The sequence below is a fragment of the Pelodiscus sinensis genome, chromosome 21, assembly GCF_049634645.1.
Source record: "Pelodiscus sinensis isolate JC-2024 chromosome 21, ASM4963464v1, whole genome shotgun sequence".
NCBI lineage: Eukaryota > Metazoa > Chordata > Testudines > Trionychidae > Pelodiscus > Pelodiscus sinensis.
The window spans coordinates 8,873,735-9,017,257 of record NC_134731.1 but is presented as its reverse complement, the minus strand read 5'-3'; the positions used below and the strand labels follow the sequence as shown (position 1 = coordinate 9,017,257).

The 143,523-nt window shown below is 44.4% G+C and overlaps 3 protein-coding genes across 9 annotated transcripts in view; 2 read left to right on the top strand and 1 right to left on the bottom strand.

Moving 5' to 3' along the window:
* The window catches only part of DDX52 (DExD-box helicase 52), a 24,119-nt gene extending 2,287 nt beyond the window's left edge, over positions 1-21,832 (top strand). Inside the window, exons 3-15 of the mRNA XM_006138620.4 lie at positions 3,527-3,666; positions 4,757-4,942; positions 5,335-5,478; positions 6,206-6,317; positions 6,969-7,041; positions 7,227-7,430; positions 7,817-7,907; positions 12,922-13,044; positions 13,586-13,736; positions 14,133-14,208; positions 15,240-15,311; positions 18,145-18,237; positions 20,055-21,832. Coding sequence (XP_006138682.2) covers positions 3,527-3,666; positions 4,757-4,942; positions 5,335-5,478; positions 6,206-6,317; positions 6,969-7,041; positions 7,227-7,430; positions 7,817-7,907; positions 12,922-13,044; positions 13,586-13,736; positions 14,133-14,208; positions 15,240-15,311; positions 18,145-18,237; positions 20,055-20,115 — 1,526 coding nt within the window. The 3' untranslated portion in view covers positions 20,116-21,832. The remainder of the gene's footprint in view (positions 1-3,526; positions 3,667-4,756; positions 4,943-5,334; positions 5,479-6,205; positions 6,318-6,968; positions 7,042-7,226; positions 7,431-7,816; positions 7,908-12,921; positions 13,045-13,585; positions 13,737-14,132; positions 14,209-15,239; positions 15,312-18,144; positions 18,238-20,054) is intronic.
* A 6,870-nt stretch (positions 21,833-28,702) lies between these two features.
* Positions 28,703-106,206, top strand: SYNRG (synergin gamma). 7 transcript variants are annotated; one of them, XM_075904779.1, is made up of 23 exons: positions 28,704-28,854; positions 36,779-36,819; positions 37,763-37,881; positions 41,503-41,633; positions 41,998-42,103; positions 44,289-44,400; positions 48,128-48,430; positions 49,948-50,172; positions 54,662-54,739; positions 60,111-60,307; positions 61,662-61,910; positions 69,902-70,038; positions 72,744-72,862; positions 73,076-73,138; positions 76,889-77,839; positions 88,880-89,479; positions 89,881-90,044; positions 94,328-94,381; positions 95,155-95,251; positions 95,547-95,695; positions 99,664-99,774; positions 100,258-100,293; positions 101,590-106,206. In XM_075904779.1, exons 1-23 carry the CDS (start codon positions 28,754-28,756, stop codon positions 101,719-101,721), a joined length of 4,275 nt encoding a protein of 1,424 aa, XP_075760894.1. In that variant the 5' UTR covers positions 28,704-28,753; the 3' UTR covers positions 101,722-106,206. The 7 variants fall into 7 exon arrangements, with proteins under 7 accessions (XP_075760895.1, XP_075760894.1, XP_075760898.1 ...); XM_075904781.1 differs by lacking the exon at positions 28,704-28,854 and adding an exon at positions 30,681-31,151; XM_075904780.1 differs by lacking the exon at positions 100,258-100,293 and having other exon boundaries at positions 28,703-28,854.
* A 154-nt stretch (positions 106,207-106,360) lies between these two features.
* On the bottom strand, positions 106,361-143,323 carry DUSP14 (dual specificity phosphatase 14). The gene is made up of 2 exons (XM_006138622.4): positions 143,167-143,323; positions 106,361-112,142 (listed from the first exon to the last, which is right to left on the bottom strand). The coding sequence occupies exon 2, from the start codon at positions 112,019-112,021 to the stop codon at positions 111,425-111,427; it is 597 nt and encodes a 198-aa protein (XP_006138684.1). The 5' UTR covers positions 112,022-112,142; positions 143,167-143,323; the 3' UTR covers positions 106,361-111,424.
* Positions 143,324-143,523: the final 200 nt, after the last annotated feature.

Here is a 143,523-nt window from a genome sequence, read left to right as displayed (position 1 = left end):
TAAGAAATCTGACTTGTATGAACAAATGTAGGAATCAAAAGACTAAGCAAAAGACATTTCTAACACTAATAAATGGGGTTATACCAAAATGCCATGAAACGGTTCTGAAGGAGTACAAGACCCGGCTTTTAAGTTGGCTCTCTCCAGCACCAGCTCCTGCCTTCCCCTTCCCTACCTCTGCTGCTTCTGTAGGAGGCAGCAAGGGGAGGGCGGACAGGTTCATGGAGCTGGCATATGCTGAGCGCCAACTTCCCATGTGTATGGGCTCCCGCCTGCCCCCCTCATCCTCTGTACAGCTGCCTCTCTATCTGAGGCAGCAGTGTGGGGGTGGGGAATGGCTGGATTCAGTGCTTGTGGGGAGCCTGCTTAAGTTGGGCACCAGCTCCCGCCTTCTCCTATCCCAGAGGCAGCCAGTGGGGGGCAGGGGAGCAGAAATGTGTGTAGTTGACAGGATTAACCAATAAGCCTAGACTTATTGGTTAGTCATGTAGCTGTCTACACATTAACATCCCTAGTTTTCACTACCTAGTGAATCAACTGGCAGCAATCAGTCTCACAGGAGTTGAATTATCACATCTAGTATAAATGAGATAAATTGACTGCTGAGTACTCTTCTGTTGACTCCCATACTCAACGGCTACGTCTACACTGGCCCCTCTTCCGTAAGGGGCATGTAAATTTCAAGAGTCGTCGTAGGGAAATCCGCGGGGGATTTAAATATCCCCCGCGGCATTTAAATAAACATGGCCGCCGCTTTTTTCCGGCTTTTAAAAAAGCCGGAAAAGAGCGTCTAGACTGGCCCCGATCCTCCGGAAAAAGCGCCCTTTTCCGGAGGGTCTTATTCTTACTTTGAAGTAAGAATAAGACCCTCCGGAAAAGGGCGCTTTTTCCGGAGGATCGGGGCCAGTCTAGACGCTATTTTCCGGCTTTTTTAAAAGCCGGAAAAAAGCGGCGGCCATGTTTATTTAAATGCCGCGGGGGATATTTAAATCCCCCGCGGATTTCCCTACGACGACTCTTGAAATTTACATGCCCCTTACGGAAGAGGGGCCAGTGTAGACGTAGCCAACCAGAATAAGAAGCATTGGTGGAGTTGACAGGAGAGTGTCAGCTGTCAACACTGTTGTAAATAGATTAAGTACATCTGCTTCAGCTACATCATTCACATACTTGAAGTTGCATTACTTAGATCAGTGGCCTGTGGTAGTGTAGACTAGGTCTACATCCCCTAGTGTGAATGCAGTTATGCTGGAATAAAAGTGCCTTATAAGGGTTTAGCTTATTCCTTTTCTTGTACGGGCCTAGGGCTAAGTCTGCACTGACATTTTATGGTACTGTAGCTTTCTGGCTCGGGTGTGACTGCCTGCCTCCCTCCCCCGAGCACAGCAAGTTACAGTGCTGTAAAGCACCAATGTGAACTGCTCCCTTTGAGGAGGTGGTTTACACAGAGTGCTGGGAGAAATCTCTCCCAACGCTCGTTCCATGCCCCACGCTTTCAGTTCAAAGCACTGCCAAGGCTGTGCTTTCAAATTTTGAGTGTAGACGAAGCCTAAGTTATGCCACCATGAGCACCTATGTACAAGGATAACTGCATTCACTGTAGGGATGTTGTCTTGCTTGCAATACTGCACATAAGGTCATGATGTCTTACCTAAATTCTGCCAGTGGGACTATGCTCATGGTTGCAACTGAGCAGTATTCATCTCTATTAGTTTAGTCATTACAGGGAAGGTTTAGGGTGTTTTTCAGTTAGTTCTTCTAGACTGCAATAGTGGATATAACTGGATGCAAACCGTATTAGAGTCTATAAGTAGGAGAAGTGATAACTCCATGGAAAAAGGTATATATCTTTCATCACTACCTCAGTGATAAAACAGAAGGCCAGGTCTACGTGACAGACTTTTGCTGGGGTAGCTATGTCCATCGGGCACGAAGAGGTGTGAGCCCTGATTGATATAGCTGTGCCTGGAGAAGCCCTTAGTATAGACACAGTTATACTGGCAGGTCCTTACTTTTACTTGCATAGCTTGTTTGCAATGTGGGGGTGTAAATAAATACATATACATTTACTATATATTTGAGAGAGTTTGTCCAAGAACTCCTAAAAGTAAGAGCTAGGACCACCAAATTTAGTGTACAGCTTCTTCCTATAACTTTAAAAGCAACGTAAGGGTTTGGTTGTGCCAGGAGAATGGGATGAGCCTGGAATGGGATTGCTTCTCATAAAACCATACCGAAGAGAGACAGAATCATCAGGCAGGTAAAAGTGGCTGGCTGGAGGCACCTCTGCACAACCTATATGGGACTGCCTCAGTCCTAAGCCTTCCACTCCCAAGTGCCCTTTAGGGAGGGGGGAGGGGGCTGAAGTTCCTTGCCTCCCCCCTTCATATGAGGATGTTGCAGACTGTTCCACTTGGTCAGGAAGCGAGGGGAAAGTGCACAGTTTATTGCATTCCTCACTCTGGCTGGGGAGTACAGGGGGCAGACGACCTGGGCACTTTGCTTTTGCCCCCCTGACAGGGACAGGAAGGGGAAGAGCAAGCAGCCCTGGTACAAATCTCTGGCAGGGAGGAAAGCACTTTGTGCCCCCTCCACACTTATCCCCACATACACACGTGTACTCGCTCATGGCTCCTCCTCTCCCCCCAACCCTGACGCCTACATCCCCCACAGTAGGGAGCAATTAACTATTTAATTGGTTAAATAGTCTCTCACTTGTGAGGGCTAGGACTGTAACAGGGTTTAAAAGAGAACTAGATAAATTCATGGAGGTTAAGCCCATAAATGGCTATTAGCCAGTGTGGGTGAGGAATGGTGTCCCTAGCCTCTGTTTGTCAGAGGGTGGAGATGGATGGCAGGAGAGAGATCGCTTGATCATTACCTGTTCAGTTCACTCCCTCTGGGACACCTGGTATTGGCCACTGTCGGCAGACAGGACACTGGGCTGGATGGACCTTTGATCTGACCCAGTACGGCCGTTCTAATGTTCACCCGCACCCACTGCCAGTAGAGGATGCTCCAGCCTGACTGATGGGTCCTGCAGGGCTGTTCATGGTAGGCAGGGAGCTGCTTCAGCCCCCACCGGTTAATGGGTGATGCCAGTTCCGGTTAACCTTTCATATTCCTATTCCACTGCCCCAGATCCTTGCCCTGAGCCCCTCCTAAGGACCCAAGCAATGCTGAGTAAATGCGCTAGTTTATCAATAAATATAGATGCTGATGCACATACAGGCTTTAATTTATGTGTAATTTATTTTTTGCTAAAAATCTGTGGAAGTTACTAGCTATGTTCTTGACCAGGAAAAGTTGGAAAATTTGCTGGCTGGCTGAATTTAGGGCTGATGAAATAACCTTGTTAGAATGCAGAACTAGTGCTTCGATGTCTGAGTCTGCACCCATTGGAGTCAAAAGGAACATTATCATTGACATCAGTGATCTCAAAATCAAGCTCCTAATCTCCATTCCTTTTACTAGATTATTCTATGACTTCTTTTTTGGTTTAAAGCACATTCACTGACATTTTTAGAACCTGTTCCAGTCAGCTCTGATGTAGAAAATGGTGGGATATTGTGGATGTCCTCTTTGAAAGCAAAGATTAAAGATACAAGAAAAAAGGGGGAGAAGAAACCCACAGCAGAGAAACTAGAACAACTTAAACGGCGAAAGGTAAGCCTTGCTTATTTGAATAGCTAAATATAGTTGTGTTACTTTGTGAGCACGTCATCTGGAAGCTGCAATCATTTGTTGCATCTTCTCTTGCAATGAAGTCAGTATAGAATGAAAAAAGAATTGGAAAATGGATCCAAATGTGCATGCTTACTAGTGTCATAAAAAGAAACTTATTTTAGATTAAGTAAATAACTTAATCTGTGATTGTATACGAAGACTTACTAAGTGTCTAATGGATGTAGGTAGTGGACTATTCCTGTGTGTAAATTTAAGCACATGAATAAGTTTGCAGGATTAGTGTCTTTATCTGGAGAGTAGCAAATGTTAATAGAGAAACTTACATGCTGACAATAAATCTGTAAAAGCTGTGACTATTCTGTAATTTTCTTCTAGGAAATGTTTTTTTTTTTTTTTTTTTTTAAACACATTAAGTTTGAAGACTATTTAGAGCAATGGGGGTAACTCATGTATCCCACTCACTAGTCTAGGTTGCCCATTGCTGAGTTAGGGTGTATCTATAGTGCAGGGCTTAACTTGAAATAAGCTACGCAAACTGAGCTATGTCAATTGCGTAGCGTATTTTGAAATAGGGAGCGTCTACACGGCACTTATTTTGAAATAGAGCACTGTTCCTCTAACTTCCCGTATTCCTCATACAGTGAAGGTTACAGGAGTTGGAGGAGTTGGAGAAGTCCTCCAGCTTGACAGTATTTTCATACAACTGACTGCGGTGTAGATGTGGACTAAGTTATTTCAGAATAGCGCTAGTTATTTTGAAATAGTGTTGCAATGTAGATGTACTCTTAGACGGTTTATGTGGGGTTTTGAGGAGGCAGCCTGGGCTGGTTGTTAGAATACAGGAATGAGAATCAGAAAATTTGAGTCCTATTTCAGTTCTGATGCAAACACTCACTGTGAACTTGAACTAGTCACATTTTCAGATATGTAAAATACAGCCTCCGTGAAGGTGTTAGCAGGTTTAATCAATTTCTTTGAAAATATGTTATTGAACAAAGTGGCTGCTGTTGTTTTCTGTAAAAAGTTCCTTTCTGACAGGTTGAATAATTTGTACATTTTTGCCTTCTAGATAAACCATTTCAGAAACAAACACAAGATTAGTATCCAAGGAACAGATCTCCCTGAACCAATTGCCACGTTTGAGCAACTTCAAGCAGAATATAAAATCCATCCTAAAATAATGCAGAATATTCAGGCTGCTGGCTTCCAGGTCCCTACGCCAATTCAGATGCAAGCCATTCCAGTTATGCTTCATGTAAGTCTCCTTGTATTTCAAAGCGTAAGACATTGAGATGGTATAACTCAGTCTGAGAGTTCCCACTGGGGACATAAAAATGTTGTTTATTTTAAAACACAGTAATATAGTTCCATACTCAAATGTTGTGATGGTATGATAAATGAAAAATGTTTCCACTAAACTTCCTCAAGTTCTGTATTTTCTATCGTCAGGAAGTCAGTTTAAATGTAACTCAACTTGCAATAGTTGTAATGTTATTGAGGTAATAATATTAAGTAAGAAACTTAACTCTTGTATTTCTTGCTATTTTTTAGTCCAATGTATAAGTCTAGTATTTGTGTTTAATGCAGCTTTTTGGTTTAATTAAAAACACTAAATGTAACTTCAGATTTTTTGTTTTATGTTCCTAGAGTCGGGAACTTTTAGCTTCAGCTCCCACTGGATCAGGAAAGACTTTGGCTTTTAGCATTCCTATTTTAACACACCTGAAACAACCCATGAATAAAGGATTTAGAGCTCTAATCATATCACCTACCCGAGAACTTGCTAGTCAGGTAGGATGTTTTTTTCAATATCATGTCATATAGGACATGTAGGATGTCATACAATAATTATGTATTGTATTGTATTTGTAAGTACTTCCATTATTCTGATTGAGAAAAACAGGATGCTTGGTGGGCATATTTTTCTTTCCTATCCTTAAACTTCACCTTTAAAATTCAGGTTTATATGAAAGAATGTTCAAAAAAAGTCGTCTGTCTTCTGAGATGTGCCTACTATGCTTCTGGGTATTATGAAATGTAAAGACATCGTTAGAACAGGAGATTGGGACTCAACATTCCTGTATCTTCTTTTAAAATTCAGTTGGACTATGTTACGTTTAACACTTATGAACACTGCACCTACATATGAACAAACGTGCTCATAAATCTACCTTATCTTCTGTATTTGAGGCAGAAGCAGCCTTTTAAGTCTTAATCATAACTCAGATAATCCATATTTTTCTGTGTGGGGAATTCAATTTTACATCAGTGGGGTTTTTGAGTTTTCTAGTTAGAGCAGATGCAGAGTCTCACACTCGCATGCAGAGCTGTAGGGAGAATTTTGTGCAAGTGAATAATTCATGTTTTTGTGATGTAAAAAATACTTCAGTGTATGTGTTTGGGTTTTTTCCCGTTTGAGTGGGTTTTGAAACAGTGCATGACTTACAAAAAACCTACAGAGAGTGAATGTCTTTGTTGTTCTAAAAGGAAACCCAGTAGATATTGTTGTATATTTCAGACCCACCGAGAGCTAGTAAAGCTGTCTGAGGGGACTGGATTCAGAATACATATGATCCATAAAGCCACTGAAGCCACCAAGAAGTTTGGTCCCAAATCATCTCAGAAATTTGGTAATCAATCTAACAACTGTATAGGGATTTTCTGAAATATAGAACACAATTTTTAATTGATGTATGACTTAAACAGGTCAATAAGGGATCAAAATCCTGTAGTCACTTGCTTCTGTGAATACGGTATCCTTGGAATCAAGGTATTAAAAGAAGTGGAGGAGAAATAGCTCTAGAAAGTAAAAAGGGGAGAGCTATCTTCACTATACAAAACAAATGCCTCTTGACTACAGAAAAAACAACTTGTGGATGGGAAGGTGAAAATAAGAACTCAGACAACTGATTGTGCCATGGCGGTCAGTTGTTGGAGTACAGGCATGTAGCTGAGTAGATTATAGAAAGCAGAGTGGCACTTGAGTGCATTGTGGAGGCTTGAGCTCTGCCATCAGAATCTTACTCCGCTTGTGTTGTGAACTGTATTTATTGAACATCCAGAATTAAATAAAAGCTAACATATCTTCACAGAACCCTTATGTTTATTTAAATACATAAAGGTGAACTGCTCCATTTTTTTCATAGATGAGGTGATCAGAGACCTAAGAACTTGAAGGCCTCTTAGCAAATCACTGTGGGTCCAAGGCCTGTGCTCAGGTCGCTACAGGATGATGTGTTTATATTTCAACATGCTTTTTTTTCATTCCTGTTTTTCTATAGATATACTAGTAACTACTCCAAACAGACTCATTTATTTGCTGAAACAGGATCCTCCAGCCATAAGCTTAACAAGGTAGGAACCAGGTTTTTTTTTTAAAGTTTGTCTCTTTGCTAATGGCTTTCTCTCCATCAGGGTCTCTGAACAAGTGCTAAATCTCTCATAGGTATGAATTTTAAACCTACTATGTCCTTTCAGGATTTGAATATTTCTCCCCTATCAGCTGCTACCATTGAACAAAAAAATCTTGTTTTTCCTAGAGTTGAATGGTTGGTGGTTGATGAGTCAGACAAACTATTTGAAGATGGGAAGTCAGGGTTCAGAGACCAGTTAGCCTCCATCTTCCTGGCATGCACGTCCCATGTTGTGAAAAGAGCGTTATTCAGTGCAACGTTTGCGTATGATGTAGAGCAATGGTGCAAACTCAACCTGGACAATGTCATTTTGGTGTCTGTTGGAGCACGGTAAGTGTGCAGGCCTTGACCGTATTGTCTTCATTGTGGGATCTCTTGGCTCAATGTTCTCAGCCCACATGGGGGCTAGCTGCTTGCATCTCCTCTCCCTTTTCAGTTGTGTATTCCTCAGCTATTCGCCTAGTACCGCAGTTCCATCACATTAAGGGTCAGATCTGCATGGCAGTATGGTGCATGCATGAGTCTTTTTTTATATGACAGAGAAGGCGATGTTCTGCTTTAAGTGTTTATTTGCTGAGAGCAGGGTGCATTACCTTGAGGAGGAGGGTGCACTGGAAAAATTACTTTGCGTCTTACAGTATTTCTTGAATAGTAAGCGTCTTATACTTGTAAGACATGAACAGTGACTTATTTGTGTGATTTGATTTTGGTTTCAGAAACTCTGCAGCAGAGACAGTAGATCAAGAGCTCTTGTTTGTTGGCTCAGAGACAGGAAAACTACTAGCAATGAGAGATCTTGTTAAAAAGGTAATTATGAGTGGCTGAGCACCTTCCTTCTTGCTTGTTACTTACAAACTCAACTACAGTGCAGAATGGGCTACATTTGAAAAAAGAGTGAGGGGGCTTGCCTATGAAAATCAAAGCCTTGTTCTCTGTTTTGGTCTCAGTGTTTTAACCCTCAAGTAAAATAGACACACAATTTGCACTGTTCATTGTAAATTAAATTTTCCTTAAATTTATTTTTATTGTTGTATGTAGTCAGGTAGCCGCTCAATTCTTTCTTCTAGATTGAAAAATAGAGTTGCTTTCTATGAAGCAAATTTAGTCTTGACCTTGTCGTCTCTATTGTGGGGATCCCTTGTCCCAAACGCAGTGCTACACTAGATCTGGCAGCTTGGTGTAGGCTATGCAACTCCAGCTATGTTGAATACGTAGCTGAAGTCGGCTTACCTTATGCCAAGTTTGGCAGTGTCCCCCAGCAGGAGGCCTGTCAGCTTCCCTTACTCCTCGCAAAAGCAGGAGTACCAGACGCCAGCGGGGGCACCCTCAGAGTTCGTAACAACATAAGAACGTTCAGACTGGGTCAGACCAAAAGTCCATATAGCCCAGAGGCCTGTCTTCCAACCATGGCCAATGCCAGATGCCCCAGAGGGAGCGAACAGAACAGGGAATCTTCAAGCAATCACTCTACTGTCACCGATTCCCAACCTTTGACAGAGGCTAGGGACAACAACATTCCTACCCATCCTGACTAATCGCCTTTGATATACCTAACCTCCATGAATTTAACTAATTCTTCTTGGAACCCTGTTAAAGTCCTGGTCTTCACAACATCCTCTGGCAAGGAGTTCCAAAGGCCAACCATGCACCGTGCGAAGAACAACTTCCTTTTGTTTGTTTTTTAACCTGCTACCTAATAATTTCATTTGGTGACCCCTACTTCTTATGTTATGGGAAGAAGTTAAAGGACTTTTATTCACTTTCTTCACACCAGCCATGATTGTATAGACCTCTATCATATCTCCCCTCCCCACGCCACCCCTCCCATCTCATCTTTTCTAAGCTGAAAAGTTCAAGTCTTTTTAATCTCTCTTCATATGGGACTCGTTCCAAACTCCTAATAATTTTTGTTTCCCTTTTCTGAACCTTTTCCAATGCCAAGATATATTTTTTGAGACAAGGCAACCACATCTGTACGCAGTATTCAAGATGTGGGCGTATCCTGGTTTTATATAGAGGCGATAAGATATTCTCTGTCTATAGTCTCTCTGCCTTTTTTACATTATGGTCACTATTTCTAAGCGGTCCAGTTATATTTAGTAAATAGTGACCATAATATAATAACATTCAACATTCCTGTGGTGGGAAGAACACCTCAGCAGTCCAGTACCCTGGCATTTAATTTAAAAAAGGGGAATTACACAAAAATGAGGAGGTTAGTTAAACAGAAATTAAAAGGCACAGTGACTAGAGCCAAATCCCTGCAAGCTGCATGGAAACTTTTTAAAGACACCATAATAGAGGCCCAACTTAAATGTATACCCCAAATTAAAAAACATAGCAAGAGACCTAAAAAAGAGTCACCGTGGCTTAATCACCATGTGAAAGAAGCAGCGAGGGACAGAAAGGTATCTTTTAAGAAGTGGAAGTCCAATCCTAGTGAGATAAATAGAAAGGAACATAAACACTGTCAAATCAAGAGTGTAAAAATGTAATAAGAAAAGCAAAAAAAGATTTTGAGGAACAGCTAGCCAAAAACTCAAAAAGAAATAACAAAATGTTTTTTAAAGTACATTAGAAGCAGGAAGCCTGCTAAAAAAACCTGTGGGTCCCCTAGATGATCGAGCTATAAAAGGAGCAATCAAGGACGATAAAGCCATTGCGGGGAAACTAAATGATTTCTTTGCTTCAGTCTTCACGGCTGAGGACATTGGCGAGATTCCCAAATCTGCACCGTCCTTTGTGGGTGATCAATCTGAGGAACTGTCCCGGATTGAAGTGTCATTAGACGAGGTTTGGGAACAAATAGAAAAACTTAATGTTAACAAATCTCCGGGACCGGATGGCATTCATCTAAGGGTTCTAAAAGAACTCAAATGGGAAATTGCTGAACTATTATCTGTGGATTGTAATGTATCCTTTAAATTGGCTTCCGTACCTAATGACTGGAAGGTAGCCAACGTGACACCAATATTTAAAAAGGGCTCTAGAGGCGATCCTGGCAATTACAGTAAGTCTAACTTCAGTACCAGGCAAATTAGTCGAAACAATAGTAAAGAATAAAATTGTGAAGCATGTAGAAGAACATAATTTGTTGAACAAAAGTCAACATGGTTTCTGTAAAGGGAAATCCTGCCTTACTAATCTATTAGAGTTCTTTGAAGGGGTTAACAAACATGCGGACAAGGGGGATCCAGTAGATATGGTATACTTAGATTTTCAGAAAGCCTTTGACAAGGTCCCTCACCAAAGGCTCTTGTGTAAAATACATGGCCATGGGATAAGAGGGGAAGGTCCTTTCCTGGATTGAGAACTGGTTAAAAGACAGGAAACAAAGGGTAGGAATAAATGGTAAATTTTCAAATGGAGAGGGGTAACTAGTGGTATCCCCCAAGGGTCAGTCCTAGAACCAATCCTGTTCAACTTATTCATAAATGATCTGGGGAAAGGGGTAAGCAGTGAGGTGGTAAAGTTTGCAGATGATACCAAACTGTTTAGGATAGTCAAGACAGAAGCAGACTGTGAGGGACTCCAAGAAGATCTCACCAAACTGAGTGATTGGGCAACAAAATGGCAAATGAAATTTAATGTGGATAAGTGTAAAGTAATGCCTATCGGGGAAAAATAACCCCAACTATACGTACAGTATGATGGGGGCTAATTTGGCTACGACAAATCAGGAGAAAGATCTTGGAGTTATCGTGGACAGTTCTCTGAAAACTTCCACGCAGTGTGCAGCAGCGGTCAAAAAGGCAAATAGGATGCTAGGAATAATTAAGAAAGGGATAGAAAATAAGACCCAGAATATCTTACTGCCCCTGTATAAAACTATGGTACGCCCACATCTTGAATACTGTGTACAGATGTGATCTCCTCACCTCAAAAAAGATATTTTGGCCTTGGAAAGGGTTCAGAAAAGGGCAACTAAAATGATTAGGGGTTTGGAACGGGTCCCATATGAGGAGAGGTTAAAGAGACTGGGACTTTTCAGTTTAGAAAAGAGGAGACTGAGGGGGGATATGATAGAGGTCTATAAAATCATGAGTGGTGTAAAGAGGGCCGATAAAGAGAAGTTATTTATTAGTTCCCATAATAGAAGAACTAGAGGAAACCAAATGAAATTAATGGGTAGCAGGTTTAAAACTAATAAAAGAAAGTTCTTCTTCACACAGCATGTAGTCAACCTGTGGAACTCCTTGCCAGAGGAGGCTGTGAAGGCTGGGACTATAAGAGAGTTTAAAGAGAAGCTAGATAATTTCATGGAGGTTAGGTCCATAAAAGGCTATTAGCTAGGGGATAAAATGGTGTCCTTGGCCTCTGTTTGTCAGAGGCTGGAGAGAGATGTCAGGAGACAAATCGCTTGATCATTGTCTTCGGTCCACCCTCTCTGGGGCACCTGGTGCTGGCCACTGTCTGCAGACAGAATACTGGGCTAGATGGACCTTTGGTCTGACCCAGTACGGCTGTTCTTATGTACACAGTGGTCCCCAACGTGGTGCCCGTGGGTGCCATGGTATTTATGTGCGCCCACTTAGGCTGCCCCCGGGAGCGCGGTTCTGGGCGTGCAGCTGCAAGCCCCGGGCTGCCCGACAGCCCCGCATGGTGCCCGCCACCTGAAAAGGTTGGGGACCACTGCACTACAGGAATGTTACATTTTATTACATTATGGTCACTATTTCTAAGCGGTTCAGTTATATTTACCCCTTGGACCAGATCCTGCACTCCACTTAAGACTAAATCAAGAATTGCCTCTCCCTTTGTGAGTTCCAGAACCAGCTGCTCCAAGAAGCAGTCATTAAGGTGTTAAGAAATTTTATATCGTCATCCTCTCCTGAGGTGACGTGTACCCAGTCAATATGGGGATAGTTGAAATCCTTCACTATTATTGAGTTTATTTTGATAGCCTCTCTAATTTCCTTTAGTTATAGTGACTAGGAAATGCTATCATGGTCAGGTGGTTAATAATATATCCCTACTGCTATGTTCTTATTAGAACACGGAATTACTATCCATAGAGATTCTATGGAACATTTTGGTTCATTTAATATTTGTATTTCATCTGATTCTACATTTTTTTTCATGCATAATGCCACTCCCCCGCCAGCACAACCTGTTCTGTCCTTACAAAATATTTTGTACCCTGGTGTCCCATTGATTTTCCTCATTCTACCAAGTTTTCGTTATGCCTATTATATCAATATCCTCCTTTAATATGAGCCACTCTGGTTCACCTATCTTATTTAGATTTCTAGCATTTGTGTATAAGCACTTCAAAAATGTCACTATTTATCTGTCTGCCATTTCCTGATGTGTTAGACTCTATTTGATTATCTGATCTTACCCTACTTTATCATCTTACAAATTCTCTCTTTTAGTAAAGACGAGAGGATGGATTACTAGACCTTCCTCTAAGAGATGTCTGATCCACGCGCTTTCCCCCAGCCCTTAGTTTAAAAACTGCTCTACATCCTTCTTAGTGTTAAGTGCCAGCAACCTGGTTCCATTTTGGTTTAGGTGGAGCCCATCCTTCCCATGTAGGAACTATATAGTTTTTTTTTTTTTTACCAAGTCTTAGGCTTGCTAAATTGAGCTCTGGAAGCTTGATCGCGGCAGCATTGATTTTTTTTTTTCCACAAAGTGAAGACAAGGCCTCAATCAGCTTAATCCAAGCGTCAGAAGAGTTTTGTCAGTCAAAAATCACCATCTGAAATGTAAACTATGCAGGCTAATGAAATCCATGGCAGCACAAGTCGAACGGAGATGGGAAAAGGATTTGTAAGCAGAAATCTTGCAAGCTTTACACTAGTTTGTTCTCTTGCAGGGGTTCGCTCCTCCAGTCCTTGTTTTTGTGCAGTCCATTGAAAGGGCTAAAGAGCTCTTCCATGAGCTCATTTATGAAGGGATCAATGTGGATGTCATCCATGCAGACAAAACTCAGCAGCAGGTAGGAGTTTGTAAATATACACTGAAATCTTTATCCGGCACTCTGTTAACCAGAAAACTTTAACTGGCATTGTCCCCAGCCACAATACTGTCACATCTTCAGGCGCACAGGACTGGCTTGGTTTACCATGATTTGCTTAATTTTGTATTTAAGAAGTATTAATCATCTTTAACTCAAAATAGAAATGTGAGACCAACTGCTTCACACTACAAAAACTACCTATGCTAAAAACCTGAGTGTTACTATTATTGTCCATTGGTTTTTCCTAGGTTGATGGGACCCTTAGATAACCGGAATGCCCTGATCCCTGAGCATGCCGGATAATCCAGGTTTTACTGTAATTGCCTTTATAGGAACTGTTTAGGAAGCAAATTGTACATGCTGTAGCGTACAAATGAGAACATCCATCTGCAGTAGTTAAGTGTGACAAATGGTCTTGTCATTACTGTTTAGTATAATGTTGGCAGATAGCTATACAGAAACCTCTTCCATTCTCGAGCTGCTAATTAGTAGGTCACTTACACAATTTTTGTTTGATCAGAGAGATAACGTCGTACACAGTTTCAGAGCTGGGAAGATTTGGGTGCTCATCTGCACAGCCTTGCTAGCACGAGGGATTGACTTCAAAGGAGTGAATATGGTCATTAACTATGACTTCCCCTCCAGTGCGGTGGAATACATCCACAGAATAGGTGAGTAATTGTTCTTTGACAAAGTAGGATGTGTGGGCTCTTTAGGTTAGATTTTGAATGGAGAGTGTTGTCAGGTGTATAGCGTAAAAATCTTAGTGTTGCTCCTAATGCTGAATTTGCCACATCTTTTAATCTACCTCATATCTCAGTTCACCCATCTGTACAACTGGGTTTCTGGCTTACCTCTCAGAAGTTTTATGATCCTTAAATCTCATTTGTAAAGTGTTTTTAGATGCTTCATACTTGTAACTTATTACTCTTACTCATTACGAGCTACATGGCTGAGGGAAAACTGAGTCATCTATTGGCAAACTGCACTTGGTGCTAGGGAAGAAGAATTACTTTAAGCTGCTTGAAAGTAAAAACTTTTAACTTTGCATGATTGGTCTTTGGCAGGTCGTACTGGAAGAGCAGGACACACAGGAAAAGCAGTTACTTTTTTTACGGAAGATGATAAACCTTTATTGCGAAGGTAAATTGGGAAAAGCTACATTGCTGATCCTTGTTTCATTCCCATGTTGCTGGATTCTTTCCCAAAACAATTAATTACCAAATGGTTGTGTGTTTGGTATTAAATTCCTCACCACAGCATAACATTTTCATAGATTTGAACCCAAAGTATATAAAATGACTTAAGTGTGAGGCTTTAAGTTCTCAACTCTCCATACTTTGGAATTGCAAGATAATCTGTCACCAAATTTCCCTTTAGTGAGAAAAGCTTAACTTTGCTACATTTTGTGAATGCACTAATGGAGAATTCTGTGTCCTGTCCTCAAACCCAATAATGGCACTACAAAGGACTAACCTATTACCAACGCTGTCTATAAGTGTACAGTGTGATGCATCAGATCTCACTAGCGGAATTGGTAAATGTGCACCTTTTTAATAGGAGTCAGGCCATTGTGGTTGAGTAGGTCTGCTGCACCCAGCAGCGGCTGCTAGTCTTTTGGTCCTCCCAAGCAGTGTTCCCTCCCCGTCAGTCAGCTCCATGTATGCCTGACTGGGCAGGGCTGATAAATCACCTGTGAAGCTGTGTTGCTGTGCAGTCTAGAAGGAACACTGCTCTCAAGTCTCTTACCTTGTTCACTATCAAACAAAACTCCTCATAGCTTTTTGAAAAAGCTTATGTATCCTATAGTGGCTTTGAAACTACAGGCCTGCTCTCATGCCTCAGCCTACTGTTGTCTGAATTAAAAGCCTTTGGCAAAACTTTCCTTTTTAACTTCTTATTGCTTCTGTCACTTACTTACCATGGTTACTGCACTAATGGAATTTTAGTTTCAGTTCATTAGAAGCCAGTGAGCTTAAATGTTTATTTTCATCCCTACCAAGTGATAGTTACTATTTTCTCTTTCTGCTTCAAATTTCCCTGGCTCATTTCTTTTCATTGTAGAGCAGAAATAACCCAACTGTTTCTTAGAAATTGTTCTCCATTAAAGAACTATCTATTCAGGAATTCAGTACTTTATTTGATATCCCCTTCCTCCCCTCTCTCTCCTCCAGTGTAGCCAATGTTATCCAGAGGGCTGGCTGTCCTGTACCAGACTATATAAAAACCTTCCACAAACTGCAAAGGTAAGGATGCTTTAGGTCTCTTTCTGGTTGGTGTGACATTTGAAATTAGGAGAGTTGCAAACAATCTGTTAAATTGCTCTTCCTGTGTAGGTGCTTTCCACTTTTCTTCACACATATTGTCAGAATCAATAGTGTCCATTTTTATGAACAGTAGTTAAAATGGGGAGGGGAGTTGAATTTGATGTGGGCCTTTTGTATGTAACACCAGGTATACTGAACAGACGTGAGCAAAACACATTAGTAACCATAATTAAATTGTGTAGTGTGGATAAAAGCAGGATAAGAGAGACTTCCAAAACGTAAGTTTTAACAGCAAGGGTATGTCTAGACTATATCACTCTGTCGAAATAGGGATGTAAATTAGGCAAATCGAAAGCGCAAATGAAGCGGGGACTTAAATATCCCGTGCTTCATTTGCATAATGACATCCAAGTGCTTTTTCGAAAAGGTTTTTCGAAAGTGAAAGCGCTGTCTTTTGAAAAAACACTGAGATGCTATTATGCAAATGAAGTGTGGGATATTTAAATCACCACTTCATTTGCATTTTTGATTTGCCTAATTTACATCCCTCTTTCGACAGTGGGATGTAGTTTAGACATACCCCTAAAGAGGTTAATACATCAAATTAAGGATGTTAAGTAGCAGGTATTTAATCGAGTAGTCAATAGAATATTTATCAACTACTTCAGGGGTGGCCAACCTGTGGCTCCACAGAAGTTAATATGAAGCTCCTTGCATAGGTACCAAATCCAGGGCTGGAGCTACAGGTGCCAAATTTACACTGGGCCTGAGGGAGCTCCCTGTTCAACCCCCAGCTCTACCCTAGGTGCTTTCCCCACCCCCTCCCCCCACACACTCTTTACCCCTAGGATCCTGCCACTTCCCACCCTCTCCCTTGGGTCTGTCACACCCATGTCTTCCCCCCCCTACAGTGTCCCCCACTGAGAGAGGGCTGATCCCAGTGGGCAGGAAGAAGAGGAGGAGGCACTGTCCATGGACAGGGTGGGCTGAGTGGAGATGATCAGGGCTGGTGACATAGAACTGTGGCTCTTGGGCAATGTGCATTGATAATCTGAGAAGGAGCCAGAATTTTTGGTTGGCCACCCCTGAACTACTTGATCAATGGATAGGCAGCTGGCTCAGTCCCAGCTCCTACCAGGTCTGGAACTAAATCCTGCTGCGGCTCTGCAATTTAAAAGGTAGTAGGAGCTGAGCAGCCTGCACCCAGCTCCTACTGCATTTTAAATTGCAGAGCCATAGAGTTTGTTCCTGGACCAGCACGAGCAGGGGCTGAGGTGGGCTGCCTGCCTGCCCGACTTCTACTATTTTTATATGCAGAGTCTGCCCCTGGTGGTATAGATTACTAGAACTGGAAGGGACCTCAAGAGGTCATAGAGTCCAGTCTGCTGCCCTCATAGCAAGACCAAGCACCATCTAGATCAGCGTTTCTTAAAGTGTGTTCCGTGGAGAGAACATAATTCCCCTTAAAGGGACAAGCCTCTTTTTTGGCTCAACTTTTCCTTGAGGGCTCCCCCCCCCCCTAAAAAAAAAAAGCCTTGGTGTATCCTATTAAAAATAAATTGTTAGGTGTTCCTTGGTCTTAAAGTTTAAGAAACTCTGGTCTAGATCATCTGATAGATGTGTATCTAACCAGCTCTTAAATATCTCCAGTGAAAGAGATTCCACAACCTCCCTAGGCAATTTATTAACCACCCTGACAGTTATGAAGATTTTCCCCCTAAACCTCCCTTGCTACAGTTTAAGCCCGTTGCTTCTTGTCCGATCCTCAGAGGCCAAGGAGAACAATTTTTCTCCCTCCTCCTTGAAACACCCTTTTAGATACTTCCAAAAGTATAGCTAGAGGCAGCGCAGGGGGGAGGTGGCACTGCGGAGACGGTGCCAGGGAGAACTGGCTCTTAAGCCAGCTCCCCCTAGCACTGAGTTCTGCTGCTCCTCCTCCCCCCCAGCTGCCACCTCTGATAAAGAAGCACTGGGGGTTGGGGAAATATGAGTAGTCGACTCGACTACCCAATAAGCCTACTTAGGCTCATCGGGTAGTTGACTGCTCCCTTACATCCCTATATCAAATACAAACTTTTTCATTTATTATTACATTGGACAGTTTGTAGTCTAGGCACAGAGAGAAATAGAAAAAGGAAGGTTTTGCTGTAAGGGAATATGGCTTTAGGTTTTCTTCTGATTATTTTACATGCTTATAATTGGGCAGATTTATAGCTGCATTTTAGGACTAAAAATAGCTCTCACTGGAGTTTCTCTTTAAAGAGAGCACTCCCCTTAAAGAAGTTCCTAGCATCCCTAGTCCTTCAGAGAGTACTGCACTGGTGAAACTCATTGCAGGATCAGAATCCTACTGAGTGTAAAATCTGGGAGGACTGCCAGCATCTAACACTGCCCAACTGCTAAAATTGTTTCTGGAAGCTTTGTTGACATTTTCAGAGTATTTTACAAAAACCCACCACTTGTATGTTTTTCATATTGGTCTGATTGGTTTTAACACCAAGCTAGAGATCGGTTGATGTATGCCATCTTTCACATGCGTTTTCAACACTGAGTAATATTTTTCAAACCTATTTAAAATAAAGCTGGGCTTACTGGTCCAGAGAGCCGACCACTGGGGGACAAGGACAAAAAAAGGAAACGCCAAAAGAGAGCTGGCTGAATTGTGAAATCCTAGGAATAAACTATCTATACACAATTTGTATTAGGTGTTGGTTAAACTAAAGGTATTGTAAGTACCTAGTATGTTTATTTCCAATGTGGAGATTGCCTTTTAACAGAGCCTTCATCTTATTTTCCTAAATGCCGTATCCAGCAAACAAAAGAAGAAGCTGATTAAGAAACCTTTGGAAAGGGAGCGTATTTGTACCACTCCTCAGTACTTACTAGAAAAAGCCAAGAAAAAAAAGTAAGTGGTTTCTTTCAAAAGGGACTGAAGGATAATGTTTATTTACTTACAAGAAGAGAGAACTTCAGATTTTAAAAAAGAGAAAATGCTATGCAAATTTACTGTTTACATGGGGAACTCTAGAAATGCATTATCCACAAGACTGGTCCAGCAGTAGCATCAGAGGTGCACGCTTCTCCATGTTGCCCTGCCATTGTGCTTTACACCTGATGTGCATGGATCACCTCTTGTCTAATCTGTGTAGCCAATTCAGTCCTTGACCTCTCTATTGAGACAGCTCGTAAGGGTGCCAGTTTCTGGTGGTGACTCTTAGTGTGAAGATCTGCTCATTAGAAACCAGACTAAGGTCACCAAACAACTATTGGGTGGTAGCAATTCAGCTTATTATGAAGCTGGGTTAAATTTGAACCTGTAACCTGAACGTACGGCTCTCCAGATGAACTGTCAATCACTTGAGTGAGCCAATACCCTTCCTTGAACTTTAATATTCTGATATATTAACAGAAATAACAAACCTACAGTCGCATTTCATGGTGGCTTAACCTCTGCAGTCAAGGAAGCCTGGAATCTGTCTCCTCTTGACCCAATGGAACAGATTTCCTAGGGCATGGGCTTGACTGGCAGAGATACACATGTCAAGGTGGCATAAGAGGAAGGGAAAGTATTGTTCCTCTGAAGAGGCAAAAGAAGGCTGCAGGATGGTACACTGGGTTACAACAAATGCTGAATGTTTAAATGCTCAAGGTATAAAGCAAAGGCAGGGAACCTTTTTGGAGTTGGGAGGAGGGGTCACTGAAGGGGGGAAAAAACCCTCACAGATGTGAGCCCCAACTGACAGGCAGAAAAAAGACGCTGCCCTCAAGCTCATCCCCATGAAAGTGGGGGAGGGGGAGGCTCAGAGCTTACCAGGACTAGATTAACTCTTTTGGGGGCCTGCTGCTAGTGGATTTTGTGGGCCCTCCTAGGCTCTGGGGTAGAGCAATAAATGAAAGGCTCAGTGTGCAGGAGGTGGTGCTGGGGAGCAGGCTGGAGGTAGTGGTGTGGGGTCTGGGTTGGAAGGTAGGGTGCAGGAGCGGGGTGGTGGGTATGGTGGAAGGGAGGGAGGAAACAGGATGGCAATGTGGGGAAGGAAGGGATCAGGATGAGAGTGTGGTGTCCGGGCAGGAGTAGGATGGGGTGGAGATGCGGGTGGGAGGGAGGATGTGGAGAGATGGGGTCTGGATGGTGGGGTGGAGGTCTGGGGAGGGGATGGGGCTCCTGCCACCAAAGGAGCTGTGGGGACCCACTTTCCTGCAGTGAGCAGAGTCGCTTCTCCTGCCCTCCCCTCCCCTCCCCCCCCCATTGCCAGGCAGAGCCTGAAGGTCCAGTCCAGCCTGCAGCTTGCCTTGAGCGAGCCCATGAGGCTTGGGACTCCCACCCCTGTAGTGGCATGCTGGCTCGCCCTGCTGCTGGGGATCGAGGCAAGCCACAGGCCATGGGTTCCCCACCCCTAGTATAAACCCATACCCTATTTTAAGGCCACATTAAAACTTGTTTAGTTGTCTAATTTGAATCCCTATTTGTGTTCATGGCAATCTTCACAGTTGACTATCTTTGGTCAGCAATGCCCTCTACTGCATTAGAGATAAATACTTCTGAATATGGTTGCTGTTAAATGCTGGTTTTATGTTAAGTGCAGTGAATATTAAAGTCTGCGATGTTGGCAGGCAAAGACATCTGTAATGGGGGGCTAATGAGTGGTTCAGCTATATGGTTCGTTTTTCAAACATAAATACACTTCGATGCTTTAACTTCTAATTTGTTCTTCTTTCTCTTAGAAAAATTATCCAGAAAAATATTAAAGAAAAGAAACTCCAGGAGACCAGAAAGGAGTCTTAACTACAGATGGCTCCAAAAAGTTGACTACGTTGTACGATCTTGCCACCTAACAAACTGAGTTGATACTGCCACCTGTTGGACTCTCAGACTGGGGAAATGTAGGGTGGTAGCAAAGAATTGGGGAAAGATTATGGTCACTCACTGCCAACATTTCTTCCCTTTTTTGTATATATTTAGTGGTATCACAAGAAAATCCTTAATGGGCCATGGGTGGACGAAGTCCATAGGAGTACTTCTTATAGAAGTGCAAGAATATACTCCTGGAATGAAATACCCCAGGCTTGTGAGCACTGGCTCACAAATAGCATCTACTCTGATTACAAGTGTTACGTAATTGCATTGCTTCTTGAGAACACTGTTTATTCTAGCTTGAGGTATAAAACCAACTGTAATGGGGTCGACTCACCAGCGTGATGCCTTCAGCTGGATGACTTGGGGAATTAGCTGGCTGTTCTGATGAGCGCTGTTGGTGTCTCCCCGTGTTCTCCCATCAGCACGGCATCCTTTTCAGGACACTGCCCTCCGGCAGTGCCCACTCTGGTCTCTGCACCCCTTTCCGCAGAGGAGGGGGTTGTTTACTCCTCCGCATACTCCAGGGTCCTCCCAACTCCCCAGGACCTCCAGTTCTTTCTCCCCGGGAACACCTAGGTCCCAGGCAAAGGGTGTGGACCTGCTACCTCTGCCTACCAGGCTGCCTCTCACAGTCCTGGAGGCTTCAGGCCTCTCGCAGCCCCTAGTAAACTTCAGGCCTGGTAGCCTGGGCTTACTTGGCCAAAGCCTCCCCAGCCCTACCCACACCCAGAATCTTCTCACTTCCCTGGCAGTCAGGTCCCTACTGCTCTCCCTCCAGGAGTCCCTCTTTATAGCCCCCAGCTGGGCTTCCCCTTTCTCTCAAGCTCAGCCCCTTAAAGGCAGGGCAAACGCTCTGTCACACCAACCTTCAGATATGTTCTGAAGTTATGGCTAGGGAAGTCAGGTACATAAGATCAGAGCACAAACAAGCTTCATTATTGCGCTGGGTAAGGATAGCTGTAGAAGATTTCCTTAAGTACGTTGTCTCTCCATTTCATGTACAGGATAGACTTCGAAGACCCAGTTTTAGAACTATATTTACTTTTTTTTGCCATATAAATCCATTAGAAATAGATGGTTCGCAGCAGTAGAAAGAGACAGGGAAGTACATCAAACAATTGCAAAAACATTGCTGAAGCTTTATTTCAGGGGTAACCTTAAACCTCAAAACAGAATAAACGGGATCTTCACAAGGAAAACACAATTTTTCCAGTCTGTTCATATATCCCTTGCAGAACAAGTATGCAAACACAGTTTCTTTGTTTGCTACATAAGGAACACCCTTCACAGTTTATTCTATTCTCTTTTCACTTGTTAAACCCACTTTGTTTATACTCCTGTTTCCTTAGGAAGTAGTTCTAATAGTTCCAGAGTGGCTGTTTTTTCAAGAGGATAACCCTTTCTCATGTCACCATCCTTGTTATTGGAGAGCTCCGTTGAATACTCTTAGGAGTTGCACCTCCTCTAGGATTTGTCACTGTTAATCCATTTTGTAAATGGATCCCAGCCATGCATAAATTATCTACTGTAGGCTGTTGCTGATGTTTCTGTTGAGATCTGTAGCCACTTTCTAAGATACAAGTTTTTAAAATTAAAATAAAACAAAACTGATCAAGGATCACTTCAGATTCCTGCTTACTTCCAAGTTAGGCTCAGATTGTTACTTTACACCAGTGTTTCCCAATTTTATTTAGCCACGGAACCCTTTTAAACTCGAAATAATTTTGCGGAACCCCTAATAACAGTCTAATATATGGAGCTGAAAAAGTAGACCACAAATAAGTAAGGATAATAAACAAATGCTAAACAAGGTTATGAGGTAAACTAAATGTTGAATTGCACATATTTAAAAACAAAAATCACATAATATGAATTATTATTTTTTAAATCATAAAATGGTATTGTAATGGAATTTTCTCCTGGATCCCTTATTTTCACTTCGTGGAACCCCAGGGTTCCATGGAACACCATTTGAGAAATACTGCTTTACACACATCTATTGTGTAATGACTGTAAAACAATACATTTAATAGGGACTTTGCAGAAATTGGTGTCTTTTTCTGAAATCTAATCTGTCTGCATTCATATATGCGCCTATCCTCTAAAAGATTTCCCCAGTTCAATAATTTCAAGTCCCTACTGAAAGTCAGAGAGGGCCTTAGAGCCCTCAAAAATACAAACATGCCAGTTGGAGGAAAAATGGGAAGTGTTTGGCAGTTTTACAGAGAAGAGTTCCCACCACTTCCCTATAATAGCATTACTAAATTGTAACGGTCAGTGTACCAATACTGTGCTGCATGCTGTGGGATGGAGCTAACAGGAGGAACGCTATTAGCTTGTGATGCTGGGTCAAATCCCTCATTTTACACCAGGACATGGGATCATTAATGTCCATGCACTGCAAGCCAGCATTTTATTTTTTTTCAAGGATTTATTTGCAGAACAGAGTGTACTGCATGAAACTCAGTTTAGCTGCTTAGCAGGAAAGAAGCCGGACTTAGATGTGAATGTGGTTTCTGAAAGTCTAAAAAGTACAACTGGCACTTGAGCAGTGTTTCTCAACCTTGTTTTATAAAGTACCCTTTAAAAAAAAAAGTAAAATAAGTACCCTTAGTGCCTACAGCTTTCAGACGCAGAAATTTTTTTCTACCATTCCAACACATTTGTTTAAATAACTTAATCGTAGCTGGGCAGGCAACGAAATTTTTGGGTGTAAAAAGTACAAAAATAATAAAGTGCTGTAAAACTTAAAACAAGAATTCAGTGTTCTTCAAATTTCAGTTGTGTTGATGTACCCCCCAGACTTCTCTCAAGTACCCCTAAGGGTACTCAAACCACTGGTTGAGAAACACTGCACTAAACGATGAAGCAACATAAGTAGCTGTATATCCAGTAGCAGGTGGTATTGTGTTAAGCATTGCTGGATTATGCCATAATTTGTTATGATCTTTATACCTGGCAGGTGGCAGATCTGAATTTTCATGCTTCCTAATGTCTGAGCAGGCTTCGTGCTTCTTGCTGATCTCATGGAGAGAGATGCGCCACTGCAGCTCAGTTGCATGATTAGCTAGCAGCTCACACGTCACCTAATCCCAGAGTGCTAATGTTAAAATACTTCTATACTTTTAGCAATGGAAATGGGATGAGTAGCAAATTGACTCAAACATATACCAGATCAACTAGCATAGAGAGCATTTATGCAGGGTACTGTACAACAACTGCTGCTTTTCCTGGTCCTGAGAGAGGACAGTGGCAATACTGAGAGATGCATTTATGGCAGGATTCCACCATCAGGACCATAACATGTAGCCAAAACATTCCTTAAGCAAAGGAGCAGCATGCAGCCTCAGGTAGAAGATTCTAGCACCTGTGCAAATGATCAGAAATTTGAGAGGGTTAGGATAGCTGGACTCTGCTCCTAATCCTGCAACTTCCTGCAGTGGAAAAAGACTCTTAATGCTGCTTTTCTCCAAGCTGTTCCTCAAGGCGTCAAGCATCCAGGGGATAGCCTCTAACCTGATGCAGCTCATGGACTATAAAAATGACAAATCTATAGTACTAGCCAGTAAAATGACTTTTTACAGATCAGAACGGAGACGGACACATGGTCTCTTGCATAAAAGGAATGGGCTTCTTTCATCACTGTTGGGAAGAGGAAACGAAATCTGAAGCTGTTTCAGTGCTAGCTCAGGCTCGTACTTTCAGATTGGTGACATCTACAATATTGCACTTTCAAGACAAGCAGCAGATCTTTGGGGAGAACATAGAGCAGAAAGGGGAGACTGTAAAAATTACAGTAAAAGCACCTCTGACGTTACTTGCAACTTAATTTCTCTGAGACAACCCATCTCTTTCAAGTATTTTTGGTGCTTATTAAAAATAGTATCTTGTATGAATGCAAATTCTATTTACACACCTTTTAAAGTTATTTCTCAGGAACAGTTCAGTAGACATCAAAGTACCATAACAAGTGACAGTATTAACCTTAATGCTGGGATAAAAATACGCAACATTTCCCATTTTTTCATCTTGAAGCACTCAGCCTCTTGAAGTAGATTGGAGCCCTAGCTTCACCTGAGAAAGCAGCTTGATATTATTTTGGGCAAATGCTTCATGAGTTTAGATTTAGACAGTTTGGTGGTGTCCTGAGACACCCTCATGATACTTGCCTTCTGCTGTAACAAACCAAATGATGGTAATCTATGCTCTGAATATCAGTTTTCTCCACCTGTTGTGCTTGTAGGATATATGAGCCTGAGGAAAGTGATGTTTATAACGTCTGCTTTTAAAAAAAAAAAGATGAATCCCAAATTTAAATTACACAACTTAATGTTGTAATGGTTATCGTAAGTGCAAGGATGTGTGTGAACAGTTTAATTATCCAAGATGTTATAACTAACGATGCCATGTCTAGCATATTGTTCCCGCAGTATCACAACAGATTTTGTTTACCAAATACTAATGGCTTTCAGAAACCTTAGACAAGAGATTTACAGTTCTTAATTTTGCAGTGCTACATCATCTCTAGCATAGGATTTCAAAGCATTTTACAAACATTTTTACAATATTTAAATCATGTAGGTTAGATAAGCACACCCATTTGACAGAAGGGGAAGTTGACCTAATGAGTCTTTGACATGGTTGCTACATCACGAACAATGCCAGTGTAACAGAAACCAGATTGTCTGCCTCCTAAGACTCTATCTTACCCATTTAAACTACCCACACTCCCATTCTAATGAGTACGGCTTGGTCCATTCTTTTTACTTCTTTGCTTGCAATTGGCAGTTTGGTGCTTGAACTAGCAATGCATAAAAATGCTATATGGATAATAATCTGCAAACTGCCCACATAATATCTGTTTAATCTACATGAAGAAGAGCACATATGACTATGAAAGATAAGTAGCAGGGCTGCTGACAGTGTTACCTGAAATTCTTTTACTCAAGGGCTGTGTTTTCCGGAAAAGCAGCTGCTTTTCCGGAAAAACTTGCCAGCTGTCTACACTGGCCGCTTGAATTTCTGCAAAAGCACTGACGATCTCATGTAAGATTGTCAGTGCTTTTGCGGAAATACTATGCTGCTCCCGTTCGGGCAAAAGTCTTTTTCCGAAAAACTTTTGCGCAAAAGGGCCAGTGTAGACAGCAGAGGTTTGTTTTCCGCAAAAAAGCCCCGATCGCGAAAACGGCGATCGGGGCTTTTTTGCGGAAAACCACGTCTAGATTGGCCACGGATGCTTTTCCGCAAAAAGTGCTTTTGCGGAAAAGCGTCCTGCCAATCTAGACGCTCTTTTCCGAAAATGCTTTTAATGGAAAACTTTTCCGTTAAAAGCATTTCCGGAAAATCATGCCAGTATAGACGTAGCCAAGTAGTTTGACACAAAAATAAATAAATCAGAACATCATCTTAAAAGAAATGGAGTAAAAAAGAATGGTTACAATTAAGGATTTTAAATATGATTTTAATATAAAGCTTGAGCAAACATACCAATGTTTGTGGGATTGGGGCCAATATACCTATATTATAAAATGTGTAACACATGATGGCACATACAGTTTATTCTTGATTACCTGAACTTCCATTATTCAAAACAGCTTAACTCCTTACATCTGTTACCTAGATTGAAAATTCTCTTTATTAAAACTTTTTCTCTGACCGCCACGACATTTGGAGAATTGCAGTTGTCTTGTATTAAGCCCCCAGTGCTGTAATTTGAAGTGTGTTAAACTATTCATACTCTTAAGCGTAGATCATCCTTTCCCCAACCAAACAGTATGTATTTGTAAGATGCAAATGTATTTTTTAAATACAGGTTGATGAGAATGAAGCACTAAAATCATAAAATGCACGATATCATTTCTCCCACTATACAGTGACAACAATTTACTTGCCACAGTTCAGAGTGAAGCCCTGGTGGCAACGTGGATGTTAGAAACTGGGAAGAGCACTTGGCATTGAATTCTTTGTGATACAAATATGCCAGGCAAACTAACAAGTGCAGGTGAGCATGATTAGGGCAGTTGTGTTATATAGTTCAGAATGCTGCCCAATGAGGAAGAGAGAACAACTTTACATTGGCAAACAGTCCTAGGGCCTATTTGAAATCATGGGAAGGTGGGCGGGCTTTCTAAAAGCCCCTCCCCAGCCTTATGGGAGGGACACTGAACCCATGTTCAACTGAATCCGGGGGACAAAAAATGATAACAGGGTCAAGGAGTGCGGGTCACAGGTTTAAAATATGGGAGCCGGATGGGGACACCGAGCAGAGAACCCCGGACAGCGCCCACTGCTCCTCAAAGCTGTCGATGGAGCCTAGGGTAAGATGAGATCCAATAGGCTACACAATGAAAAATATGAGCCACGATGTAACTCATCATGGACAATCTGAAGGAGTATCAACTAAAATGGCTGGGTTAGGAGAAATGACAAGATATGGGATATGTTGGTCAAATTGTACAAGAGCTAGCTGTTCTGGGGACAAAGACCATAAGGAAGACCTGGAGAGATGTGGTTTGAGATGCTGGAGGGTGTGAACAAGTATGTCAGCTTGGAAGGTGTATTTGATGATGATGCTTGGAGATGAAGAACAAGAGCTGCTGACCCTGAATGATGGGCAAGGAAGTCAGAGAAGCAAGTAATCCCTCTAAGAGCTACCTACAATTCCTCAAAGACAAACCCTGACAAGTTTTTGAATGAAGGTGCTGGCCCCTTTGGAAAACTTAGACATTGTCTCCAGACTCCCAGGAGGGTCCATAGACCACAGGTTGAAAACCACTGCTCCAGGACAGCTCTCTCTCTCTCACACACATGCACCTATTCACCTCCCTCATCAGGTGGTATCATTTTATATGGTTTCTTTAGGGGCCGCATGTATCCCTGTTGCCCTTAAGACAGTGTAGTACCTACAGGATCTCGGGGGGGGTACCCATAGGGTCTCATATATCCCACTGCAGGGGCATGGTGAGTTTTTCTATGTGACTTCTGTAGGGTGCCTATAGCGTCACATGTATCCCATCCCCAGGACAAGATGGATTTTTTTATAGGCTATCTGCAAGATCCCTGTCGGGATCTACCTCCTGCCGAGGGGGCCATGTGGGTTTTTCTGTCGGGTGTCTATATGGTCACATATCCCATCTCCATGGCAGTATGGGGTTTTTGATAAGGCCTGTGGGGGGCCTATAGGGTCACCTATCCCTCAGGCCCAGAGTCGTTTGGGTTTTTTTCTACTGGCTGCCTAACGGACCACATATATCCCATACCCAGGGCAGGATGGCTTTTTCTATAGGGTCTCAGCAGGGCAGGATGCCTACACCCGCAGGGCCGTGAGGGTGTGTGCAGGGAGCCTACAGGGTGACATATAGCCCATCCCCGGGGCAGGGCAGCTTTTCCCTATAGGGTTTCTATAGGGTCACATATCCATCCCCCGGGCAGGGCAGCTTTTCCCTATAGGGTTTCTATAGGGTCACATATCCATCCCCCGGGCAGGGCAGCTTTTCCCTATAGGGTTTCTATAGGGTCTCATATCCATCCCCCGGGCAGGGCAGCTTTTCCCTATAGGGTTTCTATAGGGTCACAGATCCATCCCCGGGGCAGGGCAGCTTTTCCCTATAGGGTTTCTATAGGGTCACATATCCATCCCCCGGGCAGGGCAGCTTTTCCCTATAGGGTTTCTATTGGGTCTCATATCCACCCCCCGGGCAGGGCAGCTTTTCCCTATAGGGTTTCTATAGGGTCTCATATCCATCCCCCGGGCAGGGCAGCTTTTCCCTATAGGGTTTCTATAGGGTCTCATATCCATCCCCCGGGCAGGGCAGCGTTTCCCTATAGGGTTTCTATAGGGTCACATATCCATCCCCCGGGGCAGGGCAGCTTTTCCCTATAGGGTTTCTATAGGGTCACATATCCATCCCCGGGGCAGGGCAGCTTTTCCCTATAGGGTTTCTATAGGGTCACATATCCATCCCCCGGGCAGGGCAGCGTTTCCCTATAGGGTTTCTATAGGGTCACATATCCATCCCCGGGGCAGGGCAGCTTTTCCCTATAGGGTTTCTATAGGGTCTCATATCCACCCCCCGGGCAGGGCAGCGTTTCCCTATAGGGTTTCTATAGGGTCTCATATCCATCCCCCGGGCAGGGCAGCGTTTCCCTATAGGGTTTCTATAGGGTCACATATCCATCCCCCGGGCAGGGCGGCTTTTCCCTATAGGGTTTCTATAGGGTCACATATCCACCCCCCGGGCAGGGCAGCGTTTCCCTATAGGGTTTCTATAGGGTCACATATCCATCCCCGGGGCAGGGCAGCTTTTCCCTATAGGGTTTCTATAGGGTCTCATATCCACCCCCCGGGCAGGGCAGCGTTTCCCTATAGGGTTTCTATAGGGTCTCATATCCATCCCCCGGGCAGGGCAGCGTTTCCCTATAGGGTTTCTATAGGGTCACATATCCATCCCCGGGGCAGGGCGGCTATTTCTATAGGGCCTCAGCAGGGCAGGGGCCGGGCCGCTCTGCCCCGGAAGCGGCCGCGCGCAGCTGACGGCGGCTGGCGCTGCGGGGGGCGAGCGGGAAGATGGCGCTGCGGCCGGGCCCGGGAGCTGGCGGCGGCGCCGGGGCCGCGGCAGGGGCCGGCGGAGCAGGCGCGGCCGGGGCCGGCGGCGCGGGGACCGCCGGGTAGGTGGGGTCGGGGCCGCCTGGGCCTGGCGGGAGACGGGGAGTCCCCGGGGGCTGGGCGGGGTCGGGGCTGCGGATCGGGCTCAGGCTGGGGGCTGTGAGGGGTCAGGGTTGGGGGGTGTGGGGCTCAGGCTGGGGGCTGTGAGGGGTCAGGGTTGGGGGGTGTGGGGCTCAGGCTGGGGGCTGTGAGGGGTCAGGGTTGGGGGGTGGTTGGGGCTCAGGCTGGGGGCTGTGAGGGGTCAGGGTTGGGGGGTGGTTGGGGCTCAGGCTGGGGGCTGTGAGGGGTCAGGGTTGGGGGGTGTGGGGCTCAGGCTGGGGGCTGTGAGGGGTCAGGGTTGGGGGTGGCTGGGGCTCAGGCTGGGGGCTGTGAGGGGTCAGGGTTGGGGGGTGGCTGGGGCTCAGGCTGGGGGCTGTGAGGGGTCAGGGTTGGGGGGTGTCGGGCTCAGGCTGGGGGCTGTGAGGGGTCAGGGTTGGGGGGTGTCGGGCTCAGGCTGGGGGCTGTGAGGGGTCAGGGTTGGGGGGTGGTTGGGGCTCAGGCTGGGGGCTGTGAGGAGTCAGGGTTGGGGGGTGGTTGGGGCTCAGGCTGGGGGCTGTGAGGGGTCAGGGTTGGGGGGTGTCGGGCTCAGGCTGGGGGCTGTGAGGGGTCAGGGTTGGGGGGTGTCGGGCTCAGGCTGGGGGCTGTGAGGGGTCAGGGTTGGAGGTGTGGGGCTCAGGCTGGGGGCTGTGAGGAGTCAGGGTTGGGGGGTGGTTGGGGCTCAGGCTGGGGGCTGTGAGGAGTCAGGGTTGGGGGGTGGTTGGGGCTCAGACTGGGGGCTGTGAGGGGTCAGGGTTGGGGGGTGTCGGGCTCAGGCTGGGGGCTGAGGGGTCAGGGTTGGGGGTGTGGGGCTCAGGCTGGGGGCTGTGAGGGGTCAGGGTTGGGGGGTGTCGGGCTCAGGCTGGGGGCTGTGAGGGGTCAGGGTTGGGGGTGTGGGGCTCAGGCTGGGGGCTGTGAGGGGTCAGGGTTGGGGGTGTGGGGCTCAGGCTGGGGGCTGTGAGGAGTCAGGGTTGGGGGGTGGCTGGGGCTCAGGCTGGGGGCTGTGAGGAGTCAGGGTTGGGGGGTGTCGGGCTCAGGCTGGGGGCTGAGGGGTCAGGGTTGGGGGTGTCGGGCTCAGGCTGGGGGCTGAGGGGTCAGGGTTGGGGGTGTGGGGCTCAGGCTGGGGGCTGTGAGGGGTCAGGGTTGGGGGGTGGCTGGGGCTCAGGCTGGGGGCTGTGAGGAGTCAGGGTTGGGGGGTGGTTGGGGCTCAGGCTGGGGGCTATGAGGGGTCAGGGTTGGGGGGTGGTTGGGGCTCAGGCTGGGGGCTGTGAGGGGTCAGGGTTGGGGGGTGGTTGGGGCTCAGGCTGGGGGCTGTGAGGAGTCAGGGTTGGGGGGTGGTTGGGGCTCAGGCTGGGGGCTGTGAGGAGTCAGGGTTGGGGGGTGGTTGGGGCTCAGGCTGGGGGCTGTGAGGAGTCAGGGTTGGGGGGTGTCGGGCTCAGGCTGGGGGCTGTGAGGGGTCAAGGTTGGGGGGTGTGGGGCTCAGGCTGGGGGCTGTCGGGCTCAGGCTGGGGGCTGTGAGGAGTCAGGGTTGGGGGGTGGTTGGGGCTCAGACTGGGGGCTGTGAGGGGTCAGGGTTGGGGGGTGTCGGGCTCAGGCTGGGGGCTGTGAGGGGTCAGGGTTGGGGGGTGTCGGGCTCAGGCTGGGGGCTGTGAGGGGTCAGGGTTGGGGGTGACTGGGGCTCAGGCTGGGGGCTGTGAGGGGTCAGGGTTGGAGTGACTGGGTCAGTGAGGGGCTGGGGTGACTGAGGCAGTGAGGGGTTATGGGGAGGTATTTGGAGTGCCTGGGAAGAGCCGATCTTGCCCTGATTCTTCCTGGGCTATCACTTTGTTTCCATGGTTTTGGTTATGGGGTTACAGCAGGAGTGGCATAGTTTGTGTTGTGTGTAGGTGGGAGCGGACTCTGCAGTAACCTGTTTGTATGGATATGTCTCTTTCCCTTATTGCTGCAGAGGAGGGTTCTTGCTGTCATGAGAATTGCAGAGTGGTGATGATGGGAGAGGAAGAAATTAGAAAATGAGCAATATTACAGCCTCTTGCGTTTTGGGTGGGATAGGAGGCTAATCTTTGTATTTTTCCTTTTGAATTGGGAATTGATTAGAGCTTTCTGTTTAAGTGAAGTATTTATAGGGCCTAAGGTTATAGCATTTTTCTAAGGAAGGACAGAGCCGTAGGACTGAGTCAGTCCACTTTTGATACATGAAGTTTAATCTGGTATTCCTGGATATGTAAGTAAAATCCTACCTGCTTTGTGTTGGCATCAGTGATCCATTGCATTTCCTGTAGAAGCAGGCAATTGTCTCTGTGATCTTCATCAAAATCACACACCTACATACTTAGATAGGATGCTTTCCTCCAGCTGTCTGCCAGGTTGCCACATTAGAAGTGTCTGGATATCAGTAGATCTCCTGGGTATGTAATTTGTAAGGTGTTTCAGAATTCTGCAGGATGAGAAGTGCAACACTATAAAAATCCAAAATATAATTATTCTGAGTTGCTGCTTAAACATGCAGTCTTTCTTTACAGCAGTGCTGTCAATTTAGAATTATACATTGTAAACATTTCTGCTTTTGTAAACACCTACTTTACTAATGAAACTCTAGTTCAGCAGTTCCCAACCTTTTCCAGACAGGGACCCATTTTGACAATTCAGGAAGACTTGGTGACCCAAGGCAATTCAAAAATGGGGGGAGAAGAAGGGGCAGAGCCACCTGGGGAGACACTTGGCCACCCTTTTGAATGTAATGGTGACCCATATTTGGGTCTCGACCCATAGGTTGGGAAACCCTTCCCTAGATTGTGAAAAAGGAATTTTGGGATCCTTTCATATTTACTTGTTTCTATGCTTTTTGTTAGCTTTATTCAGTTTTCTGAGCTTAGGCAATGGAAATCAACTAAGTCAGTTTCACTATAGTTTATCATTAGTTTTGCTTTGATCTTGGGACTTCTGAGTTAGATATATGTGTGAAAAATACCTTCACCTTGTCAATGCTGCTGCTTTACAGGTTCTGTACTCATTGGGAATTATGGATACAAAAACACTTAACTGTAGACAAACTCTAGGAGTTTGTGTTGGGGAAAGACTTGTTCTAGAATTCTTCACTGTGAATTCTTCATAATAAAATCCGAATACAAAAGAAAATGATTTTTTTTCTTTTTCCTGCTATTTGAGTGAAGCTGATTGCTGGAGTCGTGTACTAGAAACTAGAGACCTATGATGAGAAGCTTTCTGTTGACTGATACACTAATATTAAAATGATACTCGCAATGGCATTGCAACTATTGTCAAAGATTTCCCAGGAACTTCTGTAAGATATTATCGCTTTTGACATCTGCCACATCAGTCTTCACTTTTTGTTTTTTTAGATAATGCTTTTTAACCACACTTCTGTTTGTCATGTCATATACAGTGCATGGTACCTGTGTGTTTCTGTGTATGTTGTATTTTAGTGCCGTGTCTTTAAAAGTATTACTTGCTGCTTCCATAGTATACGTGTTTAGAACCTATGTTGAATGCTGTTGAAATATTTACAAATACATTATATACTACTGCATAGAGTAATGTTGATCATGAAGCTATTGTGAAAGAGCATGTCTGATGGAAAAGAGCTGTAATCTATATTTTATAAATAAAATGGAACCATAGGCTGTTACAGGGGTGGGCAATAATTTGTGATGGGGGAGTCACTCCAAGATTTTGGTCAGTAGTCAAGGGCTGCACTGTTCTATGGAAGGAGTGCAGGAGTCTGGGGTGGAGGTTGGGTGCAGAAGGGAGCTCAGGTTAGGACTCTAGATGCAGGAGAGGTTGTAGGGTCTGAGAGAGTTTGGGTGAAGGAGTCAGTTGTGACCTGGGACAGAGAATTAGGGTGCAGAGTACGGGAGGTGGTCTGGGTGCAGAAGAGGATTCTGCCCTGGATGATGGGTGTAGGAGGGGTTTAGAGTCTGGGAGGGAGCTGGGATGTGGGAAGGGGTGAGGTGACAGAGGCAGGTTCTGGCCTGGAGGTACTTACTTAAGTAGCAACCAGCTAGCAGGACTCAGGCAGGCTTCTCTGCCTTCAAGCAGCCCCAGACTGCTCAAAGTGGCTGGCTGTTCCATGTGGCGCACTGGGGATGGGGGGAATGCGAGGCTTTGCATGCTGCCCTTGCCCCCAGCACAATTTCTCAGCTCCCACTGTGTCTTTGAATAGTTCTATAACACTTCAGTGTATGTATAAATATACATCTTCCATACCAAAATTCCTAAATTTTACTAATATTGCTAAATAGTAGCCAAATATATATCTCAAACTTTGACTGAACAAAGTCAACATTGATTCCTAAAACGCATTCAGAATTTTGCACTAGAGAAACCAACTTTTTCATTTTTGTTTAGTTCTGACAGCCTGTAATTAGCTGGGGTTATTTTAGAAGCTTATAAATAAATCACTACTTAACTCTAGAAAGGGATAAATGTTTAATGATATGACCTTTATTTCCTTACAACATGTGCTGGTATCTTAGCGTGCTTGCTCAGGTTACATTGCATTTTGGTTAAACTAGAACAGAATCTTATTTCTACCACCAGAATCTTCACAAGGTAGAAGAAGGGGATAATTTTACATAGCTGAGGATACTCTCTTTGATACAAGTGCTACCTCAAAATGTATAGCTCTAAATTAGCATTAATTAAGTTAATAATTCATTTATTTCTTCTATTCATCTGTAAATTGGACCCTGGAATGAATAATTTATACATGAGGGAAAGGTGATAGGTGTAGGTCAGAAACTGGATATTTCTGAGCTTCTGTGAAAGTGTGTTGTTGGCAAAAAGTGCCATCCTGGCAACTGTGGAAACTCAAAATATCAATCCACAGCTGAAGCAAAACTCAGCTGCGATCTGCTTGCCCCATGTTCTGTCAATATGACTCGGCCTTGATCTATAGGGCAGTGTTTCTCAACCTTTTTTTATAAAGTACCTCTTTTTCAAAAAAGAAAAAAAGTATAAGTACCTCCAGTACATACAGTTTTCAGACACAAACATTTTTTTTCTACCATTGCAACACATTTTTTAAAACAATTTAATCGTAACCAGGTGGATGATGAAATTTTTGGGTGTAAAAAGTACAAAAATTATAAAGCTCTGTAAAACTTAAAAATTCAGTTTTCTCCAAATTTTAGTTGTGTTGACGTACCCCCTGGACTTCTCTGAAGTACCCCTAAGGGTATTCATCCCAGTGGTTGAGAAACACTGCTATAGGGAACTCCAGCTAGGAGCAAGAGAAGAGTTCATTTGTTGGCCCCTCTGCTGTGATTTGAGACAAGATTGCCAGCTAATGCCTGTTGTGTTTTTTATTATGTCAGCACCCCTCCATCCAAAGCTGGGCTGAGGCAACCAAGCTTGTTTCACATAGGTCACTGCACATTTATGAATTAATAACAGCGTTTGGTGACCACTGACCTGGGTTGAATTCTACTCAAGCAGTCCAATCCCAGTGCCTGGTTCTAGATTTGGCAAACTGTGCCTATGCAGATCACTCTCCACAGGGCCCGTGGGAGACATTTTTATTAATAAAGAACCCCCTAGCTGTGGTGGTGGTAGGGCCAGACTTACTAACATATCTTTAGTAGGGTACAGAAATTAATGTGTGGCCTAATGGTTAGGCAGAATGAAAAGCTGAAGAGCTAAGAGTATCATGAGTTCAAATTTGAAATTATATTAATTATTAGTTGTATTACTTAATCCCCAGTCACGGAGTAGGGACCAGAAATAAAGAGTAATACGGTTTGCTTTGGTTGAAACATACTGTGTGTTCTCAGTTGTACCTAATTAGGATTGAACTCTACAATACACGTAGTAAGAGCACACAAGTACAATAAGGCATCCAGCTCTTTTACATTTACCAAACACAAGGGCTACGTCTACACTGGCCCCTTTTCCAAAAGGGGTATGCTAATTTTCAACTTCAGAATAGGGAAATCCGCGGGGGATTTAAATATCCCCCGTGGGATTTAAATAAAGATGTCCGCCGCTTTTTTCCGGCTTGGGGAAAAGCCGGAAAAAAGCGTCTAGACTGGCCCGATCCTCCGGAATAAAGTCCTATTCCGGAGGATCTCTTATTCCTACTTCAAAGTATCCCGTGGGGGATATTTCTCTATTCTGAAGTTGAAAATTAGCATGCCCCTTTCGGAAAAGGGGCCAGTGTAGATGTAGCCAAGAGGTTTCTGAATTCAATATAGATGTTTAAGCTTTATGAGCAGATCTTTGCAATGTCATTCCTTCTCCGCTTTGTTTCCTTAGTCTGTCACATGGCCTCTTGACTAACCCACTTGGGCTTAGAGATATTGAATGTCTGTAAGATCTCTCTGCATACCCTGTAATGTAAGAGGTTGGTGGGGCACTGAAGAAGGTGCTTGGTTGGTAAATTATTGCTGACGTGGGTATTTGAGATTGACTTGCAAACAGAATGGCTAAACTAGGATTCCTTTTTTCTCTCTAGCACAACTGATGTTTCTACTTCAAAGTGGAGACAAGACATTGCACTTTTAATTTCAACTGCATTTTTAAGCTTGATTTTTATTGTGGTGCTCTTGTTCTTTCATATTTCCTGGAATGTGTTTCCCCTTCAGAATAATTATTTCCCTTTAAATGTGAGCATTGGAAAGTTAAAATGCAAAGAGCAGGAAGTGGACACTGCATTGTCTTTTAATTCCTATGTAGGAAAACCCCCCCTTTTTTTTTTCTTGGATCGTTTATTCCACTATGGAAAAACTGTTCTGATGCAGGTAGCGATCCTGCTGACTCTGGATATTTATTCATCCTGCAGCTCTGAAAGGCCTTGCCCCCATTAGGTAATTGATCCTTTACTGACACAACTTTAGCTGATGTTGAAAACAGTTCTACTGGTAATTAGCGACGATATGAACAAGTAGTGGTACCTGGGAGCAGCCCCCCACCACGAGCGGAGGGCTGCTCCAGCCCCCTGGGGGTCAGGAGCTGGCTACTGCCAGCATGTGGGGAGGGGGATTGGAAGTAGGAACAAGCAGTCCTGTGTGCAGAGGGATCAGGAGCAGGACCTGGCAGCCCTATGGTCTGAGGACTACTCCAGTCAGGCTGGAGTGGTTAAACCGAAGGTTAACTCGGGTGGGGAACCTCAGGCCTAGGGGCAGGATGCGGCTGTCAGCTTGCCTACATCCAGCCCCTGAGGCCCAGGGCAGCCTCCTTCCCCCAGCATTGAGGAGCCTGCACTGGCACTCCAGCTCCTCTGCTGTCCTACCACGGGGCTAGAGCACAGAAAATCTGCTATGCTGGTCCCCGTAGGCCTTGGTGTGGGAGAGGAATGTGAAGAGTGTCTTTCTGCTGGTCAGTTGGGGGCCACAATGGTGAGGGCTGGTTTTCGGGGGATGGGTTCTTGTGTGCGGCCCCTGACTTTTTTTTGGCCCTTGAACCAAAAAAGGTTCTCCGCCCCTGGTTTAACTGATTAACCGGGATTTTACATCACCACGGGTGATATAGATGGTTCAAAACTGTTTTCAGCACCCTTACAGAAAATAAAGTGTGGTTCTTCTTTGTTTTGCTGAAATGACTTTATTATTGAGCTGACATTTCCAGTGAACCTTTTTTCAGCAATTTTAGGTGGGTCCTTACTGATAATGTCATCAGCAATTGCTTCAATTTCTAATGGAGAAGGGAAGCCTGTGTGGTGAATTCCCTGGTTCGCAGCTTTGGTAAACTTTTTGGAACAAGCAAATGAGGCAGTTTGGGATGTAGAATTGCAGTGGGAGTCAAAGACCTGGGATTGCTTTTGCATTGCTTCAGTCTTGAGCAATTATTTAGATATCAAATCAGAGCCTCATGCTTTTATTTATTTATTTTCAGCTTCATGTTTCCTGTAGCAGGAGGTATCGGCCCACCTCAAGGTAAGCCTGAACTTCAGATTCTGAACATTTTCGTTGCCCTTACATTTCTTAACATTGACTTCTACATAAAGCAAGTCAGTAAGTTTAGTTTCTCATTCCTGAGTTAGTTACTTATTGAGCTAATGGAAAATAGGGGGGTGGAAGGAAATCCATTCACTAAATACTGACTGGCTCAGTAATATGTTGCTGAAAGTTCAGTGATAATTCCTGAGTCAGTTACATACTTTCTCAGGCAATTGCATCTGCAATGTTAAATTATCCATGGCTATAAGTATTTCACCTGTAGTAAAGGTGTTTGTAATCAGTCTGTGACCACTAAGATAACTTTCTAAAATTATTATATCTCTGGTTTTAGTTTTACTCAATGAATTAATACATTTCTGGATAATTTGTCCAATACTATTTAAATCAAGCATTTATTGAAAGGTTTTTTTCAATTGGTTAAATATTTTATGTAAGCTCAACATTCCTGCATGCACACACATTGTCCAGTCAGCTGAGAATGTAAAAGCATAGTTATGGACAAGATGTACCGGTAATGCCTAGACAATCACATGAACTAAGTTATAAGAAATAACCCATTCAGGAAAGTCCTGGAGTGGGCTACCAGCACAAGTACTTTTGGAAACTAGAGTTTTAAATTTAAAAAAGGGGAAAAAATCCCAAACTTCTTTCACAGAGCAGTGGAGATGGAAGGAGCACCCTTTGCTTAACTTGTGGTGGTGGTTTGGCTTATAAATCGTCTTTTCTTAAAATGCCAGATGCTTCTATTGCTGCCTATGTTGTTGCACATTCTATGCACCAATCACCTTTGAGTAATGAGTCCTTGTATTAACTTAAGCAGAACTGCCAGTCACTCCTTCCTTTGCTGCATCTCTTTATTTTGATAGATGAACTTTAAAACCAGTTGGGGCCTTAATCAGTGTTTAATGTTCTGGCATAGGTATGATTCCTATACAACAGCAAGGGTTTCCAATGGTATCTGTCATGCAATCTACTATGCCAGGCATGATGGGAATGAATTACGGCTCTCAGATGTCTCCTGGACCTTTGACTATGCAGGTACATAACATTTGTTTTCAGTAGATGTGAAATGAAATCTCAAGTGATCCTTCTCCTGTCATCCATTTCCAGCCTCTGATGATAGATGCTTGAATATGTATGTCAGTAAGGCTGTTGATAGCTGGTCTCTGAAATCAGAAGTGTCAAGGGTTCTGCCATTTCTGGGGTGGGAGGATAGTGAAGAAGGTGATCTTAGAATGAAGAGGTGGGCAAGTAGCCCATAAGCAGGTGTCCTCATAGCGTTGCCTAATTTTGGCTTCACGAGTATTTTATAATTGTTACGACACTTGTGAGATTCTGTAAGTCTCCTTGTGATCTTGGTAAATAGTGTGGGAAATGGGTGAGGCAGTGGGAGCTCAGCATCCATTTTTCAATGTCATAACTGGGAGCAATAATGAGCCAAGGTCGGGGATGGGGGAGGAGAACAAAATTGGTAATGCTTAAAATAAATTGGGTATTGTAGTTTGCCCTTAGATGTCAGAACCTGGACTTTAACTTCTTTGTATCTGTTGCTGCAGTAAATGCAACAACGAGAAAGGTTGTTCTGTGGGAGGAAAGAAGGCACTGAAAAGTAATGGAAACAAAATGTCAGTGTCAGAGGGAGGTTGAACACCATTCCTTTATGTTAAATATTTCTAATACTAGCATCAGTACAGTTTAGTGTTAAATAGCTTCTGTCATCTACCACTCCAACAGCATACTCTTTTTTTGTCTTGTCTTGTTTCACCCTTCCTGTTTTCCCTTTGCTTACTGTCTACTAAGACAGTGTATTATCTAATATTTGAAATGAGCTGTTAATTGGAAAAGCGGCGAGGAGTCCTGTGGCACCTTATAGACTAACTGAAGTGTAGGAGCATAAGCTTTCGTGGGCAAAGACCCACTTCGTCAGATGCTTTTGCAGATTCAGACTAACACGGCTACCCTTCTGATACTATTTATTGGAAACATCCATTGGTCTGTTCATCATATTTACTGTGATCACCCCTATTGTGATCTCAGCCTTTTGCCTTTTTTGTCATTTATATATGCGAGTTATCTATAGAATATTGTAAATGTACTTGGTTATTTGCAGAATCATCAAACAAGGCCCCAAGGACACAGGGAGCAGCTGACGTTTTGGAATTTTTCTAATACTGTAAATTTCCTTCCTTTTGATCAGCTCAGTTATCTGAATGATTCTTCCTCCTGCAGTTTTTGTCTTGAATCTCTCTCCTTTTTGCCCACTTGAAGTAACTTTCCTCCTACATAACTCCTTATAATCGTCTCAAGATTCTTCCCACATTATTAAAGGGGAAAAGTGCATTTTATATAGCTTATTGCTGAAAAGTAAAATCACAGCATAGTGCACAGCATGATGTGAGCAATTTAGCACCATGGGGCTGGAGAGCTTGATAATTTTTGAAGAAGTTTCATTTGTCTGTCCTCTGATACCTGCCATTCTTACTTATAAATCTCCACTTGTCTAACCATGAAAACATAAATAAAGTTGCCTTGTATAGCAAATTGAATATATCCATACACACACACACACACTGGGGGCTGCACCCCATGCTCACCAATCCCCCTCTCTCTGGGGGTAGGTGTCTGGCCTTAGGAGGAGGGCGCAGGAGCACGCTGGACATAAGTGTCTGGCCAGAGGAGGAGGAGACGGCTGAGGGTGCGGGGTCTTGGTGGAAGAGGTGAATGAGGGGGCTGGAGGTGCAGGGTCTTGGCCAAGGATGTGTGACAGGGCTGGGGGTGCAGGGAGGGCACATGGCTCTTGCAGCTCCCGTCCCCCTCCGAACACTGGGGAGGGGAGAGGCTCCCAGTCCCCCAGGGTTGGGGGAGGAGGAAGGGTGGCCCACACTCACCCTCCGCGAAGGGGGAGGGCGGGCAGCTCCGGACTCACGGCACTGTGGAGCAGGGGCAGGGTGGGAGGGAGGAGTCAGGGTGGCTAAGGGCAGAGGAGGGACACTGAGTGACGTGATGACATCACTGTGTCATCTCACAAGAAAAAAATACACTCTCTCTCTCTTTGGTTTAATGGATAGCGAATTTTACAAAACTACAGAAGAAAAATGTATTTTTCAGGGTTTTTCTTTTTTCCCTTCATGTGATCTTGAATATATCTGCAATGGTAACAGTAATAGCTTAATTTATGAACAAAAATTTCATCCTGGATTACAGAACAATTAACAGTAAACCTATAGTGAAATATTGTTATAGTTCATAGGATAGAAGCAAACATAAGCTACTTAATGAACTTAAGTTACCTAAATCTAGTTCTCGTATTAAAATAAAATGTAGTTATGTACAAGGGAACCTGAAAACAAATGTTGTAGCTTTGACCCAATTGTAAATGTACTGGTCACAGATCTGTCCGTAAAACTAGCAGTATCGTTTTTAATGTTTAACTTAATCAGTGCATCTATAAACTGATCCTGAAAACATAATAGTTTAGGGATTGGTACTAGACTATATGTAAAAGAAAGCCATTTTAAGAAGAGATAAACTTTAGTGATTTTATTACATTTATTTCCTAAAGCAGTGAAAATAATAATTTACCCAGGTCAGGAAATCTTGTTTGATGTGTGTGTACCTACACATGCCTTTCTCTAAAGGGGTCCAAAAGTAATTGACGCACTTTGACTGTTCAAACTACATATCGGACCTGCCTGGTCTGGCGCCCTCGGGGACTGACCAGTCCCAAATGAGGAATTTGACAGACTGGGGAGGTCCCCTGCCACCTTTTACTGCTGCTGGCTCTGCTTTTGGTCCGGGCTCCAGCCCCGCTGCTGCTGGGTATGTGCAGGGGCTCCCCAGTACTGGAGCTCCCTGACTGCCTCTGGCTGTGCTGCTGCCAGCCCAACCAGGGCTCCCTGCGGATAGGACGGCTCCCCAGCTGCTACTGGCCAGCTTGGCTGGGGTCCCCCAGGGACAGGGCTCCCCTACTGGTGGCTGGACCCACTGCTGTCCGGCGCAGGCTGGGGCTCCTGGCTGCGGGACTCCTGGTCAGCTCCCTCTCCCAGCTGCCAGGGCTCTTTAGTCCAGCAACATCCATGGTCTTCCAGACCACACATGTTGGCGGACCAGAGAATCCCAGATTTAGGAGGTTCAACATGTACATGTCTAGGAATTGCTTTGTACACCACTTCTGTGGAACTAGTGTGGAATGTGACATTAGTTTAACGCAACACACATACTATACAATCATTTAGGACAGGAAGGAAAGAAGAAAATATTGAAATTAAAGGAGAGACTTTGTGGGTCATGACATTTGAGTTAACAACCCTACTCTTGAGAAAAGTTCCATGGAGATTTTTAATTGTGGTCAGGATCATGAGGTGTTTTGGGTTTGTATTTTGGGGAGGTTTTTTTTGTTTCAGAAGATCAGCACCTTGCTAGTACCAGCTAAGAACATTGGTTCAGTACTGCCAGAGAGGAGCAGCACCTGCTGAATAACCAACGCTTTTTCTTGCTGCAGAGAGCACTTCGGTTATCCCTGGAAATCTTCTGTCCAAGGACTGAAGAGACCTGACACTTCTTATTTTTATGAATTCTAACTAGTTCACAACCTGACATAGCTCAGTTGCCAGATTTTTATATTGCTGTACATGATACAGATGTATTTTATTGTTATAGGGTGGCATGCCCCTTGGGGCTATGCAAGCAACTGGAATGCCTTTTATGGGACAGGCGTCTTTCTTAGGAATGCGCCCAGCAGCTCCACAATACACCCCCGACATGCAGAAACAATTTGCAGAAGAGCAACAGTAAGTGATGCTTTAATGCTGCTGGCAAAATCTTATTTGGGTAGGTGGGCGAGCATTCTCTGGCTCATTTTATGCATTAAAAGCCACCCTTCTATTTTAGAGAAATTCTTACTAAATTTAGGATTCTAAAATGTTAAGTTAGTTGCAGACCATCCATGTATTTGAAGGCTGTGTATGTGGCTCTTGGTGGCATATGCTATTTTCTGCCAATTTCATGAGGCGGTGGTGAAGTGTGTGTCAAAGCATCGGTGAAAAGGGAAGAAATGTGAAACTCTGATTAGTAGTGACCTGTGTTCAGAAAGTTGGCATGGAAGCTGTCATTGCCTAATGCTTAATTTGTATGTTTGATATTGTTTTACTTTAGAAAAAGGTTTGAACACCAGCAAAAATTCTTAGAAGAAGAAAGAAAACGACGCCAATTTGAAGAGCAGAAACAAAAGCTGAGACTCTTAAGCAGTGTGAAACCAAAGGTAAATTGTAAATCACATTTATTGTCTGATTTTAAAAAAACAAACAAACCTCTAGCTTTTATGTACTAGGGAAGAAACAGATTTTTTCTTTTACACCTTCCCAATCAAAGGCCTGGTATGAAGCCTGTTGAAGTCCAAAGAGAGTCTAGCTCTCAATAAGCTATGTATCGGGCCTCTGGTTTTAATTCTTTGTACATAGCATCTCTCCTGATAAACAAAACAAGATAAATCTGGTATTGCAAAATGAATCCATTTCCTTTGTTGTCTTCATAAGTTCACTCTTCTGCATCTCCCTGCTGCTCTAATGATAGACTGTCTTCTCTGCTGCTGTAACATTTGTAACCACACAAAAAGAGTGCCTTTTATAGTAGTACCTCTTTTCCTGCCACTGTGGTCTGGGTAGGTCATTGTCATAAGGCTTTGACCCAGGTCTGAGGATAGAAAATCCCTTTTTCCTCTCAGTGGTAACTCAACAAACAGTCCATCGACTTTTGAAAAAGAAAACAACCTAGTTTGGGAGCAAAGTAGGTTTCCACAACACATAGAGCAACAAGAATGATTAAAGGTCTAGAGAACATGACCTATGAAGGAAGACTGAAAGAATTGGGCTTGTTTAGTTTGGAAAAGAGAAGATTGAGAGGGGACATGGTAGCGGTTTTCAGGTATCTAAAAGGGTGTCACAAGGACAAGGGAGAAAAATTGATCTCTTTGGCCTCTGAGGATAGAACAAGAAGCAATGGGCTCAACTGCAGCAAGGGAGGTTTAGGCTGGACATTAGGAAACAGTTTCTAACTGTCAGGGTGGTTAAACACTGGAATAAATTGCCCAGGGAGGTTGTGGAATCTCCATCTCTGGAGATATTTAAGAGCAGGTTAGATAAATGTCTATCAGGGATGATCTAGGCAATACTGGTCCTGCCATGAAGGCAGGGGACTGGACGCAATGACCTCTCAAGATGCCTTCCAGTCCTAGTATTCTGTGATTCTAAACACTTGTCAATATGTTGATTAGTTGGACTCTCTGCTCTCAAGTTGTGGTACAGTTCAAGTAAATATTGTATTATTGACCTCAAGGATCAAATTAGTTAACAGTGTTTATAAACTCCTTTGGTGTCTAGCATTATAACAGTAATACTTTGGTTTAGGGCTGTGTATGTGTTTTTACAGGGGCTGTGATTTCATTCAGTTTGTTGGCAAACACCCAAAAGCTGTAGTTGAAAATGTATAGATAAAACGCAAGAAAAAACAAAGCATTTAAAACAGCTATTTATTATTGAAGCTGGAATTTGAGTGATTCTGCCAATCAAACTGGCGACTCTTAATACACTTAAAAGGCAGAGCTGCAGTGGGGTTAGCTCCCAGGGCTGGAGGCTAACTCCTCTGATGCTCTGCAGTTTCCCCACTTATCAACTAATTGAGTAGTCCATGGAAATTCACCGGACTACTCAATTAGCTGATTACAAGCAATTTAACATCCCTAGTCTGGAAGAAAGTCTTATTGTTCTGATCTGCTCAGTCTTGGGCTCATAGAAGCTGAGATGATATGAGCTGGGATGCATTGGGGCAGTTGATATTTTTTTCAAAGTTTCTTCTTAAGAACCTGGAAAAGGAGTGTGGCATTGCTCATCCCTTCATTATTTTGTGCACCGGCTTAATATTCACCTCAGCAATTTTGGTTTATTAATTTCTGGCTCCATGTCTTCTGTTTTTACCAAGAATGATTTCATCAGTTCTTGAGTGATATTAGTTAGGCCCTCTTTGTTTGGATTAATAGTTTCTCTCTCAGGGTCTCTTGTACTTGTTCATAAGATACATTATTAAAAACAGTTTGACCTGTTTTCCATGGTTAATTTCCAGCATGTAAACAGTACAAGGAGTCTTGCTAAACAGTATGTTTTCAGAGCTTGGACATACTTTTTCCAGTCCCATTTTACAATGTGTAAATGCCAAAGGGTGACAAATTGTTACTGTTATGGTTATGTAACCTGTGGAATACATTGTTATAAGCAAAGGGACTTCTTTTTGTGTTTTACTGAAGTACCTCTGAAAAATAGAGCTTAATTTTTGTGACTTTTTTTAAAACAAATATTGCTATTTTTTCAGACAAAACAATTATAAATGTACAAAGAAGATTCTGAATTGCTGTACACTGACATTTTCAGAGCAACTGTTTTATAATATTTCAGACAGGTGAGAAGAGCAGAGATGATGCTTTGGAAGCTATTAAAGGAAACTTAGATGGGTTTTCCAGGGATGCTAAAATGCACCCTACTCCAGCATCGCATCCAAAAAAACCAGGTATTTTATCTTTGGTTGAAAATAAGAATGCACTGTTGTACTGCTTCATGTCTGCAAAGACCCTTAATTCACGGAGGAGACTTTTTATTTAGGTAGTCTGAGCTGAACTGTTGTTGCATATGATTCAGTAAACTGAAGCTTTCATAGTAGCTGCAGTATGCTTTATAAAATATATGGGTAAAAGCTGTGATCTAATATTTAATCCAAGAATTTATTAATATTTCCTTTAAAAAATACCAATTTGACAACTTTAGTTTGTGTTAACACTGAGCAGTAGCATCTACCAACTTCCCTCATACTTTGCACTTCTAAATGTTACAATTGTTTCTTTTTTCTAGTCAAATGACTAATTAGTGTTTGTAGAATGTGTTGATGCTGAAAAGCACTATATACATGCTAAGCAGTGTTAAAAGACTATACAGTTATTTCACAATACTTTGATAGCTTGCTCAGATTTCATTATCTGAACATGGGGAAAGCTAAAACTTTTAAAAATCCATCTCCAAAGGAATTATTATGTGTGGGGAACATTATGCCTTTGTCCTGCCTGAAATCACTTTTCAAATTAGCTAAGTTTGTCCCCAGTTAATTTTTCCATCACTATGTATTTTCTTTCTGACTCTTTGTTGGTGGTCTTCAAGTTGCTCACAAGTTCGGGTAATAACTTTTCATTATCTTGCAAGTTCGACAATTCCCTAGCAGTGTTCTTCTGAACTGTACAACTAAAATGACTGATGAATGCAAGGAACCTGAGCAGAAAACTGTTCAAATGAGTGGAGAGTCCCTTTCTACCTTGGCATCTTAAAAATGGTTGACAAGTGTTCCAGCAACAGATTCCATTACAATTCCTGTCTAAAAACTGGGTGTCTTTCATGCTCGTTTAGTAGAGAGAGATACGAACAATGCAGCCTAAAGTTATTTGGGCTAAATATCACTGACAAAAGCGACGAGGAGTCCTGTGGCACCTATAGACTAACTCAGTTAGTCTATAAAGTGCCACAGGACTCCTCGTCGCTTTTGCAGATTGAGACTAACACGGCTACCCCTCTGATACTTATCACTGACAAGCCACTGAGGAATGAAAATACCTTGACCAGTGGTATTTGTAATGAATTTGTTTTGTATATAGACCACGGTAAATCTGTCAGATCTGTTCTAGTAGGACTTCATTTCAAACTATTGGATGGAGATGTAAAGAGTTCCAGCTTCACAGAGTCCTTTACATGGAGGTATGGTGGAATTACCCACTGCTGTGTTCTATGTATCTCCCAAACTTGTGGGTTGCTGGTGCTCAACAGGATTGTGTCAGGGTATGTTAAATCAGCTACCAGAATTGGCAATCATTGTAGGAAAGAGATGGCAAACAAACCGTCTTTATATTATATGAAAAATCAAGCTGTCAGCCACAGTAACTTTTATTTGATTCTTAAAACTCAATTTAAAGCAATTAATCGTGTTATTGAACATGAAGTAATTGGGATCGATAAAGTATGTCACAATACTCCAGACTTGGAAAAAAAAACTTTTTCTTTGAATTAAAATTGAATGGACATGAGTTAGTTCAGTAACGTAATACAGAAGATAAAATTGAGGGATATGAAATAGTGACATGAAGTATATTGACCTTTAGCAACACAGGCTGTGTGATTTAAACCAACTCTATGGAGCAGAATAATGTTGCTTATGAAAAGACGGTATTTATATGTTGTTTTATTCCCGTCAAGGGACTTTTGTTCATGCTACTTTTTTTGTGTGTGGAATTTTTCTCGCATTCAAACCAGTGGTCTCGAACTCTTAGTGTTATTTCTCAAAGTGTTGAATTAAAGGAACTGTCACTTCCGTTCATATAATTCTGTGAAGTTATTTGTGGTGTTGTGCCACTATGGTCAATAACTTGTCAGGAAGCTGCATTTGCTGCCTCTTATGCTTCTTATGTTTCAGTTTTCCTATTTTCACATATTGAAAATTGACTCGGAGAGCAGTGTTTTCATGCCTAATGCACTCCCCGTTTGACTCAGACTTTAAGGTCAGAAGGGACCATTATGATCATCTAGTCTGACCCCCTGCACAGTGCAGGCCACAGAATCTCACAGACCCTCTCCTAGAATAATCCTCTCACCTATATCTCAGATATTGAAGTCCTCAAATGGTTTAAGGACCCCAAGATTCAGAGAATCCTCCAGCAAGTGATCTGTGCCCCATGCTACATAGAAAGGCGAAAAACCTCCAGGGCCTCTGACGATCTACCCTGGAGGAAAATTCCTTCCCGACCCCAAATATGGTGATCAGCTGAAGCCTGAGCATGTGGGCAAGACTCACCAGCCAGACACCCAGGAAAAAGTTCTCTGTAGTAACTCCTATCATCCCACCATTGGCCTATTTACCACTGATAGTGAAAGGTCAATTAGTTGCCAAGATCATGTTATCCCATCAAACCATCCCCTTCATAAACCCATCTAGCTTAATCTTGAAGCCAGATAGGTCTTTTGCCCCCATTATTTCCCTTGGAAGGCTGTTCCAGAACTTCACTCCTCTAATGGTTAGAAACCTTCGTCTAATTTCGAGTCTAAACTTCCTAATAGCCAGTTTATATCCATTTGTTCTTGTGTCCACTTTAGTATTAAGCTTAAATAATTCCTCTCCCTTCCGGGTATTTATCCTTCTAATATATTTAAAGAGAGCAATTATGTTAAGGATGGAATAGTATATGGAATATAAAGCTTGACTGCTTACCCCTAACAAACAGATTTATTTGAAGGCTTTGTTTGTGTTGATGGAAAAACATGTAAGTGGTACAATGAAACAGAACCATTGGAGGATAAAGTGGTTAGCCCAAATGCATGTAAATAAAGTCAGTGATGGTCGTGCTGTGCTTGACTTATACTGTGGTGCCTACAAATCTGGTATTTTTTTCTAATATAGCTTTTAAATCTGACCAAATTACTCTAGAACTGCCACCTTTAGAATGACATAACTTGAGTACTGTGGCCAAAATTTTCAGAAATGACTAGTGAATTTGGGTTCCTGAATATTTAGTTTCTGAGCTTGACACCTTAAAAGGGCCTGATTTTCAAAGGGTGGGGACATATTAAGGTGTCTCAAGTTAGGCATCCGAAATTACCAATCACTTCAGAATATCTTCGCCTGTAAGAATAACCTGGTGATTACTTCAAGTCTGTTTAATGTACTTTGCATTTCCGTAGAAGTGCCTTACCAAAGTCAATATTAGCCCTGATTTATAGGTGGGGATATGGGGGCGGGGGAGGGAAGAGGGTTTAAGTGATTTGCCTAAAGTGTAACAACGAATTACTGGTAGAGTTGAGAAAAGAATTCACATTTCCCAAGTCCCAGTTCACTGCTCTAAACACAACATGGGTTCCATTTGTTTTAAATTTCCTTAACATAAAAGGTGGGGGAACCTTTATATATAGCCCAGTTTCAACCCAATTGGACAAGTTTTATAAAAACCTAGAAGAGGGGTTTATGATGGAAAAAGGCCACTGAATTTTTCCTTGCATTACTGTGATCAGTTGAACCTGAATGATAAAATGGTAAATATTCTCATTATTTTGGTCAAATAGTTCTGCATGTACTTCTGACTTTTCCCAGCCACTGTTTTTTACATTTAAGAACTGCCAATTTTGGAAACTGTTGTCTCTACCTTTCCACCCAATCAAGTTTCTTTACCTCATTGCCTTCCATTGCGTGTATTCATTCCATTTTACAGATCACCCTACACCATCCCATTCTGCTGTATCTGTCTCACAGCCTTCTGCTTTTCTTGATGATGAAGAATTTAGTGACTTTATACAAGGGACTGTTGAACCCCCACTGTTGGTGCCTCAGTCCTCTTTCCAGGCTTTTCAGTCTTTCCACCCTACCACCCAGGCTCGGCAACCACTTTCAGAAAAGGCTGTAGTCACACCTCTGCCATCAGTCCAGATTCCAGTATCCTCCATCCTGCATGATTCCATTGGGCAGGTTCCTTATTTCTCTACATCTGAATCTTCGCACAATACCCATAAAACAGGTAACCCATCATATCTTCATTAGCTCTGCAACTGGAGATAGTATTTGTATGGAAACAGTACGTTCCTTGTTTGTAACAGTCCTGTTTATAATACAATTGAACAAAAATTACCTACAGGTAAATGATAAATGGATACATTGGAACAAGTTTGTATTAATTCCCAATAAAATTCTGCTCATGGCTGTGGGGGGCATTTAGCAGATGATTTCAGATAATTCTAAAACCTTTCTATAATTTGGGGTGAAAACATTCTGAACTATAAGAGAAAATCAGCGATCATGATCCCACAGTTCCTTCTATCCTGCCCAAGGCAGGTGACGATATTCTAGCATGTGCAGGTGGAGAATTTGTGTGGGCCTAAAGGAAGATAAGTGGAATGCATGTGAGTCCTCATTATAAACAGCTCAGTCTACAGCAGCGGTCGGCAATCTATGGCTCATGAGCCAAATGTGGCTCTTTTGGCAGCCGCTGGGCAGTGGTTCCCAAACTTTTTGGCATCACGCCCCCTTTTTGATTTTTGAGAAACCCTCATGCCTGTTCCCCCCCCCCCCCCCCCCCCCCCCCCCCAAAGCATCAGAGCTTGTTGAGGAAAAAAAAAGGAACTGACCAGGGCCGGAAAACAAAAATAGCAGCAAAACTTGGGATGGAGATTGATTTGGGGGGGGGTGTCGCCTTGCGGGGGCCCCCCCCGGAATTTCTTCACCACCCCCCCCCCCCCCCCCCCCCCCCCAGTTTGGGAACCCATGCTCTAGGGGATGTGCTGTCCAACGCACTAGCCACATGTGGTTATCTGGCCGGTTGAGTGTGGCTAGTTTGCCACAGAACTGGTTGGACACCACAGCTCCAGGGTGTGCTCCTGCACAGGCACGCACAAAGAAGTGTAATCCTGCCCACCTCCTTGTGCAGCAGCACTCTTCTTTGGATGTGGAAGATAAGCTGCTGCTGGTGGTGGGCTTGGTGGGAGAATGGGGGGGAGGCAGGACCTCAGGGTGGCTGCCCAGCTGCTCCCGGGGTAGGCCACGTGGCGGATGGCTCCTGCACCACAGCCCAGCTTCAGTTCCAGCTGCTTCAGGGGCCAGTACTGGTCTCAGCCCTGACCCTGGGAGCATTCACACCACAGCCCAGGCTTCAGCTTCGGCAGCTGCCATGGGGCTGGTGGCTGCCCGGCTGTTCCCGGGGTGGGCTGCATGGCGGGCGGCTGCTGCAGCTGAAGCCAGGCTGTGGCTATGTAGCAACAAGTGTATTTCCGGTCCTGCTTATTATAAACACAAGATAAAAGTGCATTCCTACCCCCTGTGCTGGGCAGGCTCATGTTCTAGTAAAAGATGCTTGAGTTGAATTGTTTGGTGTCCTGAATGAGCACAAGCCGCTCTGGAGAATAAGCCATCAGTTTCATTACTTGGTACCATTAAGTGCGACTTGACACATCTTTGAGGAAGTGGGATTATGATTTGTGGGGAGAACACTCACAAAGGTGATTAACCAAATAAAAGTAATTCCTCCTGCTGTTTGTTTAGGCCATCCCTTGGAAGAGTCGCTCCTAACTTATGATTTAAGTGCATCTGGACAGAAGCAAACCAAACTTAAAACATCTGAAATTGAGCATAAAGCCTCAGCCATAAGCCAAGTTCATCCCAGTGTAACTGTGAATAATTGGAATGCTGTAGGTGGACTTGTAAGTGGTACCACCGCTGCAAAAGCATTCAAGGCTTCAGAACAAAACATAGCAGTTGAAGAGTGTGGTGAGCAAATGAAACATTTGACAAAGTGTAAATTTGATAGCCTGCTGCTTGAATGCTAACATCTTACACACTAATTCCACAGCAAATGCTGCGTAATTTTGCTCTAAATCCCTGCTTCAATAATATGGCAGTGCTTCTTGCTTCTGACTGCAAGTAACACGCCCATGACTTTGCTCTGAATCCTTTCCACTGTGCATATACTAAAAACATTTTAACAAATGTTGCTAAATGGATTCTCTGCTATTTTAAAATATTCTCTTACTTCAGCAAAACCTATTAGTTTGTGTATGCTTTGTGGGTTTTTTATTTTTTTGGGTGGCATGGGGAGAGGTATGGACCCCATTAAAACCCACATGGGAAACATTACTGAAGAAAGGGCCTTCACCCAACTGGAATGGGGGAAATGTTTTAGTTAAGCTAAATTGTTTTCTTGGGCAATATCATACCATAAGCATTAGCTTGGTATGGGTTTGGTTTTTTAAGCCTACTTTGTAGAAGTCATAACTTCACCAACTTGCCTCAGGTACAAATGCAAATCTGTGTCAATACTTTGTCAGCACAGTAAGTAAGAAGGTTTTTGTTGTAGATGTGATTTTAGTATTGAGTGAGGAACAAACTACAGAAAACTGTAACTGTTGATCCCAAACAGGTTAAAGGCATTGGTTGGTGTGTTTTTGATACTGCTGTGAAGTTGCGCTTGGTGACACCCTCAGATATTGATCTCTAGGGTGTTCAAATATGGGGAGACATGGACATAGCTTTGCATGGCTTCTGTACTTCAAGAACAGGTTAATTTAAATATCTGAATTTAAAAATTCAGGTTGGGTACCTCAAGGGATTAGTGTGGTGTCTTTCCAGAACCCTAGTTCAATTATTTTTTCTATATACAGGCAGTCCCCGAGTTACGCGGATCCGACCTAGGTCGGATCCGCAGTTACAAACGGGGTTTGCTCCGCGTCTCCCTGGTCTGCTGGACACCAGCAGACCAGGGAAACGGGGCGCAAAGCCTCTGAGGACGCCGGCAGTGGGACAGCTACGGCGCGTCTGGGCTGCCTGCGTGCTCTGCGGCTTTGCTCCCCGTCTCCCTGGTCTGCTGGAGACCAGCAGACCAGGGAGACGAGGAGCAAAGCCGCGGAGCACACGGGCAGCAGGACAGCTTTGTCCGGACGCCTGTGGTACAGCAGCTGGGGCGCTGCCGGTTGGTCCCGTCGCGCCACTCTGGGTGCTACTGGACCAACCCGGCAGCACCCCAGCTGCTCTGCCCCAGGCGTCCTGATTCAGCCACTGCTGGTCAGTTTCAGCAGCGGCTGAATCAGGACGCCTGGGGCAGAGCAGCTGGGGTGCTGCTGGGTTGGTCCAGTAGCGCCGAGGAGCGGTGCTACTGGAGCAACCCAGCAGCACCCAAGCTGCTCTGCCCCAGGCGTCCCCAAGTCAGCCGTTGCTGAAACTGACCAGCGCTGACTACAGGAAGCCCGAGGCAGAGTTGCTCTGCCCCGGGCTTCCTGGAATCAGCCGCTGATCAGTTTCAGCAGCAGCTGACTTGGCGACGCCTGGGGTTCTTAAGTTGAATCTGTATGTAAGAACTGGCGTCCAGATTCAGCCTGTTGAAACTGATCAGCGGCTGATTCCAGGAAGCCCGGGGCAGAGCAACTCTGCCTCGGGCTTCCTGTAGTCAGCCGCTGGTCAGTTTCAGCAGCGGCTGAATCTGGATGCCAGTTCCGACTTACATACAGATTCAACTTAAGAACAAACCTACAGTCCCTATCTTGTACGTAATCCGGGAACTGCCTGTACAGTGAAAGCTTTGTTATCCAGCACTCTGTTAACCGGAAAGCTTAAACAGGCATTCCCCCCAGCCATAATACTGCCACATCTTTAGGAGTGTGCGCCTGACTCTTGCTAGTCCAGCCAGCCGCTGTGGGGCTTTTGACTGCTGGCTGCCATCCTCAGCAGGCACCTCCTTCCCCCTCAACGTGCCTCGATCTGCCAGGAGCTGGATCTGTGGATAGGAGGTGGGACAGAGCAATAAACTTTGTTTGAAATAAAGTACATTTATAATGCACACTATGAAATAGGAGCTGCTCATTTGTTTACAATATAGTTAATGCAAAGTGGCGATATAGCATCTTTTGTACAAACTTGATACACTCTAGCTAGTTACAAAGATTAAAATGGTAGGGGAAAGAGAAATTGAGACAAAGAAGGAAGAAAAGATGTTTTTGAATGATTTGAGAATTGATAGAAAGTCGATGAAGCAGGAATGCAGTCCAGAAAACTGGAGCTGCAAAAGATGATGATGATGCCAACAGTTAAGAGATGATGTGAAAGGAGAGGAGTTACTACTAGTCAGGAATGTCATAGGTAAGAATTGAACCATGACAGGAAGGCGCCAGAGATGCCTGCTTTGATATTGACTCTGTTAGGAGAATAGAATGACTCATCATGGCCAAGTTTTGTGTGGTAGGAGGAGACAGCTCCATTTCAGAAAAACAGAAGCTAACTGCACATAGAAGAACACTTCTGTTCTGTGGCCCAAGTAGAAAGCCTTACTGAAAACAGTCCTGGGTATTACTAAAGGATTGAAAGGATTTGAGTGCATCCATTCCAAGTACTTAGAGAGAGGCAGGGTGAGCGGTAATAAGATGACTTTTGGGAAAAGGAAGCCATTCCAAGAAGGTGGTGGACAATGCAGACTTCAGAGAGTTGGAAGTAAAGGCAGTACATTGGGAAACAAGAGCTGGGAAGAGAAGTGAGGATCATTTGTACGGGCAAGATTACATCAGAAATTTTTGGTGGAGGCAAAACTAGAAGGGAAGTAAAAGAATCTAGAGCAGAGGCGGGGAACCTTTTTGGCCTGGAGGCTGCTGACCAAGAGAAAAATCAGCTGGGGGCCACACACAAGTGAGAAACCCAAAACAAAAAACCAGCCCTTACTGACGTGGCTCCCAACTGAGAACCAGAAAGTCATTCCTCATGTTCCTCTCCCACACCAGAGCCTAGGGGGATTTTCTATGCTCCAGCCCTGTGGTGGGGCAGCAGGGGAGCTGGAATGCCAGTGAAGGTTCCCCATGCTGGGGCAGCGGGGGGGGGTTGTCCCTGAGCTTCAGGGGCCGGATCCAGGCAAGCCGAGGGCCATATCTGGCACCTGGGCCTGAGGTTCCCCACCCCTAGTCTAGAGGAAGAAGAAAAATGGAATGCCTGATAATGAGCTGTTGGGTGATGGAAAAGTTACAAGCCAGGGCAATCACAGATTAAGAGAAGAAAGCAAATGCTCCAATTTGACTGGGCAGAGAGAACAACTGCTGGTATGCAGGAGGAGAGTGACTGTTCTTTGCAGTTTTGGAATTAGGTTAAATAGAAATGGAACATTGTGGCTTACTGAGAATCCCTGTAGTGTCTGGAGATCCAGAACAATTGAGAGACATTCATCACTGCTATTCTCAGTGCATCAGCTCACATGCACTGGAATCTACAGCTGGTCTGTAAACGAAGTAGAACTTGAGGTACGAGAAAGCTGAGGACGGGGGAATGTTGAAGGTTTGCCTACAAAAGAGGGAGCAAACAGACCAGGTTGGAGAGCCTAGCAGGATTAGGGTTCTTCAGAGTGGAAATGAAGGTCATTTTCAGTATAGTCAGGTGATGGGAGAGTGTATTCTGCTGTTAATAGGTAATGGTCAATGTAGGAAGATATAAGAAAGAACAAAAATAAAAGTGGGTTTTATTGATCACGAAGAAGGACAGAACGGGAAAGGTGGCAAGGCAGACAAGATCTGAAGGTGGTAGATTATAGAAGAGGGGTCAAAGTTGTCAGAATATTTAAGTCCCAAATGAAGCTGAAATCAAGGGAGGAAATTAACATAATATTCGAGTCCGGGGAGTGAAATATTGAAGTTACAGGGGTCTGGAGAGGGCAGAATGCATTAGAGTTCTGCAGTGGCAACAGTAGCAGTGTTGCCCACCTTGAGCTGAATTACTGTCATATGGAGGTGAGAGGAATTTCTTCTGCAAGTAAGGATGGGTCAGCTGGGGTAAGCCATCTGACAGGACATTAATAGCTTTTACCATGAGGGATTTACCTGTGAAACACAGAGAACCCGTCCTAAAATTGTTTTAGTGTGATTTAAATGAAATTATTCCCCAAGTAGCCTTAAAGTTATTCCCATCAACTTTATGCAAATAGACATGACAGAACCACTGCTATTTATGACTTGTTTGGAATTGTTGGGACTTGTATTCCAGATCAAACTGACACATTAGGAAAATGAGTGGCTCTTTATTTCATCATGTGCATTTAATTGCATTTTTCTTGCTGTTTCAGGTCATTTTGTAGCAGTATCAGTTTTGTGTTTCTCATTTAGCCGGATGTTTCCATATCTGAAAAGTGCTGGCTGACATACCAAAAACTGTGTTTCAGATGTTTTCCTGTTTTGAATCTCTGTCATTCTAATAGCATTCTCATCTCCTTTTTTAATATATTGCATATCTTTAGGTGTTGGAGTATTTCCTTCCCAAGATCCAATCCAGCAAATGATGCCACCTTGGATTTACAATGAAAGTTTGGTTCCAGGTAAAGCATTTTGTTAAAACAACAATCCTTAGACTACAGTGTTCCTTTACCTCTTCCCCAAATCAGAGGTTTTTTATCTACAATCAAATTTTCCACATCCCTAAACTTTTTCAGGTTTGGTGCAGAAACTTTCCAATATTATGGGGTTTGTTCCAAATTCATGTTGGCTTTGGTCAGACATTCTGCGGTTCTGACATTGAAGAATACCAGTTCATGTGTAAGTGTCCCCTTTGTTCTTACTCAGCATAGTTCACACAGTCAGGTTTCACCATGGAATCAGAAAATACATGATCAGATTTTAAGACCCGAAGGGACCGTGATGAATCTCTAAGACCTCCTACACAACACAGACAAAAAGATCTGTCCGCTCATCTTGTCATGTCCTCTGCCATTGCACTGTTGTTATCGAGTGTGGCTATAAAAAGTTACACTTCCCCAAGTGCATATCAGCGTGCAAAGTTTAAATACAAGCTTAACTTTTAAGCTATAATTCACTGACATTTCCATCATACTTCTAGTCACTGGTGTTTGTGTCTTAAATTTAGTATTAAACTTCTGGTGACTAACAACATTTCTTGGAGTAGCAGCAGGAAGTGAAGTTCATGAATTTCTCAATCAATCATTTAATTTATAAAGCAAGTTAACAAAAGAATGTCCATACCAGATCAGACCAAAGGTCCATCTAGCCCAGTATGCTGTCTTCCTACAGTGGCCAATGCCAGATACTCCAGAGGGAGTGAACAGAACAGGAAATCATCAAATGATCCCTCTCCTGTCATCCATGCCCAGCCTCTGACAAACAGGCTAGGAACGCCACTACTACTCATCCTGGCTAATAAGTATTGATGGACCTAACCTTCATGAATTTATCTAGTTCTTTTTTGAATCCTGCGTCCTCTGGCAAGGGGTTCCCCAAATTGACTATGCACCATGTGAAGAAAAAGTTTGTTTTACCTATTTGGTTTGGTGACTCCTAGTTCTTATGTTAAGTTTTTTATTCACTCCTGAGAAAACTAGGTTATCCATGCTGTTGTCTGAACTATATGTGTTATTTCTTAGATGTGGTATAGCAGGAGTAATAATGACTTAAGTTATCTGTTCAATGTACAGCTTTGGAGAATCCTAGACATGAAGGGATGGAAGAGACCTTAGTAGGTCATCCAACCCATCCCCCTGTGCTGAGCAGGAACAAGAACACTTAAGTCATCCCTGACAAGTATTGCCTAACCTGTTCAGAACCTCCCAGGCTGGGAATTCCATGGCATTCCTAGCTAATCCGTTACCTAGTTTCAGAGATGAATAGGGAATTTGCACAAGTTGGCAAGCATTCCAGAACATGGATTTGGATACCTTAGGTATTGTTCTCAGCTTTATTCACATTCAGAGAAGGCAGGAGTTTCTTTAGGCATAGTGTATGTTCAATCTAGAGGTTATGATGATGGCAAATTATCCTAATAGAAATTGCCATTGTTGGTATCACATTTTTGTGAGCTGTCTCCTTTCAGTGTCTCTTGTAATTAAGCAGGCTCGTTTCCTAAAGTTATTTGCCTTATATATGCAAGAAGCATAGTAAGCAAGAAATGAAGTGCTGTACTAAATATTGATTAGATTGCTCTATGTTTTAAATATATAATGCTGCTCTGGCTGTCTTTACACAAGGATTATCTAGAGGCCTCATTACAGAAATCCATAGTGAAATTTATAAAGAGAACTAGTTTTGTGTGGATTGCTGGTTTTACTGATCAACTGATATCCAGTTTAATAAAGCCAGTGTCTGTCTTAGAATGAAAGCCTTCCATTATATCTAGGTACAGAGAATCTGCTGTGCATATGTGGTTTCCTTTAGTGTTGGAGAAATAGGCAGAAATCTTGCATCCAAAATGTGGTGTGAAATAGCACAGTTAGTTGGTAGAGCAGAATCTCCTACATTTCTGAAAAATCTCTTCTGTAAGCAAATTGTTTTATTGCACTGTGTATTGAAACTGAAGGGAAAAGGATGCTTTGTCCAGATGGTTTTTGATGTAGTTTTGTTTGTTAGAAAATAAATCAGTTCAGACAATGATGCTACTAATTATCTCAATTTACGTGCAGCATGTTTAATACAGTGTGTTGTGTTCTCCTTTCAAGGGCTACTAGAGGATGCTTTTGACAGGTCTCAAGTTAATTGGTAGAGTTGTGCTGCAGCATGTAGCATCTTTATTCATTTTCCATTTTTCTTGGTACCTTACGACTCTTACTTAGTTGCTTCAGGAATTTCTTTTCTCCTTCACCTGCTTGTCTGAATTTGAATGTACAGAAACTCTATAATCACTCCACATCTCCCATTCTTTATAATAAAAGATTAAAACTTAAATTGTAAACCATTTCTCTCACACTCACAGCGCGTCACGTTTCCTTAACTAATTTATACTACTATGTCCCCTGTTAGTTGCTTTTAAGTAGCCCTGTGGAATATTCTAATGCTTAGCTCTTTGAGGGATCTAGTTGGTTTTCCAGACCATTTTCTCATTTTTTTTGAGTTTGTGCATGGAGTTCGTTGTGGAGAGGGCTCACTTCCTGAAATGCCAGGAGTGTTTTATATATTGCCATTGATTTTTTTTTTTAAAGAAATCTTTTTTAAAGTCTGCACTGCTCTCTCCACCTTTCCATTGCTCTGCAGGATAATGCAGACTTTGAGTATGATCAGAATCAAAATCCTACGCAAATGTTAGGAATGCTTCAGAGGTAAAGTGAGGCCCTCTGGAGGTAGCAGGTAAGAGGACTTCAGGAACTCTTGGTTTTACAAATATTGACTTTAGTTTCTGGTTCCCTGTGCCAATGAAGTCTGTGTAAGTCTGGCCAAGTCAGTATATCTGGAGAAGTAACCAAATACGTAAATGTATTAAAGAAATATGTGACTACCTGATACTGAGGTCTGTCAGGGAGTAGTGGTCCTAGCATTTATTTTCCTGCTCAGCCCTGTAATAAGATCTGAATTTACCTATTGAGCTCTGGTCACCATATGGATTATTGTGCTTGTGCCCTATACTTGTTTATATCTTGGTGAGTCACATGAAGTTTGGAGGACATTTCTTTCTGAAATACTGTCAGCATCAGAATGTACTATCTGTTCAGAATCAGGCCATCAGCCATGTAAAGATAATGTCGGTCCTGCAGATGTGGTGATAAATCTATTGGAGGTTGACTTCTTCAACCTATGCTCTTTGGCAGAGTAGAGTACGTTTCTGGAAAGAATCACCCTTTAGTTAATTTCTAATTTGTTTGAATTTGGCAAGCAGATGCTGGAATTACTACAAGATCAGGGTCAATGTAGACTCTGGTCTGCTCTCTAAATCCTTTTCTTTTACTGTGACAACTGCTCAGCTGGGGCACTGGATACTGTCTCCTGCTGTGAGTGCCAGGTTATTTCGAAATAATAACTGTGAGTGCTAGGTTTTACAGATGTTTTTGCATAAAAACCTTGCAGTGTAGATGTAGCCCGGAGCTACGTCTACCATATATTGCACCAAATCAGGTAAAGATGTCAGTCATTCTTCTGTTTTATTAAATGTTTTGTTGAGGGCTATCTCATCTGTATATTGTGACCGTTAAGGACAGAATGCCTTTAGTTTTTCTGAATTCTCTGTTCACTATTTGTATGTTGTACAAGTTTTAGGTGCTCTTCTTCAAACTCAGATTTCTCATTCAGAGTGAGGCTGGTTTGTGGGAAGCATCTGAAAACTGCATGTGGTCACTTGTGTTGATTTTTATCTCTACCTGATACCAGCAAAGAAGGGCAGGCAAACATGACCCATTCGGTGAGATTCTATGCCAAACAGAAGATGACTGAGACAGTAGTTTCCAAATAGGGGTGAGGGGATGAATGTCATTAATGGTATACGTTCTTTAGCAAGGGAGATTTCCCAGAAGCCTGCTGTAGCGTCTGTCTTTGAGAAGACTTTGTCTTCTGATTGAGCTAATGGCTGGTGAACTGCAGGAAACATCCATCTTTCTCTTAGCACACTTTTATCAAGTAGTGCAAAGTCCACACAGGTTTGGATTTTGTATTGGGCTTTGCTACTAGGGATGTAATAGTTTAGTCAATTTACCTATAGACTATACGCATTCTCCTGCCCCCAGTAAATTTTTTAGCAGGCTGGCAAGCAGGCCAGCTCAGTCCTGGCTTGTACCAGCTCTGTATTTAAAGTGTATTAGGAGCCAGGCAGGCTGGCAGTCCGGCTCAGTTCTGGTTCACACCGGGTCTGAGAGCTCAGACCTCCTCCTGGACAGGGGCTGCTGCCATTTTGCACTACTGCCTCTGTATCAGAGGCAACAGCGCAGGGAGACATGCAGCCAGTCTGCAAGGGGAGCTAGTTTTTAAACTGGCTCCCCTCGTGGACCAGCTCCCACCTGGCACCCCGAAGTGGCAAGAGGCTCCTCAGGAGAGGGGCCGGAGCACACTGGCTGCCAGCCCCGCCCCGCCCCCAGGGACTATAGAATAGTCAGCTAACCAATAATAATTCATGAGGTTAATCGAGTATTCAGTTAACCGATATTTAACATCCCTATTTGCTACTACAACCATTTCTGCACACCAGTCTGTGAGTTCGTCTATCTGGGAAATAACCCCCATATGTTCCAGTCTCTTTCATTCTTCTTTGTCTTTCTCTGGGAAGGGTACAAGATTGGGACATGGGGCTGTGACAGCAAAAGTTGTTGCTGATGACACCAGTTTGATGTTATACTCATCTGACAGCTATCCTAGTCTGAAGATGTGTGGATGAATTTGGTCATTAATTCAGTTCAGATTTTCTACTAGGTGTAATCCTTTTATTGCTGACAAACCTTATAAGAGAGTTGTTGGTCCTTGTATTATGGCTATTATTTGTTGAAGAACCTTCCATCCTTTCTCCAGCTTTCCAAGAAAACATCCAGTGTATTATTACTACCCCCATGTAGAATTTTATTTGGTCTTTGCCAATCCCCATCTCAAAACGGATTATAACTTTTTTGGGGATTGGAGTGATGGCTGCTCTATTATACATTTGACAGGTCTCAAGTTAATTGGTAGAGTTGTGCTGCAGCATGTAGCATCTTTATTCATTTTCCATTTTTCTTGGTACCTTACGACTCTTACATAGTTGCTTCAGGAATTTCTTTTCTCCTTCACCTGCTTGTCTGAATTTGAATGTACAGGCAGAATAAAAAGCTGTATTTAGGTGAAATTTAATTGGCACACACAACTAGAACATTGATGCCTAATCAAATTGGCAATGTTCCATGTCAACAGTATTACAGCCCTTAACAGAGTTTTATAATTAGACTAGAAATACGATTGTAAAATTACTTAATGTTTGTTTTTCATCCTCTGACATTGTGTTTCCCTCAATAGATTTGTATAAGAAAATTTTAGAAACCACTATGACTTCTACTGGAATAGATACTGCCAAACTCTATCCCATTCTGATGTCATCTGGACTTCCCAGGGAGACCCTTGGACAAATATGGGCTTTAGCCAATCGTACCACGCCTGGAAAACTTACAAAAGAAGAGCTTTATAGTGTCCTGGCTATGATAGCAGTAACTCAGGTACAAGTGACTGACACTGAGATTTTGGGGGGAATGGAAAAGGGTTGAACCTCCTCTTGATACACTGACTTTTGTAATGTCCCTGCAGTATGTTGTGCATGAACACGTGTATCTGTATTATACCACATGCAGGGGTGAAAATAAGTACCAGGACTTACTAGTGGGTGGCTGGGATCCTGGGTTAGGGGTGTGCGTTCGTATGCAAGTGCAAGCTCTGGGCCCCAAAAGGAGTGGGGCCTCAGGCAGAAGGGGCAGGGTTGGAGACTCCCCTAGCAGGCCTTTCCTGGCTGCCACAGCAGCCAAGACCCCTGGGGCTCTGGCAGTGATTTGAAGGGTTTGGAGCTCCTGTCAGGGCGCAGGCCACAGCTGCTGTGGTAGTGGCATGCAGGAGCCCCAGGCCCTGTTAAATCAAGGGGGCCCAGGGCAGCTGCCTTTTTTGCACTCCCCTTGTCAGCAGTGTTGTTGTACCCTGACCGTGGGAGACCCAAAAGGGTAGGAATGTTAAAGAGCTTCTTAATGACAGCCATGTGCTGGCCAGTACCGGTGGCAGCTTCCTTTTGGTATGCCGTACTAGCCCATCCTGGCTCACTTTCACTGAGTGAATACACTGAATGAATCCTGGAAAAACTCCCATTCACTTCACTGGAACCAGGATGTTGCTCTCTGCATCTATCACTGTTTTTTCTTCAGGACTCACTGAAGTTTGTATTTGGCTTTAGATTTTTTTTTATGCGATATAACTATCTATTTAGAAAGTGATATCTGGCCCTCCCACCCCCACTAAATTATCTGGGAACCTGGATGGAATTTATTCATATTTTTGCCTATGTAGTCTAGGTTTTAACTTTTGTGTCCGGTTGTAGTGTAATGTCATGACTGTTCCTAGTTTAACAGAAACTTGTCTGAAATCTCAAAAACCACTGTTCAGATTTTGCAGACGTCACTATGCTCGGGAGTTGACACAAAAGAAATTGAGGAGAAGACTAGATGGGACAATGAAGATAGGCACTGATGTACATTGTTAGAGCTATGTGGGGAAGATTTGCGTAGCACTTAACCGTGTTCAGTGAGCTCCAGCCAAGGATAAATTTTGAGCATTCAGATATAATTGTGTTGTTTTTAGTAAGTGAATCTAGTGAGTCCGTATAGCCATATGAGATCAAGCTGTAAACTGAGTTCCAGTGTATCACATGTTTAGGTTAACTTGGATCACAGAATTGAAGAATGACCGAGTTCCTGCTTTTTCATCATTTCAATGAATAACTAAATGAGCTGAGAAATAAAAGTACAGACGGTGGGAATAGGAATTTGCAATGTATAATGTATTTCACTATCTCTTTTTCTCCTTGTGCAGAGAGGAGCACCTGCAGTGAGTCCCGATGTTTTAAACCAATTTCCAACTGCTCCTGTCCCTACTTTAAGTGGATATCCAATTTCATTACCTGCCACAGTGAGTCAACAGCCTGTGATGCCCTCTGGACCACCAGTCTCCAGGCCTCTTAATATTGGACAGGCAGTCATAGGAATAAACATAACTGCACCAGTGGGTGGAGCTGCAGCACAGGTTTCTAGTGGTTTTATGCCATCTTACCCCACAAATCAGGTTAGTGCTGTTTCTGTTGCATGATAAATCTGTATTATCACTGAAAGGGGATTACAGGAGAACTCTGTTTCAAAACTGCATTATGACAACTGGATTTTAAGTAAGCATTAAGAAATCTAAACATGCCCATTTAAATATGTAAGATCATTTGTAGCAAGCCTTTTTGGTGTTTCAGTCTCTTTCAGGTGACGACAGAAAAACCAGACAAATTTCTTCTCCATTCCTAAGCTCTTGCATCCTGCAAATGGGCTCTAGTTAGTTCACTTTTTACAACATATAAAGCCAAATTACATGTGAACTAAGCAAGACTTTTGTTATCTGGCTAGTAAAACGGACATGAAATCATCAGAGAGTACTGAAAGCTATGTACCAGTGATAGAAAAGATGATACAGCTAATACTCATATTTTCTGGAAGCATAAATTGATCTTGGTGATCAATTTTGCAATTCAGAATTAATTTGCCCGGTATCCACAGCATATTCCTTTTGATGTTTTACAGCATATACTGATGGATTTTTTTGCCTTCATAATATTTTTCCTCTATTCAAAGATGACTTGGCTAAGATCAATACATTAATGTCTGGGGTGAAGTCCTTTATTAATAAATACCTCCCGTGTCTAGTGAGATCCTAAACGCGCTTTTTATTTTTGTGTTGTTGGAAAGGCACTGTGTAGAACAGGATCCTTGCAGTTAGTTCCCATTTAGTTTATAGCTAAAAGCAAGAATACTGTTTGATTTAAAGCCAGTAATAATGTGAATATATGACTATTGAGAGAGTGCATTACATCTTCCAAGCATTGTACAACACAGACTTTTGACCAATGGGTTTTATGCGACGCATGTGAAATTTGTGCTAGACATTTGTCAGTATGACTGAGGGATCACAATATGCAGCCTACATATGTCCATTTTTTCCCAGTGAAAATAGTCTCAACTGCAGCTGCTCATCTGTTTTAAGTCTCTAAAATTATGACATTCTTGTTATAAAGAACAGGTAATAGAATTGCATAGCAGAGAAATGGAAGCCAAGGTATAAATTGGTCTTCAGACTTCAGAAGTAATAAAACCAAAAGACTCCACATTTCTCCATTGCTCAAAGGAGGCTCTAATCAGAATAATCGGTATTGGGCCACTCTAGTGTCTAACAAATTCCCATGGGGAGTTAGAGGGTAACAGCAAGCTATATTTAGACTAGCTGGCAGCTCTGTTAAATGTTGTGGTTCTCCTGACCAGAGATTCTTCGGTAGTTTCAATCAATTAAATTAAATGTGAAAATGAATAATACACTTGCTTCAATATCCCTTCTATTGTTACACATGTTGAATTTACAATCAAATGTTATGTTGCCCCTCACGTTTTCATATTTACCGTGCAACTGGACTTGGTGTTAAAATGTGTAACGCTATCATCAAGGTTGTCAGGATGAAGCTGGAGATTTTGATGTGGGGCAGTGGGAATTATTGTTGCAGCTGGAAAGGTGTAGGAGATCATTTGGGGGAGTGTGACTTAAGCACAGTAGCTGAATTTTGTGATGCTCAGTCTTGAGAAAATTAACACTGTTTACAGTAGAAATTTTCATTTTGGGGTTTTAGGATTTAAAATCCCATTGAGAAGAATGGGGCAGATTATTCTACCCAGAACTAGTGTTCTGGCTTTCTGCAGATTCAGAAATATGACAATTCATTGATTTATACTGCCTGTTTTTGGAAGGTTATCGTCACTTTTCACAAGCATAATGGCTCAAAACTGTTTTCTAAACAAGATTGGGTTCTAAAACCTAGTTCTGTAGCAAAAAGTATAGTGTGCGGACATAAACCCAGGGGTATGGTTAAGCAGCAATTAGAGCAGGGACAGGCAATAATTTTTGATGGGGGGACACTTCAAGATTTTGGTAAGTGGTCAAGGGCTGCACTTTTCTGTGGAGGGGCTGCAGGGGCTGCACCACAGGTTAGGTGCAGAAGGGAGCTAGGAACTGTGGTGCAGGATGGAGAGTGGGGTCTGAGAGGGAGTTTGGGTGAAGGAGAGGGTTGTGACCTGGAATAAGGGATTGAGGTCCAGGGTCCAGGAGAGGATTTTGGCCTGGGGTAAGAATGGGGTGGTGGTGGTGCAGGGTCTGGAAGGGCGTTGTGACCTGGAGGAGGGGAAGGTGCAGAGGATTTGGGTGGGGACCTAGGACAGGAAGTTGGGGTGCAGGAGGGGCCGAGTTGCCAGATGCAGGCTCTGGACAGGAGGTGCTTTCCTAGACAGCTCCCAGCTTGTAGTCCAGCAGGAACTGCAGGCAGGCTCCCTGCCTGCAGCCCCAGGCTGATCAAAACAGCTGGCTGCTCCATGTGTCTCTCTGCAGTGCATGTGGGGGACATGGAGGGAGGCTTTGTGTGCTGCCCCCACCCCAGCACAATTTTTTGACTCCTATTGGCCAGTCTGGGGCTGCTCCATGCCTGAGGGTCCTGGTCGGGTGGGCCACAGGTCAGATTGAAAGACTTAGCGGGCCACATCTGGGCTATGGGCTGGATCTTGCCTACCCCTGAACTACAGTCCTTCCCAACCAGAAGTTCCTATATTCATTAAACTCCTCATTGCCACATATCTTGGTCGTCTCTGGTAATCGTGGAGAATGAGGAACTCTATAATCACTGCACATCTCCCATTCTTTATAATAAAAGATAAAAACTTAAATTGTAAACCATTTCTCTCTCTCTCTCTCTCTCTCTCTCTCTCTCTCTCTCCCCCTTCCCCCCCCCCACACAGTCACATTTCTTTAACTAATTTATACTACTGTGTCCCCTGTTAGTTGCTTTTAAGTAGCCCTGTGGAATATTCTAATGCTTAGCTCTTTGAGGGATCTGGTTGGTTTTCCAGACCATTTTCTCATTTTTGTTGAGTTTGTGCATAGATTTCGTTGTGGAGAGAGCTCACTTCCTGAAATGCCAGGAGTGTTTTATATATTGCCACTGATTTTTTTTTTTTTTTAAAGAAATCTTTTTTAAAGTCTGCACTGCTCTTTCCACCTTTCCATTGCTTTCAGGATAATGTAGTCTTTGAGTATGATGTTCAGAGTCAAAATCCTACGCAAATGTTACGAATGCTTCAGAGGTAATGTGAGGCCCATTAGCAAGTAAGAGGACTTCAGGAACTCTTGGTTTTACAAATATTGACTTCAGTTTCTGGATCCCTGTGCCAGTGAAGTTTGTGTAAGTCTGGCCAAGTCAGTATATGTGGAGAAGTAACTGAATACGTAAATGTATTAAAAAAGAAATAAGCGACTGCCTGATACTGAGGTCTGTCAGGGAGTAGTGGTCCTGGCATTTTTTTTCCTGCTCAGCACTATAATAAGATCTGAATTTACCTATTGAGCTCTGGTCACCATATGGATTATTGTGCTTGTGCCCTATACTTGTTTATATCTTGGTGAGTCTCATGAAGTTTGTAGGGCATCACTTTCTGAAGTACTGTCAGCATCAGAATGTACTATCTGTTCAGAAGCAGGCCATCAGCCATGTAAAGATAATGTCGGTCCTGCAAATGTGGTGATAAATCTATTGGAGGTTGACTTCTTCAACCTATGCTCTTTGGCAGAGTAGAGTACGTTTCTGGAAAGACTCACCCCTTAGTTAATTTCTAATTTGCTTGAATTTGGCAAGCAGATGCTGGAATTACTACAAGATCAGGGTCAATGTAGACTCTGGTCCTCTCTCTAAATCCTTTTCTTTTACTGTGACAACTGCTCAGCTGGGGCACTGGATACTGTCTGCTGCTGTGAGTGCCAGGTTATTTAGAAATAATAACTGTGAGTGCCAGGTTTTACAGCTGTTTTGCATAAAAACCTTGCAGTGTAGATGTAGCCCGGAGCTATGTCTACCATATATTGCACCAGATCAGGTAAAGATGATAGTCATTCTTCTGTTTTATTAAATGTTTTGTTGAAGGCTATCTCATCTGTATATTGTGACCATTAAGGACAGGATGCCTTTAGTTTTTCTGAATTCTCTGTTCACTATTTGTATGTCGTACAAGTTTTAGGTGCTCTTCTCCAAACTCAGATTTCTCATTCAGAGTGAGGCTGGTTTGTGGGAAGCATCTGAAAACTGCATGTGGTCACTTGTGTTGATTTTTATCTCTACCATATACCAGCAAAGAAGGGCAGGCAAACATGACACATTCGGTGAGATTCTATGCCAAACAGAAGATGACTGAGACAGTAGTTTCCAAATAGGGGTGAGGGGATGAACGTCATTAATGGTATACGTTCTTTAGCAAGGGAGATTTCCCAGAAGCCTGCTGTAGCGTCTGTCTTTGAGAAGACTTTGTCTTCTGATTGAGCTAATGGCTGGTAAACTGCGGGAAACATCCATCTTTCTCTCAGCACGCTTTTATCAAGTAGTGCAAAGTCCACACAGGTTTGGATTTTGTATTGGGCTTTGCTACTAGGGATGTAATAGTTTAGTCAATTTACCTATAGACTATATGCATTCTCCTGCCCCCAGTAAATTTTTTAGCAGGCTGGCAAGCAGGCCAGCTCAGTCCTGGCTTTTGCTAGGTCCAGGACCTACCCCTGCCACGGCTCTGCATTTAAAGTGTATTAGGACCCAGGCAGGCTGGCAGTCCAGCTCAGTTCTGGTTCACATCGGGTCTGGGAGCTCAGACCTCCTCCTGGACAGGGGCTCCTGCCATTCTGCACTACTGCCTCTGTATCAAAGGCAACAGCGCAGGGAGACATGCAGCCAGTCTGCGAGGGGAGCTAGTTTTTAAACTGGCTCCCTTCGTGGACCAGCTCCCACCTGGCACCCCAAAGTGGCAAGAGGCTCCTCAGGAGTGGGGCCGGAGCACACTGGCTGCCAGCCCTGCCCCTGGGAACTATAGAATAGTCAGCTAACCAATAAGAATTCATGAGGTTAATCGAGTATTCAGTTAACCGATATTTAACATCCCTATTTGCTACTACAACCATTTCTGCACACCAGTCTGTGAGTTCGTCTATCTGGGAAATAACCCCCATATGTTCCAGTCTCTTTCATTCTTCTTTGTCTTTCTCTGGGAAGGGTACAAGATTGGGACATGGGGCTGTGACAGCAAAAGTTGTTGCTGATGACACCAGTTTGATGTTATACTCATCTGACAGCTATCCTAGTCTGAAGATGTGTGGATGAATTTGGTCATTAATTCAGTTCAGATTTTCTACTGGGTGTAATCCTTTTATTGCTGACAAACCTTATAAGAGAGTTGTTGGTCCTTGTATTATGGCTATTATTTGTTGAAGAACCTTCCATCCTTTCTCCAGCTTTCCAAGAAAACATCCAGTGTATTATTACTACCCCCATGTAGAATTTTATTTGGTCTTTGCCAATCCCCATCTCAAAACGGATTTTAATTTTTTGGGGATTGGAGTGATGGCTGCTCTTTTATACATTTTAAAGGTTTCAACTAGTTAGATTCAAATTTGTGTTCTAAAGTTTTGTCTGGTTTACTGAGAATATAGTTCCTAAAAGTATGGACTCCTTGCCGTCTGATGATAATCTCCTTCTTGGGTTGTTTTCGCTGCTCTTGATGACCTATTTGTTGTTTCAAAATGTTCTGTTTTATGGCATCTTCCTACATTATTCTTCTTTTGCTGGGCATTGCCTGCTGTAACTGGATGTTTTGCCGCACCTTTTCTTAGCTTCTCTTCTGTTAATGTTCTTTGACCTCCCACTTACTACTTGCACACTGTTCTTATGTTTGACTCATTTGACTGTTCTTTTCCCATTTATAACTTTTCTCTTTACTGTGTCAGTATTGTCTGATGCAGTCACAGAATCACAGAAATGTAGGTCTGGAAGGGACCTCAAGAAATCACCTACTCCAGTCCTCTGCACTCATGGCAAGACTACGCAGTTATCGAGACCATTCCAGACATGTGTTTGTCTAATCTGCTCTTAGAAATTTCCAGTGATGGAGATTCCACAATTCGCCCCCCCCCCCCCGCCCAGCAATTTATTTCAGTGCTTAATCGCCCTAAGAATTAAAGTTTTTCCTAATGTCCAACCTAAATTGCCTTTTTGCAATTCAAGCCCATTGCTTCTTGTCTTGTCCTCAGCAGTTTAGGAGAGCAATTCTCTCCCTTTTCCTTGTAACATTTTATGTACTTGAAAATTGCTATCATGTCCTCTCTGTCTTCTCTTTTCCAGACTAACAAAACAGGGTTTATCTTCCCTCATAGGTCATGTTTTCTAGACTGTCATTTTTTTGTCCACATCTTTTCTGAAATGTGGCATCCAGAACTGGACACAGTACACTAGATAAGGTCTAATCAGCACAAAATAGCGCAGAAGAATTACATTTTGTGTCTTATTTACAACTTTCCTGCAAATACATTCCAGACTGATGTTTGCTTTTTTGGCAACATTATACTGTTGAATCATTTAACTTATGATCCACTGTGACCCCCAGATCCTTCTGTGCAATATTCCTTCCTAGTAGATGGGGGTTTCTCATGCTATAGAATGCCACATTGCTGTTTCTTTATGCATTGTTGCAGTTTCACTTGTGCTGCTATTATTTTGCTAGCGTGAGATCTGGGTTTAACTGAGCCTGTGCTGATAAATTGGTCTCTTATACCAAATAAATAAATAAAATCTTGGCTTTTATTAGTTCTTCTAACATTCTGTATTTGCCATGTTCAGCAAGACTGTGAACTACAGTAATAAGTCTCAGCTCTTTCCTTGTTTCTGGCACTTCCTATTAGGTTTTCCCCTTCCATATACAATTTTGTCTGTCTATGAATTGGGCACCAAATGCTTGTGCATCACTTTGGAGTATTCTTCCCTTTTCTCCTCGGTAAAGGGGAGGGCACATAGGATATCAGCAACAGCAGCACCTATAGCTGATAGCAGGGTATTTACTTGATATTCTGGAGCATTCTCTGTTAAACTAGACTTGCTCAAATCTATGGCTCCAGCAAGGCCGGCTGCCTGAATGGTGAGACGTTTATGCTATGGGGCTCTACTGCTGTGGTGAGAGAGCTCTGCTGCTTTCACAGAGGGTCTTCCTGCTATTCTATTTTCTTCACTTGCTCACCACTCTTACAGCCTGGTGGAGTCTTATCTTTCCTTTAATTGAGAGAGGAATTGAGGCATGCTGTAAGCAGCCGCGAGAGAACTCTCTAATGAAGATGCACCTACATTTGTTAAGCTCCCTGCTGCAACACATCCTGGGTCCTCTCTGGTAATTGTGGATCAAAAACTCTTCAATCACTCCTTACAAAGTGGATTCTAATGCGCAATTATTTCCTTGGATCCAGAGTCCTGATGATTATTTCTGTTGCTAAATGCAGAGGTCTTGTGTGTTTCTAATCTAGACCATTTAACTGAGAAGTAAATTTCAACGCTTCTAGTAACTTTCTCAAAGGGCTTTACATAGGTGTGTGTCTAACGCTTGGCTCTCGAGTGGCCTGTGTGAAATGCGTTGCTTCCCTCAGTCCATTTTTCCAAGGACAGATGTCCCACCCTGTCATAATAAAATAACCCTCGGCACTATTGCTGCCATTTCTGTGCCTTTGCTGAAGGCTCAGTGCCTTTGCAGAGTAAATAATCAAGGGTCCAGCTGCGGATCTTCCAAAGCAATGTTCAGTGATGTTTGTCCGACAGCACAAGGCAGATTTTACTGCAGATACTGGTGCTGTGCTTGTTTTATGAATGAATAAAGCTCGTTACAGTTCAGCTCGTACCTTTATTCCAACGCTAAATTCACTCTTTATCACAGAATTATAGAAATTGACAAAAGATCTTTTGTTTTGTGTAGTCCGTTCCCCTACTGTCTCAATTGTTTGTTTCAATAACATTTTGTAGGGCTTCTGTTACCTTTTAATTATTGATTTATATATAAATACTTTTGAAGTGAGGTGCATGGGAAATGTACTAAATAGGCAAAAACTATTCCATAAGTTTTTAAAATGTCAAGGAAATGTGTTTTCTAGTCTCAAAGGGGAGGGTCTCATGATTTTATGCAATCCAGGTAGTAAAACCAGAAGAAGATGACTTCCAGGATTTTCAGGATGCTTCAAAGTCTGGCTCACTCGACGAATCTTTTGCTGATTTCCAAGCAGAGGGATCTGGATCCTCTAAAGCCACCAATTCTCAGCAGCGTAGCAGGTGGGGTAGATCTCTGAATTTTTTTCCATAACTTAAATATCCTCCTTTAAGCAATTAAATGTTTTCTTTTCGGTGTCAGTTTCTAACCCATAATTTCATACCATCACCTAATCTTGACTCTCACAGTTTCTTTCAGCAGCCATTTCAGAAATTTTAATTGCAGCGTGTCCAAACTGACATTTAATGTACTGTAGATGGCTGGCCATTCGTTAGAACTCCATTCATTGTGCTGTGATAAATTGTATATAAATGTATGAGAATAGGTTTTTTTCAAGTGTTTGTTCTGTTGCTGACAATCATGAGCTCTTTCATGCCATTCATTTTGGCTCAAACCTTTATGTATAGCAACCCACTCATTCCTGTGCTCTCAGAAAAATGATTTGGGACAGATACACTGCACTTAGCATTAGCAGCCCTTGTTAGGAATCCAATCCAGCACCTCCTGAAGTACATGGAAAGCCTCCCATTGACTTTAGTTGCCTTTAATCTGGCCATAAGCACCCAATGAATAGTGCATCTCACATCAAACTATTTTCTTTTAAATGGCTGTGGCTCTCCAGTGGATGGATTTTTTTTAACTCCTCTTATCCTTTCCATTTTGGCCAATTTTTATGTAGTACCTAACTCTTTGAGTTGTTGTGATTGATTGCCTTGAAATCCCATTTTAAAGTCTGTTTCATTCAAATTTTAGAGGTCTACTGGCATTGTGGTTGCTCAGTGCCTCTCGTATTCTGGAGGCTCTTATTTATTTAATTGTGAAAGTTGGATTACCAGTGTGGAGCTGAGAAGTAACCATACAAAGCTTCCTGCTTTTGGTTCTGAATTCTTTCACACAATTCTGCCTCTGTGTTCTGGGGTCAGACAGTCCCTACATTTTGATTTATCATACAATACAAGGAAAAATAATTTGCTGTTTACACCTGCCTAATTTTAATCAATTTTAGGAACAAAACATTTTGTCTATGTATTGAACTGGTTGTTCTGATATGTGGATGGAACAAAAACTTCCAAGGTGTTTGTTGGTTGCTTCCTTGACAATGACATCGCAGGAAGATAGTAGAATGAATGGTTCAGCTGCAGCAGGCAAATTAGAGTCTGAGTCAGTCTTTCATGAAAAGGTTTTCATTTTGCTAGTGTAAATCAGTAACACTACATTAATTTGAAGATGCTCCATATCTTATTTAGTCCTTATTTTGTATTAGGAATCATTCTGCAATTTAATAAAATTATTCAGTTAGTGAAAGTCGTCTTAGAAGCGTTTACAAATTTGTAAGTACCGTTTTGTTTAAAGTTACGTAATTGAAGTTGGAGGGTCATGAGAAATCAGTGTTTTCCACCACAGTAGTTCTCTTTATTCAGTTGTAAAAGCATTCAGTTTTGCACAGAATGCTACAATGAGCTATAGTCTAATTGCTTATGGAGCTTCATTTTTTTAAAAGCCATCTGTAGTGTACACCTGATGAACTGTTATTTGTCAAACTGAATATCGAACAGTCTGTTTTGTACTGATGTGAAATTAAATTATATTGCCATAAATGACTTTTTTTTTTTTTTTTTTTAACGTCACTCTGTCTCTTCTTCTGCAAGCCCCACGGACCACCATTAAGATGCACTTGCAAGTGTTGGGTTTGTCTGTAGCTTGCAGGATGCTGATAAGGAGATTTAAATGGCTCTGGAAAGATTCTTGCTCCAGGCCAAAGAACGCCATAGAAATTCATTCACGTTTTCAATGTGTATGGTATTAAATGACACAAACTAGATGTAAAATGCAGTCATTCATATGTAAAGGATGTTGTCCTGCAGAGCTGCCAATGTCTGATAAGGGGCGAAGAAAGAAAAGCTCTTTCAGTACGTTTTAAAATCTTTCAAGAATTGCTAGCGTAGTCTGAGGGTATTATAGCAGTTTACTATACAAACTAGAATATGTTCATGTGCAAAAGAGTCTGTTCATGTAATTATGGCATAATCCTGATGTTGTTGAATATATGGCAACCTGAACTTGGTGCTTCTCACTGTGTAGATATTCAAATGTTATCCTTTCCTCATATTGGAATAATGGATTTCTTGTCTTATTATTTTTGAAATATGCAATAAAATGTAATCAAAAGCAGAAGAAATGGAAGCACAGAGTGAGCAAAATGTCAGGCAGGCTGTGATTCTTACCCATTTCTAGTCCCATCAAGAAGGCATGTCCTTAAACAGCCTTCAGACAGTAAGACAAATGAAACCACAGTGTTTTTCATGTATATGTCTGTTTTCTCTTCTGATTTAAAACCTGCAGCAGTGCATATTTGGAATAGTTCACAGCCATATTCCGTCATAAGTAAGAATTAAAAGTCAATACACTTAAAACATTTCTATTCTCCATGGGTGGAGAATTACTATTTTGGCCAAGAGTTGTATTATTAGAATTTTAATGAGATAGTGGCTAGTGTAAACCCTGTTCATTTTACATGAGGATATTGTTGCTGCAGATCTTTTATAAATGTAGTGATTGTTAAAAACTCTTAGCAGTGCTAGAGTCCTTTCTCCTATATTTGATAGAGCACGTTTGTGTGTGAATACACACAATTTAGACAGATACTAATGAGAGACTGTTTCACTTCCTAATATCCTATTTGCTTTAAATAATGGAAGAAATTATATTATTAATGGGGAAATTCAGGAGCTTTTCTTTCTCCCTTCCCCCCCCTTTGCTTTTTCAGTGTCCCTTCTCTGCTGATTCCACTCCCTGGCACTAAAACTCCTTCCTCAACAGATAAATATTCAGTGTTTAAAGGGATTGCAGTTGATAAGCCTTCTGAAAGTGCAGCTGTGTTTGGAGGTAAATATACTGTTGAATTGTTAACACTGTGTAATTTAACACTTAGTTCATATTTAACTAGAGCCTGTCACAATTGTAAGATGTCAATATGAAATGCTTAGAGTGCAATATGATGGCATCTGTGCCACTCTAACCTGTATCATAACTGATTGTAGCCTAATTTCATGCTACTTTAATGGAAATCATCTTTTTTTTTTATTTCATACACGATAGATTATGGAGACAAATACAGTGCTTTCCGAGAGCTAGAACAACCATCGGAGAGTAAATACTTAGGTAAGCTTTCGGTCTTGCAAAGTTGGTTTTGTGCTTTGTTTTATGCTCTTTCAAAATATTGCATACTTTTAGGGATCTGCATGAACTGCAGAATTCCCTCTCCTAGGATTTTAGCATAAAGTCCCTGTAGCTCTTCAGATGAGCCAAAAGTATCTTGAGAATACCATCTTAAAATTTATCTTTGACACACAGTCCACAATGTCATGTGTTTTTATGGAACTATTGATCCCTGCTTTAGAGGTGTATATGGGTGCAATTTTGGAATCACTTTTTGATAGGTTTTTGTCATCTCTCATGTAGACTTGCTTTAAATAAAAGGTGAGGGGCTGTATGTCCGTATAAGATGTGCAATACAGCATTTCAGAGGCAAATCGTGGTTGCTATAAATGCTTTCTGTTTTTATGGTACAAGTCCAGCCATGTATTGCTTTTGATATGCAATATCACAGTAACAGAGTAGTGATACTCAGACTAATGCTTGCGAGCCAAAAGTCGCTCTTTAATCTGTCTCCTGAGGCTCTTTGCCTCATGTGATATTAAACCACTGTGTAATTTAATTAACCACTGGTCAGGATGCTTTTACTATGTTATTAACCAATTGTAGTTGATAAAATAATACTTGGTCACTTTGCTATGAGATCAATATATAATGTGTGTGTGTGTTTATAGATTATAGACCCTAAATATTTCCCCTTTAATATTGTTAAATACAAAAATATAACACTGTGGTAAATGGGACAATGAATTCGCTCTATTGTGGTTCTTTTCGTCCGATGTTGATCACTTATTTGGCTCCTGAACCACTGAGCCCTGAGTATCACTGGCCAAGAGTTTGTCATGAATCAATTTTATTTGTGGGAATATGTGAAAATAAACATATAAAACAGTTAGTTATCCTTGATATACTATTTCTACATAATTTCCGTAAGTGGAAACTACCTAAATTATTTCCTGAACAGGCCATCTCTATATAACATACATTTACATAATACAGGTTGAACCTCTATAGTCTGGTACACTCAGGATCAGAGTCATGCCGAACTAGAGAAGTTTCTGAACCAGGGGAGGTCAATGCAGAGTGCCAGTGGGTCTCCATAGGCATGAGAAGTAGAGGTATGAGGGGGGTCCCACTGCTGTCCATGGTCCCAGTCGTCGGTCTCTCTGCTGTCACGGGGAGTCTTATCTCACATCAACAGATCCCAGTCGCTGGTTCCTCTGCAGCTGGAGTCCCAGCTCCTGCCACTGTTCTTTCCCCACCCTGCTGCCTCCTCCTCCTGGTGCACCCTATCCTTGCTTCTCCCCCTCCCTTTCTGATCTTGAATGTCAAAAATCAGCTGGTTTTCAGCACTCCAGAAGCTCTGGGAGGGCAGGGCAATAGTTCCTAAGCCTGAGGTCACCCATGCACAGAGGTAGGGGAGTGAAGGGGTTGATACCCATGGAGTTGCCACCAATGCTGGACCACAGATGTTGAAGGATGACAGAATCCCGGATTACAGAGGTTCAGCTTTTATAAACATTGTCACCTTTTAATCTGAGGGGAAAGAGCTCCTCTCTGCAACTTTATTGGCTTTGTGTATCATCAGTAAATCGAACATAAGCTATAAATGTATTGCTAATTTAACTGCGGTGGAAGTTCTGCTGCATTGCCACCATGCCGGTATGTGTCACTGTATTTATAAGAAGGAATTATTGAGAATCTCTTCACCTATATACAGAGACAATTGTGCCCCATATGCCTTAGTTTTACTAAGTTACACAAGAAGGGCTTGAGCATCTGAAACTCCTGTGATGATCTATGGAGTTAGTGTGTGCTCAGCACCTTTCCAATATCAAGCATTTTCATTACTGTTATGAGTATTTCATTTGACTTGCATCTGTCTGTTGCTTGCAAGAAAAGAGAGAAGTTACTTCTGGATTTTAAACTGACCAGTTTTTACCATTGTTAACCCTTTCACCAGCTTACATTTCTAATGGAAAAGTTTACAGTTCATCAGTAAGTTTAGTTTGCTGTGATGTTTTAATTTTGGTTGATGAATGTCAATTTCACAAATTCTTTCTATTATTTGTAAGCAGTATTTAAAACCTATTACTGAACCAGGTGAATTGAAGAACATTTTTTTAGCTCGCATCATCCTTCAAGTGATGACCATGTTGATCTGTTATAATTGTAACTAATGGTCTCTCAAATCTTTCCATAGCTTAAATTAGTTAAAAAGTCAACAAATGGTGTGATGGCTAATCATAACATTTGTGAAAGTGACATGAATCTTGGTGGTGTATTTTTAAAATATGAACTGAATGAAATCTGGGTATATACAGTACTGGACATCTGTTGTTTTTTTAAGTAGTTGAGGTATATTTTCTAACAAGTAGTATCTCTGAAAATATATCATGCTGGTGAATGGGTTAAACATAATAATTTAATACAAAACAAATTATACCTTGATTTCCACATTTCCGTGAGACAACAGATATGTACTGTGGAATATGTACTGTCTCACTGTTTAAGCTGCATTTTATATGCTATAAAATGTTTGGATAAAAACTTCTCTTCAATAAAGACAGTGTGTATGAAAGAGACCTTTTGAATTGCAATTTGTAGGGGAAATGTGCATCTTTAGGGTTTAAACTGTGGTCATGTAATCTGTGTTCTCAAGCTCCTTCAGTTTCAGATTTCCTGAACTTTTAAGTTCCCAGTTGATGCTTTTGGTAAAAGTTGTCAACCAGCTCTGTATGTTTTAGTCTGATGGTGGTTCAAGTGCAATATTTGAGTTGCAGTTATCAAACTTAACAGAAGTTAGAATGTCGTGAAGGTGACTAGATTAAGTTTGTAAAGTTCTGAATGCTTGACTCTGCACTTAATAGAAACAGACAAGAGTAGACTTTTAAAAGGAGGGTTTAAAATAATGCAAGATGACTAGCTAAGGGGATGGCTCTGTCATCCTTGCTGGATGGCATTTTGGTGCTTTTTTTCTTTGTTAGTTGTGTTTTTCATCACCCACACTCTGGTACAGCCCTGTTAGGCCTCAGGCCTTCTTTTGACATCATAATAAATAGCTTTTTAAAAAGTCACTATCCACTGTCTCAAGCCAGGTGCTTCTGGCAATTGATCGGTTGCCTCTCTACTCCCTTTTCAGCCTGTTAACAATCTTGCTGTCATTTTGGCTCTGGCTGCCATCCTGCGATGCCGCTGCTCTAGCTTTGAAATTGACAGCACTTTGAAGTGGGGCATTATGGGGGAGGGGTAGAGAAGTCAGAGAACATTCTGGCCATAGTACCATATTCCTGGCACCTATAACAGGGCATATATAATTGTTGGCCCAAGTGAAATTCCAAATTTCATACTTAACAGTGACAAGTATGAGGTATGTGGGAAGGGGAAAGGATCTGTCCAGTGTCCAAACACACATAGTACTGAACAGCACCTGAATTTGTCCCTCACAAGCACATGTTGCCATTGAACTCTTTCTAAACGGAGTTTGATATCATTTGAGACTACTTTAGGGATTAAAGGCACTTTATGGGCTACCTGTAAATTATTTGGAACAATAATTGGCATAATTGGAGACATCACAAAAATTGCGTAGAAGCCTAGTTTTGTGTTTTAATATAGAGCTGACATATTCAATAGTTTGCATAAAAATATTTTGCCATTGCACAAAATAATTTGTTTGCATGGTGTGAATGTAACATACCTTTCTCATTTCAAGATCCAACTTATTCTTCTGCTTTTTTTTCCTCTCCTCTTCAGGAGATAGCTTTGCAGAATTCAAATCGGCAGGACCCGATGATGGTTTCACAGATTTTAAAACCGCTGACAGCATCTCACCACTAGATCCACCTACAAAAGAGAAAACTTTCCCTACCTCCTTCCACTCTCTACCTACACAGTTAAAGCAACAAACACAAGCAAAAACCTCTCTCAATCTGGCAGACCTAGATCTCTTTTCCTCCACTGGGGAGAACAAACAACTTTCATTTCCAGCTGCATTTAGTTCATCAAAACTAACTTTGTTCCCTGCACCACCAGCTCCAATGTCTGCTACTGCATCTCCACTAGCCCCCAGTAAAAACTCGAGCATAGCTGATGACTTTGGAGAATTCAACCTTTTTGGGGGATTGTCTAATTGTGTATCAGCCGGGGGACAAGATGACTTTGCAGATTTTATGGCTTTCAATAATAGCAGTGGCTTTTCTGAACAAAAAATGGATGACAAATACAATGCTCTTAAGCAAGAGGCCAGTCCTCTTCCTCCAGCAGGCTCCTCTCTCAATGCAATGAAAAGTGGGCACAGTTCTGCTGCTGCTGCTCCCACCAAATATGATATCTTTAAACAGCTTTCTCTGGAGGGCTCTGGAACAGGTGTGGAGGAACTGAAAGACAGCACCCCTTCAGTGAAAAGTGATGATGACTTTTCTGACTTCCACTCTAACAAGTTTTCTGCCATGTGTAGTAATGCAGATAAATCCCTGGTAGACAAGATGGCAGCTTTCAAGCATGCCAAAGAAGACTCTGCCTCTGTCAAGTCTCTGGATCTCCCTTCCATCGGGGGCAGCAGTGTCGGCAAAGAGGATTCTGAAGATGCGCTCTCTGTTCAGTTTGACATGAAACTGGCCGATGTGGGAGGAGATCTTAAGCATGTCATGTCTGATAGCTCTTTGGATTTGCCAACAGTTAGTGGCCAGCATCCGCCGGCAGCAGGTGAGGAATTGGTTAGATTGCTCTGGTAATGTAGGTGATGGAGATTTTGATTGTTATCTCTGTGTGCTAAATTACAGTATTATGCACTAGTCTTTCAGTTGTGAAAGGCTTCTGAACTTGTGTACCTGCTAGCTACCAGACCCTTTGTAGGGCAATGCTGTCGTTCATTGTTTTAGCTAGCTACAAATAGATGGAGCAGTTTAAAATCACTACAAATGTATTCTGGAGATTTGATCACATTGTATGACTGATGCCCATTAGCAGGTATCCAAATGGAAGTTCTTCTCACAAACAACGTTGTTCCATTTGTATGAGCTAGCTCAGTAGCATTGAAAGCCTCGCTTTAGTCTTTTGGTTTCAGCTAAGCACTTGGCCGGTGGACTTGGCCCACTCTGTGCTTCTGAAAACATAGGCAGAACACTGATTTGTGCTGTTAATGAAAACCTTTCTAACCAATGACCCTCGTATCTATCCCCTTTAAAGCAGGGGTGCATTTACTTAGCCAGAGCTTTGCAGTATTGGAAATGAAGGTATTAAACCAGAATGAAGGTATTAAACCAGAATACAGTTAGTTTTTAGAGTTAATACCATTGCCGGAAGTCATCATGTGAAGAACCTGTACATGCTAGCATGATAATCACTAGCCTCTGGAACTAAACTTAAAGCCAGATTATTCTTTCTTTATCCTCACTACGCTATCCTTTTTAAATTTCTCTTAATGAAGGAACTCCTAAGAGAGTATGAGCGAAGTATCTCCAATCTTATCGCATATCATAAAAAAAGATTTCCCAAGTGTCCTGGGTTTTTTTTCCTTTGTATATATACATAGAGAAACAAGATGTAGTTAAACATTTTGTGGCCTTTAAAATATGGGAAATATTACTGTATTCTAGTCACAAGTATTATGCTGTCAAAGGCTTTTTTTTTTAATGGAGGGGCACACAAATGTAAATGTAAAAAGCTATTGCTGCAAGAATTGGTTATTTCCACATAAAACATTTCTTCCATTTTTGCAGATCTGGTAGAAAATATATACAGTACTGTAATTTTGCATTATATGATATTTTTAAGTAAGGGAAAAATTAAGTTGGCAGCTTAGGCAAGGAAGATACTCTTTAACAGGGTACATAATTTCAGGAATAATTTTATTAACAAAGAGGTTTAATTTTCATATTATAGCTTGGTAAAATTCCAAGTTCAATGGGCTGTCAAAAAGGTAGCACCTATAGTGTGTTGAGTGTTGACTTTGGGTTTGAAAGCACTTTTTCCTAATATTTTTCTAGCCTCTTTTGGTGATAGCTTGATTTTATGTAGCTCCTCTTGTACATCTGAGCTTCATTGGCCACAGCAACCAGTAATTGATAACTGCAGTTTGTGGCAAGAAAGGGTTTTGGGGGGGTTTCTTATTTTGTTTTAAAAGATTAGCTCATCATGTGCTTGATGCTAAAAATTGAATTTTGAAGTATTAATTAGAAGCTATTTTTCTGAAACTTTAAACAAAGTCTGTATTCTTTCATGGTGCCAAATTAGATATTTTCACAGGGAGAGTTTTACTCTACCTCCTTCCTGTTTTACTCTCGTAATCAACTTTGCTCTGAACTATATTTGTTAAAATAACCCTTTGTGCTCATATGTTTCTTTATGTATGTTCGATACATTTCAAGCTATGAATCAGTGATGTTGAAGTCACTTTTTTTCAATTTTCTTAATTTTAAAAGCAGATTTTTTTTCACTTCCTTTGATCTGTATATTTAATGTCAGAAAGGGACAGTATCCCTTTGTAGTCCTTGTTACAGAGATGGCTGATTAGCCATTGGGAACTATTTTTGTTGTGTGCCCAGACTGTGTACATGTCTTAAATGAAGGAATAGCAGGGAGCAGGGCTCTGTAAAGTATTTTATTTTACTTTTCTAATTCTAACACAGCAATACAAGGGTTTTCATTCCTTGTCCACTTGTTCGTATGATACAAATTGATTGAGGATACAGGGAAGGGTGGATGTTCCACTCACTTTCTATTTGAATTGCTTTAGTTTTTGGGGTGTGAGGAAATAACTTTCTGAACTGTCTCTAAAGGGGATACTGTCTCTTTAAACTTTGCTATAATTCTTGGTGTGGAAGGTAGACTATACTAATGTTGCATTTCTCTTGCATATATTCAGTATAACCCTTTGAGCACTTGCTGCATGTTGTTAATTTCAACCAGGCACCTTCTTTTATACCAAATTTAACCTTTTCTCCAACACTAAAGCATTTTAGTTAGTGTTTAGTCACGGTATGTGCATCTGATTTGTTTCAAGTTCAGTTGACAGTGTTGCAGCAAGAGCTTGCCTGAGCTCTTAATATCCTCAAAGGGTTATCCAATTTGCTGCCCTTGCAAACCTGTACAGTATCTTTTCTTCAGCATTATTGGAAATCTGTGTATTTTGATCCACATCATATTTTTTGCTGCTTTTCTAATGTCTTATTTCAACTAAACATTTCCTGTGTGAATGTGCCTTCTCGAATCTGCTTTGATATCTCTTCTGCAAATATTGACCTGCATGCTTTATTCTAATGACTCCTTTAAGAGCTCTTATGTAGCACTATCTTTTGTGATCTGTAAGTCCTGCTGTGTTAATAAATATTATCTTGGCATATTTTGAACCTGTGGGGATGTGTGTGATTTGTTTCTAGTCCAGAAATGTTTGTTTTTCCTGAAAAATACAAAGTTTAAAGCTATAGTATCCCCTTAGACTGGAAGTTGCTTCTCTGCTTGTAGATAAGTGTGCAATGCACTGCACTTTTTCTGACACACTGAATTAAGTACTTTAAGATTATTTCCTATGCACTTCTGAAACTTTAAATTCCAGGTTTAACTTCAAATGATTGAACTAGGGGGTACAAGAAGGAAATTCAATCAACTGTCTGGGATGGAAGGCCAGGTTTGTGAATTCTAATGTTTGGGAATCTTGTTGGCTTGACATCACTGGAGAGTAATACAGTCTCGACACATCCTATGTTTATTCTGTGGATTAACAGGCTCGATATTGGCTCACATCTTTGTTTCTCTGCTGTTACCAACAAGGGTTCCAATTAGGTGGTGAAGGTTTTTATGATGTGAACTTAACCCCTTGAACCTTGAAAATTGGAAAGACAGTTGAGCCCATTTCAGGCCACCAAACAGCCTTCCAATGCCAAGGTCACTGCTAACCTGGAATGAATTTGCAAAAGGCACTAATCTCAGTTGTGATTTGTAACTTTTTGTATAATTTTAATATCAAAGGTGACTCTAAGCTAAAAATAGATTTGTGGTAATTGCCATTTCAGAGCCCGTTGTTCCTTTGGGGTCTCCTAAATCTTGGGGCCCCTTCCCCCCCAGTTACTGATAATCTCAAGTATGAGGTATAAAAATGCTTGTTGATGTGCATACATAGTAGCTTCTCTTTACAACTTCGCTTGTAAAATCAAATTTTTTTTAACATAGAAGCGTTAGTAAAGATTGAGGACTAAATGTGTGCCAACTCTTTTATTTCAGTGTGGTCCTTTTGACAAGAAGACCAAAAGCAGGTCAAGAGTCAATATAAACTTGTTTTCCCTTCTTCATACACATATTGAGAAATTTTAAAGGCAGAATTGTTCCCATTTTAGAAAGCTCATTGATTAGGTCTTACCCTAAAAATAGATTATTTTGGACCAGTGTCTAGAAGTGTAAACACTGACAGACACTAACTGTAGTGTTTCTTTAAAATTGTATCTTGATCAGATAACCATACTTGAGTTAGGAGGAACTGGAAGCAAATGACTATTAAAATGCTTGCTAGATTTAGTTTTATGTTGAAATTTTATATCTGATCATGATCCATACATTAACAGTTTTTCTTCCCTGGCTCGTGCAGACGTTCAATTGCAAGATCTCACTCAGTGTAATGCTTCAATGAATACAAATACTTAAAAGTTTTTTACATCTGCCTCATTAAGGAATCTAACAGTTAAAAGTATCTGGAGCTTTAGGATTCTAACAGGCATAAACCAAGTTGTTTCTGCTAATCAAGCTCTGAAACGCCTTTATGCTGCTCAAACCATTGTTTGAGACACTAAAAATATTTAGTAAGATTCTCAACTTGTGAAGAGTAATATAATCCCAGTGACTACACAGGAACTATTCAATTTACACTACTTCGTGCAGGTCTCAGAGGTGTTAGTCTGGTCACAACCAGTGTTACCTCTAATTTTTTCCATCCATGTGCGGAATACACATGTGTAGATGTTGCCTGCTGTTGGCCCTCTGCTTATTAGCTGGGCGGCATTTGAATCTCTCCTGGGTGGCTGCCCAGGCACTCAGTTTACAAGGAACACTGGTCACAACCAAAAGTACCTAATTCAATGATACATTAAAATGAAAGTAAGAAAAAAATGTTCCCATATAGTGAAGTTAGAGAATCTGTCCCTTTATTTCTCTAGTCGTCAAAAGGCATGGCCCAGGCAGCAGTAGCATGACGCTTTGTACTTTGCCCTGTCCAGGTTTTTCAGACTTGACTTGGAGGCATCATCTGAAAGGGTAAGAGAGGTGCTGTGTATGGCACAGTCAGTCCTTTTGGGCTCTTTGCAGAGACTGCCAACAAGATTGCCAATTAATGCCAATTGTGGTGGTTTTGTGACCGGAACCTCTGTCCACTAGGAAAAGAACTGACAACTGGGTAATTTTTATAGAGCTCACCGATCAGCACACAATTGATACAACAGTTTTCAGTCACCAGGCTTGAATTCAAACCTGCAGTCTAGAGGGGAAAGGCTCCACCAGCACATATCCAAATACATTTAAAACTATATACCCTGTAAGCCTCTCCGGAGTCAACAGTCCCTCTTTTCCTTTAAATCTCAGTCTCATTGATACTGCTGCTACTGAAAGATTTCCCCTTAAATCATTAAACCATGGACACAGAAAATCAAGTCTGTAAATTTGCTTCCTGACAGCCTGCCGACATAATTTAATCCTTGGCGGCTGAAATAGATTATTGTAGTCAGCTCAGATGAGCGATGGCAAGTTTACATGTATAATAGGTAACACTAGGAAACAGTTGGATAGCTGTATTTCATCGTCTGTCTGTGTTCTTCTATATGCTCCTTGGCAGGTAGCATTCTGTTTCCCATCAGTAGCAGTGATGCTCATGAGTCTTTCTGTGGCTATTCCCAAGCAATTGCCAGGCATGTTGTATAGTCAGAGAATGTGATTTTGGTAGTTTTAAAATGGAAAATGCTGTAAAGAGGGGACAATATTTCATACATTTTGTCATTGTACTTAAGGCCCAGGTTAAACTGTGCTTCAGCATTAAGATTCAAAGGCTCCTGTGGAATCGGGATGCTAATGGGTAACTGGTTAATGGGTGATGCTTACCGAGTAACAGTTAACCAGTACCTGGGAGCAGCGCCCTGCCTATGGCCCACTGCGGGCAGAGGACTGCTCCAGGCCCCAAAGGGGGGCTGCTGGCTCTGCCAACAGTACACAGGGCCTCTGCTTCCGGCCCCATTTTTGGTTCATTAAACTTTCTATTTAACGTGCCAACCGTTTGTGCATTTCTGACTACGTCCCTGGCTTCATGGTGCATGAAGTTTGAGAATTTGACACTGATCAAATAAGTATTCTTAAGATTGTGTTAGGTGGCTTGTGGCAACTGATCAGAGAGGTAGGTGGAAATAATACCAGGATGAATAGCCTTTGCTTGCTGATCTTCTCATTTTTATGAATGACTAAAACCTTCATTTTCTGCTCCGGTCTAGATTTTCTGTATGTCCAAATTACATTGAAGGAAACAGTGATGTTAAAAGACTAGTACAGGCAGTCCCCGACTTACGCGGATCCGACTTATGTCGGATCCACACTTACGAACGGGGCTTTCTCGCCCCGGAGGTCGAGGTGGCGGATTGCTGCCTGCGAGCTCCGGGGCGAGAGAGCCCCGTTCGTAAGCTGCTCCCGGTCCCCCTGGTCTGCTGGAGACCGTCTCCAGCAGACCAGGGGCACCGGGACTGAAGCCGCAGCAGCGGCGGGTTCCCGCGCTTCTGAGACTTTGCCAGAGCAAAGCCTCAGAGGCATGGCACCCCGCTGCCGCTGCGGCTCTGCTCCCCGTGTTCCTGGTCTGCTGGGGGGGGGGGGCGCAGCTAGTGTGCCCCCCCCCCCCAGCAGACCAGGCTTTTGTTGTGGACCCTGGGGCAGAGCAACTGGGGCGCTGCCGATTGGTCCTGCAGCGCCGCTCTGGGCACTACTGGACCAACCCGGCAGCACCCCAGCTGCTCTGCCCCAGGTCCTGATTCAGCCGCTGCTGGTCAGTTTCAGCAGTGGCTGAATCAGGACGCCTGGGGCAGAGCAGCTGGGGTGCTGCTGGGTTGGTCCAGTAGCGCCAAGGAGCGAGGAGCGGTGCTACTGGAGCAACCCAGCAGCACCCCAGCTGCTCTGCCCCAGGCATCCCCAAGTCAGCCGCTGCTGAAACTGACCAGCGCTGACTACAGGAAGCCCGAGGCAGAGTTGCTCTGCCCCAGGCTTCCTGGAATCAGCCGCTGATCAGTTTCAGCAGCAGCTGACTTGGGGATGCCTGGGGTTCTTAAGTTGAATCTGTATGTAAGTCAGAACTGGCGGTCAGTTTCAGCAGCGGCTGAATCTGGACGCCAGTTCCGACTTACATACAGATTCAACTTAAGAACAAACCTACAGTCCCTATCTTGTACGTAACCCGGGGACTGCCTGTAAATTAAAAGAGCACCTTTCTGCTTCTGGAAACATACAGTCTAAGATGGCTTGGTATTAAATTACCCTGTAAGGTTACAAAATTCATATATAATATAACACACATGGCAGCACTTATTCAAGGGAGAAGGAAGTTACCTTTTGTACTGCTAACACTAGTGATGCATCCATATTGCACTTCAGATCACTGTCAGACAACATCCTGTGTAGCTGTTTTCACTACCCTGTGTCATAAACACAGGATTCTAGTGGAATAGAGCTGGCTAAAATGATCTTGAGCAGCTGTTTGCTTAAATAGGTATTGAAATGTATACATATATTTAAAACAGTCATATGATCTGTACAGTAATTACTCGTTTAACACGTTTTCACAATAGCACGATTTTTTTTTAGGGAACATTTTTCAAATAACATGACCATCCCCGAAATAACACACAAATAATCAAGTGGCGGACTACTTCATGCGGCGGTATAAGTTGGTGAAAACAGTGGTAATACACATGAGCGGATGAATACACATGGTCACAGCGTACCTCTGCTCACTCTCGTGTTTATCTTTGTGTTTTAACAAACCACAGCGACTTGTGTTGCTAGATATCTAATGTTGACGTTGACAACCCAGCACCAACAAAAAATGGACTTTGCCAGCACCACCTGAAATGCAACCCCCACCTTTTCCATTATTTTTAATGGGAAAATTGACCCCGCATAGCATGTTTTCACTTAGCACGAACATTTTCAGAAACGCATCTCTGGTATTAAATGAGGAATTACTATACTCAAGTCTGATCATAGCTACTGTATCCTAAACAGAAGCCATAATAAGTTCCTGCTTTATTTTTCATCTTACAAACTTTCTCCTTTATTTCCTTTCCACAGTTCTTTCTTTAAGTTATTTGGAAATCCAGACATACTTTTCTGTACTTGATTTTTAGTCTGACTGCATAGACCCATGTCTAATGTTGGAAGGCTGACAGTGATAACTATATGGGAATAATTATCACTCAGATTTTTATATTGTCATAAATGTAAATAACAAAATATATATTTTCAGCCTTTCAGAAAAGCCAAGAAATTAGTAGCATTGCTGTTCAGGAAATGCCTCCTTATCACTCTGTAATATATTGAAAATACTTTTGCTGGGTAGAATTATGAGAAGAATAATTCAAGATTGTCTAGCATGAGCTATTCATGGCTTGACTTTGATGGAGTTTTTTGCAATAAGGTTCTCAAAAGTGCTAATGAAATTAAGCTCAGTAAAGGCTGAAATGCCATTCAGGTTGCCAGACATGCTAATCAGAATTGAAATAAATCGTGATTTGCTATTCCTCTTATTTCTATTAAGTATTTGCTGTTGTAGAAATTGCGAGACACTGTGATCCTGCTTATGCAGAAAGATTACAGTATCTTAAAAGCAAAGCACATGGAAGATTTTTTTAATGGATTCAATCTGTGCTCATTCTGTAATACTTTTTTAAGATGCTTCACTCAAATTCTGCCATTTGCATGAATTTCGTGAATGCGGAGACTGCTACAGATATTTTGGAATAGAAGGTGTATTTGCTGAAGACGGTACTTAGTTCTTAGAATTAGCTAAGATTTACATTCAATTAATACTCTCTTGATCTGACAGAATACTGCCTCTGATGCACAATCATTCAAAAAAAAAATTGACTTGACACTACAGTGAAATGAAGTTTTTTTTTTTTTGTTTTTTTTTAACCATGGATCCTAGCTGAAGTGTTTTTACCTAAGCTAATTTTTTCATTAAATTTATCTCTGGTCTCTAGGGAATACGCTACTGCCAGAACAGTTTTTAACATTGTCTAATAAAACATTGTGCCAGTAATAAAAATACCCACATCATGAAGAGCCCCCTTGAGTCCAACATGGAATGTTTTTCACATCTCAGCTGCTGCTCTGTATATTCATGTGGAAGGCAGCTACACTGCCTTTCAGGAAAAAAGAAATGAAACTGTTTTTTTTAACTTTACACTGTAGATGAATTAAACAAAAACTTGGCCTAGGCTTTAGAAGTGTGCCTGTTACATCCATCACAAGGGTTGTGAGACTGTTTCCCACGGGGGGGGGGGGGGGGGGTTGAGGACTTTTGGGTGACAATGTAATACATGTACTACCCAAATAATTTGGATTTTACACTGAGATTAAAACAGTGTTTATGATAACTCCTAGTTTACCATATGGCATTTGGAACTGCATCCATATTTTTAATTCTTGGCTTTTTAATAAATTGCTCTGACTCTGTATTAGGTATAAAATAATTTTACCTAGGGCCCTGTTATATTTTCTAAGTATCCTTTCCTACAAATTTGCTGAAATGAGATGATCCCATTGAAATCAAACGAGGAAGCATTTGTAGAACTGAGCTGTTAAATTCTTACCCTACTTCTGAATCTATGCAGACCAGATCCTTGTGCTAGTAGGTCCAATTGCGGGATCTAAGCCTTTAATTTTTAAAGAATTAATATGTCTTTTTGCTGCCTTTTCCAGGGAGGAGATAATGGAAGCTTGGTCTACTGGGTAGAGCAATAGATTGGAAATTCTGGTTTCTAATCCAAGCCCTTCCGATAATTCAGTGTGAACTTGAGCCAGGAATCAGATTGAGGGGAAAGAATACAATTATGTGGGCTTTAAGAATCTGTCCACAAGACATGCTGTTCCTTCTTAGCCAAAATGGGAAGTCACTTTCAGTAGATAGACTGTACAGATCTTCATAATATGATCATCATGTATTCTGCTTATTATCATGGCAATGCCATCAGTCACTCAAATGCTGCCGCAGCCCCAGTGACATTTCTTAGGAAAAATCTAATCTGCCACACAGATACAATGCAAAGGGAGTCTTGACTTTGTTTTGGCAGCCATTAAAACTGGCCTGCAATTCTTCCATATAATCGTGAACTTCTTGATTAATCATGTATTTGGGTCAGATCAGGAAAGCAGCCTCAAGCTCTGTGTATTCTCCCCTTCCAGTAAAATAAATAAATGAAGGCAGAAATGTTTTGTGAAAGTGGGCTTAATCCTCAAGCTAACACAGTCAGATTGAATAAAAAGGGCAGCTGAAATGTCAACTTGTTTCCACACTATCTTTTTATTAAACCTGAGCTGCTGTTACTGCACGCAAGCCAGTCAGGACTAAAATGTTTATCAGAACAGCCTCTGCTAAAATGATGCTAAGAGAATGTGTATTTGTGTTCGCTGTACCTTGAGACCATTTTACCATAGGCACTGTGCAGCCGCTGAATGTCTAATCCAAAGTGACAATTGTTAATGTCTGAAAACAAACATCAGCCATAGCTCTTTAAAAAAAATGCTTTCACAACAACTATATGGCCCCTGGCTTTTTATGCCTCCCCATATGGAACAATCTCAATCTAAATTGGGGGGAAAAAAAAGTTGAGGCGAGTAACAGACAGAGCCTGGCAGAAACAAATCACTGCATAGCTTCCTTTGGTGGGCTTAGTGAAGCAAATGGAGTCTCTTGCCTCTCTGACACACATTTATGGCAGCAACAGGACATATTGGCCCATATAACTCCTGGGTGAGTATAAATGCTTGATTGAAGATTTGTTTTATGCAGTTGGTTTTTTATCTGGTGGTCTAAATCAGTAACACATGTAGCAAAATTAAAATCTTTGCAGCATTCACATTTTTCCTGAAACTTGTATGCTTGAACAATAATCTTGAGCCATGCAGCACTTCAGTACTTTATACTTCAAAAGAACAGAACTAGTGGGGTTTTTTAAAGGCTACAACATTTTCATAACCTACAATAATATTTGTATTTATTCTTTGGGGCACATTCTGAGCAATGAAGTGGGAGGGAGCAAGTTAGCCTAATACTGTAGTCAATTTTGCTAATTGGATAAGATGTTTGGGATGCTAAACATGTAGATTTTGCCTGCTGTTTCTCTGAGTGTACCAGGAATGTGAACTGTCAATTTGTACAGTATGTACTCTCTGGACATGTTAGTTTTACTGAGTATAATGTTTCTTAGTTAGTGGTATGTACAGCGAAGATGGTGATCTACAGTTTAATATAAACTATAATGTTCAAGAAGTCAAGGTTTTACACTTACTGTAAGCAGACATCATTTATAATACTGTACCTAGCAATTTTTAAGGGTATTTCTTGTGCAAGATACAGATCAAACCTCATATTTAGTTGTTACACCAGTGCCTATCCAATACACCTGTTCCTATGGGTCTTGGAGATTTTCAGCTTGTGGCTATGTACAATGTATGGCGTTCTGCTTGATCTTGGGAGAGTCTATAACTGTATTTTTGTTTCTCTCTCAGATATAGATGACTTAAAATGTGCTCCCTTTGGAAACTATAACAGTGGTTCTGCAGTAAGTAGCCTTGCAAGCTATGACTGGTCTGACACAGAAGACATTCATCAGAGCAGGAAGCTCTCTTCCTTTGCCCTTTCTTCAGGAAGTGGCACCTCTTCAGCTACTTCAGTCCTTCAGAAGAAGGAGACTTTGTTTGGCAGTTCAGAAAACATTACCATGACAACAGTTTCCAAAGTGACAACCTTTTCCACTGAGGAGGTTCTACAGGATGCTAAATTTGCAGCCTTCGCAAACTTCAAAGATCCTGGTTCCAGGTCCGGCTGTCAAAGTGATGATGAGATTGAAGACTTTGGAGAGTTCTCAAGACCTTTGTCGGAAGTGCAGGACTCAGTGACAGTTGACACTAGCCCAGATGTTGACCTAGCTACTAACGGTATCTCATCGGAAACACCAAAAGAATGCGTGGATGACTTTGGAGAATTCCAAAGCGAAAAGCCTAAAATCAGCAAATTTGATTTCTTGATGGCAACTTCGCAAGGCAAGATGAAATCTAGTGAAGAAATGATCAAGAGTGAGCTTGCTACCTTTGACCTCTCTGTTCAAGGTGAGCACGTCTAGGGTAGAACATAGTATATATGTACCCATCTGTACCGTGTGCTACTTCCATCAATGGTCACGTGAGAAATTTCTCTATGGAGCCAAATCTCAAAGCCCGTTGAAATCAACGTGAGTCTTGACTTGAGGGATTTGGATCAGGCCCTTTTACAGTTAACTGGTTTTTTTTCCTTTTGTTTTATACACTGCAAATATTGTAAGTACTGAATGGGCTTAACAGTTGAACTATAATCTCATCACTTTGCATGGGGAATCTTACATTGCTGTTTTATATGCTTAAATGAACAGAGAACTTCGTTCTCCAAAGCTGTCAGTACAGCACTCCGTTAATTTTAAGTGCTTTTCTATCGTCATATGCTATAAATAGCTTGTACTCTTAATTTCTTATAGGGTCTCACAAAAGGAGCTTGAGTCTGGGTGACAGAGAAATTAGCCGTTCGTCTCCTTCACCAGCTTTGGAGCAACCCTTTAGAGATCGCTCAAATACTTTGAGTGAGAAGCCTGCTTTACCTGTCATCAGAGACAAATATAAAGATCTAACTGGGGAGGTAGAGGTAAGGAATGGCCTGGAAAGAAAATAAGGCTTGGACCAATGCGACATTAAAAATACCCCAAATTCCAGCTGCGTGCGATTAAAGTTAGTGAGATGGGTTGGATCATGGAGGCTGATCGTACGATTGAGTCCACCTACCTGCCCTCTGGAATGCCCCGCCGCCCTGTTCTGCTGGGCTAGAAGATCTGGTCTCCCCCAGCAAAAGCACAGTGTTCAGGTAACAGCCCTCCAGCCGAGTAACACAGATGCTGAAACAGCTCAGATCTGGGCAGGCTTAGTTATACATACTTGATAGTACCCAGGAACGCAGCCCTCCAAAGGGACCAAAACCCCAAATAAATCTGTCGTACTCTGTTATACAGGCAGTCCCCGACTTACAAATGCGTTACATTCCGAACACCTGGTCGTAACTCAGTTTGGTCATAAGTCGGAAATACCCTTAAACGCGCTGCCTGCGCTCTTCAAAAAACTTGACATATATGGTTCTCAACTCTAAAATATAATGGGGTTAACGGGAGGTTGGTCGTAAGTCAGTGTGTTCGTAAGTCGGGGAGTGGCTGTAAAAGTTTTACCCAGAGGAAGCTTATAGTGTTCTTTCTCTTTGTCAATGAAAGAGAGAGATGCACAGCTGTGGCACTCCCAACCCACCCTTGGTAACCGTTATTTACACTAGATTTGATGATAAAACTATTTTTATTAAATATAAAAAGTAGGATTTAAGTGATTACAAGTGAAAACAGATCAAAGCACATTACTAATCTGCTATATATTGAAGAGTTTGTCTGTCTGTGTTTATTCAAGAACTCCTCCTAAACTGTAAGAGCTAGGACCACCACATTCAATATTCAGCTTCCTGTTACCATAGTGTAAAGCATCGTAAGGGTTTGGTTGTGCCAGGAAAATGGGATGTGCCTGGAATGGAATTGCTTCTCATAAAACCATACAGAAAAGAGACAGAATTACCAGGCAGCTTAAACTGGCTCCCCTCGCAAACCAGCTCTCGCCTGGCACCCCAGAGGCAGCAGCACAGAGTGGCAGGGGGCTCCTCGGGAGTGGAGCCCCACCTCCGGGGACTATAGAATAGTTGAGTAACTAATAAGGATTCATGAGGTTAATCGTCTATTCGGTTAACCGATATTTAACATCCCTAGTGCTCAGTACCTTGCAGGTTTGGGTCCTTTGACTGTAAGCTGCTTGAAAAGGAGCTCTCTTGTTAGCTGTCTGTAAAGCTCCATTCCAGGTGTCTGGTGCTTTAGGAATAATAAATAATACATTATTGTTTAAAACATTCATGCCAGTTGCCCAAACTCTGCACTAGGTCTAATCGATGTGGCATATTAATTATACTTCTGTGGCACATCCCTGTACATGAATAGATGCACATGTATTACAAACAAAGCTGTTCTAAACTCCGAGGAACTGGTAAGAAGCTTTTAAATACAGGCCTGGAAAGGGGCTCTTACTCCTTTTTTCTCCCCCAAAAAATTGAGTCACGTGGTCTGTCAGTGAATGGATCTTAAAGCACCACAGTTGGTCCACTTTTTTGGTGTCTCATATCACCTCTTGCATCTGACAAAGTGGGTCTTTGCCCACGAAAGCTTATGCTCCAACACTTCAGTTAGTCTATAAGGTGCCACGGGACTCCTCGCCACATCACCTCTGAGACACGTTAAGTTTCATTAGATTGAGTTGGGGAAAAATCAGTTTATGTAATTTCTGATACAGCATTGCTATTTAGGATTTAAATTCATAATATCTTTAACACAACCATACATTGTCCACCTTCCTTATTTTTAGGTAGAAACATCCTGTTGGGTTTTGGACGTGTCTCTGTGGTTAAGTGGCCTAAGTCTCTGTCTAGAAACCACTAATGCAGGGGTCAGCATTCTCCGGCCCGTGGGCGGCACATGAGCCAGTTTTCACTAACACCCGGGGCAGGAGCTCAGCCCAGCCCCTCTCCCCCGTGCTGTGGCTCCAGCCTCAGCCACACAGCTGCAGACTGGAGCAACGGCTCTGGCTTCCTGCTGGGGCAGGAGAGGAACGTGCATCCTGGGGGCTGCTCCGGGGCCTGAGCGTGCAGCTCCCGAGAACCAAGGGGTTAACCCCCCCTCTCCTGGGGTACAGGCTCTGCTTCCTGCTTGGGGAGGGGGTGGCACTGGGATGGCCGCGCAGCTCTCCGCAGGCTCTGTGTGGGAGTGCCCCACTCTTCCCATCCAGGCTGGAGCCTGCCCCAGCCCCGGAGTCACAGCCTGCAGGCAAATGGCTAGTCTGGGCAGGGAAAAGACTCAGCTTTCCTGCCCCAGCGCTGCTCCTGGGAGCTGACAGTCCCAGTGCTGCTGGCCTGCCAGTGAGTGCGCTGGGGGTACAGATGTGGGGACAGGATGGGGTGGCAGGAGTTTCACTGCGGGGCATGGAGCTGAGGGGAGCGAGGCTGGAGCAGAGGGAAGATTTGAGGGGGTGGGATACAATTTTACTTTGCAGAAGCTGCACTTACCTTTACTCCCCACTTCATTGCCTCCCTCCCCAACTAGCTATTTGTCTGCATTTTCACCCCCTCACCTTTTCAATGTTACTCCCCCAGCTCTCTCATCCCCCCACCCCACCCCCTCTCCTGTTGCCAAACTCCCTTCCAGACTCTGTCCTCCTCATCCCATGCTGCACTCCACCTCCCACCCAGATCCTGCATCCCTACCCCACTCACTGGCAGCCCTGTCCCGTGCATTGAACCCCTCATTTTTGTTCCCATCCCAGAGCCTGAGGGGGTCCACAAAATCCACTGACTCTGGAACCCCAGAAAAGTAAATCTGGCCCATGGGAAACCCTGAACATCAGTCCTCCCTGTCCCTTCCCTTCGCCCTGTGGGGCTGGAATGCCAGAGGAGTGCAGTGTCTCAGTTGGGACTTGGGGGTTTGGGGAGGAATGTTTTTGCTTCTCACTTTGTGGTCCCCAATTGATTTTTCTGTGGGTCAGTGACCCTCCACCCAAAAAAGGGTTCCCCACCTCAGCCATAAATAAAGAAAACATTGAAATCTTTTGTGTTGGACATAGATTATTATTTTACTTTATTTAAAATGAAATTTGATAAACTAACATGAGAGAGTTAAAACACTTAGGGTATTTAATCATTTAAATTAAACCGTTCTCCCTAGCTACAGCACTAGCAAAATGGCATTGGTTTAATTAACGGTGAGTTTCCATTAGCCATTGGTAGTCCGCAGAAAGGCTTGCATTGAGCCAGGTGGTCCACGGGGTGCACAGTGGAAAGACATGCCCCCTCCCCCGCCCACCGGGACAGCGGCACAGTCTTGGGCAGGAGGGTTAAATCTTGGAACACACCGCTTTGGAAAGGTTGCTGACCCTTGAAGTAATGTAATCCCAGTGTTGGCCCTGGGTCCACTGACTTTGGGAAATCACTTAGGCTGTGTCTAGACTACATCTCTCTTTTGAAAGAGGGATGTAAATTAGACATAACGAAATTGCAAATGAAGCACGGATTTGAATTCCCCGTGTTTCATTTGCATAATTGTGGCTGGCCGTTTTTCGGGAAGTGTAGTTAGAGGGAAAAAACACAGTCCACACGGGGTTATTTCGGAAAGATGCCTTCCTTTGAAATAACCCTTAAACCTCATTTTTTTTAAGGAGTAAAAGTGGCTATTCGGAAAAGTGGCTGGCTGCAATTATGCAAATGAAGCATGGGAAATTCAAATCTACATTTCATTTGCAATTTAGTTTGTCTATATTTGCATTCCTCTCTCAAAGGAGGAATGCAATGTAGACATACCCTTAGTGTTTGTCCATATTGTATTTACTTACTGCACTTGCCTGTGTAGAGAATTGTAGCCATTTTAAAGGGCAGCATAAAAGCTAGATTCCATTCTTCCACATCTCTAACACACATGCAGCCGTGTGACCTATGTGGCTGTGCTAAACACATGCAACTGGAGTGTTCAGCTGTTCCTTTTTCTTCATTCATTGTTTTCAGTTGATCTTATAGCTCCTAGGGGTCAAATATTGCAGTTGAGATACAAAGAGAATATTAACTTTCTCTTGGTTGTGCGGAAAAATGCAAAATATCGTTTCCCAAATCCATCGTTCCATAACCTTATTTGACCGTTTGCTTTTTTGTATGAAGGGACCAAAATTAGAAATTATTACAGGAAAAACACATGTATGTTTCATCTGCACATACAAGAGGAGAGGGTCTTTTTCTAGGTCCACTCAGCTGATGATAAACTTGAAAGAAGTTAGGTACAGCATTCAAACTATTCTTTTCTTTTCAAATAGGAAAGCGAGAGGTATGCTTATGAGTGGCAGAGATGTTTGGAAAGTGCCCTACAAGTAAGTGTGTAACCTCTACCAAAATAACCTCCTTCTTTCCATACATATTACCTGATCTACTGTTTCAGACTTTGAGCATCTGGAGGGGATGAACATGGGCCTGTCTGAATTATGCTTTAAAATTTAATGCTGTCAATAGAAAACAACGAAGTATGTGTATATGTAAGTTAACCTAACGAGATGCGTCACCTTATCCAGTCAAGCTTGCATCATGCTCTTTGTCACTTATGGTTAATTTAGCCATTGTCTACATTTTCAAGTGACTAGTTAATTTGATTGCTTCAGTTTTTGGCTTTCCAACTTGATATGTTATAGGGACCTGATTTTCAGAAGGTGGAGGCTCAACCCTTTTGGAAAAGCAAGCCCCCTTTAAAATGTCTCAAGTTGGGCACCCAAGATCACCAGACGCTTTTGGTAATTTTGGTCCTTATGTTTGCAGCTGCAATAGTTTTCCTCCTTGAAATATTGTTTTGTTGGCAACATTTACTACCCATTAATCCAAGTATCATTTTTAAACAAAATTCTTCACAGCGTGCTTACGTTTCCATCAGCAAAAAGGACAGCTTAATGAGAATGAGTTGAATTCTCCTACCCTGGCCTGCATATAGTTATAAGCAAGAACAAATTAAACACGTGTGATGAACAATACCAACTCTCCTGCTAATTGCATGAATCTCTCTTGTACTGCAATTTATAACTTTTTTGCAATTTTATTTGTAAAAGTTACTTCAAGGTAAATATCCAGGTGATGTTACCAGCATCTTTTCTGCTAGGTCATTAAGAAGGCAAATGGTACCCTAAATGGAATCAGTAGTTCATCTGTTTGCACCGAAGTAATCCAGTCAGCACAAGGCATGGAATATTTATTAGGTATGTTTCATTTTCCTGCCACTTACCTTAAATGGACCCCCTTTAAAATAAGAGGATGTTATTAATTGTTTCCAAATTGTGTCTTTAGCTTAGTGAATTCCCAGACTGGAATGATGAGTGACTCTTTAGCCAAATGATTATAGGACAATAATTTTGAAACAGATTATGGAGGTCACAGATGTTTCTCAAAATGTGTGTAATGTCTGTTAGATGCTCTCTCAGCGGCTCAAATCTCTACTGTGCTTTGCTTGGGAGTCAACAACTTGCCTCTAATTCACCGCTCTAATTTTGACAGGGGTCGTTGAGGTCTACAGAGTAACAAAACGAGTTGAGCTGGGTATCAAGGCCACCGCGGTGTGTAGTGAGAAACTCCAGCAGCTGCTAAAGGACATCGATAAAGTGTGGAACAACTTGATAAGCTTCATGTCACTTGCTGCTTTAACGGTAAGGTCATAATTAAGCTGCCTGTACACTACAGGAACCCTTATGTTTATATGCATGGCTGGAGTGTGACGTATGGTGATGCATTATGACCTTGCGGAGTCACTTAAACTCCCTGTTCCTTATTTTCTCCATTTGTAGTTTTAGGACAGGTTAAGGCAGTGGTTTACCTTTCGAGGTTGTCGGGTGCCAGGGGGCGTGGCCGTTCGCCCACCGGGCGCCAGGGGGCGGGGACACTTGCGCCCCGGGGGCGGCCCCCTGCCCAGCGCCGCGCGCCCGGGGCCGGCGCTCCCCCCGCCGCGCGCCAGGCCAGCCCCAAGCACCTGGCGGGCGCATCGAAATGCCCCCGCGGGTGCTATGGCAGGGACCACGGGGTTAAGGTACCAGTGGCCTACAGTTAGTCAACATTTAGGTACTATTGTGAGGAGTATTCTGCTCTCAGGGTAGATAGTTGTTGCTCAGAGTGCTGTTTCAAATGTAAAAGATTTGAATATTCGAACAGGATTCTTTCATACTGAAGTTGGTGTATTAAGTATTGACGTATAACTATGAACTTCAGAGTATTTTCATAATTAATGGCCAGATTTTGATACCCTTTCATTCACACTGTAGAATCTTACACCACTTGTAGTTTTATTGATGTCAATTGGACTACTCATGTATTAAGCTACTCTTCAGGGTGAGTGAGTGTCACAGTCTGGCCTTAAGCTAGGATGTCCAGTATTCAACCAACAAGTGTTTGTAGGTAAGTCTTTTTCTCCAGTTAAAGGTAACAAGGTTGCATAGAACAACATCGCTGCCTTGCTACCTGATCATGCTCTCGAAAGAAACCATCATTCCTAAACTGTAGAGAATCTTTGGCTGCAGTGGCGCACGTGATCCTGTCGGCAGCTTTCATGTTTCTGTATTCAGTTTTGCCACAACTTTACCTTCATGGCAAAATGCGAGCACTGGTACACAGAGTGCCCGTAGGGAAAAATTCTAGCCCCTGATGGGCCAGGAAAAAGGTGCTTAGTAGGTTTGTGAAATGGCATGTTTCACTCAGGGTGCATCTTATTACAAAGAAAGGCACATTATTATTGAAGCTAGGACCTGAAGGAAATCTGGTCCGAGGCTTAGGCAATTGAGGTTTTCCTGTTGGGGTTGAGGAAGGCTAGAATAAATTGTTCATATTCTTCGTCTTTTCTTTCTTCCATCCTTACTCCCTTACTCCCTAGTGACAGTTGTGAAATTTCATCCTGAGCTACAATCAAAGAGTTTGGGGGGTTTTTTTGTTTGTTTTAAATATTTGATTCCAGTACACAATTTCCAACGCACATATTGGTCCTTAATCAGTAATTTAGTATTGCTAAAGCATAACCAGATACAGTTAATTCTCAGAAACACAGGTTTCTTGCTCTTTGATGAGGACTAATTTTAAACATACTATTACGGTTTTTGACTTGAGACTATCCAAGTCTTGCATGCCTCTAAGTGCAGCATACTTCCACTCGTATTTATTTAAACCAATACCAAATGACTGGCTTTGGTTTTGCTTTGAAAAGTAGATATTGCTCGGTGCCTAATGTATAGCATATACCTGCCTGTAAAATTGCAATAATGGATTCCAAATGGAGCAGAAGTGCCAATTAAGTACGTATGAGTCCTTTGGCTCACAGGCGTGTGCTTGAAAAGGTTAATTTTATCATTTAAAGGATTAATTTTGTTACAAGGTAATTTTATGCATAGCCTTATGGTTTTTCATTGCAGATTCTTGTATGACCTTCTCATTTGCTTCATTCGTGCATTTGATAAACAAATATTAGAGTGCCTTTATTAATCTGATTGATCAACTAAAAGATTAAAGGCTTTTTCAGGATTCCAATTGTTTCTTAAATTGTTCAGCTATGGGATTGTGATCGGAATATCTAAAGTATGGATTACAAGAATCCATCTGTTTTATGATCATAGCAAATTTTTTTTAAAAATCCTGCATTTGTATTTGTGCATTGCTTTTGATTGTTTAAACGTTACATGGTACAGCGATTCTTCAAACAATGCTTGAATGTTTATACACCACCCAAATGCAAAATTACATTGACCATTTCTCTTGTAGCCTACATGTAAAACTGTACATCAGGAAAGCTGCAATACATACCAAAATATTTTTTCTGCTTAAAAACACAATTAGGGATGTTAAAAATCATGTAATAGGATAATAGTGTAACCACTGAAAATCTCAGCGGTTATAAGGTTACCTGCACTGTGGACTCTGCAGTATAAAGCTTGACTTTATTCCACAGAGCTCACAGCAAAATCCTCCTGGAAGTGGGGCTGCCAGCCTTTACCTGCCCTGCTCCCTGGGTGGTGGCTATTGTGGCTTTTTTGCAAAAGAGGAAATGCAAATGGCGCACTCATTTGCATATCTCATGCTCTCATTTGCATATCTTCCGATCTCTTTTGCGGAAGAGGTTTTTGCACTAAGAAGTCCTGTGTAGATGGGGCCATTTGTGGGGGGAAAAAAACCTTTTGCGCAAGAGCCTGTAAACCTTATTTTTTGAGGAATAAGGGATCTTGCGCAAAAGAGGCCTTTTCCGGCAAATGGCCCCATCTACACAGGGCTTTTTAATGCAAAAATCTTTTCTGCAAAAAGGATCTGATGAAGATATGCAAATGAGAGCCTGAGATATAAGAACATAAGAACGACCATACTGGGTCAGACCAAAGGTCCATCTAGCCCAGTATCCTGTCTGCTGATAGTGGCCAGTGCCAGGTGCCCCAGAGGGATGTACTGAAGACAATGATCAATCAGTTTGTCTCCTGCCATCCTTCTCCAGCCTTTGACAAACAGAGGCCAGGGGCACCATTCCTTACCCCCTGGCTAATAGCCTTTTATGGACCTAATTTATCTAGCCCTATTTATCCATGAATTTATCTAGCTCTTTTTTAAACTGTTATAGTCCTAGCCTTCACAGCCTCCTCTGGCAAGGAGTTCCACAGGTTGACGGTGCGCTGTGTAAAGAAGAACTTTATTTTACTAGTTTTAAACCTTCTACCCATTAATTTCTTTTGGTATCCTCTAGTTCTTATATATGGGAACAAGTAAGTAACTTTTCTTTATTCACCATCTCCACACCACTCATGATTTTATAGACCTCTATCATATCCCCCCCTCAGTCTCCTTTTTTCTAAACTGAAAAGTCCCAGTCTCTTTAGCCTTTCCTCATATGGGACCCATTTGCATTTTCTCTTCCACAAAAAACCAGCAGTGTAGATGTAGCCTCTGAGTGTAACCAACACCGTTAACCAATTAAGCATCCGCTTATCAGTAAACTGTTAGTCATTTACACTCAAACATCCTGCACACAATTGTCTTCCTATTCCATTTCATAACATAAACTAATGTACAAAATAAAACAATTAGCTCTCTCAATTGTTGCCTGGTTTGGCCAGCCATTAATATTCAGTTGTGTACTGATAGTTGGGCATTAGTGCCAAATTCTGAGGAATGAACATTGATCTGGTTAAGCCTAGCTGCCAGTCTGGAAGCTGTTAATTTATCCCATGGTATCTTTATAACTGCAAATAATTTGTTGCCTGCCTGTTTGTCTCAGCCCTCTCTTTGATATGTAGGCATTATGTAGCAGCGGCCACTTGTGCTCTCGTTTCAGAAGCGTGGTTCTCTTTGAAGTGAAACATAGAACTCAAATATTCTCTCCTCTGTTATCTGATCTTGTTTCAAGGGCTTGAATGTGGTAAATTAATGTCAATGGAGATTACATAGTATGTTTGAAACTATGCTAATGGCTTTGATTAAAGCGTGCATCAGTGTATGAGCGTGTGCAGTATGTTACCTTTGTGACTTTGTTCAGCTTCCTGCCCCTCCCCAGCAGCCACTCCCATCATTTGTCATAATGCATGTCATTTTTTGAGAGGTAAGGGGAGGAGATCACTCAAATTGACTAAATCCAAATGTCTTGTTTTTTCTGTAGCCAGATGAAAATTCGTTGGATTTCTCTTCTTGTATGCTGCGTCCTGGGATTAAAAACGCCCAAGATCTCGCCTGTGGGGTGTGCCTCTTGAATGTAGATTCTAGGAGTAAAGTAAGTGGAGGCCTATTTTGCATTTACCACTTGAACTCTGCATCCAGGCCTAGTGTGTGCCCACAAATATCCTGGCTGTAATTCTCCACCAATGATAGGAAAAGTGGGATCTCTATTGTAGGCAAACCTCAAGCATTGTTACTATCCCATCATCCGGAAGATTAATCCCCTTTGCCAACACTCAGCAGACTGGAAGAATTGGAGCTAGTGGGAAGTTCTGTTGAAAGGCAGAGCATTATATCCGTTTATAAAGGGCAGCATGGGGAACAGACTTGGAAACTGAGAATATTTTTTAGAAAAACCTTGTAATGAATTTTCCTTATAATATGTACCCGTGCTGTGAAGCCAGGGGGAGGAGGGGGTGTCTTTGCCTACAATATGTAGGGAGGGGAGGACCTCAGAATAGAGACACAGCAATTCATAGCCAACCAATTGGTAAACATGAGGCGTTTTGTTGATCTTTTGGTTTCAACATTATTTCAGAAAGAAGAGAAACCGGTGGAGGAGCATCCTAGGAAAGTACGAATGAGTAAAATGATACTCCTTATAGATTCATCCTCTTAATTATAAGTGTGGAAGGCAGGACTGCCAACCAGTCTTCCGCTGTCATTCTCAATTGTACCAATCATGAATCCTTTTCTTAGAGTCATTTCTGTGACCGTAACATCCGATTTGATCAACTAACACATGCTCGAGTCCTCCCCCTTGTCTTGTCTGCATGCCACTATCTCGTGAATAGCTTCCTGTTTTTTGTACTATTTTTGTTGTGTAGTAGATAGTTCAGTGTGATGAGTTCCTGAACAACTGTAGCTTCCTGGTTTCTTGTTGTTAAAGGAGAACGGGAGCTTTTGCGTGAGATCATCTTTGACCTTTTGTTATCTTACAAAGCGATGTTCCAGCTGTTCCTTTGGGATAACAAAAGGCTATTGTGGTTTTAGAAATCCATAAATGTTTTGCTGTGGGTTTTGTTAAAAACAAATGTATTTTCAGCAGTATTCCAGAATGTAACTTTGAACTCTTTGAGAGAGCCACGCAATAGGGAATTACAGTGAAAAGCTGCTACCCATTCTGTTGTTGAACAGGAAAAAAATAATCTTTTCCTAAAAGAGTTTATATAAAATAAGCCTTAATTCTTTTTTTTATTGTTGTGGTTTACTCAGACATCTAAGCACTATCTGCTACTAGCAACAACTATATAGAACCCCTTCAGATGGTCTTCATCTCGTTTATAGATATTTCACTATATATTTAAAAAGTTGTAGGGTAGCTGCCCCTAACAGAAACGCTAGACCAAACTAAGCCCTGAAGTAAGCAGGCAGAACTTTGGTATCAGTAGAGTTAGAACCCTGAAGTGAAGGGTGGCCCATTGAATGAAATAATTGGAAGTGCTGCTGTTATGGGCGAGCCTCACGAGCTGTTTTCTGAAGTACGGGACAGTGTACCATTTCCTACCTAGAGAAGATAATTAGTGAAAAACGCATGCAGCAAGTTGAATCAGCTCCCAGGTCTAAGGTCAAATGTAATACCAGTCAAACCACTTGCTACATGTTCACTGCTAAAACCTGGTGAAGCAACTGAACCTTCTGTTTTAGACATTGAATTTGGGGATGCTGTCTGCCTTCAGAAATTCTTACGGACTAAAATTTTGCTTCCGTTTGGTCCGTTTCTTCAGTTGAGAGTGACAGAGTTGAGGTCTGACGGTACTGTGCCTTCTTACTGTAAACATGTCCGCAGATATCAGATCACCTCTTTAGATCTTACGTGACTGAGCGGCAGATGGGACTGTCACACGTGTTTTAATTTTTGTTATTCTAGGCTTTTAATTCGGAAACGGATAATTTCAAACTGGCGTACGGCGGGCACCAGTACCATGCAAGCTGTGCGAACTTCTGGATCAATTGTGTGGAGCCGAAACCTCCGGGCCTCATTTTGCCAGACCTGCTGTGAAAGGACTTATGCTGAAGGAGGGCTCGCATCACAAGACATGGCTACTTGACGGGGATGATGCAGGGGAATAAATACTGAAGGCTTTTTTGAGCAGTGGTTCGAGTATTTCTGCATTTCTTCTGTACTGTAATGGGTCAAAAGCCACTTTCTCATACAGGATCTCCAGAAAGAATTTCACTGGAAGGTTCAAGCCATCCTTGAAAAATAATCAAAGAATTTTGCACTGTGGCACAAAACATGGCATTTCAATCTATCTCAAGCTGAAATTAGTTAGCACTTTTTGAGATGTAGCAAATCACTGTGCTAATTAAGGTAAATTGGTGCATGAGGTGGAATAGTTCTTAACATTTCAAGAAATTGATGAAATACTAGGCTGTGTGGGTTTAAATTGAAGCCACCCCTTAACAAAATGTATATTTGCTAACTGTTCTTTCCTCTGACCTTAATATATGAACCCAGAGGGGTGTTTCTTATTGCTGCTACAGTATTACAATGTACAAGAAGTGACAGTAATGTTCAAAGAGAAGTAAGTTATTGACCTAGAAGGAATTGGATTGTTAAGCTGCAATGAGCCACTGTTTATTTATAGAATTACTGTTCTGTATTACAGAATACATTTATTCCTACACTTAGTGGGTTAGTATTTGGAGGAAAAACTGGGATAAAAATCATTGTGTATCTAAATCTTTCGTACCGTATCTTTAGGCTTCAGTAAAGGCAGCTGGATTTTAAAACTTGTAGTCTTTTCTACTTTGCTGTAATACTAGGCATGCCTTCTTTACCCCTTCATTGGACTTGTCCTACAACTGCAGACCTATGGACTTTCACAATGAGGTATTCATTTAGCCCTCTGCCCCTTATTATGTAATCATATAGCTCAATTGCTGCACATCATGTTGAAAATCATACCCTGCTAATATCAAATGCCCACACTCATATATTTCACTACATATGTGATGCATGAGTGTGCTTTGCTTGATAGAACTTCCATGCATATCTTATGCAAGTTAATGTTGTCCATCAAGGCTCTTTACCAGACTCAGAACTGATGGCACTGATTGCCTGTGAGTTCATTCTTCAGATAGATATTTGCTATTTCCCAGCAGACTGCACACAGGCAAAATACATGGGTGCTTTTCAGCTGGTGCTGCTCTCCGGAGACAAATGTCTCAGGCTGTCACAGTATGTTACTTACAAAGCTCGGTGTATAGGGTTCTTTTCTTAGATACACCATTGGGATGACAATCCAGAAAACAAAAATAAAGTAAGTTTGCTGTGAAGACAGCTTTCCCGTTCAGAAAGTACATAACAATGCTAGAGCTTTTGAACGACTAATTACGGATCTCTTAATCCAATGGGAGTGTCAGGAATTTATTTCAAAAGGGCCTTTCCACTAGCTGGCCTTTACTTGGTTCTGACTCAGTGAGCAAAGCCAGCGCTGCTGTTTGTTTCCTGGTACAACTGATGATTTCTTCATTCTCTGATTTATTGTAGTTTCTCAAACAGATCTTGAGAGAAGCGTCCTTCTTTCTAAGATGTCAACAGCTGTTCAAAGCAAGCCCAGTCTCTGTTTTCTAAGTAAATAGCGACTATTGACCTGTGGTTTTGTGTTCCTGTGAACAGAATTGCATGGGGGATAAAAATGATGGTTTGTCTAAAAGGTTAATTCTGTTCAGATTAACATACACCTAATGAAAGAGAGCTTGGCTAACAAGAATGAGTGAATGAACTTTATTTGCATAAATTAAAATGGATCTTCCCACTGTCTGAAACCTACTTATTTTTATCATAGCAACGGAACTGATGGCCTCCTTGGGCCCCAGGCAAGATGTACGGGGCAGGGCTGAGGGCAGCCAGCCCGTTGCATTTCCAGGAGCACCACTGACCCCCAGTCCTTAGCATGACACTCTGGCAGCAATTTAAAGGGCCCGGGACTTCATCTGCTGCCACTGGCCTTTGAATCATGGGCCCCGGGACAACTGCCCCCTTTGCTTCCCCTCGTCGGCAGGCCTGTATTATACAGGGGTGGGCAAATACCGGCCCACAGGCCGGATCTGGTCCACCAGAGCTAGCTCTTGGTGGGCCCTCACAGCGCCATATTTACCACCTGTGCCTCTGCAGGTACAGGAGATGGCAGCTCCCGTTGCCCATGGATCACTATTCCCAGCCAATGGGAGCTGCGGTCACCCGTACCTGCGGAGGTGCAGGGTAAATATAGTGACAGCCACCCTCCAGGGCCTAACCCTGATGAACTGCCACCATTTTGTTGCCCACCCCTGGTATAATGGCAGCACTCTGCACCACATAGTCTCAGATCCAAGCTGATCAAGGAGCAGTTTTCCAATAATATAGCAGTACCCACCTTCCCCCATGCAAAGTTTATCAAAGCAAGCTGATTTCTGATTGACTGGCCACTACTTTACTTCCTAGTCATGGTGCCTACGTGCACTAGACCTCAGAACAGCTCCTTGGGACAAGATCATTGTCTTCCCCATCAAATCCTTCTTGCTTCGTCTTGACGATCCATTCCTTGCCATGCCATACGCTGCTCTCCACCTCTCATCATGCCTTGTGCTTACTACGGCAAGTAATATTGGACTCACGGTAGTAAGTCAGCAGGATGCAACCTTGTGATCTTGATGTAGCGAAGGACTCAAGCAAACACCTAATGGTGAACACGTGATTTGTACGCCTGAAAGCAATGGCACCATTCGCACGCTTACATACTCTGCTGCACCAAGGCAATAGCTTGTATAAAAGCTGTACTGGGATAAGGGAAGCTTTTTGTTAACCTGGGCTTCCTCCATAGTTGCTCTTATTCTTTCAAGCTTCCTACAAGTTTTAAAGAGCATGGCTCAAGTTAAAGTAGCTGCAGCGCAGAAACTCTATAGCGCCTGTGTTCCAAAGCCATGACTGGTCATTGCACTGTGCCAGAAATCCATTTTAATTCCATTATTTGTTTTAATGTATCCTTTTGTTAAGCAAATATGTTGTGTCTGCTAGAAGTATCCAGCATGTCTATGGCACATAAATAGGGGGAAAGGGCATTTGAGTGTAATTACAGTAAAGCTTATTGGAGTATGGCACTGCTAGTCCCCCACTCTGTACCAAATGGGAAAGCAGCAGGCAATGTTAATGCAATCCTGTCAAGCAAAAGGCGTTTTTCTAAACACCTTCAAAGTGTTCTCATGACGTGAATGTTTTACATTTAGATACCACTGATAAGGGCATTGCACAAGAAGGATCATTCCACTTCTATACCCTAGTCATTAAAATGACTCAGTGTTGCATTCAGCTTCTGAGCTATTATACTGTTAGCCAAGGGCCCAGTGTCCTTGGAAACTGTATCCAAGGTTACAATATTTTCTACACTGGATTGTATCAGACCATTTCCCTTGCTTTAATTGAGGATAGGTTAGCATGCACCCTGAGACTTTTTGTTTTGACCTATGGTGTGTTAGAAATATAACATTTTCTTTTTTGAGGTCATCTGTTTCATTATCAAAATTTGTGAAAGTGGATATTTTTCATGTACATCTCTGGAGTTGCCTTGGGCTTGCCTAAGGAAAATTATTTTTATTTGTGATTTGTGCATATCTTGATTTTTTTAACTGGTTATTTTCTTGGTTGATTTAAATGTCTTCTATATTGTGCTCCATAGGTTCCTAACGGTTTGTCTAATTTTCTCAGTTGAAAGATACTATTGTAATCTTTCCTTCCAGTACTGATAGGCATTAGGGTCAAATCAGATTGTACCAAGATTTCTGCTGATAAAATTGTTGTTGTGTGAATTTTTAAATACCCCAGCAACCGCTCTGTCCTTTTGTTATAAAGTTGTTTTTTTTATTTGTTATATACATGGACCGTTACATTCTCCATTTAACCATTCCAGTGAATTCAGTCCTGGCAGCAGATTGTTTTTGTTTATTTTGAGCTAAATTGCTTAGCACTTTCTTGGAAAACCATGTAGTAAATGTGAAGTTATGATGAAGTACAGTCTAAGAAAAGGAAGCTTGTGAAAACCCAAGAAATATTCTTTTTCCTAATTAGTGACATGTTAAATGAATGAAACCTGGAACAAAATGGATATCTTTTCAATAAAAGCCGCTATTGTACAACTACTTTTTCTTAAAGATCTTTTGCTCTCTGGACCTTTTATTTAATTCTGATTCTCAATGTTAAAAGAGAAATGTAATAGTTTTAAAGGAGTATTTCTATATTGGGGAAATATCCCCTTACACTGAGTTTCTTTCTGCATTTGGGTGAATAGTCATTTCTCTTGTATGGGTAGATTTGTGATTAGTATAGCAGTGAATGCTCTTGTTCTAATTTGTGCTGTGCTGGAGTCATTGTTTGTATTTTTAAGAATAGTTTGTTACTTTACACTTTAATATGATTTACTTCCCCTTCTTGCAACGGTTTATAAATGCTTTGTTGAATCTCCATGAATCGTTGATCTCAATAAAGAGCTCTTTATTTATGAAACATCTGCATGGTGACTTGTTGCAGGATGCAGCCAGTAAAGTGCTGCAGTGTGTTACCGATTCATACAGATATCTCACCATTCCTGCTCTGAGAGTACACTTGTTTAGGTGGGTTCAGCTGGGACTTTTCAACTCAAATACAGCAATGAGGTTGAACCTTTCCTGCTTTGATGGCGGATTTGAGAAGCTTCCTACTGGCAGAATCCCTTTTAATTAGTTAACATATGAAAGGGGGGGGGGGCGCCATTGCTCGCCTGGAGCACTCCTGCTTGTGGTGGGTGGGGAGCTGCTTCGGCCCCCACTGGTTAACTGGAACCAATAACTGGGTGAGGCTTACTGGTTAACCGGTTAACCTTTCACATCTCTGCTTGGAAACTGTGCTGATCTTTATTTGAGGTGTTGTGCAGTTACTACAGTTTGAGCAAAGTTTGTATTTTAAATACAGGTGAAGAAAACACTTTGATAGCTGACCTGTTGAGTTTGATGGTAGCGTTAACCCCGTGTCCGGCTCTGACTCGGCAAAGCCGTTCAGTTTCACCAGGGACGTGAGTTTCCTTGATGTATAGTTAAACATATTTGAGTGCTTTCCAAGGCAAGTGGATTACAGTGTACCCCTGAGGCAATGTTCTCTCTAATCTCTTCCACCCATGGGCAGAATAAATTTTTCCATGTGCACCAAGGTGTGTGTGAATGTGCAGTAGAAACAAAAACTTAGCTGTGGGTCACCTGGGTGGCATTTGGATCTCTCCCTCACAGCTAAACAAGTGTACAGCTTACAAGGAACACTGCCCATTGGTCTCCTGTGCTAGACAGGAGTGAATATTCTTTTTTTTGTCAAGTGGCCAGAGATGCTGTGATTTCAGAGACTATATCCATCACACCCAAAGCACTGTTACAGATGTCACGGGTACCCCAGGTCCAATGATAAAAATGCAGCCCAGAAGAAAAATGACTGTGCTGTCATAGCAGCCTGGAGCCCTTGAGTCTATAAGCCTTGACATTGATTTGGTAGTACAAATTGGGAACAATTCAATGAATGTTAACATCCAAGTTTATGCTGTGCCTTTTAGCATAGCAGCTGATGCAGGTCTAGTGATTATGGTGCAAAATAACTTGATAGGGAGGAAAAAACAGAATTGCTTGAACTGCGTAATGGTTTGGCTTTGACTCTCTTTGACACTGAATTACTGGAAAATTAATATCAAGATTCTGGGCAATAATGCGAACAGCCTCATACTAAAGCTGCCTTGCATTTGCACATTGTACTGCATAGTTAACAAGTGTTGGAGATGCTTCCCCTAGCAACCCGGAAAGTGTGAAATTCTCTTGAAAACTGGCTGCAGTGGGTGTTGAGAGCTATTTAACTATATGAAGATCAGAGCTTCTTGCAACAGTTATCTGCGTGGAAGAATGAGCTTTTCCCCAATTCTGTCCATTTCAAGATAGTTCAGATTCATCATCTGGTGGGCGCTACTGGAGTTAATAAATCTACAGCTCCACGCTTTAACTTCGATGGCTGTTCTGAGGATTGTTGGTCCTGGTCTCACGACTGCTGTCTTGTATTGGGAAGGGATTTTGTGTTTTGGTAAAAGCACAGGACAAGGAGTGAGAGGATGAGGGCTCTGGGCCTCCATCTGCCACAGTCACTTTGTGGGTTCTTGGCCAAATCAGTTAGTGTCTCTTTGGGCGAAATCCTGACTTCATAGAAGTTAATGGTAAAACCCCCACTGCCTTCAGCGGGGCAAGAATTTCACACCGTGTGCTTTCATTAACCCATGTGAAGGTCACCACAATGTAAGAAAGATGTAGACCAACTGGAGAGAGTCCAGAGTGAAGCAACAAAAATGGTACAAACATTGGTAAAACCTGACCTAATAGGAGAGGGTAACAAAACTGGGTGTGTTCATGTCTTGATGAAAGAAAATGTGGGGAGGGAGGGGGAGAGGGCATCTGATGAACCTTCAAATAGGCTAAGGGCTGTTTGAAAGAGGACAGTGATCAGTCGTTCTCCATGGCCACTGAAGGTAAGACGAGAAGAAATTGGCTTTATCAGCAGCAAGGGGGATTTAGGTCAGAATAAGGGAAAGCTTTCTAAATGGTCAGGGTATTTAAATTCTGGATTAGGCTTCCAAAGGATGTTGTCAGATCCTGGTCCCTGGAAGTTTTAAGAACAGGTTAGACAAATACCTGTCAGGAAGGGCCTAGGTGGCCTTTCTCCTACTACAGCGCAGGGTGCTGAACGAGGTGACCTCTGATGGTCTCTTCCAGCCCTCCGTTTCTAGCCTAAAAAGAGAGAGACTGCCATCCCTCCGTGAGGAGCTGAGCCTACATTTGTTCCTGGTTTTGAAGCACATGGAGATCTTTGCACTGAGAGGCCTCTAGAGGAATGTTAAGCTGCACGCGTGTGTGTAGTAAGGCAGTGTTCTGTTTTTGTTTTCACTTGCAGTTTTAGAATCAGAGACATATAGGTCATCGAGTCTACCCCCCTGCTCAAAGCAGAACCAGTCCGAACTAAATCATCCCAGCCACGGCTTAGTCAAAAACCTCGAGGGATGGAGATTCCACCACCTCCCCAGCTAACCCATCCCAGTGCTTCCCCACCCTCCTAGGGAAATCTTTCCCCTAATATCCAAGCTAGACCTCCCCCTCTGGAACTTGAAACCATTGCTCCTCGTTCTGCCATCCACCACTGAGAACAGCCTCTCCGTCGTCTTTAGAACCCCCCTTCAGGTAGCTGAAGGTTGCTATCTGATCCCCCCTCACTCTTCTGTAGACTAAACAAGCCCAAATCCCTCAGTCTCTCCTCTAAGTCATGTGCTCCAGTCCCCTCATTTTTGTTGCCTTCCACTGGACTTTCTTTAAACCTGCCCATAGCCAATAGAGATAAATGTAAATAAGGGTTTGCAGTGGGACTGGGTGTACAAATGTAAGGAAAAATAACCATCTGGGACCTTTTAAATGTGTCTGCTCTTGAAGCTTTAAGGTATTTTACAACAACTCCATTTTGACAGCGGTCTCTTTACTGTGGGTTCATGTATGTGTTGAACAGCTGATGTGGTTTCCATGTATGCCTCGAGGTGTACGCAGAGTTCTCCCTTTTTATATCTCCTTGCACCATTCCCCCACCAATTGCAGTAAGTGGTCTTGGGGCCCAATTCGCTGGTTACTGACTTCAGTGGAGGTCGCTCCACTGACCTGACTCGACACAGGGTCTGACCCTAGACGCTAACGGAGCATTTTCTTCTCCCAGATGCCCATGGGACCCGCTCATTGTGGTGAAATTCAGTTGTTCTCAGTTCATTTGAAAAGTTCAGGTGTATCTCTTGGATTCAGAAGCAACCCCTTTGTCATGAATCCATTTGGATCTTGTTTTCCCTCTGATCCATGTGTAGCTCAGTACATGTGTAGCTCAGGCTATAGAGATTTGATTCTCATTCCTTGTAAACACTGTTTTTTTTAACAAGGGACATCTCCATTGTTTTCTGTGGTCCTATTTTACTCTGGAAGAGCAGAAACCTGCCCAGTCTGTTGCAGACTATACACTGGCTGATGCAACAAACCATTATGATAAATGCATTGATCACGTTTGATACTTAAACCAGACTATCAGCATTTCAGAAATTCAAATATAGCACCAGAGGATAAAAATGCAGTAACGAGCCAAATTCAGTGCCTGGCTGAGTTGGTGTGTCTCAAAGGTCTAGATTTAATGTACACAATTTAGTCAAGTCACTGGTAACTGATTGCAAGGTTTAATGAAAAAGCATTGGTATTTATGATTGTGTTAAGCTATTGAAGCTTAATCAGTGTTGTCACTGGAATTTCAGAGATGTCAAGAACTTGATTATTATGATCATGAACTTGTGGGCTCTAGTGTTAGTTTTTATTAAGATTGTTTTTACAAGTATAGTCTCTCACGTAAATCAGATATCTTTCTCTCTGCATCCAAAAATCTGTGTCTTCCTCTTTTAGAGATACAGGGAAGGATATAAAACCAGTCCTGTTGGGTAAGTTCCTTGGTTCTTTCGATGTTCCAGCTGTTTGTGAGTGATATGCAAGGATGTGGAAAATACTCATGACTTAGCTGACATATCATTTAGTATCTCCTCCCACTTCTCAGGTTAGAATCTCCTCTTGCTCATCAGAAGCAAAACAAAGCAAAGATTTCTCAAGAAAGACACCTTTTGTACTGGAGGTCTAACAGATGAAAGTATTTTGCGTAGAAAAATTCAGGACTGCAACATAATCCTTGTGACCGTAATGCTGTGAATTGGCAAAGATCAGAGGCAGATCACGACTATACTTAGTTATCAAGCAGATTTACCTACTTTCAATTTACTGGTTGACTGACTACTAAAAAATACAGCTCAACTCCTTTGGGAGGGTAGCCGTCTAGACAAAGCTTCATTTGGCTGGCCACTATGGGAAAGCTTAACTCATCGCTTCTGTACTAAGCTGCTGTTTGCTCCTCAATCGTGCAAGCATGTATTCATGTGCACTAGACTATTCAGGTGTATACATGCTTGCAGGAGCTGTTACACTGGTGTGGCATGGGGGGCAGGAGAGGGACATGACAGCATTCGTTTGTCTTAATAAAACAAGCAGACCTGTGGCCCCTTGCTTTTGCCAATACAGACTAACACAGCTACCCCTCTGAGACGTCGATAGTTTATTTGTGGTAGACTTTGGCTTAACTTCTTAGAAAGATTTGAAAAGCTAGCTAACGATCTCTAACGCTATAGGCTGCAAGTATTTAAGGAAAATGAGAGCATTCGCAGCACATTCCCATGCGCCCCTCTCACCGTCTCTTAATAAGACACGGCAAGTTTGAGTTTCGGGAAGGGCCTCCTTCATTTTGTGCTAGTGCTGCTCATCCACTACAGGGGAAGAAAATAAGCTAGTAAAGAACTATCCAAGCTACCTCATCGCAAAGTGTACTTTGTTCATTCCTTCTGCCAAGTGCCTTTGGGTTCTTGTCATGTACTCGTCAAGTGCCTGCATGGGATGCTTTGTGGAAGAATTAAAAGCGCTCGCTGTCGCGTTAACTCCAGGGAAGGTCGAGGGAGAATTGGCCTGGCTGATTAAGGATGTGACAGTCAGCAAGGTTCTGCTGTGTGGTAAAGAAGGAAAAGTTGGCCATCCAAGGAGAAGGGAGTGTTTCCGACCTAGGAGAACAGCAAGTTTCTTGTGCTCTTAATCTTCCCGTTGTTGCAGTCCCATTAAATCCCCCAGTAAGGCAGGAGATGTCTCCCCTCTCTCTCGTAAATGTCTGGGAGTATACCGTACGGCGTCTGTACCATTTTAACCGTTGTCTTCCCAAAGAGCTTCCTCTCATAGTCTATCAGCTGCCTCCAGAAGCCCACGTTGGGGCGTATGACGGGGCGCCGCGACTTGACCCAGTTGTAAGCCTCGAACAGTGACACTTTGTGGTATTTCATCAGGTAAGCGATGCACAGGGTGGCCGACCTGCTCACGCCAGCCGCGCAATGGACTAAGGTGGCCCCGTGCTTGCGGGTGACGCTGTGGATCTTATCCGCCACGCTGTCAAAGTAGAGGGAGATGGGGGCATTCGGCATGTCAGCCAGAGGCACTTTGACATATTCAAACTGGGGCCAGTTAAAGTTGGGGATCTCTATGGTGGCATTGATTATGCAGGTGATGCCCCGGGCCAGAAGCAGATGTCGATTGGAGGCCACGCTGCCTCGGCTCAGGTAGAGAGAGGGGGTGATTTGGGCAATGCCCCCAAGTTCTCCTTCCGTAAACATTCGAGGTGCCATCAGAGCTCGTGGTAAGGAGTGGTGGTTTCTGGAGGTCATGGAGGTTCCTGGCTCTCAGGCTTCCATGATGGGAAGGGATTGGATGTGACCTTCGACCAAGGAAATCGTCTTGCCTGGAGGCTTTAATAAGCAAGAACTTGTCTCTTCTTGCTCACTAGCCCTGTAAAATACAAACAACATGATGTAAATGGGACAGATGTAACGGCCGCCTTAGAATTTAAGGTCGCAAAGTATGGACAAGGACATAGTGTAACACCACTGGGCAGAACCAGACCTAGGCGCTCTGGAGCTTAGTGCATGAGCCTTTGCATGTAGAAAGACATAATCCTGCTAGGGAGGGGCATGCCCCTAGCAGAGTAAGCTCTCCAGAGCCGGGGCTGCCTTTCTGTTTGGTCTGTAGAGCTGGGCTCCTAAGCCCCACAAACAAGTGGGAAAAATCTCTTCCAAGCTTAACGTAACACATCGATATTTTCCATTGTTATGTTGTTTGTGGGAGGAAGGCATTGCCCTCGCGCCCTCCCTCCCCCCCCCCCACACTCTACACAGCTTCCCACATGCACCCTCCCTTTTCAGACATCTCAAAGAAAATAAACATGCGGGCGTTCCCCCTCTGTGCCCTTTATCATAGTTAAAGGGTCTCGAAAATGAGTTGTCTCCACACCTGCAGTAGAAAGTCACGTCTTGTCAAGGCTGGGAGACTGGAGAAAGTGAAAGCTGACTGAGTAGACAGGGAAGAGATTTTTAGACTGATCCTCTTAGGATTGTTTTTAATGCCTCCCTAATGTCAATGACTAGTCTATTAGGCTACAGCTACACTGCCCGGCTATTTCAAAATCATAGAATCATAGGACTGGAAGGGACCTCGAGAGGTCATCGAGTCCAGCCCCCCACCCTCAAGGCAGGACCAAGCTCCGTCTACACCATCCCTGACAGATGTCTATCTAACCTGTTCTTAAAAATAAGTTATTCCAGAATGGTTATTCCAAAATAGCTTATTTAGAAATAGCACGTCTATACTGCAGGGAAGCCTCAAAATTAGTCCAAGGCAGGGTTCTCTAATGTAGACGTGCTATCTCGGTTTAGCGCTCCAGGAGGCACTGGGGAGGAATAACTTAGAATGGCACAGGGGAGGGGCTATTTCAAAATAGCAGCAGTGGAGTGTCTATATACAGCTTATTTCGAAATAGATATTTTGGAATAGGCGTTATTCCTCGTAGAATGAGGTTTACAGATTTCGGAATAAGCCGTCTGTTTTTTCAAAATAACGGAATGGCTGTGCAGACGCGTGCGTCGTTATTTCAGAATAACGGCCATTATTCCGAAATAACTTTGTTGTGTAGACACACCCGTTGAGAAAGGAAGCCCTTGTTAAGGAGAGAATCTCTCCCCCCTTCACTTAAGATTTGTGAGCTCGCAATGCGCAGCTTCTGGGACGGCCACCACGTCCCCTAGCAAGGACCAGAGCTGCCCATTCCTGCTATTTCAGAGATTAAAAGCAAACAAACCCACCAGGCAGAACAAAGGAAAACCCCTTTTTCAGCACCTGTTCCCTCCCCTCCTCTTCACCAACCCGTCGGCTCCTCTCAAGAGCCCCTAGAATCGCAAAGAAGGGCACGTTCCCAGTTGAGTTTAATAATCTGCAGATCAGCTCCACACAATCTAAGTCTGGAAACTAGCTCTTCTCTTCCGCCTGATGTTGGGAGCTACTCCTCCAAAGAACTGACGCGATGCTTTAGCCCAACACAAAATACGCTTTAGTCAAACCGAGTTACTGGGCTCTGAGCAGGGGTAGCCGAGTGACATTTAATGGCCTGAGAGATACAGGAAGTCAGATTAGACCAGCGCGTGGTCCCATTTGGCCTTAAAATCTATGACTCCGAGAGAAGCTCCCTCTAACATTTTATGTTCAATACAGTCAGGGGGGTACTTTGGGTCACCAATATACACGTAACACTAACCAGTGTTGCTGTGCTCTTTGGCATGTATCCATCTGCTCTAATGTGTGCTATTGTCACAGGCAACTTTTTATATGGGCCCGAGGGGCTGAAGCACCATGAATATTCAGGGCCAGGGAGGGAGGCTCAGCGCCAGCACTATTTACTGCTACCCAGCCTGAGTGTGACGGATGAATTTGGAAGCTGCCCAGCCTTTAGAGAGCTGGTTTATAAACAGAGGTAGGTGACTAAGATGACACAAGGTTGGTCATTTAAAGGGAACTAAAGATCATTACTTGATCCCCACAGCACTGTCAGGTACAGTGGCCAAAAGATGGGCAGGGGTGGGCAATAATTTTTGACCAGGGGCCACTTCAAAAATTTCTGAAGTGGCCCCGAGCTGCCCCAGAAGGGGCGGGGCCTCAGGCAGAAGGGGCGGGGCCAGAACACTTCCATGCTTACCTGCCAACAGACCCTGATTGGTCTGGGGATGGAGAGCATGTGAAGTCTTTGCCTCCCTGCCCAGAAAGAACCACCAGCTGTTCTGAACAGCTGCTGGTTTCCTCTAGGTGCCCGTGCCTGTGCCCTGGGTGGTGGGAGGAGACTTTGTACACTTCCCCCTCCCTCTGGCCAATCAGGGCATGGGGGGAAGCATGCGAAGTCTCCTCCCACCCTGCCCCTGTCCTGCGGGAAGAGACTTCGCCCACTCTCTCTGCCCCCAAGTCCTGATTGGCCTGGGGGTGATACCCTATATAGTTCTGTTTAGTCTCTAAGGTGCAACAGGATTACTCATTTTTTAAAGTTACAGACTAACACGGCCACCTCACTGAGACTTATAGATAGCTGGGTTTATGATGTCCAGGAGAACCGCCTAGGGACTTCCCTGTCTGGTGCGAAGGTTGCAGATCTCTCAAGACATCTAGATAGGCTTATGTGCAGTGCTTGGGAGGAGCCAGTGGTCATAGTATATGTAGATAACGACATAGGGAAGGATAGGAGAGAGGCCCTGGTGGCCAAATTTAGGCTGCTAGGTAAAAGATTGAAATCCAGGATCTCCGGGTAGCATTCTCTGAAATGCTTCCAGTTCCGTGCACAGGGCAGGCAGAACTGCAGGGTCTCAATGTGTGGACGAGACCAATAATTTATGGAGGAGAGATTGAGATTTATTGAGAACTGGAGAAGGCTGGGCTTCACCTAAACCAAAATGGAATCAGATTGCTGACTCTTGAAATCAAAAGGGCTGTAGCACAGTTCTTAAACCTAGGGCTGGGGGAAAGCCAATAGCTGCATCAGAACGGCCATCCTGGGTCAGACCAAAGGTCTATCTAGCCCAGTATCCTGTCTGCTGACAGTGGTCAATGCCAGATGCCCCAGAGCGAGTGAACACAACAGGTAATCATCTCTTGGTCCCTCTCCTGTCATCCATTTCCAGACAAACAGAGGCTAGGGACACCATTTCTACCCCCTGGCTAATAGCCATTGATGGACCTAACCCCCATGAACTTATCTAGCTCTTTTTTGAAGCCTATTAAGTCCTAGTCTTCACAACATCCTCTGGCAAGGAGTTCCACAGATTGACTGTGCACTGCGTGAAGAAAAACTTCCTTTTGTTTGATAGTGCAGAGGAACATATGGATCAGACAGACATCACTTAGGGGGAGGGTCTATTAATAGATTCTCTATGCACTAGTAAAGGGGAGAGGATGATGAAAATACCATAGCAGCCCAGCACCCTGGCATTTAATTTAATTTCAGAAAGGCAAAGTACGCAAAATGAAGAGGTCAGTTAAACAGAAATTAAAAGTTAGTGTCAAAAGTGAAATGCTTGCAAACTTCATGGAAACTTTTCGCATACACCATAACTTAAATGAAAGCCCAAATTTAAAAAAAAAAAAAATAGAGAACCAAAATTGCCACTGTGGCTTAACAGCCAAGTAAAAGAAGCAGTGAGGAAGAAAAAGGGATTATTTAACAAATGGAAGTTATTCTGAGTGAGGAAAATAGAAAGGCCCATAAACTCCGGTAAATGAAGTAAATAGGAAGGCTGAACAACAGTTTAAAGAACAACTAGCAAAACCTCTAAGTAATAGCAAGTTTAAGTACATCAGAAGCAGGAAGCCTGATAAACAAACTCCCTCCCAGAGCCTTAGGCAGGTGGGAGGAGGGGAGACTTTGGATGGGGGAGGAGATGGGTTTCTGGTCATTCTGGGAACCACCAAAATTTCTGCAAACCTGCCGCCCCCGGCTATTATCTCTAGTGACATGTTCCCATTCGGATAAAGTTTGTTTGCACACACCGAGCTAACTAAATTACTCCCTTCGCCCATTGAGTCAGGACTTGAGCGTTTGCTGCGGATGGTCTTGAGTTCGAAAGCCTTAAAAGCGGTCTCAGCGTGTGCAGCCAGGATGTGTTACAGAGCTGTCTAGACATTTCTGCTGTGCCCATACCGCACAGCCATTATCTCCATCCTACCCTGCATTAGAAAGAATGGAGGGGAAGAGACTTGGGTCCTTAAATTCAGGGGAAATGTTTTCCTTTTGGGGAACTCTCACGTTAGACACCCAACTAAGGCACCACGCCGGTGGCTGCTGTTGACGGAGTGACTCCAAACCCGAACTGGGAAAAGAACAAGAATCGCTATTAGGAGAGGTATTGAATGTACGTAGGATAAGAGACGGCTCCTCCTCTGAAGAGCTTCCACCCTAAATAAACCCTTCTATTGCAAGCCCAAGTATTCATAATCAACAGTCAGGCCTTCCCCTACCGGATTTACTTATAAATGTTGGGTTCACTTGATTTTCTGGGTTTTGAATCTCTCAGGTGCATCCAAATCATGTTTTCAGCCTTTTCTCTAGATTCCTAAAAATTTGCTTTATTTTTTGTAAGGGAAAGCAGAGATTCTCACCTAATGGCATGGATCCCGGAACTAAAGGCTTTAAGAAGCCCATCTAATATGAGCACTGACAATACTGTGAGGGTACGTCTACACTTGCACCCTAGTTCGAACTAGGGGTGCAAATGTAGGCTACAGAAAATGCTAATGAAATGGGGATTTAAACATCCCACACTTCATTGGCATAATCTCGCCTGCGCGCTATTCCGATCACCAGCTGATTTGAACCAGGAAGTGCGCTCTGGGCTGCATTAGTTCAAATCAAACCCCTTGGTTCGAACTAACGTTACTTCTCATTTTTTGGGAGTAACATTAGTTCGAACCAAGGGGTTTGATTCGAACTAACGTGGCCTGGAGCGCACTTCCTGGTTTGAATCAGCTGGCTGTCGGAATAGCACGTGGGAGAGATTATGCTAATGAAGTGTGGGATATTTAAATCCCCGTTTCATTAGCAATTTCTGTCACCTACATTTGCATCCTTAGTTCGAACTAGGGTGCAAGTGTAGACATACCCTGAGAGAGGTTGAGATACAGCACAGAAACAGAGGAATGGAGCCCCACCATTAAACAACTGTTCCGTGGTTCAATGCCGTAGGTCACAGTGAAGCTCAGATGCAGTTGGATATTGTCGGGGGGCATGCCCCTGTCATGGGGTGTGTCCCCCCTCTGAGGTCCCGTGTCCCGGCCCCTCCAACAGGGCATATACTGTATTAGCTGTCCCACTACAAAGTCCAGACCCCTCTACCAGGGCGTATACAGTGCTAGCAGTCCCACTACAAAGTCGAGGCCCCTCTATCAGGGCATATACGGTACTAGCAGTCCCACTACAATGTCGAGGCCCCTCTATCAGGGCGTATACGGTACTAGCAGTCCCAGTACAAAGACCAGGCCCCTCTATCAGGGCATATACGGAGGTTGAGGACTAGCTCCGGGAAAAGCCTCTCTCGGCAGGGATGATTGCTCAGGGTGCGGAAAAGGGTGGTAGGGGGACCCGGCCCTCCCTCTCCACCGGGTCCTAGCCCAGGGCCCTGTAGGCAGGGACTCTTGTTCCTGCCTGCTCAGTGGGGACTCCAGCTGATACACACCAAGCATGCCCAGCATGGAGGGGGGGGGGGGGCTCTTTCAGCCAGCTGGGCCTGGGCTACTCCCAGCCCTTCAGTGCGGGGCCTGTTCGCCCCTTCGCAGACATAAAACCCAGATCTCCAGGATCCCAGCCTGAATCACAAGACCGTCCTTCTTCACTTGTCGGTTTTTTTAAATTGTCCTCTACCAAAAAAATAGTCTTGTAGGAGGCCAGGCCTGCAAGCTACATGCGGATACCGTGTTTTCTATGGTAGGGGTACAGCCTTCCTCGGACAAGAGAAATGGTCATTGCATGACTCTGTTGGATGACAGAGGAGCATTCCAATGAGTTCCAATTCCAGAGAATGAAAGTGCTGTAGTCAGCTGACTCAGAGCCAAGGTCTATGCTCAGCTTTTCGGATCTGTCTACAGGAATGCGACACGAATACCTTAGTTCTGTTATACAGTATCCAATGCTAATGCAGTCATCTGAATGGGACTTTTTTACACAGAGTGACTAGCCTCAAATTCATGAAGCTCCCTGAAAGAATGCTTGAGGAGCATAAAAACCAACACACAGCTGGCCTCTTGAAAACGCTGCTGTGGTGTTGGCAAAATCCACGGCAAAGAGTGAGTAGTAGCCATGTCTGGAAAAGCGTTGAGTATTGCACGCCTTTGGTTTGCACCCTCTGCTATCTTTTGTGTCTGTTTGTTCATTGAGCTAACCACGACTTAGCTCGTCCTAAAGGGTGCCAAGAGCAAGAGGCTTGCGGTAGGTATGGCTGACAACCCTGCACTATCCTAACGTTAGTTTGAGAGAGTAATTAGTGCCAGGTCTACCCTGGCTGAGAAAATTGATGCAAGATGTGCAACTCCAGGATGTAAATTGTGTAGCTGGAGTCAATCTACCTTATGCCGATTTTCTGGGGCAGCCCAGTAAGAGGTTGACTTCCCTTACTCTCGTGACAGCTAAGAGTTCTGGTGCTGGCTGGGGCACCCTCTGTGTTTGATTTAGCGGGTCTTTACTAAACCCCAGAGGATCGATCACCAGAACACTCTGATCCTCCAGCAAGTGAAGTGGCCTATGATATTGGCTCAGGAATGGTAGGCAGGAAAGAAATCCTTTTTCCTTACATGAATGTTTAGCTATCTGGGAAGGAGCCCAGGTTCGCAGTTAAGGGCAAAGGAAAAGCTGATTTGGACTCGGGAACCAACATCTCGGGGAATAAATCAAACACAATATGTTGACATCAGGTGTCCAAGCAAGTACAGGGGGGAGGCAAACTCAATGGTGATTATAAACCCTGTGGAAGTGATTCAGTTTTAAAAGGCACAGCATGGAGGGCTGAGCTGAGCTGCTAGGATTTCTACACAGAAAGCAACTAGCCAGTACCAACAGGCATAATAAATGTTGCAAGGACCGCACAATAGGAGATGGCTCTTTCAGAGCAGAGAAAAGGACTATGTACAGCCCCAGTGCTAGATAACTAAGTTTGTCCGTCTGCTGCAGGCGATCAAAAATCCCAACAGATACTGAATATGGATCCTGCCTCTAAGTATTGGAATGAAACTGGCAGGTGTCACTGCCCTCTGTAGGATGGTATTCAGAACTGCTCAGCTGTGTTTCCTACACTTTCTACTGCTATCCGAGATTCTCCTGTAAGTAGGAAGATCCTGGCTTTTGGAGGCAAGAGGAGCAGAGTTCTGCTATCCACGATAGTAGCATGCAGCCCTGTGTGATTTCCAGACGACAACAGCTTTGTTACAGTGTTGTTCAAGGCGCCCCTTGCGAAACGCTGCACAGGAATGCCTTTCAAGCTCCTCTGCTACTACTCAGAGGCACCGAGAAAGCTGAACACTGATCAAAATTGAGCTGAGCCAGCTAGAAGCAGGAGAACGATTGCTTAAAACCAGCACCCATCTCCACTGCAGCGGGAGGTGTAAACTCCACCTATGCCCCTTGGGAAGGGCCTTTATCTTGAACCGCAAGTGCTGGCAAAGTGCAGACATGATGCTGAGATGCAAGGAGGTGGGAGACACCTGCTCCAGCAGTCTCTTACTTGTTTTCAGCTGGGTCTCAAACCGTTTTCTCTCTAATTTGTTCCATCCGTGTGCAGAATAAATTTTATGTGCACCAAGGCATGTGCAGATGTGCACTACCCACGGAAACACATGGTGCCAGCTCTGGGTGCTCTGCTAATCAGTTGGGCAGCATCTGAATCTCTCCTGGATGGCTTCCCAAGCATTCAGCTTATAGGGAACAGTGGCCCCAAAATGTGGGATTTTCCGAGAGACCCTAGCGCCATAATCAACTTCCAACAGCCACACGCTTCCCTGCCCAGCCTAGAACAAGCTGTTGCCTCTAGATCAGCTTGGCAGGGTGTTCCTTTCAGCAGTGAAGGTAGCAGGGAGGACCTGGACTACTAAGCATTGTTTTTTACCGACAAACTCCAGGTGCTTGTTTTCCTCTATTTATTCAAAGCTCGGCTTTGAGCACTAGGACTCAGCTAGCTCCATGTTTCCCCATTCCCTTCGCGGCCTGGCCCTTTATGGAGTTCTCTGCTCTCCACCAGGATAAGGACAACACTGAGCCGAATGCTTGTCAGGGGGGTGGGAAGAGAGAGACAGGACACCAAATTAGCGTTGAAAGTCAGAGGGGCTACGGCAGCAAACTCAAATTTGGGCCTTTGACTGCCCTTGGCATCCTCTTTCACTGCTCCAACCCAGGGATCTCTGAGTTTGGTGCACGGAGCGCGTTGTTCCTGTTCAGCAGATAATGATCAGCAGAGATCAGCTCTTGCATTCCAAAAAAAAGCAGCGCAGTCAAGGCAGGGCGAGAGCTTGTCTCTGAAACTGGGCACAGCTGCTCTTCCCAGAGGCAGGCGTGAGGCCTCGACAGCTGGTGGCTGATGCCGGCGGGAGACATCTGCTCTGCTAGCACGCCTGGCATTGGTGATGTGAAGCCCCTTCCCTGTCACTCAGCCCTTTGGGTTCATGAGGGTTTCTGTAAATCTTTAGGAGCGACGAGCCCCAGCCTGAACCAGGAGTGATCCGTCCTCGGGGCGAGAGGGGAGGTCAGAATCCATGGTCCTCGGGCTCTCTGTGGCGGCTTGGCTTTGCTGTAGGAGCCCAGGCTAGTGGGAACAGGATGGTGACTACCAGCAGGTTTCATATAGGCCCCCCCGCCCATTACCAACTCTGTCCCCAGTGACCTGGTCTGGCCTAATCAGGCAGCCTGGTGTGAGCTGGGCTGGTGCTTTCAGTCTCCTGGTGGTGGCTGTAGGCGCTAAGGGTGTTAAATAGCAGTTAATCAAATAGTCACTTAACCTCATGAATTTTTATCACTTACTCAACTATTCTATAGTCCCTGGGGACAGGGAGCAGCAGCCGCTGTATCAGAGGCAGCAGCTCAGGGTTTCAGGTGGGAGCTGGTCCATAAGGGGAGCCAGTTTAAAAACCAGCTCCCATTGAAGACCGGCTGCCTATATCCCAGTGCTGCTGCCTCTGATAAAGTGGCAGCAACATGGGGTGGCAGCAGCCCCTGTCGAAGGTGGGTCTGAGCTCCTGGACCCGGCATGATCTGGAACTGAGCGGGGCTGTCTGCCCAGCTGGTTCCTAATACACCTTAAATGCAGAGCCGCAGCAGGGGTAGATTCCGGACCCAACACCAAATCATTTACACTTTTACCCTCGGCCAGTTCCCCCGGCAGCAGCCTGCATGCGAATGGCAGCTCAGTTCAGGCGGTATCTAGTCATGCATGGCCTCTCCCAGCTGGTGTAAAATTCCACTTGGGTTTTGTGGGGGAGGGGAGGGTTTGGCTGCGGGTTAACGTGGGCTGTTGCTCATGTGCTTTACCGGACACACATTTGTGATTGTTCCATGGGCCTCTTTAGCTTGCACGGAACTGAGGGGGGTTCTGCCATTGGAAAATACACGACACGGCCCCGCTCGGAAAAACGAGAGGATAAAAGCAGTGTGGAGTAAAGGCCTGTTTGTCCCAAGTGTGGTAGCTATTTGCCACCTGCATTTACCAGAGAAGCTTGTCAGCGTAAGGAACCTGGAGGGCGACCAATGAAACATGCTAGCTCTCTAGTGGCTGCAGTTATGGGTCGGTTCCTCAAGCCCCATTGTCCTGTGTGGTCTGCATGCAGTTTCCCCGCGTTGTTAGTGGACGTTCTGCCCGACTCCCCAAAGCAAGTGACTGCCCTGAACAGCCCTGCAGCCAGGGCAAAGTAGCCAGGGGGGATTTCACGTCTGCCGTTAATCACTGAGCACCGGCCCAGGGCCCCTTTCCGATGGCTCAGGGGCGTGGTGCATTTACAACTTTCTGAGAGCTAGCTACCGGGTTTCCACACTCAGCCAATACACGTCTGTTCCATGGCATTACGGTATAATACATGGGCTGGAGGAAATTACGCTCCCGTCTTTCTGCTGCCTGGTTCCGATGCCCAAAACATCCTGCTGAATGAGTTCTTTGAGCAGGGGGAGGGGATCACTGCTGACCGCAGCGAGGGGTGGGTGTCTGCACACAGTTTATAATAAAGTTTGCACCTCTCTTTGGCTAGTGAGGTTTCTCAGGCCCAAGTCTTCATGTAACCCACACGCCTATTGGGTATGGCATGCTGAGGAGTGGTCTGAGGCAGGCTGCGGCAGCTGGCGCCCCAGGCGGAACGCGCGATCGGTGCCCCTGCCTGCACGGCCGTCAATGAAGTGACATCATCATCGGGCACCCAGGTGCCCCGTTGAAGGCGGCACCAGGGGCAGATGACCATTTTGCGGGTCCCAGGGCAGCCCAATTTCACAGGGCCCCCCTTTGCCATGGCGCATGCATGGGGCTTCTTGAAGCGCGGGGCCCGGGGCGGCAGCCCCGCTCACCCTGCCCTATATCCGCCCCTGGGCGGCACCCTAGGCGACGGCCGAGTTGGCCTATAGTCACCGGCCACCCCGGCTGTGCTGCCCTGTGGTGTGGCACTTAGGTCACTTCCCGAGCGACTTTTACCTCAGGCTGTAGAGCCTCAGGCACTAAGCTCCAGAGGCCCCATATTTGGTTCTGCCTGGTGGCGTTTTGTTCACTGAATGCCTCTCACGGCGGCTTCCATTGAAGCTGAATTACTCGCTCGTAAGCAAGCCAAGTTGTTCTTAATTCCTCCCCTCTGGCCTCTGACCCAATTGCTCTTAACACAAGGGTCACCAGGACCGTCCCATGTAGAAAGGGGGCGCGGGAGGAGGGGTCTTTCCGCCAGCATTTATCTTAGCACCATGTGGAGAAGAGCGGTTGATGTTCAAACGTGCTAAGCAGGCAGCCACGCCTCCGACTAAGCCAGTGCTGACATCTGAGACCAAATTCAGAGCGTGAGCCAAGCAGCCCATCCTTCCAGCACCTCACGTCCGACAGGCGGCCAGCTGTTCGCACAGGAGTGCTACGCCTCGTCCCTTGGGCTGTGCCGCATGACAGACTAAAAGCCGCTGGGGTTTGAAAGTGCAGCACAGAGCCTATTCCGAGCTTTCACCCCAGTTTGCTTTACCTCTTCACATGGCCACAGTCACCTTCTTCTCCTCTCAAATGCCTAAAACTCCTCTTCTAGGAAAGGCAGGCTGGGGAGTGAAAAATCCCCTTTGATTTCTCATTCCTCTTTGGTTTGGTGGCTCCTGCTTGGTTGGATAGTGTGGGATTTTCAAAGGAACCTAAAGGTGCTAGGACCTGAGTCCTCACACAGAGTAAGGCCCCTAATGCCTGTTGAAATCAATACAAGTTAGGCTCCTAAATACCTTTGGGTCCCTGGGCCTCTGGGCCCAAATCTCATTGACTTTAACGGGATGTCAGACTTGAGAATCACGATGGTCCCTTTTGGCCTAAAAATCAATGAGCCCATGAAAATTGCAGTCATAACCAGGCCTTTTCCACTGTCATCAACATATCAGCCCTCGTCTTCCTTCAGTAGGAGCAAGTGGCATTGCCATTGTTCCTAGCCACAGGGAGAATTAAGATGAGAGATATGTCCCAGTGAATGAAGCTGTGATTATCTGATCGCTAACCCCTGGCCCCAAGCCCCCAGCTACCTTAAAAGGCAGGGTTTGGTGACAAAATGTGCCAGTGTAGACAGGGTCTCTCTTCCTTTCCCTTTGCTGCTTACAGAGATGTCATTTGAATGGTCTAGACGGGAATGCTGCTCACCCTGGGACGGAGCAACAGGAAGGGAAGCAGGGGGAAGGAAGGAGGCGGCACCCAGAGTCACACACTTGATGGCTTTGTATGACGCCAGTAATGGCTTGTCCTACTCTATCCCACAAGCCTGTGCACAGACAATGGATTAATGGGGTTGGGACACAGGATGGCTTATTTTTGGCCACTTCCCTGGTGCAAAGGGGGCAGGGTGGCTGCACATCATTATGCCATTTCGATATTCATGGCTCGTTCCCCTGTTCCTTTCTAAATGCATCCAGCCTCCTCCACTGGCTTTTGCTCTGCTGCCGTTGGGTAAAAGCTGATGTGTTCATTGAGCTGTCAGTGAGGATACCTCTGCTCCCTGCAAAGGTTACAGCTGATTCAGAGCCCATCAGTATAACCCTGTGACAGGAGAGAGGCGCCCAGGAAGCGAATTAAGTGAAACCAGGTGGTAAAAAGGAAATGGTTTTAGGAAAGATGAAGATTTCCTTGGTTGTGTGTGTGTGTGTCTGTCTCTCTCTATTCATGCGGGTGCAAACCTCAAACCAAATTCCAAGCTGACTGACACTGTGTTAAACGCAGTCGGGAAACGTGGAGGATGGGTCAGTGCAGACCTGGTCTGTACGGGTTTCATTCCTGAAAACCATTCCATTGATTCAAACACTAAGCTTTTGGGGCAGGAACCATCTTTTCCATTCTGTGGTTGTACAGGGGTAAGGCAATGGAGGCTGAGTCTATGACTGGTGCGAGCAGGCACTACTGCATCTCTCGGGACAAAGTAGCGCTTCCCTATGGTCTTAGAGTTGAGTGTTCTACTCTGGAAACAGACTGAGGCTACGTCTACACTGCAGGCTTCTTATGCAAAAAGCTTCTTGCGGATGAGATCTTCTGCAAAAATTTCTTGCACAAGAGCTACAAAAGCCACACTACAAAAGCGATGTGCTTTTGCACAAGAGAGCATCCAGACTGCATGGACGCTCTCTTGAAAGAAAGCTCTGATTGCCAGTAACAGAATGGCCATCAGGGTACCTGTGCGTCCTTTGATAGGCTGTTTTTGCCCCCAAAAAACCCTGCTGCCCTTCCACGCACACTTTTTTGCAATAACTCTTGTGCAAAAAGGAGTTATTCCTTGTAGGAAGAGGAATGCTTACGTCACAAAAACCCCTCTGTTCTGTCGATTCGCTGTAAATTTTCTTGTGCAAAAACGTGCTTGAGGGGTGGACACGCCACGAGTTTTTGCGTGTGTAGACATAGCCTGAGTGAATACGCCCTCCTGAGGTGCTACGGTTATCGCCTCTCCCTTCAGAATGGCTCACTCAGCAAATAGAAGGAATTTCCACCCCCCAGCCAGCAAGCTCAGCCGGGGATCTGAAAATCAAGCTGGGTTCTTTCCTGCTCACACATTGTCACGTGCACTAGAGATTCAGCGAGCCATTGGTGATCTGTGCACTCTCAGTGATGCCAGTCAAACGTGGCTGCCAGACATATGCTCTCAGTGACATCTGTAAAACTCCATTGCCTTTCAGAGCATCACAGGACTGGCAGGAACCTCATGAGGTCATTTAGTCCAGTTCCCTGTACTCATGGCAGGACCGAGCACCATCTAGACCAGGGTTTCCCAGCCTGTGGGTTGGGACCCATTTTCGCGATCGGGGCTTTTTTGCGGAAAACAAATCTGAGCTGGCTACACTGGCCCTTTTGCACAAAAGTTTTGCGCAAAAGGACTTTTCCCCAAACGAGAGCAGCATAGCATTTCCGCAAGAACACTGACAATCTTACATGAGATCGTCAGTGCTTTTGCGGAAACTCAAGCGGCCAGAGTAGACAGCTAGCAAGTTTTTCCGGAAAAGTGGCTGATTTTCTGGAAAAACTGGCCAGTCTAGACACAGCCCAGGTGAGGCCTAATCAGTGCAGAGTGGAGTCATGCTCACAACACTCCTGCTAATACATCCCAGAATGAGGTTTGCTTTTTTTGCAGCGTGATACTGTTGACTCCTATTTAGCTTGTGATCCACTATGACCCCTAGATCCCTCTCTGCAATACTTCTTCCTAGACAGTCGCTTCCCATTCTGTAGGTGTGAAACAGACTGTTCCTTCCTTAAGTGGAGCACTTTGCATTTGTTATTGAATTGCATCCCAGTTATTGCAGACTGTCCTGGGTCGGAGTGGCCGCCCCTCCCTGAGCCTTGGTGGGCCACAGCTGGCTCTAATGAAGCACCTGACCATCAATCAGGAGGAGTGGCATGGGAGATAAAGGCCTGCCAAGGAGGCAGAAGCCTCCACTGTGACCTCACCGGAGGAGCAAGACCCCGTGGAGGCCAAGCACTGGTCTAGGCTGCCGGGCCTGTTACTCCCAGATGGACTCTCCACCCGGCCAGAGCTGCCTACGCCTTGGAGCCCTGAGGACCCAGCTGGAACCCAGGTACAGCCTCAGGGGAGTTGGGAAGTAGCCCGGGGAAAGCTGACGCTTTGTGAGCCAAGACAGAGCTCGGGTCGCATTGGCGGAGCAGATCCCTGCTGACCCAGCAGCAGGCTGCTCTGCTGCACCCTGGGCTGGGAGGCAGCGGTGTGGGCAGGCCTGCGGGCCCCTGTCACCCCACTCTCGCGTGGCAGACTCCCCTCCTTGGCTGTGCATGAATTGCAGCCGACAACCGCTGCTGCCATGCCCTGAACCAGGGCCTGGTGTTTGTGTGCCTGCTGCCACGCCCGAGAAAGGGCCTGGCTTTACACGGCTGTTAGTTTGCCTGTTACCATGCCCTGAGCAAGGGCCTGGTCTTTCATTGCTGTGTCTTTAACTGCTGCCATGCCCAGAGCACGGGCTTGGGCTTGAACTGTTTGTTGTGCTGCCTGGCACGAACCAAGGCCGGGCCATTATATCACTTATTTGCTGCCCACCCGGAACTGAGGCCAGGCCTGTGAATGATTTATTTACGGCCTGCTCCGGAGTGAGGCCGGGCCTTTGGACTGTTTATTTACTCACCTCGAATTAAAGCCGGGCTCTGGACTCAGGGTTGCGGTTTGCCTGGTGAGAGGACCTACACACGGGCCCTCCCCCACCGCTAATTCCCCCAACTGGTGGCCTAATATGGAGTGGGTCAGAGTGGATGCCCACTGACCACGAGGGGGAGCCGCCCCTCCCCGAGTACAACCCGCATACACAGACCCATTTCTACAGTTTGTCCAGGTCACTTGAATTTTAACCCGATCCTCCCAGCTTGATCATCTGCAAACTTTATAAGCGTGCTCTCTATGCCATTATCTAAATCACTGATGACGATATGGAACCGAACTGGATCCAGAATTGATCCCTGCAGGACCCCACTTGTTATGCCCTTCCAGCATGACTGTGAAGCATTTATAACTACTCTCTAGGAACAGCTTAACACATGCCTTACAGTAGCTCCATCTAGGTGGCAGTTCCCTAGTTTGCTAATGAGAGAGTCATGTGAGATCGTATCCAAAGCTTTTCTAAAGTCAAGATACACCATGGTTACTGCTCTCCCCCACTTTCCATAAGGCCTGTTACCCTGTCAAAGAAAGCTAGGCTGTTACTTGTCACTTTATTATCCTCCCGATGATTGCACATTGCTTAAATATTTGCCCACTATCTATCCAGGTACAGAAGTTAAGCTGACGGGTCTGTAGTTCCCCGGGTTGTCCTTCTTTCCATTTTTATAGAGGGCATATTAGATTAGCCCTTTCCCAGTCTTCTGGAATCTCTCTCGACTTCCATGACTTTTCAAAGATAATAGGGAATGGCTCAGATACACTACTCAAGGAGCTGTCTGAGGAGGCAAGAGGCATTTCATCCTGCCTTTGCTTGGGTTGCATGGGCATAACTGATGAGAGGGTAGTAAACAAGTCTGTTGATGGCATGTAAGAAAGAAATAGACTCCTGCTCACTGTCTCTTACCTGAATTGGCTTGGCAGGGTTAGCAAAACTAAAAGGCACCACGGGAACTGGTCTCTCAACTAGGATGGGGCCTCTTCTTACAGAACTCCTTGGAAGAGCAGACCTGCCCTTTTAAACTAGCTTCTTGGTAATTTATCACTGGCTGTGCCAAATGTCCTCGTGACGGTGATAGTAAAACCTTCGGGGGGGGAATTACGTAACTGGAATCCTGTAGGTCCAGGTGCTTTATTAGGAGGCCGGCAGTGATTTACATAGATCAAGGTAACCGCGGGGAGCTGTAAATTAGAAGGGCGTGCAGAAGCATTGAGCACACGCAGTGCTGTGTTATCTCAGGACACTTATGCTGCACCCGAGATGTGCTGGGAATAAGACCTGCAGCCTTGTGATGGGCTCCGAAGGAGAACTACAGCTACCTGTTGGGGTGTGTCCGAGTTAAACGAGGGGTCTGGGTAACTGTTGCCATGGTAATGAGGGTACAGCATGGGCAGGCACTGTCCCTGTGGATGTGTAGATATCCTTCTTTGTTGCTTGCTTGGGCTCGATACGCATGTAGCTGTCCCAAAGACGTAACTTTTAACGAACGCTCTGTGTGTTAACAATGTCCTCTCCCTACCCGCCTTACCTGCTCCCACGGGCTCTGAAGTAGACATTCGGGGTCACATCTCCTTTCCCCCTTGGAAGTTGCTGATTTGAGCCGTTTTGTGACGTGAGAACTGCTTACGTCGGCTAAACGGCTGCAAACAGGGGCGAGTACAACGATACTCATCACGTGGTTCTGAAGATGCATTGTATGGGTGTTCCCATTGCTGAATTAAGGCTTAATGCGTGATGTAACTGATAAGTGTATTTATATACTCGCAAAGATAAAAAGGGTTACCTGTGCTTCATTTGGTGCTCACTCGGATCCCAAGGTTTGGGGGGGTCCGAGGCTGAATGAATATTGGCAATAAGGGAGCCCATCTCTCCCCAGCCCCTCTGTGGACCCTGGTCTTTTTCTAGCTCTACCTAGCCAGGGTCTAGCTACACTACAACCACTCTCCCCGTTCAGCGAGGACCAGCGAGCTGCGGCACAGGACTAGATGGTCTGCGGAGTGAAAACTCTTGCTTCTGGCCTGCAGTAGTGCTGCTGCCAGTGAAAGAGCCAAGGGAACACTAGGAGCAGTCTTGCCTTGTGGTGTTGCTCTAAAGCAGGGGTGGCCAACCTAAACCCGAGGAGCCAGAATTGACCAATGCACATTGCCAAAAAGCCACAGTTCTAGGTCATCAGCCCTGATCATCTCCCTACCACCACTCCCAGCGCATCCCGCCCACTGGTCAGCGCTGCCTCCTCCTTTTCCTCCTGCCCACTGTGATCAGCTTTCTCTCAGTGGGAGACAGTGGAGGGGGGAAGCATGGGTGTGACCGGCTTAGTGGAGTGGGTAGGAAGTGGCAGGATCCTAGGGGGAAAGGGTGGAAGGGGAAAACACTAGGGCAGAGCTGTGGGTTGAACAGGGAGCTCCCTGTGGCCCAGTGGGAAGTTGGTACCTGTAGCTCCAGCCCTGGATTTAGTACCTATTCCAGGAGCCACATATTAACTTCTGAAGAGCCGCAGGTGGCTCTGGAGCCACAGGTTGGTCACCCCTGCTCTAAAGAGCCATGGGGCGTGCTTTATACAGTAATTCCTCATTTAACACTATAGATCAGGAGTTCCCAAATTTTTTGACACGGGGACCAGTAAATCCATTCACAAACTTTTGGAAGACCGGTAATGTTTATTTGCATATTCATTAATCAAATGATGAATATTCAAATTAGTTGTTTCTGATCCTCCCAAACCCCCCTGTGCCAGCTTTAGCAAAGCTTTTGATATGGTCACCCACAATATTCTTGCCAGCAAGTTAAGGAATATGGATTGAATAAATGGACTGTAAGACCGACAGAAAGCTGGTTAGACCAGGGTTTCCCAAACTTTTTACTGTAGTTGGAACCCTTTTTTTTCAATACTGCTTTTTGCAGCCCAAAAATATAAACACCTAAAAAACAAACTGAGAAAATACCAGACATATAAATGTCTGGTATTTTCTCATTAGGTAAGTTGTATTATTACTATTACTAGATGTATCAGTTTGTAGTTTCGAACTGCCTGGCTGGTAAATGTGCTCAGGCTGCATGAGTGTGCCAGCCAGCCAGTTCGCAACTACTTGAGGGGGTGTGTGTATGGGGGGGGGGGGGTGTCAATAGACTCCCCGGGCTGGACGAACTCATGCTTTGTGCTTTGCAGGGGGAACGGGGGCAGCACCCCAAGATCTACATATGGCCGGGTCAGTCCCACTCCCCGCAGGCCGATTCATTGCTCCCCCTGCTGCACCTCTGGCCAGCCCCACTTCCTCCAACCCCCTCCCAGGCAGCCAGTTCTCCCCCGCTTCTCCCAATCTCCCTTGGCCAGCCCCGCTGCCCGCGTCCAGCCCTCCTTCCGGCAGCCGCTTCTTCTCCCCCCTTCCCCCGCACATTTTCCCTGGCCAGCTCCCTGCCCCCAACCTCACCCCCTGCCCCCTGGAAGCCCTGCTTCCACCGGCCCCCCAATCTCCCCAGCCTGCCCCGATTCCCCCATCCAATGCTGCTTCCGGTGGCCAGCTCTCCCCTCCTCCTCACCCCAGAATCCCCTGGCACCTGCCCCTGCCCCCTTTGCCCTCTTTTTCCCTGATACCCACCCCCTCACCACTCTCTGCCTCATTCCCCTCCTGCCCCTCTGTGTCCTCACACATGACTTGCTCCATCCTGGACTTCCTCTTGCCCACCCCTTCTTTCAACTCTTCTTCCAGCATCTCCCCCTGCAGCCCCCAATGCCCTTCCCCTCTCCTCTCCTCTCCTCTCCCAGCATCACCCTGTCCCCCCTCCCACTGACACCTTCCCTCCTGTCCTTTCCCTCATGGTCTGCACTTGGCCCCCTGGCATTTGTCTCTCTCTCTCCTGCACCCTGTCCCTTGGTGCCTTCCATCCCTCCCCGTCCGCTGCCACCTCCGCCCAAGCCTGCCGCCGCCTCTCCTCCTCTCCTCTCCTCCCTGCCCCACCCCGCCGCTGCCCAAGCCCGTTCCCTACCTTCTGCCTTCCACATTGTGGGGCCGGAGGCCGCGCTCAGGCCCCGGAGGCCAAACCCGGAGCCAGCGTGGCCCCGCCATGTGCCCCCGAAGAGTTTTAAAATCCCGGGCTGTGATGTCACGTCACGCCCGGGCATCCTCCCCGCCCACGTGCAACGCCGCACATGGGCACAGCAGGCGGTGAGAAGGAGCCACGCACGGCGGGGACGCTCTGGGGGTGGGGTGGGAGGACACACAGGGGGGCTGGTGCAGGGGGCCCACGCCCATTCTAGGCAGAGCCGGGGGAGAGACCCAGCTCCACGTATTGGTGGAGCAGGGGCCCCGGCTCTGTAACTCGCCGGCACTTCTGGGTTCAGGGGCACGGGGCCCGATTTGACTGAATTGGCCTAAGGCCGGCCCTGCCGGCAGCCACTAGGCATGTTGAGGCCCGGAATTTTTTTCCCACAGCCTGGTACCAGGCCGCGGCCCATAGTTTGGGAAACACTGCTATAGATGTGTTTCTGAAAATGTTCGTGCTAAGCGAAAACGTGCTATGTGGGGTCAATTTTCCCATTAAAAATAATGGAAAAGGTGGGGGTTGCGTTTCAGGTGCCAGTGGCAAAGTCCATTTTTTGTTGGTGCTGGGTGGTCAATGTCAGCATTAGCTATCTAGCGACACAAGATAACTAGCAACACAAGTCGCTGCAGTTTGTTAAAACACAAAGATACACAGGTGAGTGAGCGGAGGAGCGCTGTGACCACGTGTATTCATCCGCTCATGCGTATTACCGCTGTTTTCACCAACGTATACTGCCGCGCGAAGTAGTTGGCCACTGGATGGTTTTTGTGTTAGTTTGGGGACTGTCGTGTTATTCGAAAAACGTTCCCTAAAAATAAAATCATGCTATTGCGAAAACGTGTTAAATGAGTAATTACTGTATCAGGGTGGGCAAACTTTTTGGCCCAAGGGCCACATTGGATATGGAAATTGTATGGAGGGCCGGGCAGGGGAGAGGTTGTGCCTCCCCAAACAGCCAGGTGTGGCCAAGCCCCCACCTGCTATGCAACCCCCTGAGTCCACTGGGGACTCCTAGCCCCATCCAGTCTCCCCTGCTCCCCACACCCTTACTGCACCCCAGAACCTCCTGCCTCCTATTCAAACTTCCCTGCCTCCTGACTGCCCCACCCAGAGCATTGGGAGCAGAGACTGTGCTGCCCAGGTGCTGAGGGGGAGGGGAAGGGGGGAAGAGGAGGGGCTGGGGACTAGACACCCCTGCTTGCCGTGCTGCCCAGGAATTGAGCTGGCTCCTCCGGGCAAGGCTGTCCTGACCCTGGCAGGAGCTTGGTGGGGCCAGGCCGAAGGGTTTGAGGGGCTGGCTGTGGCCCGCAAGCCACAGTTTGCCGTTTCTGCTTTACATCCAGGGCACGTTGAATCGTGACTGACTAATTGGTGGGACAAGCATGACACCGACATGCCGCAGGTGGTTCAAGGCCATCGGCAGTCTACATCCTAGATAAGTAATTTATTAAGCAGCTAAACTCTAGACAATGTTTTTCTATTCTAAATCTTAAGTTCTTGTTATTTCCACTTCAGCTCATCTGAGGACGTGGGCTTTGCCCACAAGCTCATGTTACTACAGATTTTGGTTCATCTCTCAGGTGCCACAGGACTACTTGTTGCTTTTAAAGTGACTCACATGGCGACTCTTTTCCTCCCCTTCTCCCCCGAGACTTTCTAGATAGTGGATTAGCTAGCGATTTAAATTGTTTCCTAGCCAAGATGCCCTTTTAATATCAAGGGTGACTGAGCCAGGGGTGGGTGGGGAGGCCATGTGATGTGTGTTCAGTCCCTGATTGTCACCGCTCCTTGGCCGTGTCAGGCACTCCGCAGAACAGGTCGGAGCAGCCTGTAGTCTAGCATTAAGACATGACCCAACAAGCACACACAGTGAAGCAGGCAGCAAGGCAAAAGCTGTGATAAGATCCTGCCTGGCGTCTCTCTTCCTCATGGAGCAACCTCAAGTGCAAGCCCAGAGCTGAGTTCTGGGGAGCGGTTTAGGGAAGGGGTGTGGTTCGGACACCAGGGATTGGGGTTTTGGGCTGATCACGTTTTCTCCTCTGGTCCAAAGTGTTCTGCACGTGTGCTTGTTTGGAAATCTCCCTCAGTGCATCAGCAGTTGCAGTTTGTATCTTCCCCTTGAGCTACATGGAGCTCTCCCGTAGGTACAGTGTGTTCCCTCCATGCCACCTCGCATCCTATTCCTGAAAGCAGAGGGGCAGGAGGGAAGTCAGGGCTGTGGGTTTTTTTTCTCTTTTCTGACTTGACTGCTGGATCATACCATTTGCAGAGGTAGGGGGAGGATTTAGGTTGGGGAGTCAAAACAGGAGGTAAGATGGCTCATGTTTGCATGGCGTTTCAAGTCTGACTTCCAAACCGCAGGAGACAGGGTGCTGCAAGCCAGAGATTGCTTTATTTGCAAGGGCAGTAGCCACATCTGCCTAACTCTCTGCCTTCATGTGTCTGAGTTTCTGTTCGCTTTGGGGACACGCAGCGCGTCCTTTTGGAAGCGGTATGTCAGCAGGAGGGGGAGGGGCTTGTGGGAAACCTGCCCACAGTTTGATTGGCAGAAATAGTCGTCTGGGGAAACAAAGCTAGGAGGAGGCATGGGGGCTTTGTTCCTTGGAGCTAATGGGACTGGGAACATGGACTTCCTCTGCATTTAGATGGCTCTTCTGGAGTCAACATGAAACGCTGACAGGCGGAATTGAACCTTGTACCAGGGCCGGTCTGAGCCATTGGTGCACCCCAGGAGCATGGCGCCACCCCCGGGCACACGGCGCCCAGCACATGCGTGGCCCCACCCCCGGGTGTGCGGCACATGTGTGGTGCTGCCTGGGGCGTGCGGAGCAGCACGGTGCCTCCCCCGCCTGGCCCGGCAGCCCCGCGTGGCACACCCTACAATGGGGCACCCTGGGCGGTAGCCCGGTTGGCACATACCTTGGGCCAGCTCTGCCTAGGACCTCTGGAGCTCAATGCATGAGCCTCTCCCACAGGCTCGAACAGCCAGCTGGCTGTCAGCTAAGGCTGTAGAGCAGACTCATTATTCTCTCTGTAACAGGTCTCACTTGACCGCTGGATCATACCAGCTGCAGAGGTAGGGGGAGGATTTAGGTTGGGAAGTCAAAACCTGTGGTAAGATGGCTGATGTGTGGCTGCCACTCAGCTCTGGGTGGGATGCCTTAACAGGAGTGTTGTGAGCAAGACACAAGAAGGAATTATTCCACTCTACTCGGCACTGATTAGGCCCCAGTTGGAGTATTGTCTCCAGTTTCAAGAAAGATGTGGAGAAATTGGAGAAGGTCCAGAGAAGAGCAACAAAAGTGATTAAAGGTCTAAAACATGAGCTATGAGGGAATTGGGCTTGCTTAGTATGGAAAAGAGGAGACTGAGAAGGGACATGATAGCAGTTTTCAAGTATCTAAAAGGGTGTCACAGGGAGGAGGGAGAAAAATTGTTTCCCTTGGCCTCCGATGATCGGACAAGAAGCAATGGGCTTAAATTGCAGCAAGGGAGGTTTAGGCTGGACATTAGTAAAAACTTTCTAATGGTCAGGGTGGTTAAACACTGGAATAAATTGCCTAGTGGAGTTGTAGAATCTCCATCTCTGGAGATATTTAAGAGCAGGTTGGATAGACATCTGTCAGGGTTGATCTAGATGGTGCTTGGTCCTGCCGTGAGGGCAGGGGACTGTATTTGATGACCTCTCGAAGTCCCTTCCAGCTCTAGTGTTCTATGGCAAGAAACAAATGGATTTGTATTTGAACATCGTTTGGAAGCAGAAATGGTATCTATGAACTTTTAGCTTCAGGCCCCACCTCTGCCTGTAAATTACATACCACTGACACTGCCATGTGAAAGAATGTCAGTCCTGGATTGGGCAGCTTGCAGTGACCTAGCAATACTTAGCCCTGGTGGCTGCATCTTGGGGTTCCAGAATCTAAGAAAAGAACAGTGAATCCAATGCAAGAATGCTGTGGTGTCTGTCTGCCTGAGTCTGCAGGCAGCCTGAAACACCTTGGAAGTGTGAACTACACCATCAGTCTCAACTCTGAAGCCTAATGATTACGTCACTATCAGCAGTGTTTCCCATATCAAAATGTGCAGAGAGAAAGAGGCCAATCCTATTCTGAAGTTGAGTAGCTCATTGTGTCCTCCCCAGGGGGTGGAGTTTGGGTTGTAGACAGAAGTTTAGGAAAGCATTGCTGCTTTGCTTTTCCCAATCTGGGAATCCCAAACCCATCATGACTTAATTTTTCCCTGGTGTTGGCAAACCAGTGTTCATGTGGCTTTCACTCAGCACTTGCTAGAATAACTTGCTGAGGTAGGATGAGCTTCTGCTGCCTGTACTATTCATCATCAGCAAAGAATCTGGTCCCTGATGTTTAAACAATTAAACTGTTTAATTCTGCAATTTGCAATTCTGACATTCTGCAATTTGCATGGTAAGGAATTGGGTAGATACACAAACAGCGTTCTCTGCTGGGTAGAGTCAGAACAGCTCATCTGAGTGTCATAGATCCTATACTGATCATTACTAAAGGATTCTCCTTTAGTTCCAGTTGTGGAGCAACGACAGAGCTCCATCACTGCTATATCTCATTCCCAGCTGCTGCAAAGTCCCTAGTGTGTTGCAAAGGCGAAAACCTGTAGCCCCATAGGATTTTGTGGTTGTTACATCACTTAGCAGAAACAAATTTACACTGATTCTTACCCACATCAATCTCTGAATGCTACAAACTGTTCCTGAATATGCCAATGCTAATGATCACCCCTTCTTTATTGGTAGGTCTTTAAGAGTTTTACCAGGGAACAAGTTGAGTCTTGTGCGCCGTTCACAGGGGCTGAGGGTTTTGAGGAATCTCCCTGACAGAGCGGCAGGCTGTTGTTTGTGCAGAAGGCAGCCTCCAAAGTTCAAGTGGTAATCAACCATTATGAAACTCGGTTGTCTCGGAACGTTTCGCCTCCCACCTGCAGCAGTGGGTCTAAAGAATGAGGCCCCTTTCTAAGCAAGATGGAAGAGGGATGCTCAGGGGAGAGGAGGTGGAAGTAGTTTGAATCGATCATTTTTAAATAGATTGCACGTGGCTGCAAACATTTCTCCCAGGGCAAAGCAAGGGGAGGGGGTCCTTCTTACACCTCACCTATTCTATGGGGCTCAGTAGAGATTTCCTTGCCTGCTTGAAGTTTTATAAACTCTGGCTTGCGTGCACAGTTGCTCAGCACTCACAGTGACTGAATTCCTCCTTCATGATTAGAAACTCCTGGCCTGGTGAAGGACTGTTCAAACCAAAAAGCCCCACTCCCAAAAGGTGGCAAAGATGCAGCCATGGAATTTTTGCAAGAGGGGAGAGAGGAATAAAGATGCATTAGGGCCCTGTGCCTCTTACATAATGCAGTGTTTGACGAAGAGAAATTCCAGATAATCCAACCTCCCCTCCTGCCTTTTGTCCTGTTTCTTGAGGCAGATGATGCTGGCAGGAGTGAGGAGCCACTAATGCTGACCCTATTGAGAGTACTTGGCAGCGGACTCCAACCACCATGTTGTTTTTTGTCGTGAAAAACAACAAATGGCTTGCTGAGAACGGACGCTAAATGTGCATCTGGGTGTTGGAACTCGCTTGTGTTCTGCATGCGAAATTCCCTGGGCAGCTGTCTCTGCTGTATTTTTAGTGCTGCGATGCTTATTTGGGGTGCACTGGGGGTGGAATTGACATTCTGCAATTTGCATGGTGTTTCAAGTCTGACTTCCAAACCGCAGGAGACAGGGTGCTGCAAGCCAGAGATTGCTTTATTTGCAAGGGCAGTCGCCACGGCCGCCTAACTCTCTGCCTTCGTGTGTCTGAATTTCCATTTGTTTTGGGGACACGCAGCGCGTCCTTTTGGAAGCAGTACGTCAGGAGGAGGAGGGGCTTGTGGGAAACCGGCCCACAGTTTGATTGGCAGAAATAGTCGTCTGGTGAAACAAAGCTAGGAGGAGGCATAGGGGGCTTTGTTCCTTGCAGCTAATGGGACTGGGGACATGGACTTCCTCTGCATTTAGATGGCTCAGTGGTCCCCAACCTTTTGGGGCTGCCGGGCGCCCAGGTGCAGGGCCGCACATGCACCATGTGCCCGGGGAGGTGGCCGCGCATGTGCCGTGTGCCGCACATGTGCCGAGCGCCTGGGGCACAAGAATGGCATGGGCCAGCCCTGGTCACTTGGCGGGCGCACATAAATGCCCCGGCAGGCGCCATGGCACCGCGTTGTGGACCACTGAGACGGGTCTTCTGGAGTCAACATGAAACGCTGACAGGCGGAACCAAACCTAGGACCTCTGGAGCTCAATGCAGGCTCCAAAAGCCAGCTGGCTGTCAGCTAAGCCTGTAGAGCAGACTCATTCTTCTCTCTGTAAGAGGTCTCGGTAACACTCCATGGGGCAGGGCCCCGCCCCTACAGGTGCAAATAGGGATGCAAAAAGTTGGTTCAAACAGTAACCATGTAACCGCTGAAAATCTTTGCAGCTTCTCGTGCTGCAGGCTTGGCAGTATAAAGCATAGCTTAGCTTTATACAGCAGAGCCTGCAGCGAAGGCTCCCTGGGAATAGGGCTGCCAGCTGCTGCCGGCCTTGCTCCTGGGGAGGCGGCTTCTCTGCTGCAGCGAAACAGCCTTCCCTGGAGGCTGGCAGTATGGGCTGACAACTCTGCTTCTGGGGAGGAGGCTTCCGAATGTAACCAATAACATTAACGGGCAAGCATCACCTTAGAGTTAAATCGAATAACTGGTTAACCAATAATATCCCTAGGTGCAATTGTAAGGGTACGTCTAGACTACAGGCTTTGTTGACAAATTATGTCGACAAAGCTTCTGTCGACAAAGTGTCTAGGTTACATCCAGTTCTGTCAACAAAGCAAGCCGCTTTGTCCACATGAGAGTGTAGATGCAATAACGCCTTCTGTCGACAGAACTCTGTAGCCAAAAGGCGTTATTCCTCCTAGAATGAGGTTTACCGCCATCGACAAAACTGCCGAGTTCTGTCGAGTTATGTAGTGGCGGTAGTGTAGACACAGGTATAGTTTTGTCAACAAAAGTCCACTTTTGTTGACACAATCCTGTAGTCTACACCCACCCCGGCTGCGTCTACAATGGCATGATTTTGCATAAGAACTCTTTTGTGGAAGAGTTCTTGTGCAAAAACTCTTCCAGAAGAGAGCGTCTACACTGGCATGTGCCTTTGCGCGAGAGCATCCATGCCAGTGTAGACGCTCTCTTGCACAAGAAAGCTCCGATGGCCATTTTAGCCATCGGGCTTTATTGCTCAAGAAATTCATGTTGCCTGTCTACACTGGCCTCTTGCGCAAGAACAGTTGGGCTTACTCCTGAGCGGGAGCATCAGAGTATTTGCGCAAGAAGCCCTGATTTCACACATTAGAACATCAGTGTTCTTGCGCAAGAACTCACCGCCAGTGTAGACAGGCAGCATGTTTTTGCACAACAGCGGCTGCTTTTGTGCAAAATCATGCCAATGTAGACACAGCCCCCTAGTGTGGTTCACTGTCCCATGCAGTGGCATCTAGACCACAGCAACAGTCAAGACCAAGATGGCTCAGAGTAGAGGCTCCTATACTAAGCTTCCTACGTCCCAGGTTCAAATCCGCCTGGTGGCGGTTACACAATGACTAGGGTGCATCTCTTCCCCTCGCAATTTGTCCCTGTCGAATGAGATGCAAGTCTGTTGCCCGTTTGCCTTCATGGATGTTGGATGTGTTGCCCTGCTAGTACAGCCTCATAACTTGTTTACGATCCAGCAAAGCCCACGCACGCATGTAGGGCCTGGGCAAAGGGCCCAGGGGGAGGGAAATGGAGCCTATTCTCAGAGCAGATGAACCCCACCTCCAACTCTTGGCATTTTAAAACCTCAGCCGGGCTCAGCAGGTGAATCAAACCCTGGGATGTTTGGAATGGCTGCTCACATGGAGACCAAAGTGTGCAAAGCGCAGAGCCTGGGAATATTTCTGGTTTCAGTTTTGCTGGGGGAGGGGAAGGCTGGAGGTGAGGAGAAGAAATTCTCTGAGCAGAGTCCTAAAATAGAGTGTGCATGTGGCAAAGAAACGGCCGCTCTTCTGTCAGGCAGGAGGGTTGTGCTGAGGGCTTTCCCCCCACCCCCATCACTGGGAATTCAACACCGTGATTCTCACCTCACTCCTCTCTGGAGATAGATCTATGGGCCAAATTCTCTCCTGCTGTTTGCTGGGCCAGTTTGCCCCAGAAGAGAATTTGGCCCCATGGAATGACACTGGCATAAAAGGAGCTGAACCAAGTTATGCCCCGGCACCCACCCTTAGGCTCAAAGGTGGATGGATGGGGCCTAGTGGCTCAGGTGAATGGAGAGGAATCTGTTCTTACAGGTGATATAATCAATTATTAGAGAAGATGGTGTAGGCCAGGCTTGACATAAAGGCACCTCAGCGGTCTCCCCCATTCCTCGCACAGCCACCTCATTATGCATCAACTGGATGTGTAATGAGATCACAGAAGACCCCTGTCGATATTGCAGAAGGAAAGAAACTAATTTGCTGTCCCATGGGAACGGGATTATAATCCCTTTCCAATTAGGGATGTTAATGGTTAACTGGTGGGGACTGGAATAGTGTCTCCCCCTCTCCCTCCGCACCTGCCATGGGCAGGGGGCTGCGCCAGCCCCATAGGGCCTGCCATCAGTGGGGAGGATGCTCCAGCCGGCCAGACCAACCCCCAACCGCAGTGCGTATAATCAGAGAAACTTAACATTTAACCAGTCAATTAATAAAACGGGATTTTACATCCCTGTTTCCAATCTCCTCACCGCCATGAGCCAGTCATCGATTATCAGTCCAGCCCTCCACAGCAATCCTGACGCTGAGTCAGGGGAAAAGATCCAGCTGGCGAAGCCCAGAGGGACATTTGTAGTCAGAAATGCCAACCCCCCTGCAAAAGTGACTCTGACTGTTTGCTTCAGCAGTGGCGAGTCTCAAGTCAGCATTTACAGACCCGCACATGGCTCTGTGTCATCTCATTTGAGAGGGTCGCCCCCAAAAAACCCTAAAGTGAGCACCCCAGAGACAGCCAGAAATCGACTGTGGTGGAGCCATGTCTCCAGCTGCCACACCGGAGATCGATCTTCTGGCATTTGATTTAGTGGGTTTGGCAAAGACCTGCTAAATCAAATGTAGAGGGTGCTGCCGGTCGGTGGTGGAACTCCTCGCAGTCGTGAGGAGTAAGGGAAGCTGATGAGAGCGTTTGCTCCCATCAACCTCCCACTGTGAAGACAGCACCAAGCTTGGCTTAAGATGTCGACTCCAGCTACCTTATTTACATAGCGGGAGTTGCATACCTCAACCTGACCTTTGGGTCTTCCATAGACCTGGCCTGGGCAGGTGCAGTCTCTAGCTTTAGTGAGACCAGGGCCAGCCTGAGCTCTTTTAGCGCCCTGCCCCCGGGCGCACAACACATGCGCAGCCTGGCCACAGCCACTGGTGTGCAGGTTGGGGTCAGCCCAGCTCGCTCATGCCTCGGTCTGGCCCTGAATGAGACCCTCAGATGCTACATGGAGATGGGGAGAAGCTTTTTCTTTCTAGAATAAGAACAAGTTCCAAATTTCGATTTCAGTGATGCAGGTGTAAATCTGGAATAAGGCCATTCCCTCCAGTGCGGCTGCTCCGGATTTACACGCGCGTGAACAGAATTTGCCCCACCCTGTTTACCTTGGGCTAGATTGTGCAACCATGACTGAAGCGGAGAAGCACTTAGAGTCTCTTCAGCTAATAGGTCTGGGTGACTATTTGCATGAGGAAGGGCTCCACAGTTTGGCTCCTTGGAATGACATGCCGGGGCTAGGCAGCTATGTGGAACTGGCCAGTGGCTTATACATGCTCACAGTAGGGCCAGATTCAGGCTGTCTTGTGCGTCTTGCACTCTCTCTGATGCTTGTATGACCTCCATTACTGGTGTATCCAAACACCACACAGTCTTCAATGCGTCCTTCCTCATAATATCCCCATTTTACAGATGGGGAACTGAGGCACAGGGTAAATTGCACCCCCATGCAGCAGAGAGAGATAGAACCAGGTGCCACAAGCCACTTAGCCTGAAGCCCCAGCTGGGTATTTGCAGTGGTTTTGTGATGTCTTTGGAAAAAAAAGACACCCAGTGACATTAGTTAAGCATCTTTCTGCACTAGTAAACCAAAGGGAACTTTAGGGAGGCGCTCAACTTGAAACCTTCCCTTGGTCATTTTGATGCGATGGCACCAGCTCCTTCAGAGGACTTGGAAGCCCTGCCAGGTAGTGAAACATCTGCACCCATGTAATGGAATCTAGTCACTGGCCCATCTACATCCCACAGGTCAGGCAGGGTAAAACAGAGGAAGCTGGCTGCTGAGTTCCACCAGTTGGGCGTGAGGGCAGGAAGCAGATCCCGGTCCAGGCCCAGTGGACCCAAAAGGAGTTGATCATGAGTCAGGACTGAATATGGATGCTGAGTTTTGGTTCCATGGTGTTTGTTCATGCTCTGTTTACTAGCCCCTAACACAGTGTGGTAGAATCTCTATTACCTTAATGATGGTGGATCTACCACAACGCCAATCCTCCTTATCTGCCCTGCTGGGAAGCTACATAAGATTCCATGAGTTAACTGCAGCCTCTGCTACTTCCTGGCATGGGGGACGGTTTTCCTCCCCCTGCCCCAATTCTTAGGCTGGGCCAAGGATTGGTGGAGCCCTGGGTGGATACAAAACTTGCATCCGCATCCCTATGAGATCTGCAAATTTGCAGGATTCTCAATACAAAATTTGTATCCACGTCCTCACCCACCGCTGCCAAAATGAGACTTGGATCTGCAGGTATAAAGCAGAGATCTGTGGATTTGCAGGGCTCTAATGACTGCTCCAAAACAACCAGTCCAGCAAGGTGCATGGGAATTGGAGTTGCTCACACATCCTGGGCAAAACACAACCCTCCTAATAGTTTCCAAGAGTTTTATAAAGGTGACTTAAAATGGTATCTGCAAGCCGCAAACGAACAGTGCGCTCAGAACAAGGAAAGGCTTTAGGCAGCTCGTAAATTAAAACAATGTCCGGATCGGCTTAAGCACGAACAAGTTCAGTCCAGGTATATTCTATCGAAATGCCTCGACAGCTATGGGCACATTTTGAGATTGCGCTTACTTACTTGAGGGCAGTAGTATCTGTTGAGTCTTACCTTTAAACTAATACCCCTGGGCTGGACATCTTGCTGGTTAGTTATGTTAAGAACTTCCCTATAAATGTCAGGTGGGTTTAAGGAGGAGAAATATGCAACCAGCAGGCATTTCCTTTTTTGATCTTTTGCAGCCCAACAAAATAAGCCTGTTCCCTCCTCCATGGGCAGGGAGGTGCGGCTGCTTGTCCAACACCCCCCTGGAATTAACTGGCACCACAGGCTATTTCCTCCCCCCCCTTCTTTTTCCAGTCCCTCCTTTCTCTCCCTTCCCAGATGCCTCATCCAGCGAGTTGTCCCTTTGAAAATCCACAGGCAGCACTGAGATGAGCTCCCTTGGGGAACTGCACACACAGCTGATTTTTCACATTTGGCTCCTGTCTTGACAGAGGTGGGGACAGACAGACCTGCCATCACTGGGAAAATGTACGCTGGCCACAGCCAGGCATGTGCAAAATCCAAGCAAGAATAGGGGGTAGGGGGGAGAAGGATTCTCCCCGGAGGCCCCCTGGACCATACGCCAGGCTGGAGGCGGCTGTGCCCAGGTTTCCAAATTGACCAGCTTTTATTAATGCATGAAACTCAGATGATCAGCAATAATCTAAGACTCCCATTCACTGCCCCCACCTTTCCCTCACCCCCTCTCCCTGCTGCTGTCTGACTTCTCAACACTAGGGCTGAATATTTGCTCGCTGATGCATTTAACGTGTATGACAGCTGACTTTTTTTTTTCCCTGGCAAACAGCTTCACATCCTCCCCCCTCTTCCTGCCCCCCTCCCCACTCCCCAGCCCCTGGGCAAAGCCTCCAGATCAGTTAGTTTCTTTAGAAGTTCATCTATGGAGCTAAAAGCATCCCGCTATTTGGGGGGGGGGCGCGTCTCTTACCGTGGCTTTGGGGGCCGTGCATCCACAGGATCCCCTAGCTGGCTTCCTCTGCCCAAGACAGCTGTGGTCCAGGCTGTCCCAGAGCAGGATGATGAATGAGCCGCACTTTCCCCTTCCTGGGAATGTCTTCCCTGGGCTACTGACATCTGATCTCCTTCTGTGACAGCCCCTCCTTCTTTCCCCTCCCCTCCGTGTCAGCAGCTCTGTGTGTGTGTGTGTGTGTGTGTGTTAGTTACCAAGATACGGTTCTACAGGCTCGGCTCGCCTGGCTCGTCCTCAACACAGGCAAACTCAGTGAGTGGCTGGCTGTTAAAGGGGCAGCCCGGCTTCCTAGGGAATAAAAAAACACCTGAAGGT

Bases quoted from the DNA above. Each gene is read 5' to 3' on its own strand.
- SYNRG (XM_075904779.1), top strand. From the start codon at position 28,754: ATGGCGCTGCGGCCGGGCCCGGGAGCTGGCGGCGGCGCCGGGGCCGCG. The intron at 28,855-36,778 runs GTAGGTGGGGTC...ATTTATTTTCAG, and splicing joins GGCGGCGCGGGGACCGCCGG to CTTCATGTTTCCTGTAGCAG. The intron at 37,882-41,502 runs GTACATAACATT...TTATTGTTATAG, and splicing joins CTGGACCTTTGACTATGCAG to GGTGGCATGCCCCTTGGGGC.
- DUSP14 (XM_006138622.4), bottom strand. From the start codon at position 112,021: ATGACCTCCAGAAACCACCACTCCTTACCACGAGCTCTGATGGCACCT.